Raw genomic sequence first — 130,960 nt, forward strand, 5'->3', positions numbered from 1 at the left:
TGCAGATTAGACATTAACTACCTCCCCTTAACCATATATTATTGTACTCCAGGGAACTTCCTCATTCAATCCTATTTTTATTTTCATTTTACCATTATATTGCGGGGCAACCCAAAGTTGAATGAACCTCTCCTCTGTCTGGGTGCCGGGGCCTAAATATATGACAATGGACTGTTCCAATGTTGGGTGACGTGAAGCATGATTCTCTGCTATGATATGAAGACTGATTCTCTGCTGACATGAAGCCAGATTCTCTGTTACGGGACCTCTCTCCTCTGCCTGGGTGCCGGGGCCTAAATTTATGACAATGGACTGTTACAGTGGTGGGTGACGTGAAGCCTGATTCTCTGCTATGACATGAAGACTGATTCTCTGCTGACATGAAGCCAGATTCTCTGTTACGGGACCTCTCTCCTCTGCCTGGGTGTCTGGGCCTAAATATCTGACAATGGACTGTTCCAGTGTTGGGTGACGTGAAGCATGATTCTCTGCTATGATATGAAGACTGATTCTCTGCTGACATGAAGCCAGATTCTCTGTTACGGGACCTCTCTCCTCTGCCTGGGTGTCGGGGCCTAAATTTATGACAATGGACTGTTACAGTGGTGGGTGACGTGAAGCCTGATTCTCTGCTATGACATGAAGACTGATTCTCTGCTGACATGAAGCCAGATTCTCTGTTACGGGACCTCTCTCCTCTGCCTGGGTGCCTGGGCCTAAATATCTGACAATGGACTATTCCAGTGTTGGGTGACGTGAAGCATGATTCTCTCCTATGATATGAAGACTGATTCTCTGCTGACATGAAGCCAGATTCTCTGTTACGGGACCTCTCTCCTCTGCCTGGGCCTAAATATCTGACAATGGACTGTTCCAGTGTTGGGTGACGTGAAGCATGATTCTCTGCTATGATATGAAGACTGATTCTCTGCTGACATGAAGCCAGATTCTCTGCTGACATGAAGCCAGATTCTCTGTTACGGGTCCTCTCTCCTCTGCCTGGGTGCCTGGGCCTAAATATCTGACAATGGACTGTTCCAGTGTTGGGTGACGTGAAGCATGATTCTCTCCTATGATATGAAGACTGATTCTCTGCTGACATGAAGCCAGATTCTCTGTTACGAGACCTCTCTCCTCTGCCTGGGTGCCACTGCCTGGGCCTAAATATCTGACAATGGACTGTTCCAGTGTTGGGTGACGTGAAGCATGATTCTCTGCTATGACATGAAGACTGATTCTCTGCTGACATGAAGCCAGATTCTCTGTTACGGGACCTCTCTCCTCTGCCTGGGTGCCTGGGCCTAAATATCTGACAATGGACTGTTCCAGTGTTGGGTGACGTGAAGCATGATTCTCTCCTATGATATGAAGACTGATTCTCTGCTGACATGAAGCCAGATTCTCTGTTACGGGACCTCTCTCCTCTGCCTGGGCCTAAATATCTGACAATGGACTGTTCCAGTGTTGGGTGGCGTGAAGCATGATTCTCTGCTATGACATGAAGACTGATTCTCTGCTGACATGAAGCCAGATTCTCTGTTATGGGACCTCTCTCCTCTGCCTGGGTGCCTGGGCCTAAATATATGACAATGGACTGTTACAGTGGTGGGTGACGTGAAGCATTATTCTCTGCTATAGGACCTCTCTCCAATTGATATTGGTTAATTTTTATTTATTTTATTTTTATTTTAATTCATTCCCTATCCACATTTGTTTGCAGGGGATTTACCTACATGTTGCTGCTTTTTGCAGCCCTCTAGCCCTTTCCTGGGCTGTTTTACAGCCTTTTTAGTGCCGAAAAGTTCGGGTCCCCATTGACTTCAATGGGGTTCGGGTTCGGGACGAAGTTCGGGTCGGGTTCGGATCCCGAACCCGAACATTTCCGGGAAGTTCGGCCGAACTTCTCGAACCCGAACATCCAGGTGTTCGCTCAACTCTACTGGCTTCCCCTCATTTTTGTATTCCTGTTTTTTGTTACCAGTGAAGTTTGCCTGGACTTTATTTTCTTTTGAATAAACCCCTTGCTTCATCTACACTGGTCTGTCTCGTTGATGCCTTGCATTACAAGTATTATTCCTGCAAAGTTCCGTAACGCTGTGCCAAAAGATAAATGAATTTCCCTGCAATAATGAACAATATCCTTTTCTTTTAGGCTAATACATTTTATCAGCAATTTTATTTGCTGATGCAGGAGAAAATATATTTGATCCCTAAACATAGCTGTCACTAACCAGTCAACAAACTTTGCATGAATCAATAGTACAGACAAATATAAGAAACTTTAAAACATATCTATCAGAGAAAAATGCATCTTTCTCCACTGATCAGACTCCTTTCATCCTCCCCTCCCTCATTAATTCTCTACTGAATCTGTCTTGAGAGACCAAGACTGAAAGCTCACCAAAGAATCAGATTGTAGCTACACATAGAAATACTGTATGTGGAAAGGGGGGAGAGGAGGATTGAGCTGCAGTCAAAGATATAGAGGCACAGACAGAGATCATACAGCAATTTATATTACGTGTTATATCTCACCTTAAGTTATTTTTTTCCGCATCAATACTGTGTAGTACATCTCTAGAATGTCCTAGAATCTCCTGTTCTATCAATGTGCACTCTATGGGAGACATCATAGCAGCTAGTCTCCACTCACTAGCACAGGGACAACTTGAGAATTAGAGGTGAAGCCTGCAGCATACAAGTCATATTATAGCCAGAAATTGTGATATACTTCATATTCCCAAACAAAAGCTTATCTTGAAAAGTCATCTCAAAGTGTAGGTATGCTCAATTCAATATTGAATGTGGCCAACAACCATTCCTCCTGATCCCACAAGAATGTTTGGTTATGGAGTGGGGCAGCTCATCTCAGTGTTTGTGTCCACTGTTAGAAAAACAATGAATATTAATGAGATGAGATGTGGTGAGAACAAAAGGATTGAGTGTTGATGCTCAACATGCCAAAGTTTTCTTCCCCCCCAACGAGATAGGGCTTGTTCACATCACCGTTATAGGATTCCGTCATTGTTTTCCTATTATAACATGGTTATAACGGAAAATAACGGAATACATAAGACAGAAGTCAAAACGGAAGCTTTTAAGAGGCATTCTGTTTTGATCCGTCATAATAGCAGTGTATGGAAATCATAACGGATCCGCCTGGTTCCCATTATGCAAGATGGAAAACGAAGTCCTGTCAACAACGGAGACCAGACGGATCCATTATGATTCCCATTGACTTCTATTATGACGGAAAGCAAAACGGGATGCCTTTTAAAGGCTTCCGATTTGCATTCCGTCATAATACAATTCTATAGGCAGCATAGCGGATCCGTCCTGGTTTGGACTGGACTCCTGCATAATGGAAACCAGGATGCATCTGTTATGCTGCCCATAGACTTGTATTATGAAAGATCAAAACTGAATGCCTCTTAAAAGCTTCCGTTTTGACTTTTATCTTATGGATTCCGTTATTTTCCATTAAAACAATGACGATAACAAAGATGTGAATCCGCCCTTAGGAGAGAGTTGGTATGCCCTCAAACACATATGTTAGGTGTCTGAAATTGCTCTTAAGGCTGGCCATACACATTAGATAGCTGTGGAAAAATGAAATTCAACTGCCCGATCCTTATCTCCTCCAACATCTGCAATTGGGGAGACTCAAGAGATCCTGCTGAAATCGGCAGGTATTTGTACCTTTAGCTATCAAAGAAGTATCTCAATGAAGGTACAGTATCACCCTGATGTGCAGTTTGAATGACCTTTCGTTATGCATAAATTTCCCTTTTTAGAATTGCACATTTTAAGCATTTTTTCTATTTTTCTATCCTAGTCGTAAAAACAATAAAAATTGTTTAAAATGTCTTATCTAAACAGCAAAAGCTGTCCCTTCCTTAAACACCACTGGAAGTGAGTTAATCTGCTCACATCTTTAACCTTATTGTGTAAAGGTCTGTGATGCATGCCTTTGGTGTTCTTTCCTCTAAGTCTTCAGGGTAATACTATATCCTTCCTGAGGCATTTTTACCTTATTGTGACGGAGAGTTCCTATATTTCATCCTCAAAACAGATCCTTAAAAGGAGGTAAACGAAACAATTATTCGGCTTCCTTATGAAACAACACTTGGAGCTAAAGCACACGCAAACTTCCTATGACATAATTCTTATAGAAGTGGCCCCTCAATATAATTTCATTCCAGAACGACCACTGTAAGTTGAAAATATTGTAACCTGGGAATAAAATTCTACAACTCTAGTAACTCTTTCCGAAGCTCTGAAAATGTCATCCCAAAAGAAGAAAAAAAGAAATAATATATAAACATAATCAGATACCTAATATTAAATAGAAAATTAATATAAAGCTGGTATAGTCTGTAAATCACTTTCTATACAGAGAATAGTAACTTCTGTACAGTACATACAGTGCACCAGAAAATGACATTGAGCTGCTCCCACATGGGAGATTTAGACAAATACAATGTGACTAAATCAACAATACACAATATGTTGTACATTTAATGTCTTTTATTGAGCATATTGGATCGGTATTCAAAGTGCAGTGAGACAAAATAAGTGAACCTCTTTGTTTCTCCTAGATCTAATTGGTGTTTCAATTACAAAGATGAGATTAGAAGTGTGAGTTTTGCAGGTGTTTTGCCCATTAAAACAAGGCACACAAAGCCTGGTTACTGACAAATCTGTTCTTACAATAACTGTTTAAAGGAGCTGTCCAGGATTTTACTACTGATGACCTATCTTCAGGATAGGTCATCAACATCAGATCGGCGGGGGTCCGATCTGATGTTTATGACCTATCCTGAGGATAGGTCATTAATAGTAAAAGCCCGGACAACCCCTTCAATGTGAACCATGCCTTGATGCAAGCAACTTTCAGAAGACACATTATAGAGCTATAGCTGGAAAAGACTACAAAAGCAAGTGCTAAAGACCTAGGTGTTCATGAATCTAGGGTTAAGCAAATTATCTACGGATGGAGAAATTTCAGCACTCTTGCTACCATACCTAGGAGTGGGCGTCCTGTTAAGGCTAGTTTCACACTTGCACTAAAATCTTTCGGCAGCCTGTTCCGGCAGAGGGACAGCTTGCAGGAGTTCATCGTATCTGACATAGCCCAAAGGGACTGGAGCACCACCGGGCCCATTGACTATGATGGCCCACAGTGGGCATCCAACTTGTTTCCAACATTAGTGCTGGGATTTGGCCAAACAAATACTACTGCAGGCAGCAATTTTTGCCCAGCCGAATCCCGGCACAAATGCCAGCAACAGACCAGAGTCAGTGGGCTCCAGTGGGCAAAGGTAGTAACCGGGTATTCCAGATATGATGAACTCTGGCAGGATGTTCTTTTGCTGGAACAGCTGCCAGAAGATTTTAGTGCTAGTGTGAAATTAGCCTAAGTTCTCTCCGAGTACACATTTGTCAACAGCAAAAAAAAATCTATAGAAGATTCTACAAAAATTTCTGTTCATGTGTCCACTATTAGAAAAATGCTGAACAATAATGATGTTTATGGAAGGACAACCTGAAGGAAGCCATTTGTGTATGTGAGCATTGGGAGGAATAGCTGTTGGCTGACAGCAGTTTTTGGTGTATGGCCACTTATGGTGAACTTATTCACATACGTCTGGGTCTGTATTTTGGAGTGCATTCTGGGGGCTGTATTTATTTTGGGGCCTTTACTTTTTTGGAGTTTGGTCTGGGGTCTTTGTTAGTTCTGAGGTGTGTTACAGAATATATGTGTAACTTGTGATTGGAATACAGCAGGTTAGCAATTTTTAGGGACATGACCTATGTAATTTGCGGGAAAATGTAAAAAAATATTCCGGAGATACTAATTCCTCTCAGAATCTCAGAATGTAATACTGCAGCTCAATACTGGCTCTACGTATATCAGGATGTAGTCTCAGAACCTGGCAGCCCAATTGTGGACCAGCCATTGAGGCACCAGGCAGTGCTAGAGCCTGAGAAGGTGAGTAAACCACTGGACACCAGATACTGTACTTGACTCAGAAATGTGTCCATTAACCAATTCAATGTTGTTCTCATTAGCCCCTTTTCTACCAATAATCCATAACCATTAATTTAGAATTATTATTTTTTTGGGCTGGGGAGGGCACAAGTTTCTGTGTGAACCTAAAACATTGTCTCTAGAGTTACAGAGTCCAACAAGGAGATACTCACTTTGAGATTTACTGCCATAGTTAAGAGCCTGGGAAAACATTGGTGAAAGAGGAGCACATACTGTAATTGCCTAGAAAAGGACATCTTCTTAGATGTCTTAGATTCTTAGATCCAAGGGAAAAAAATTTTTTGCTACTCTCAGCCATATGTCATTGTAATGGATATTCAAACTTATCTCGAATGAGTGAATGAACTTGGAACTATATTTTGGTAAACTATTGACATACATATAATGAAAAGCAATGACCAATACAAATAACTAGCACATTTAAAAATAAAGATACTGTTTAAATGCTGAGCAACACAAATATATGTATTGCACTTTGCAAGTGAACACACAATTTTTGCACAGAAGCGGACATTAGTCCTAGACTAGAGATGAGCTAACTTCTTGAAATTTGTTTCATGTCCAATTTGTTGAATCTTTAAAAAAAATTGATTTGTGTCCAAATCAATTGTACCCAAATTAAAAGTGGTCCAAATGGCCTGAAAATTGGTATATAATAAGCCAAAAAAGGATGCACGCCAAAGTAAGGTGCACACCAGGGAAAAAATTAAACTTTATTGGACATACAAATTTAAAAACTATTAAAAACAATATAGATAATGAGGGGGCATCCCAAAAAATACATGTATCAACAAACTATGGGATCGCCTTCCACAGCGCAAAGCATGGTCATTATAATAATATGATACAACAATAAAGAAAGGTCACAAATAATGCAATTCAAAATAGAAGAATATATTTTACCATAAGCCCCCAAAGAGACCAATCAAAGCAGGATGAAATGATCATACAAAAAAAAAAAGAAGAGAAATGTCTATAAGCTGGCATGGTTGAGGCTGAATAGTCATATAAATGTATAAATACAAAAATTGGAAATAAAAGTGCTAAATGTACTATACAAAGAAATATCTCTATAAATAAGCAAATAACTGAGAAGGCATGTATACGACCTACATGAATGAAAAGAGATTACAGTGCTGTGGGAATGAAAACCCCACGCATATCGCTGGACTCACATGCAGTATCCTCAAGGATAAAAGGAAGAATAAACATGTCTAATAAATAGCCTAAAAATTTAATTAAGAACAGATGATAGAAGAATTACTTACCTTCATGATTAAGCAGTAATGAAAATTGGTACATGACACTCTGAGGTCTCCTAGGACTCATATTTATTCTCCCTTGTCCTTTTCTTTTTTTTTTCTTTTACTTTTCACATTTTTGCTCTTTCCTGATTCCCTTTCCCCTCCTTTAAGCTCTTTAACACAGTGACAACAATGGAAAATAATGTCAGAGTGACAGTGACATACAGATGTAGCCGAGCCAAACTTGACTCTGATAACACATGGCACAGTGTTATCTTGTGACAAAAGCCATTAAAATCCATTGAAAAGTTAGTTATCTTTTTCTTGCCATTCTTTACTTAACGCATTAACCATCAAGTTTAGCTCAGCTGCATATTTACACAGTGTACAGTGGCTTGTTCTGCACAAGCATCCAAAAATATGTAACCAGAAAGCTCAGCGGCTCAACCTCTCACCGTATGAAAAAAGGTGCTCACCTACAAGTCCCACCCTAAGGACCAAAGTAAAAATGTGGATACCAAAAGCAAAGAAGGGGCACACTCAAAAGGGCACACTTGAAAGAACAATGATGCACAGGCTACATGCACACGACCGTATGTGTTTTGCGGACCTTATGCCATCAGTTTTTTTTGCAGATCCATTGTAATAATGCATAAAACGGATAAGAATAGGACATGTTTTATTTTTTTTGCGGGGCTACGGAATGGACATACTGATGTGGACAGCATTTTTTGTGGACCCATTGAAATGAATGGGTCCGCATCCTATCCACAAAAAAAACGGAACGGACACAGAAACAAACAACATTTGTGTGCATGTAGCCTTAATGGGGACAAAATACCTGCCCGTATTTATACACACAAGTGTTAGTTGGCAGATGGAACAGTGGCTTGTTGTGAACAAGTCTTGAAAAACTCTCCATTATTTTTGGGAGCAGTAGCAGTACAGTGTAGATGTGGAAAAGGTAAGGTATATAGCAATATTAGTGTATTGTGGCAGCAATAGTAGCAGCAGCAGTAGCAACACAGCATGGAACAGACAAGGCAGAAGCTTTGTGCGGCTGTTTAGGGGTAGTAGTAGTAAAAGTGGCTGCTGGGTAGGGGTAATGGTAGTGGCGATAGGGGGAGTAGCAGCTGCGACAGTGGCAGCAGCAGCCATAAGTACGGAGCATGATGGTAGGCAGGCAGGTAGGCAGCACAATTTGACAATTCACAATGGTAATACAGTGCATTTAAAAAATAAATGTTGTTATTGCAGCACAATTCATTCACTAATAATGCATGGTATCATCAAACAATACAATGCATTTGCAGCAGAAAGTATGATGGTGCTGTGGGTGCTGGCAATAAGCCTATAAAACACTTAACTGTAGGCTTTTTAAACAAAAAAGGGTTTTGATTGAAGAATGTGCAGTGCACCATGAACATCTCAATTGCCAGCAGCTGTATGAAACACAGAAATCTGAGTAAACATTCCCCCCTCTTTATGCTTTACCTGATAAAAACTTAATCTACCTAATTCAATATATATCTTTATACTGTCCCTATACTCTCCCTACTACTCTTAGATTACTGGTTTGTGTATGTAATTGTGCAGACACAGCCAATATACATGCTCTCAGATTGAAAGCTTTGCTTAGAATGGCGTCTTTAAAGCCCAGAGGCTGAAGGATCTTCCAGAATCCTGCCCCTGATTGGCTCACAGGCTGTCTGTTAGCCTCTGAGCCATTTAGGGCAACCCTCATCCCTCCCAGGGTTATGTGATCCTCATCTTCATCCTTCCGGTGGGTTTCCTTAATTTTTAGTATTAAAGTTTACAAATCACTCAGATCGCACATGGAGTATTGTGTACAGCTCTGGGCTCCTATGAACAAGACATAGCAGAGCTGGAGAGGGTTCAGAGAATGGCAACTAAAGTAATAACTGTAATGTGTGGACTACAGGTCCCAGAAAGATGATCAAAATTAGGGTTATTCGGTTTAGAAAAAAGACGACTGAGGGGAAAATCTAATAACTATGTATTAATATATCAGGGGTCAGTACAGAGATCTCTCCCATCATCTATTTATCCCCAGGACTGTGACTGTGACGAGGTGACATCCTCTGCGTCTGGAGGAAAGAAGGTTTGTACACAAACATAGAAGAGGATTCTTTACGGTAAGAGCAGTGAGACTATGGAGCTCTCTGCCTGAGGAGGTGGTGATAGTGAGTTCACTAAAATAGGGGCCTGGATGTATTTCTGGAGTGTAATAATATAACAGGTTATAGCTACTAGATTTCTGGAGAGATCATTGATCCAGGGAGTTATTCTGATTGCCTGATTGGAGTCGGGAAGGAATTTTTTTCACCTAAAGTGAGGAAAATTGTCTTCTACCTCACAGGGTTTTGTTTTTTTTGCCTTCTTCTGGATCAACTTGCAGGATAACAGGCTGAACTGGATGGACAGATGTCTTTTTTCAGCCTTAGAAACTATGTTAAATGTTGTATGCGCCATTTTGTATGATTAGTTCAGAGTGAATCACCGAAACTTTGAATTCCTTTGGCAGCAGAATTTTTGTGAAAAATGTAACAAGTCTGATACTTTTAGAATCAATTCTTTCATCTCTATCCCAGACTGAGCGAAACACAAGGAAGGTTGGTAGTAAGTTACCTTAGTGCTTCCTTTAAATAAGACTCTGTATACTGATAGCAGATCTCAGAGATATTACATACATTGTGAGAGGCACTTTCATTTCTACAAATTAGCTTAATCATCATTGTCTTTATAAACTAAGACAGGAAGAACAGTCCCAAAGGAAGGGGTTTCCTCCATACAGTAATCAACAATCATACAAATAAAGCAAATCCAATCCACAGAATCCAAATCCGGCTAAAAAAGGGCAAAAATAAATCCCACAATGTACTCAGATGTATGGATTCCTTCCTCGATATGTCACATCCCAGTGAAGAATAGACTCCACATTTCCCACGGAGAGAAATATTCCAGGATCCTCATTCCTTTTATAGGTATCAGCCACTTATACCAATCATAACGATCTGCCTGATATGTGTAGGCATCTCTCATGATAGTAAAACATCTGTGACCTGTCAAGGCATGGACTCCACAAGACTACTGGAGGTGTCCTGTGGTATCTGGCACCAAGACGTTAGCAGCAGATCCTTTAAGTCCTGTAAGTAGTGATGAGTGAGCATGCTCGGCCAAGTACTGGTTCGGCTGGAGCATCGCTATGCTTGGCGCGTGGCGGTATTTGGCCGAATACCACGTGTGCTCGTCGCATTGCTCGAGTCTCCTCCCTGCACGTTTGGCGCCTCCTGAAGCATCCAATCAGCGTTCAGGTAAGTAATTCCCTCCAGTGTAATACCATTGCCATGTTAGCTATAAGCCTTACACTGGTTGGCTGGCCGGAACACGTGGTACTAGTTTATATAGGAGCCGACGTCCCACGCTCAGATCATTCAGCGTCAGGGAGAGCTGACAGTAGGCAGGGACATATAGCGGTTTGCTGAAATTACAACGATTGAACTAAAAAAAGGTCTTGAAAGACAAAACAGTCTGCTTCAGGACTAAAGTGTGTGTTTGACAGAAGTACAGCATATATTTTTATATATAAACAAGGGTTAAATTCAGCAGTATTAGGGACTGGCGACTGCAGGAAGGGACAGATAGTGCAGGGCTGGAAAATCACTGTGTTCAGTACCAAAAAGCTTTCAAAAGAAAGAAATATTACATATCAGTGAGATCTACAGTACACCATTAGAAAGCAGTATGTTTAGCAAAAATTCTAAAAAGGGGCTTATTCACTAGAGTGTGCCTGCTAGTGAGATATACACCGCTCCATCATAGAAATTAATTTTTCTGGGGAAATTAACCTAATTTGTGCCACATCTGTGTGCGCTCTCAATCCACAAACGTTATATACAGTATTCCAGCCTACAATCATTTCTATTTGGGACAAATTTCACTAGTTTGGGTGACTTCTGTGCGTAAATTTAGTCTGCAACTATATATACAGTTAGTCAACAGAGAATTATTTTTTATTTGTGACAATTTTCACTACTTTTGGTCACATCTGTGCATGAATTTAGGCCGCAACCATATATACAGTTATTCACCAGAGAATTATTTCTATTTGTGACAAGTTTCACTGGTTTTCGTCACATCTGTGCGTGAATTTAGGCCGCTATCACAGGGTCAAGAAGATGAGGGTGGTGAAAGTCAATTATTTGTTCACGAGGTGGATGAGGATGAGACATAGTTGTCAATCACTAAGGTTGTGCTTAGGTCAAGTCAGGAGGATGGGGATGAGGAAGTTGAAGAGGAGGTGGTGGACGATGAGGTCACTGACCCAACTTGGGAAGGTGAAAAGCCGAGCGAGGAAAGCAGTACAGACGGGGAGGGATCTGCAGCACCGCAACAAGCTGTAAGACGCAGTGGGGTGGCAAAAGGAAGAAGTCGGCCCACACCAAACAGGCCCGCAACCGTTACACCGAGCACCCACATGCGCAAGTCTCCCTTGCCAAGGTGTAGGTGTTCCGCAGCATGGCGCTTTTTTTCGGAAAGTGCAGACGATAAAAGAGTGGTAGTTTGCAACCTGTGCCGTACCAAAATGAGCCGGGGCGCGAACACCAGCAACCTCACCACCAGCATGATCCGCCACATGGCATCCAAGCATCCTAATCAGTGGGCCGAACGCCTGGGTCCACAATCTAGGTCTGCCGGCCACCCCACTGCCTCCTCTTCCCCTGTGTTACGCACTGCTTGCCAATCACCTGTCAAAGGCGCAGGTCCGAATGCCCCTTGCCCTGCACCTGGGCCTTTGAATGCACCATCAGCAAAAACATCCACTTCCCTGTCCCAGCAAAGCGTCCAATTGTCCTTACCCCAGGCATTTGAACGCAAGCGGAAATACCCAGCCACCCACCCACTGTCCATAGCTCTAAATGCGCAACTTTTAAATTTACTGGCCCTTGAATTGTTGCCATATAGGCTTGTGCAGACTGAGGCCTTCCGCAGCCTGATGTCGGCAGCCGTCCTTTGGTATGCGGTCCCCAGCCGCCACTATTTTTCACGGTGTGCCATGCCCGCCTTACACCATTATGTGTCCCAGAACATCACCCATGCCCTGACCAATGCAGTTACTGGGAAGGTCCACTTCACCATGGACACATGGACAAGTGCTGGAGGCCAGGGATGCTACATTTCACTGAACGCACACTGGGTGAATGTTGTGGAGGCCGGGAGTGAGTCGTACCCTGGGATGGCACAGGTGTTACCCACGCCCAGGATTGCGGGCCCTACGTCCATCAGGGTCTCCGCCAACAGCTATGTTACTGGCTCCAACCCCCACTTCTCTTCCTCTTTCTCCGCTACCTCCACCACTTCTACCTCCAGCAGTCAGCCATCGTCAGTAGCTGGAAGCAGTGTAGCACTGCTGTGGGGAAACGACAACAGGCCGTGCTGAAGCTGATCTGCCTAGGGGACAAACAGTACACCGCTGCAGAGCTGTGGCAGGGTATAAGGGACCAGACCGAGCTGTGGCTGTCGCCACTAAACCTACAACCAGGCATGGTTGTGTCGGACAATGGCCGTAACTTGGTGGCGGCTTTGGAGCTTGGCAACCTGATGCACGTGCCATGCCTAGAGCACGTATTAAACTTAGTGGTTCAGCGCTTTATTAAAACATACCCAAATTTGACAGAGCTACTAGTAAAGGTGCGCCGCGTGGGTGGCCATTTCCGCAATACGTTCACAGCTTCAGCCGCTCTGTCAACTCTGCAGCAGCGCTTGGGGCTTCCAGCTCACCGACTGTTGTGCGACGTGAACACGCGCTGGAACTCTACGTTCTACATGTTGTCCAGGCTTTGTGAGCAGCAGAGGGCAGTTGTGGAATACCAGCTGCAGCATGGTCGTCGCCTTTCGAGTCAACTTGCACTATTCACAAGCGAGGAGTGGGCATAGATATCTGACCTCTGTGAGGTGTTAAGAAACTTTGAGGAATCCACCCAGATAGTTAGTGGCGATAACGCTATAATCAGCGTAAGCATCCCACTTCTGTGTCTACTCAAACGATCGCTGCTCACAATTAAGGACAACGCTCTAAATGTGGCAGACGTGGAAATGGGGGAGGACTTTAGTGTGGGTGATAGCCAGACCACCCACATTTCGAATTAGACCATGAGGAGGAGGAGGGGCTGGAGAATGTTGCCTCTGCTACAGGGGGTACTACCGACGGAACTTTAATTCCACTGGTTTGACGTGGATGGGCACAAGGGGATGAGGAGGAGGATGAGGAGATGGAGAGTCATGCCTGTTGGTACTCTGGCACACATGGCTGACTGCATGTTAGGCTGCCTTTCCCGCGACCCTCGCGTTATATGCATTTTAGACAACACGGATTACTGGGTGTTCACCCTTCTTGACCCCCGCTACAAAGAGAACTTCTCATCTCTCATTCCTGCGGTGGAGAGGGCAAGTAAAATGGTGCAATACCAGAAGGTCCTTGTTGAGAAATTGCTCCAAACATTTACATCTGACAATGCTGGCGCCAGAGTCTGTACTTCCTTTGGCAAATGAGGAAAGGGAGACAAGGGGAACACACACCAGTTCCAACAAACGCTGCCCTGCCCTGCCCTGCCGCCAGCGTATTGTCTGAGCGTGTATTTAGTGCTGCTGGTGGCATTATAACAGATAAGCGTATCCGCTTGTCCACTGGCAATGCTGACAGGTTGACTCAGATAAAAATGAACAAGGCCTGGATTGCCACTGACTTCTCCACTCCACCAGAGGAACGCTGAGCTAATGAGGAACAAACACGCAATTTAAATGTATGCTTTACAATGTACTCAATCCACAAGATTCAGATGCACCCTTTTACCTCCAAAAAAGGGTATATGTTTAAATCTTGTTTTCTCATCCTCCTCCTGTTCCATACAGTATATATCCCTCAGTACAATGTTTTATAGGGTTTGCTCACCTTCAGGCCCTCACCTCCAATGTTTCATACGGTCTGCTCACCTGTAGGCCCTCACTACAATGTTTTATGGGGTTCGCTCACCTTCAAGCCCTCATCTCCAATGTTTAATACGGTCTGCTTACCTCTTGGCCCTCACTACAATGTTTTATGGGGTTCGCTCACCTTCAGGCCCTCACCTCCAATGTTTCATACGGTCTGCTCACCTGTTGGCCCTCACTACAATGGTTTATGGTGTTCGCTCACCTTCATGCCCTCACCTCCGATGTTTTATACGGTCTGCTCAACTGTAGGCCCTCACTACAATGTTTTATGGGGTTCGCTCACCTTCAGGCCCTCACCTCCAATAGTTTTCTAGGGTCAGCTCACCAGCAGGCCCTCACCCGTAATGTTTTAGAGGGTAACCAGCAGGCCCTTGCTCCTAATGTTTTTGAGGGTCACCAGCGGGCCATTAATTATAATTTTTAAAGGGTGTGTATGATTCCCTCCTTTATGTGTAATAAAGGGTGTATTGTAGTGCCGGTTCCTTGTAGATTTTTGGCAGCCCTTTCACTTAGTGCATAGGCTGTATGAGTGTAGGAGTCTCACTACCTGAACAATTGTACCACAATGTGAATGAGGCCCTCCTTTAGGTGAGATACAGATTGTATTGGAGTACTTCTTCCTTGTAATTTTTGGCAGCACTTACACTGTATATGCAATTGAATCTACAGGAAAGAAAGTTTCCTAACAATTGAAAAGGATTTTTTTTTTTTGTGGGGGTGGGGTTTTGGGTGTTTTTTTGTCAGTCTGTAAAAGTGGCGTACAACTTGGACAACATGGTTCCCAGCAGCGATATTGGTGTCCAAGATGCATCCAGACATGGTCCCCCTGCTGTTCCTGATCGATTTCAGAGGTGTTTCCATCACTTTCAGACCTTTTCCTATGGTCCAGGCATCCTTCCCTCATCCGAGCAGGGGGTGCCTGGTTGTCTCCCATTGACTTACATTATACTCGGGTGCTCGGCGGAGCGCACGAATATCGCGATGTGTTCGGACCGAACACTTTGGTGCTCGCTCATCACTACCTGTAAATTTTGAGGTGCGCCCTTCATGGATAGGACTTGTTTTTCCAGCACATACCACATACAGTATGCTCAATCAAATTGAGATTTGGAGGCCAAGTCAATACCTTTTATCATGTTCTTCAAACCATTCCTGTACATTATGCTGCTGAAAGAAACCACTGTCATTAGGGAAAGATGAAGGACGGTACCTCGCCCGCACCATGTTTAGGTAGGTGCTACTTGTCAAAGTCCCACCCACAGCAGAACATCACATACTGGTGCCATCTCTTCCCCATGTAAGTGACACATGCATCTGGCCATCCACTTAATGTTAAAAAAAAATTAAATCATCAGACAAGGTCACCATCTTCCATTTTATCATGGTCCTCTTTTTCCTCAACTTGACTTAGACCTGTGTGCTTGTTACTGTATATCCTTTTGTACTCTACAATAAAGTATTGAAATTTATATCTGGCGGTGCCATGGACCCTGCTCTCATATTGGAATATGGTGAATCTAGGTGGTACCCACCCTCAAGTTAGTACAGCCTTACTCTACTTGGTGTACATGATGCCTATTTGGAGATACCATCTAACCAAGTTTGGCCACCACAATGTGGCTCAATTGCTCTGATCCTTACGCTCGCTCATTTTTCCTGCTTCCAAGAAGTGATTGTTCACTTGCTGCCTAATATCTCCCACTTCTTGCTTCTATTTAGTTTATGGCAATTTCCTTGTAAACCTCGATGAGCAAGAAGGTTCATCTGAGTAATTGCCGAGAGAAGCATCAGATAAATACCGGTTGTCTGCATTCTGCTGATATTGCTGAGAGAGCAGCTATGGGAAATGAGATTTGTATAAGGAAGGACTACATACTGTGTGTATGAAATAGGAATCCGACCATAATGCCGTTTCCTAATGTCATAATAAAGTCGACTACATATTTTGGGGTTTACCCTGCTTGCTTCCAGGTTAAAGTATGTGCCCCCCCCCCCACCACCGCAGCTAGCTTTACATGCTAATTTCATGAAATTTCCCAGACTACGTGACCGTATGCTTCATTTTGTTTAGGGCATGTATTGAAACAGTTGGTTTCTGAAAAGGTTAGCATGATTGACGGAAAACTGGCAGTGCTAATCTAAAATTTGTGTAAAAAGAAAAAAAAAAGTATGGTGTGGTCATCACGATTAATTTTTTATGGCTGAAAAATCGAATCGAACATCATTTCAACTTTATAAAATTGCAGCCTATATTATATCCGGTCAGTTCCTCTTCTGCTGCACCATCACCTGGAGCCCTGAGGAGCAGCAGCAGCAGCAGTCAAGGCTGCTTGTATCTGGTGGGGTCAGTGTGTTGTATGTCCGCCCCCTCCCTCGCTCCTCTCCCCTCACACCCTCTTCCCACCCTCCCTCTCCCACCTGACGTCAGCCTGTCTCTGCTCTCAGTCTTCTTCAGATTCTGCAGGCTGCTGTGTACAGTAGCATACAGGACCATGGATACACTGATCCTGCTCTCCCTGTGCCTGCTCAGCTGGAGAGGTAAATGAATTACATTTGCGCTATATATATATATATGTACTGTATATATGACTATATATAAATTCATGCAATGCATTTTTTTATACATGCATATATGGTTATTGCCTCTGTATCCGCTGTGCATCACTGTGTTTACCTATGGTCGTGGAGGGATCCTTGACTTTGATAAAGGTGGGAAACTTTGGGACGAATATTACGGGACTGATAGACGAACATGCGCAAAACGGCGAATTTATGAATCTGGCTCAAAAGTGAAAAACATTGCTGTGATAGTGATGCATGTTAGCAGGGTGAGGTCTCTAGGCTGGGTACTGTCGTTTCTGTTATTCGAAATGCACCGAATTGTCGCAATACTCGCAGCATGCCAAAGATTGATGCCGTCGAAACAAAATAAAATGAACTGCGAAAAATTAAAAACAATAATACTCAAAAAAACGGATACTAAATGTAATTGTAAGAGTCAATAAGCAGGTTGTTATTTTATAATTTGCTACAATGTAACTAAAATTTCTAACAAAGTTGCCATCCTATGAAAATATGTCTGTGTGAATGGACGGCTCGCACCCCATGGGGGGGGGGGGGGGGGGGGAATCATAATGTGTAATGCCAGGCAGTGAAGAGATCACTTTATCAGTGTCATCATGAGCTTCCCGGTATAACAAGAGCTGCAAAGGCTTCTCCCTTCAAGGGAAAGTGCTCTAGCTATAAGCGATGTTGCCTCTGGTTGCTTCATGTATATTCTATCTGTATTGTTTGTTTAGAATTTGCGCTGTGAGTTTAATAGAGAGGCTTCCGTGGAAAATGTGGTGCAAAAAAAACAGACGTGAGCATTTGCCTTATTTAGTAAAAGCTTCAAAGGTCTCATTCTAAACAATTAAAGCTCCAGGGGTGAGCGAGTGCATGAATGTTATTACTGAGCACGGCTTGTTGAATGTCATGCAGGTCTGGAGAATAGTCTATGGGGTATGCAGTCTGCATTGCCCTCTCTGGGTGTGTATTGGATTTAGGATGGCCCCTAGAACTATTTTAGTGATGTTGGTGATGATGTACAGCCTGCCCCTCCTGCATTCTACTCCGTGGCCTTTCACAGCATGCACACTATGTAGATTGTCTGACATTGGCGTTTATTCATGCTGACCAGGAAACCCCCCAAATGGATCTCCCCATTCTTACAAAGGATAGCGCTGACCTCATAACCTTGCTGTCGTCAGACCATCCAAATTATCCTTCCCACCCATACTCTTACAAGTTTGCTGGACAATAGATGCTTGTGGAGCCTCCATAATGCACTTATTAACATGGCATGGCGTGCTTGCGGAGCCTCCATAATGCACTTATTAACATGGTATGTTTTACTATTCATTTACTGGCAGAGGAAATTACACATGAGAATCTCATTCCTCCGCACACAATGGAAGATGGAATTTCAGTTGACTTCATTTAATTCCTTGAGCCATTTTGGTAGGGTTGGTCCAAGTCAACAATATATTTCACGGTGCCCTGTATATTTTCTCTGACTAAGGGTACGGTCACAGGACTACAATTACAATCAGGTATCGTACTCTGCTGAGAATTCCTCATGATTTCACCCCGTGCACTGCAAAGGGTGAAACCCACAGTTGAAATCTGCTGCATAAATTGACATTTAGAATCCACTCCGCAGGTCACCGCCGTGAATGAGATTTCTCAACGTGTCATCCCTATTGCTGGTAGCGTGAAATGCTGTGGATTTGCTGTTTGCAAATATATGACAGCAAGTCTGCAAAGTCTCTGTTTGGTTTGGATGTACCTGTAATGCCCAGGGTCCATGCCGATATACTCGCCAATATACTCGCCTCTCCTGCAGTGCCGTGACCAGTTGCATCTCTCTACTCCTTTCCAGCGGGCATGGCCGCTGGAGTGGGTGCATTTCTGCCTTCTTCACTCTGTAGGTCTTTTTTGACCTCCTGCCTACTATTCTCTGCACCCGTAAGAAACACACGCTCTCCACGGCTCTTAAAGGTCCTGTGTGCGGCTTTCCTTGGGTTATTTAAGGTGCCTTCCCCTATGGGAAGGTGCCTGAGCAAAAAGGTCTTAGCTTGTCTAGTGCTGCGAAGGTGTGCAGTTGTGTTGTGCTGACCTCCCATGCCCAACCTCTGCTAGTTTGCTAGATTAATCCTGTGCTGCCTGCCCTGACTCCTACCTGACTTCTGTTTTTACCCTGTGCCACCTGCCCTGACTTTCTCCTAGTTTACCTGATTGAACGAGCCCTGCCTGCCTCAACCTTGGCTTTTCCTTTGACCTCTGTTTTGTCTGTCTGTCCCCTTTGTGTTTCTTGACCTGCCTGGGTCAGAGATTACATCAAGAGGTAGCAGCCTGTTGCTTCCCCTGCAGCGGACTCCAGATCCTTGTATAGGGGTAAAACAGTGAAGACCGGGGGGCACTTAGACAATGCCTATGGGAGTTTCCCTAAGTTGTTCACCACCCACATGCAAAAATTGGTAGAAACATGCATTCTTCCTTTAACCCCTTAGTGACCACCCATACGTGTTTTTACGGCGGTCACTAAGGGGCCTTAGGCACATGAGAGCCGGGGCCCTGCTCTAACAGCCCTGACCGGCAGAAGTGCCGATCTGGGCTGTTTAACCCTTTACATGCCGGGCGAAATGGCGCCCGCTGCATGTAAATTGGTGACAGAGGGAGCGGACTCCCTCTGTCTCCCATCAGCACCCCGAAAATGCGATCGCGGGGTGCTGATGTGTTGGGAAGCTTACCTTGCTTCCGATCAGGGCCCCGAGCCTGTCCTCAGTTATCTCCAGCAGGTTGTGCCTCTCTGGCGCAGCCTGCTGGTCAATCTTTGAATAGCATTGCTATTGAAATGTAATGCATTATAGAGATAATGCATTACATTTTAAAAGCAATCAAAATACTGTATATTATAGTCCCCTTGTGGGAATTTTAAGTAGTAAGAAAAAATAGAAAAAAATACACATTTATTAAATAAAAAATATGCTTTTTTTTCCATTGAAAATACGCTTTTCAATGAAAAAAATTGCAAAAAGAAAATATCCCCCATATGTTTGGTATTGCCACGTCCGTAACGACCCGGACTACATAAATATTACATAAATTATCCCCTATGGTGAACGCCGTAAAAAAAAAAAAAAAATGACAGAATTTCTAATTTATTCTTAGTTTCCACCGAAAAAAACGTAATAACAAGTGATCAAAAAGCGTCATTTACTCCAAAATGATACCAATGAAAAATACAAGTTGTCCCTCAAATATCTAGCCCTCACACAACTCCATAGAAAAAGAAAAAAAAAAGTTATGGGTCTTGTGAAGTGGCAATGCAAAATTATTTTTTGGGTTCATAAAAGGGGTTTTATTGGAAAAAAAAGTTGTAAAACTTAAAAAAATATATAATTATTTAGTATCACTGTAATTGTACTGACCCAGAGAATAAAGATATTATGTTATTTGTACCGAAAAATTAACGCCGTAAAATTTATAATGTAAAAACGCAGTGGCAGTATTTTATTTTTCCCCATCTCCCTCCCAGAAAGAGTTAATAAAAGTTAATCAGAAAGTTATGTGTACCCCAAAATGGTGCCATTAAAAACTACAACTTGTCCCGTAAAAAACAAGCCCTCATAAAGCTATATAGACGAAAAAATAAAAAAGTTATAGCTTGGTCATAAAGGCCCAAACAGGCTTGTCACTAAGGGGTTAATGTAGCTGGTGCCTTTAGCATAATTAAACCAGGGATGTGACTTGGGAGGTGCAAGGGGGAGCCCAGTGCTTGAGAGGGTCCTGGTGCTTGAGAGGGTCCTGGTGCTTGAGGGGCCCCAAAGAAAACATCAGTATTATTAAAGAGAATTTCTGGGACTTTGATATTGATAGCCTATCCTTAGCACAGACCAAGAATATGAGATTGTGTAGGGTTGACTCCTAGCACCCCCACCCCATTGACTGAAGATACTCTGTTTCCCACGAGAACCACATCCATTTCATGCTTACCAGACACAGCTTTGTAGTGGCCGTGCCTAATTTTGCAGCTCAGTCACATTTATTTGAATGGAACTGAGCTGTAATACCAGTCCCAACAGCTACCAAATGCAGAGAGCTGTGCCTGGTAAACCGTGAAAAGGATACAAGACTCATTGAAGAATCACAGTCCCTTCAGTCAGCTGATCAGTGCCCGGAGTCTGACCCCTACCCATCTGATATTGGTAGTCTATCCTCTACAGCTAGAATCTTTTCTAATATATTCCAGGCTGTTCCCCTTTACAAAGCAATCCATCAGAGGAGTTGTCTGGCAGTTCATCCTGCTGCCCTTATCTCTGCACTCCTGATATCTATAACACTACTCTAGAGGCCAATCATAAGGGCATTTATAAGGTAGTAGCGCTCCCAGAAATGCTTATTTCCAGTAACTACCTGTCACAGCCATGGTCATGGTCGTGACTCTTAAACCACATGCTGTTGCCTGCGGTTTGTATGTAGGTGTTCAACCACAGGTGAGGGCCGCTAGTGTGCTGCCTCACTTGTGGTTGCCGCGGGCAACAAGTTATGTTGTACTGTTGCAGCATAGCAGCCTGAGCTGTATCCTTGCAGCTTGCTGTAAGTGCATGCGGTTGCACTTGGCTTGTGTGTTTATGTATGCACTTTGTATGTCTGATGTGCACGAGGTCTTATGTTAGGTGTGCACTGTGACATTTCCCTTCACTGTAGCTGCCCGTGGCAACGTTTGGTTTATGTACATGTGGTGGCAGTGTCTCGGCCTTCTGGCTGACTCCCAGGACATGGTTGCCACCCATGTCGTGGCCTGCGGTAACAGCTGCAGTGTGTTGTACTTTTGGACACTTCCCCTTTACGTGGTTTCACTTCCCTGGTTAGTCTTGGAAGGGTTAATTCCCTCTCCTTGTGTGTCTGTGTGGGTGTGGCCACTTTGGGCTATAAAGTCTCTTTGCATATCGGCTGCTGGGGGGTTCTTCAGCCATGCTTTGCTGGAGACACTCTCCTGGTATTTCCATCTGCCAGTGGTCATACTGTCACGGCTGAGGATGGGGAAAACCCTCAGCCGTGGGATGCCAGAAGATGTTATGTGCTGCTTGGCCAGGACGACAGTATTAGGGAGCAGCATTTAACATCTTCTGGCATCGCACGGCTGAGGGTTTTCCCCATCCTCAGCCGTGACACTACCCTGTATAAAAGAGCCACCATTCACCCAATATACAAGCTTGTTCATTAGGTGAAAGCATCAGTGGTGTGAAAGCCTTAAAGTGCATCTGTCAGCAGTTTTGTCCCTATGACACTGGCTGACCTGTTACATGTGCACTTGGCAGCTGAAGCCATCTGTGTTGGTGCCATGTTCAAATGTGCCCGCATCGCTGAGAAACACGATGTTTTAATATATGCAAATGAGCCTCTAGGAGCAACAGGGGTGTTGCCATTACACCTAGAGGCTCACCTCACTTTGCAACTTCCATGCCCTCTCTACTTTAAATGACAGTGGCAGTTGCAGATAGAGCAGAGCCTCTAGGTGTAAGGGCAACCTCCCCCCCCCCTCCTCATTTGCATATAATAAAGGGGTTGTCCAGGTTCAGAGCTGAACCCGGACATACCCATAATTTCACCCAGGCAGCCCCTGATGTTAGCATCGGAGCATCTCATGCTCCGATGCGCTCCCTTGCCCTGTGCCACATCGCGCAGGGCAAGGGCTCTTTTGTTTACAATAACACACTGCCGGTTAGAAGCTTCCGCCCAGCAATGTGTTCAGTGACGTCACCGGCTCTGATGGGTGGGCTTTAGCACTGCCCTAGCTGTTTTACAGGCTAGGGCAGCACTAAAGCCTGCCATCAGTGCTGGTGACATCACCGGGCTTCCTGGCAGCCCCATGGAGAGCTCGGGACATCACCAGAACTTCCGAAAATACCTTTTACCTGCGTGATTTAGCACAGGACAAAAGAGAGCATCGGAGCATGAACTGCTCCGATGCTCAAGTCAGGGGGGCTGCCTGGATGAAAATGGAGGTATATCCGGGTTCAGCTCTGAACCCAGACAACCCCTTTAAAACTTTATTTTTCTCAGCAATGCGGGCACATATGAACATGGGACCAGCACAGATCCCTTCAGCTGCCAAGCGTTTCAGCTTAAATGAGTATTTACGAGCTCTGAGGAGAGTTACGATAGGATCGGTCAAGCTTCTCCTCTGATAGATTTCACTGAGAATGGGACAGAACAGCCTAGAATATACGTGTGATTTCTGGCTGCAGAGAAATTGTTCAACATTGTTAATGAAGATTTATTGGAACTTTTTTAAAATAAATACAATAATAAAAAAATCCATTGAAAGTTTCGATAGCCTTTAACTGACCTCAAATCTTGTCCCGTCACCACCATAAAAATCTAGCATTGGCTATGATGTGGTGTTGATTTCCGGGTCATGTAGGGCCAGAGCCATTCATTACTACGACCTCTTATGTGTCCATGTGCTATTTTAAAACTCCATTTGCTCAGAGCCTTGAAATCTCTAACACAGAATTTCCTTTCTATCCATAATTTTCTTCTGCGCTTTGAGTCTTGTAACATGACTTGTTTACAGGCTGTTGAGAGGTTCATCATCTATTCATCTTCTATCGACAAGATGTTTATCATCTCTGCTGTCTTAGATTTTTTTCGGAGCTCCTCTTTTAAGGATTTGGATGTGATTGTACTGGACCTTCTAATCCGCACATCATTGCTGTGTGCCAGAATATCAGTCATGCTTGCTAAGTATAGAGAGTTTATTTTGGCCTCCACATTTTTGAAGACATTTCGGCTGTGAATATGTGAAACTAACCATTTTACCACTTTAAGATGCTTAGTGAGGTGGTTGAGATGTCTCATGGAGAATAGAAGTCTGCACCCAGATTTGCAGAATCCCCGGCAATGTAAATTCCCAAATGTTTTGCTTATGTCTGGTATTGTCTATTTTAGTCATGTAATAAAGGCTTGTGCCATTCTACACTGATTGAGTAATTAGATCATGGATGATGTGGATCTCTGGATTTCCTCATTCAAGAGTCATCATCCCTAGGACAATAGGTTGGCAAGATTATTATTTTTTTTAACCAAGACATTACAAGTGACTTTATTCACTTACAAGACAATGTTGCTTACCACCAAACATCGTAGTTATAGAGCAAAGAACATAAAGTAGGGCTCTGCATTGCAATAAGATATCAGATTTTGGCAGCATATATTGCTGATGACATCACTGTACGTGATCCAAAAACATCATTGGAACTCAACCTGTTTCTTCTGTGCATCCAACTCTACTGTATATTTAAGAAAGGGGTTTCCAAGAACTGAAAACTAAATATGTGGATAGTTCCAATAGTTCATCAATATGAGATCAGGAGATCAGTGGAGCCTGGATTAACAACCCCCCCTCAACCCACGCAAATTGCCAATTTGGGTGCACACTGCAGCCTCCTAACAGCATATCAAGCACAGCCCAGTACATTGCATAGTAGCTGTGCTTGATATTCCACCTCAAGCCCATTCACGTGAAAGGTCAAGTGACCGATGAACGTGATGTCACTGGCTGAGGAAGAGACCCTCAGCGCACACTGGAACCAGCTGATCGGTGGGGGTTCTGGGAATTAGGCGTTCAACAATCTCAAATATGAGGTCCTGAGAATAGGTCATCAATATTTAAATCCCAGAAAACCCCTTTAATGACGCTCGTCCAAGAAGAAATTTTTCCCTGTTTATACTAATTTCACAAATAATGTAGAAGTCACATTACATTTGGTTCGGAAAGGTGTGAGTTTTAAATTACGTAACTTGATTGAACTTAGTTTGATATAGTTATGATATGTATGGTTCTGTCAATTTAGATGTACTGATATTACATGTACATCACCAAAAAGAGAAAGGTACCAGACCCAAACTTTATTGCGGAAATTTGGGTCTTGTACCTTTATCTTTTTGGTTACGTGGTTTGGTTGGGCTTACTTATTGGTTTATATAGTATTAGATGTAGATTCTTCATTTTTTTTACATACACCTCCTCAGAGACATAAGGCTGTTCTGAGGCGCTCTGGCATTTTGCTGTGAATAACTCCATGGAACAATTTATATCTAATAAAAAAAACAACAAAAAAACACAGACAGTATCTACTATACACGTCTGTGGGCAAATTATGATGGTGGTGGTATGAAAATATGAAAACCTAATATGGTCATGTGCATGAGGCCTTATGCTGCACTGTCGATTCACATGCCTTGCACTTTCCTTACAGCTTACTTACATTAGGATGGGACCCCAGCAGAGGTCACTATCTCCTACAAGATCAGGACACCCATCTCCTGCTGCTATTCTATCACCACAGGCTTTTCTATTTTTGTCACTTTCAAAGCAAACTAAATATTCAGGGCACACGTGGCTTAAACTTTGCAGGATTTCTGCTGTGAAAATCATCCACAACACAAAGGTTGAACTCTTTTGCAAATCTGTAAAATTTATGCACCGAAATCCATAGAAAAATCATCATGATTTAGTACAGATTTTGCCGCTGTGGATTTTGGACAGATACAGTGCAAGTTTCCCACTTCAGAATATTCGCTGTTGACTGTTCCCTAAAATAAAGTACTATAAATGCTAACTGGGGCCCTGTAGCAGATATTGTACTTTGCAAATTGTTTCCCACAATTTATAAAGGCAGTTGAACTGGTTTTCCTTTAAAAATTTAAAGGGTTTTCCAAGGGTAGAATATGGATGACCTGTCCTCATCGGTGAGGGTTTGACTCCTGGCATCCTCACCAATCAGCTGTTTGTAGAGGCCTCTTCCTCGGCCAGTGATGTCACGTTCGTCAGAGTCATTGCCTAGGAGCAGCTCGGTCCCATTCAAGTGAATGGGCTTGGGCTGCAATACCAAGCAAAGCCACGCACCCTGCACTCCCGCCGATTAGCTGTTTGGGTGTAGCTCTGTCACTGCGCCTGAACTACACAGTACCATCAATCTTGAAGTGGAGGGAGATCGTTACTACAGTGCTGCAGTACTACAGTGCTCAGTCCACTACACGGCTGGTGGGGCTATGTTGTTCCGGTGCCTTCTTCCCTAACATCTGATCGGGGGGGGGGGGTTATTTGACACCTGGCAATCAGCTAGTTATGGCCTTTCTTGAGGATAGGATATCATTCATAATAAATGATGGACAACTCCCTTTCAGCATAAATTACTGTTCAGGAAATCTTTCAAAAAGTTCCTCACAGACCTCTGTTCAGTAAGAACGAAAGAGTCAGTGGAAGGTTAGTTTCTTGGCACTTAGGCCCGGTTCACACTTCAGTGATTTGGTCAGTGTTTGGTCAGTGATTTCCATCAGTGATCGTAAGCCAAAACCAGGTGCGGGTCAAAAACACAAGTGCAGATCTTTCCATGATACCTTATCCCTGTTACACCTGTTTTGGGCTCACAACCACTGATGGAAACTACTGACCAAATCATTGAAGTATGAACTAGGCCTTAGAACCTCTGTCAAAGGTTTGTGGATTTTTCTCATGACTATTGTACTGGCAGCAAGACCCTGGTATAGTTGTTTTGTTATTTTACACCTTGGTGGGTGATTTCTTTAGCGGCTGTTAAAATTGTGGTTGAGTAGACCACACATCATGCTCATGGGAGGTTCATTAGATGCTGGTTTGGGGCGGAAGACTATGTGTATGTACTCTATTAATACTTTGTACACACGTTCTTCAACTATCAAAGAGTTGAACACTTGAGTGGTTACTGAGAGTAGAGCTTCTGGTAAGCCTCTTATACAAACATTTTTCCACCTGCTCCAATTTTCCTGACCTTCTAACATCAGTTAGATGTTAAAGAGATGTTGCCATTTAACAAGCATTGTCATTTGCATCACATCACTGTAGAATCATATCCGCCTGTGTCCACTCATGGCCAATTTGTTTTATGTCTGTTTTAATATCTGCAAGCATCTTTAGTCCTGTTCTCCTGTTGTGTCTGAACACGCACTGACACTTTCCCCATCAGAATCATCCTCTCTGAATGCAAGTTCTTCTGCCATTGCCATCTTAGACTTGTTTGCAAGTGGTGTAGACAGTGTCTTCCTCAGGAACTTCTCAAAGTCTGCTTGGTTCTTTTTTAATCTTGGAGTATCTGAGTAATCCCGGTGCTTGTTTTTTGATGCAGTCAATAGCTAAATTAGGTTCAATAGGTTGGTGATCTTCAGCATTTGGCAGACTCCACCAATTAATTATAGATTTCCTGTGGGAAATCCAGAAAAATTCAAGCAAATGTGTGGAAGTCAATACTAGTGGTTTAGACTTTTTTTTATTTATTCTTCACTAAAGAAATGGCATAGACCACTTAATGGTGGTTCCAAAAATTTGGTGCAGTGTTCCTACTCACTGTTGTCCAGTTGGGAGAGGGAAGATGTTATCATAGGACAGAGATTTCTGAAGGCTTATGGATTTGTATTTGATGATGTAAAGTTATTTTGTACCTTTAGCAGGCCAAGGGAGCTGGAATCAAGGTTCCATCTCAGAGGCCTAAAGGAGTTATGCCATGAACCTGACATGGATCCAGAGATCTCCACATTCATTACTTCAATTGTTCTGATAGATTTCAGGCTGGCAGTTCAGGTAATGTGTGCTTTCCTCTGCAGTTCTCCCTCTATCACAGTTCAGTGAGCATGTCCTTTCTGCTACAGATCTCCCTATCACAGCTCAGAGGGGCATGTCCTTTCTCCGGCAGCTCTCTCCCCGTAACTGTCACAGCTTCTTACTGTAGCTATGGCTGTTGACAGTTGAAGGATGGAATTGAGCATGTGTGACCACCATAGCAAGGTGGACAGAGAAATGAAAAGAACAATACATACAATACATTTTATTGAATTACTCAGTGGCTATACTACCACCTATCATATACTGATGACCTATCATGAGGATAGGTCTTAAGTATTAAAGTCTCGGAAAACCCCTTTAAGTTATATTTGGACAACACTGTTAGATATGTGGAGACTCTTGTGTATGCCTGGGGTATATCTCTTTTAAATGATGTACTCGTGCAGAGTCTCAGTGTATTTCTATGTGATGTAGCTTCACTCTGCTCTTCCTTATCACCTGCTTCCCATAGGGAGAGCAGTGTGAAGCTGTAAATCATAGAAATACACTGGAAATTCTTCACACAGCACTTACAGATAGTGTAGATAGACAATGTATGGATCTTCCGTCTGGGTCTCATACATAATTAGGGACATTCAGAGGAACAGGAAAGGACAAATGTGATGGGTTGGTGTCTGAGATCTTCTAGGAGAGATTTAAAAGCTGATCACGGAAGACAAACCTCTGGACTGGATGTCGGACTGGGTACACATGATGCAGGTCCCCATCATGAAAGGGTTCAATGGATGCAACTGAGCAGGTGTGAAACAAATGTCACTGATAGAATTTAGCTGATAAATTAGCATTATATGTCCAAAAATAGGCTGGAGTGATTCTTTAATTGTGTATGAGACCCATAGCAATAGCTCTTCCACTGGTGGTAGTGGACTACATTACACTTTCAGTTTTCTCCAGGATGCCCTTCAAAGAGGTTGTCTTTTTAGGGCTATTTGAGGTAACAATGGGATAGATGGACAAACTGGATAAATACTTTAAAAGCTAGCATTATAATGAATGATGAATACAATTTAATTTTGGGAAATATTAATAATGGCATCTAATGCTCTATAATCATCTAGTCCTCCGTAGTAAAAAAATATTAATTACAGCTGTAAAAGACACAGTAGATTTTACGTTACTTTAATAACTTCATTACTGATTTATGAAGAAGCTGTGCGTGAAAGCTGTAATTATGTCCTTCTTCTGCCTCAAGGAGGAAATAATTGGAGCCAGGTGTTTCTTATCTAGAACACTGCATTACAAGACTTCTATATACACTATAAACATCATCTGAAGTCGTCTCAGGGAAGTGGTTTCTGCTGGTTGTGGGAAAGGTTATAAGGCCAGCTTTAAATGTCTCGTACCCTGTAAGGGCGATCGTGTGAGATAATGGAGAGACAACTGGGTGTTATGGGTGAGCGATGGTAAAGTCTAGCTAGGAGCTCCTGGAAGATATGACATCACAAGTAGAGATGAGCAAATTCCTTAAAAATTCGATTCGACCGGTTCGGCGAATTTTCCAAAAAGATTTGATTCGATCTGAATTAATTTGCGGCGAATCACGTTAAAAAACATCTATTTCCTGGCTGCAGAGAGCCTCTATAGAACACTGTGCCTTGCAGTAACACACATAGGGAGTCTGCTGTGGTAGTGAAATAATACTGTGGGTCACTATGACATGCAGATGACAGGCGTCGCTCTTAGGATCACTGCACACTTCAATTATTTGGGCAGTCACGGGGCCAAAACTGACCAAATAACTCAAGTGTGAACTCAGCCTTACAGGTCGAAATTAGCGCCAGAAATAAAGAACCCTGCAGAGGCTCAAAATCCTACTGTTTGGCTCCCGACCACCCTGCTGACCTCTGGCCATGCTACCGACTTGCTGGCTCTGCCGCTGACTCACGCGCAAGCTGCCACCCTTTTCTTCTGATGATGATGAAGCCCCGTCATCACCTGGGTCCCAATTGCATTTGGCTACATTATCATCGAGTACTGTCTGCACATCACTGATGTCCTCGCAACACCAGCTCCCATGCCACTTTCCTCATCACTACTTGCCCGCCTACCGGAGGAAGCGGTGGATGTCTCCTCCAGATCTTGGCTGGGCAGTAGCTGCTGACTGTCCTCTAGTAGCTCGTCCTCGCTGTATAGTGGAGCTGAGCCCACAGCATATAATACTTCTCTGGCTGAGGGAACAGAAAAGGACAGAGGCAGATTGAAGGCAGGTGAGAGCACAGGGCCTGCTCCCGGGTCATGCCAACTAAGGGTTGTGTCTGACGTAACCACCGGCTGGGGGTCTCTGATGTCACTGGAGACTAAGTGGATGACCGAGTCAACCATTCAAGAAACGCTGGGTTGCTGGTCAAGACACGACTGCTAGCTGACACTAACATAAGTAAATAAAAAGGAAATTAATACACCCCAAAAAAGGCTGTAATTTTGTCACTTCACCACACAACGGCAAATAATACTTTTTTTGCCACTAATACACACCAAAAAAGGCTTTAGAACATATATACCTGCACTGCTGAACGGCAAATAAGCCTTTTTTCCCGACTTATACACAACAAAAAAGGCTTTAGAACATATAACTGCACCGTACAAGGACTAATAAGACATAGAAATATTTCCTAGTAATACACTCTGTTAATGGCTGTATCACACAGCATTTGCCCCCCAATAAAGAGAGCAGTTTTCTGGAATTACAGAGCAGTATAATGGCAATTTGGATCCCCAGTCAGTACAGCAAGGTGTAATAGTATTGTTCCTATTACTCAGGCTGTAACCTCCCCTATTGGACCTTGTTCTGCTTCAATACTGTGGAATTATTCCTCCCTATCCTTTCCCTATACTTCTAATGCTCTTTCCCTGAACTTCTATTCAGCAAAATAAAAGTTTTCAAGTCTTTCCTCGCACTGTCCCTAGCGCCTGCTAACGTCTCTCCCTGCACTAAGTACACTAGAATATGGCTGAATCCAAGATGGCTGAGGCTATTTTTAGGGCTGTGACATCACAGAGCTGGGTGGCTGCTGATTGGCTGCATGCATGGCATTGTGGGTGACCCCTTGTTCCCAGAGTTCTTTGCGCCATGTCCTAACATGTGCAGCAGCCATTTTAGGAAAAAATTTGATTCGTTATCATGAAAGTGTCTGAAAATTTGGATTCGGTGCAAATCGAATTTTTCCTAAAATTTGGATTGAATTCCACTTCGTCAACTTTGATTCGCTCATCTCTAATCACAAGGTCAAGTGAGGAGGCCATGTGAAAGTAAGGACACATGGTCAGGTTTCCTGATGCAGTTTTAAAAGACAAAAATAGTAACATAGTAAAATAGTACATAAGGCCGAAAAAAGACATTTGTCCATCCAGTTCGGCCTGTCATCCTGCAAGTTGATCCATATAGAAACATAGAATGTGTCGGCAGATAAGAACCATTTGGCCCATCTAGTCTTCCTAATATACTGAATACTAATACGGTATAGTGGATCGTAAAAGTATAATGTGCAGATACGGCTTTTTAAAATTTACCACTAATTTTGAAATCCAAAACTGCATCAAGAAACCTGACTGCGAGATCGCATCCTCAGTCTGTGAAGGGTGAAAAGTAGTGATTAGGAAAGTGCTATATTGGGGGCTGTGGGTCCATTTTAAGGCGTTATGTGCAGTCCCATGTGTGATTTTACCATGGTTTTGTTGTATGGGCAGTGGACATGGATTCTCAGGATGCTGAAGACTCTCCTAGAAGCCCATACATTCAAGTCAAAACCACGAGCTGACCATCATTTCAAACAGGGTTGTAGAAACCCCATTCCTTTGCACAGGAATCTCGGATGGATTAAGTGTGAAGCAGAAGGTGATCGACTGTAGATTCACTGAAACTGAAAGCTGTAGAGGAAGTACTGTTGAAAATAATGTAATAAAGACCAATACAATCACAGTTAAAGCTCTTGTACACTATAATATCATCATGTACAAAGCATCTAGAGCAATAATCAATGAAACAATACTATAGATTACATGTAAGCATCCCCCCATCCCTAACATATTATAGTCTCCTTTAGTCCAGGGGCTTTATATTGCTCAGCAGGTTGTTATATTTCATCATTAGGCCCGTACCGTCCATATATTTCGCTTTTACTTTAGTACACTGAATCGTAAATTTCTGAATTTTGTGTGGGTAAAGGATAGTTATATATGAGAAAATGTATCTCTGCTCTGTTCTCCGTTTTTACCATAAAATGTCCATGTAAAATACATAAAGGAGTTAAAAAATCAATTGAATCATTAGTGTCAGAAGGGTCGGAACATAAAAGCTATCGGCTATCTAAATAATGTATTTTGCAATCACTCAAGCTTCTTTAGATGTTATTTACTAACCTTGCTGAAAAATGCATATCTCCACTAAAACCTCAGCAACTCATCAGCCCCTCCATTACTCGGACCAAACGCTTGTAGATACTGTACATTTGCTGAAATCTTATTCTTTACTCCTCTGGCATGTGGTTTCCAAATGTCCATGGTAGTATGGTAAGGTAGCTATTCCATTTTCTAAGTACAAATCTAGAAATTGTAATTTCTTCAATTTAAAAACATGTTGGCATCACACGCAGCTTATGCATAGTTAGGGTCTTAATATAAACATATTTTACACATTGTCAAATGATATTCAAGAATGGAAGCTGGGAAAAAACGGACATGTTCAAGTCATCCACGGCAGTGGTAAGTGCAGTACCCCAGAGCAGCGGGTATCTGCATATGGTTTGTTTTTTAATGTTATGTAATGTAATGTCATTTATTTTTCCCCAGTATAGCAATGTATAGTTAGCACAGCCAAGGGTTAATCATCCCGGCTTTGTCTTGGCAGGAGGTTGGGTGGGGATCTAGGATCCGCCCCCAGCTCAGTTAGTGAGTTTTAGGAAGAGGGAAGCTGTTACCTTATGCTCCCTGTTCTCAGGCCCAAAAAAATCTACAGAGACTAATAGATCTCTGCAATATCTACAAAGACAAAGGAGAGGATTGGAGAACTTGGAATCTGCATGGCTAAGCATAGGAATCAGCAAGGTAATATGCTACTGCAGCCATTAAAACTTTGCTGCAAGTGAGGCACACCATTGAGACAACCTCCATCAATGGAAACATGCTGGCCACACATGCCTTCAAAACCCTGTATCTCGCAGTTGACATTACAGCCATTATTGCCACGGTACTACCATTAATTCTACTGAGAGATACTTTAGAAAGATATAGAGGAAAGAGGGCCATAACTCCCATTCTTGCCTAAATCCATACAATTGGCACAGTGTGTTGCTATAGTTGGATGTACTACAATTCCTATTTTGTACTATAGTGAAGAGGGACATTTATTCTTCTACTGGCCTGGTTACTGACTCTGGTACCATATACCGATTATTACACTCCACATTGCACTCCACACTCCCTGCCTTGCACCCATCCAAACACCTAAACACTCCAACACACCCATCCAAACACTCCAGCTACCGCCAGACAGGAGCCTCAGAATCAGGGTGTGCCTCAAGGGAAGAAAGGGTGCATCCTTGGGAGCAACGGTTTGAGGATAGCCACCTTGATTGACTGACAGCCAGATCCACTACCATTCCCATTCTCCGCTCCGGATCCTCACGGGCCCACTGCATAAGTAGGGATGCTACGATGGGCTTGCTAAAGTGATATGATTTAATGTTCCCAATTTGTGGTTCAGGGTGCAGGCCTTGAAAGAGTCCATGCAGGATATCTAGAGCCTAGGTACACCTGACTTAGAGTGTGTGGAGATAGTCTCATTAAACTGGAGGAGACTGTACCATGTTCCAATGGAGGTCTGGACCCTACATATAGAAAGTTGCCACTGCAATAGGAAGGTGTTGATTAGACTCAAAGGGATAGTCATTACATCCACTGCAACCTTTTTACATAGACATACTGTGCCTTTCTGGCTGGAGGTCACCTACCGTTGTTCCTGCTGTACGCTGTGTGGCCATCCAGGCCTGTTTGTAATATTAAAGAACATGGTGTCCTTCTACAGAGCGATCCCTCATTTAGAGGGATACGCTACTTTCAAGTATAGAACACTTCTCCATATGGACCCATTGGTGGAAAATGAGCCTGCCATATCTGGCTGCTACATATCATTCATATGGGGAACAGAATATATAATGAATGTACAAAATATATCAGTCATGTCCTTCAGTGCCAGTAAAATAGTGCATGCTGTTATAGTGCACATACAGACGTGGACAAAATTGTTGGTACCCTTTGGTCAATGAAAGAAAAAGTCACAATGGTCACAGAAATAACTTTAATCTGACAAAAGTAATAATAAATTAAAATTCTATAAATGTTAACCAATGAAAGTCAGACATTGTTTTTCAACCATGCTTCAACAGAATTATGTAAAAAAATAAACTCATGAAACAGGCATGGACAAAAATGATGGTACCCCTAGAAAACACAGAACATAATGTGACCAAAGGGACATGTTAATTCAAGGTGTGTCCACTAATTAGCATCACAGGTGTCTACAACCTTGTAATCAGCCATTGGGCCTATATATATGGCTCCAGGTAATCACTGTGTTGTTTGGTGATATGGTGTGTACCACACTCGACATGGACCAGAGGAAGCAAAGGAAAGAGCTGTCTCAAGAGATCAGAAAGAAAATTATAGACAAGCATGTTAAAGGTAAAGGCTATAAGACCATCTCCAAGCAACTAGATGTTCCTGTGAGTACAGTTGCACATATTATTCATAAGTTTAAGATCCATGGGACTGTAGCCAACCTCCCTGGACGTGGCCGCAGGAGGAAAATTGATGACAAATCTAAGAGACGGATAATCCGAATGGTAACAAAAGAGCCTAGAAAGACTTCTAAAGAGATTCAAGGTGAACTTCATGCTCAAGGAACATCAGTGTCAGATCGCACCATCCGTCGTTGTTTGAGCCAAAGTGGACTACATGGGAGACGACCAAGGAGGACACCATTGTTGAAAACGAATCATAAAAAAGCAAGACTGGAATATGCCAAACTACATGTTGACAAGCCACAAAGCTTCTGGGAGAATGTCCTGTGGACAGATGAGACAAAAATCGAAGTTTTTGCCAAGGCACATCAGCTGTATGTTCACAGACGAAAAAATGAAGCATATCAAGAAAAGAACACTGTCCCTACTGTGAAACATGGAGGAGGCTCTGTTATGTTCTGGGGCTGCTTTGCTGCGTCTGGCACAGGGTGTCTTGAATCTGTGCAGGGTACAATGAAATCTCAAGACTATCAAGGAATTCTAGAGAGAAATGTACTAGCCAGTGTCAGAAAGCTTGGTCTCAGTCGCAGGTCATGGGTCTTGCAACAGGACAATGACCCAAAACACACCGCTAAAAACACCCAAGAATGGCTAAGAGGAAAAAATTGGACTATTCTAAAGTGGCCTTCTATGAGCCCTGACCTCAATCCTATTGAGCATCTTTGGAAGGAGCTGAAACATGCAGTCTGGAAAAGGCACCCTTCAAACCGGACACAACTGGAGCAGTTTGCTCATGAGGAGTGGGCCAAAATACCTGCTGAGAGGTGCAGATGTCTCATTGACAGTTACAGGAAGCGTTTGATTGCAGTGATTGCCTCAAAAGGTTGCGCAACAAAATATTAAGTTAGGGGTACCATCATTTTTGTCCATGCCTGTTTCATGAGTTTATTTTTTTACATAATTCTGTTGAAGCATGGTTGAAAAACAATGTCTGACTTTCATTGGTTAACATTTATAGAATTTTAATTTATTATTACTTTTGTCAGATTAAAGTTATTTCTGTGACCATTGTGACTTTTTCTTTCATTGACCAAAGGGTACCAACAATTTTGTCCACGTCTGTAACCCATGCAAGAGGTTATATCCGGAAAAACTTGTAAATAGCACCAAATGGTTAATTTCTTCAATAAAATTATAAGCGATTTACGCATTTCAAGCCAGTTTAAACCTTAATCATCGCTAAAGATGTGATAGCGCTAACATTGTCAAACGATAGGCAACAAACATGTGGCAACACGGGCTGACAATGCCTATAAATATCTTTGGCACCATCACAACTTTAGCTACGAGCAACAGCCAAACCGACTCAAAACGCGTAAGCTACCTGTGATAACAATATGCCTTCTTAACATGAAGGAATAAAGCGTTCTAGATTTTTTGTATTTGCTGTAGGACCGTTTACAGATTTTTGATTTGTGATGTATGGCCTTCCGCTCAGTAAGCGGCCAATGCAGCCCCTTTGTTGATTTATGAAGGCCCTGCAGTAATGGGTGATCTGTATCTTATTTCTACTTTGTTATCATTACAAGTAAACCAAGAGAGTTTAGCTTATGGTGCCTTCTCTATGGTTTTGGCATCTGTGATTTAGAGTGCATTGTGTTGGGAATCACATTATTTGAGATGTCATGACGATGGCACTTAAAGGGGTAGTCCAGGATTTTACTATTGATGGCTTATCCTTAAGGTTTGGCCATCAATATCTTATCGGCGGTGGAACTACACAGCTCCATCCATTGTATAGTAGACAGAGCTTGTATCTGCAGTGCTTCTCTCATTGAAATGAATGGAAACCAACTCCATCCAGTACACAACGTATGGAGCTGTATAGTTATGACACTGACTCCTCCAGTTGTCTCTAATATGGATATGGAGCAGTGGGCTTGGGAGGTGAAATGTGGGCCACAACACCAAGCCAGGCCTACCTTCAGCATACTGCCTGGACTTCCTCTAATAATGACCCGTATAGTACCCCCCAATAGTATGTGCCCAGCCAGCAGCAGTGATGAGGGCCTGGGTGGCCCTATGGGCATCAGCCTACTGGGAAAATTCCCTGCAGGGTGTCTGGCCAGTCCACCCCTGTGTGTGTCCACTCTCAGCGAGGTGGACAGAGAAATAAGAAAAATAACAAACAGCAGGTGGCGCTATACAGATACATTTTATTCAATAGCTGACTATCTATAGTACATTTTTATTACATACAATTACAAAAAGTATTCAGATCCAGGTGCTCGTTTAAAAACTGTAGAATATTTTTCCTGGGAAAACCCCTTTAAGTTGATCAAAATGGACAATTTAATCCTAAACAATCTTATCAGGTGAAATTTAACAACAAATCATCATTTTAGGCAATTGATTCCAGACTATCATCTTCTGAAAAGAAGTTGGTCGTGGTTGAAATTTTTGATCGATTGTGGGATGAAAGATCTTTCATTTAAAGAAAGATCGATCATGGGAAATGTTTCCAAAGAGATAGCTCATTCTTCACCCATTGTCTCTAGACCAGTTTGTACTACTGAATGGCCAATATGTCTAGGCTGCCAACCAATCGTTCTTCAGATGATCGGTGGTTCAATGGTTCTTCAACCTCCTTCGATCTAATGTGTGTGACCACCTATAGCTATTGAATGGTCCATGACATAGGTCTACTTTAGATATCGTAGACCTTTGTTGGAGTAGGATATTTGTCATTGAGACGCATATACATTTCCTCTGTGCTTGCAGCTGATCAGTTTGTCAAGGGATATATTTATAGTCCCTGTCACCCCAGATGACCGCAAATTAAAGTACACCATCCAATTCTCACCCTTCGAAATAGACAGCTGGAAGCGATCAATTATACAAACAAAAGGGAAAATAGTAAGCAACCAATTCTCTGCATGAGGGCAGGAAATGCCGGCCGCACGTATTACTAATGCAAGCTTCATACTAGCACAGCATGTCCTGTCATGATAATAAAAGGACATTCGTTTTTCAAATGGCTGCATAGCTATCCCTGGAAAAAGGCGTGTGTAAATCACAGCAAACTCAAGAACACATTAAACGGTGTGACCTCAGGTCAACATGTAAGACCAATGTCCACGCGGGGGCGGCTGAATGTGTGGAAGGAGGCAGTGTACCTTTCCCGTTTGCAGCATCACTTCGGCTCTAGAGGCAAATTAGCAGTAATCTATTTAGAGGTTTGCACAACATGTGCCTTATTGAATTATATTCTACACAGTTATGTTTGGCAGAACTCTTCATCATGAGCATCTTTACCTAGGACGGTAACATTGCCTCCCCCCCCCCCAAGTCATTTTCAATTAAAGAAGTCCTCTGGGATTACTATGGTATTTAACAGATATGCTCATGTAGTTGCTTACCTCATGTACATCTCCCCCTGACCCCTGGACTCTCCTGACCTGTTTCCACCATGTAAACCAGTCCCTCTGGCTTGTTTCCATCCTGTATGTAGCACTTCCTGTTCCTGTATCCAACCAAACCCATCATACACTTCTTCTTTCTTCCACAGCTCCAGCACCGCCACTAACAACGCCCAGCTAGTTTATAGCTCCTCCCACCCAGCTATTTACATAGACACTCCCCTATCACTGCCCCTAAAAATGCCCAGATCGTTTATAGCTCCTCCCACCCAGCTAGTTACATAGACACTCCCCTATCACTGCCCCTAAAATGCCCAGATCGTTTATAGCTCCTCCCACCCAGCTATTTACATAGACACTCCCCTATCACTGCCCCTAACATTACCCAGCTAGTTTATAGCTCCTCCCACCCAGCTAGTTACATAGACACTCCCCTATCACTGCCTCTAACAGCAACCAGCTAGTTTAAAGCTCCTCCCACCCAGATAGTTACTCAGACACTCTATCACCGCCCCAAACAACACCCAGCTTGTTTATAGCTCCTCCCACCAGTTACGTAGACACTCCCCTATCACTGCCCCTAACACCCAGCTAGTTTATAGCTCCTCCCACCTAGCTAGTTACATAGACACTCCCCTATCACTGCCCCGCCCATGGACATAACATCACAGGAAATAGGAAAGAGCTGCATGGACAGGGTCATGTGACCACAGCCCAGAACAGAGGCTAGGAGCAATAAAAGTAAAAGAATTACATTACAAAATTACAGCAACCTTCATAAATGATTATTGTAATGGATTTTGATGCAAACTGGAAAACACCCCTTCAAGGACCCTTGTTTAAAATAATTGTACATCAGGGATCCCAATAAAACATGAAATCAGTTAAAAAACAAATGTATATGATATAGGACAGTGTCGGACTGGGGTGCCTAGGGCCCACCTGTAAAATGTATCTTGGGGGCCCACCGTACGTACCTGCTCACACAGCAGCAAAATGTTGGCAGATGAATGAATATGGGGGTCCCTGCACCAACTTTGAGAAGGTAGGTCCTGGGGAGAAGATGATACTGGCTGTCCTGCCTCTAGAAGTCATCTCAGCTCTGATCGTGTCTATAATAATAAACTGGGGAGTTTCTTTAATAATTTATCAAGTTTTTTATATGAACATCGGCTGGTTGAGGTGCAGTAAGTCTACTATGTTATGTGAAAAACAAACAAAAAGAGAAAACCGCGCTGCTCAGAATAGGTGTAAGTTCACATTAGGAGTAAATAAGGAGCGTCTTTGCGATGTTATTCCTCAGTATCCTGCGTGGATTATCACAAAAGTCGATGCTCTGATCTCCTAGAGAACAGAAGAAATGGTGCCCCTGACGAAACCCGGGTCAGGGCGGTTGATGAGAGGACGTGCACATTTTATATGATTGTTGTTTTATGCATCTTGTGAGTAGAATAAGGGTCCATTCACACGTCCACAATTTCGGTACGCATTTTGCGGAACGGAATTGCGTACCCATTCATTTCTATGGGGCAGCAATTGCGGACAAGAGTAGGCATTTTCTATTAAGTGCCGGCGATGTGCGGTCCGCAAAATGCGGAACGCACATCGCCGATGTCCGTGTATTGCGGATCCGCAAAGCACACACGGACGTGTGAATGGACCCTAAATCCTTGTATTTAAACTCAGTTGGCGGTATTCACTATGTGGGGCCATTTCCTCTGTCCTCTAGGAGATCTAGCATCGACTTTTGTGATAATCCCCGCAGGATACTGAGGAATAACATCGCAAATACGCTCCTTATTTACTCCTAATGTGAACTTACACCTATTCTGAGCAGCGCGGTTTTCTCTTTTTGTTTGGTTTTCAGTTAATTGTGGAAGGTGCCCACCTGACAACAAAGACCGCAGCGCAATTAGTGAATATTGATTCGGGACTGGACTTTGTTGCAGATTGCATGTTAGTTTGTCCTTTTGGTTTGTTTTGTGTTTTTGTTTTTTTATTCAGTTTTTCTTTTAGTTTATTAAGTTAGGATTGGGTATATTTGTTTATTTGTCACTGTATTTTATCTACGGTGGGGTGGGAGACTAGGGGCCCACCGGGGATTCACCTGCACCCCCGTGGGCCAGTCCGAGCCTGGATGTGGACACAAGGGTATACATGAGCCATATGGAAACTGTGTGATCACTGTCAATAAAAAGAAATACTTGAAGTCGTGATGGGTGAAACCGTACTGAACATTTGATAAGAAATTACACTTATAAGGATTTTTCATCAGTGTTAATTCTTATATATGGTTCACAGTGGGTTGAAAAAAAGTAATAAAATTAAGAAATACTCACCCTAACCGATCCTTCTAACGTCATTCTAACGCTGATTAGTCCCCACTGTTCTCCACTTCCTGGTCCTGACTCATCAAGCAGGAAATGCTACAAAAGTCCCTGCTCAGTCAGTCACTGCTTCCTCTGTTCCAGCACCTGCCGCTCCAATCCTCCCCGCTGCTGCGCTCATGACATCATGTTTTTGGCTGCTAATGCGCCTCTGTACCGCACATGACCACTGCAGACAATCACTGTGCTCAGCGGTGTGCGGCATAAGACCACTGAGGCAAGCTTATAGCTGCGGTAATCATGTTCAGTTCATGGGCATGTCACTGATGCAGTCTGGAAGACAAGCCTCGGTGGGAAGGATGGAGCTCTGAAACAGAGGGGCTCAGGATGATGAGTACAAGTATTAAAATTAACCACGGCAACTCGTGGTTTGGGAATGAAATATTCAACAGCCTCCTATGGATGTTATGTGGTTTCTTAGGCTTAGATGATTACATATGGGCTTCTCGTAAACTCATATTTATGAACAAGGTATGACCCATGAGGTGGTCAACCTCAAATGTCACATTCCTGACTTCATGCCAGTCAAATGCATCATGAATATCATGTACTGTATTAAGTTCACACTCTCGGACCACAGCTACAGGGTCTGCTTATTTGCTTACATCATTGCAGGGTTGTTTTTTTTTGCTTATTGGTAAGAAAAGCCAAGTGATTTAGTTTTTTTGTTTACCCCTTCCCCTCAGAATTTTTAAAGGGATTATCCATGACTAATGTAAAAAATTAGAATCAGAGATCATATAGTACATGAAAGTATTTTTCTAACAAAGCTAGAACCAGCCCTGTACCTCACATGGATCCAGAGATCTCCCCATTCATTGCTCCAATTGTTCTGCTAGATTTAATTTCAAGCTGACAGCTCAAGGGGAGTGTCTTTTCTGCTGCAGCTCAGGGGGCGTGTCCATGCTCTCCCCATCACAGCTCAGGGGGCGTGTCCATGCTCTCCCTATCACAACTGAGCATGTGTGGCCATCTCAGTAAGCAGGACAGAGAAACAAGACAAAACAAACAGCAGGTGACGCTATACATATACATTTTATTGAATATCTCACTGGTTATACAAAATTTCTAATTACATGTAATTACAAAATAATTCAGATCCAGGTGCTGGTTTGAAAACTGTAAAATATTTTTTGTGGGACAACCCCTTTAATGACTTTTTTTTCTTGGAAACCTTAAAGCACACCTTTTCTTCCTGATGTTTTTTTTCCAAATCCTATAGAAAAACCTATGGTAAAAAAAACCTCCAGGGAAAATGCCATACCTACGGGTTTTGAAAAACACTAAAAATGCTTAGCCACAATGTAAAAATGGAAATGATCACCTTGTATGTAGTACATTCATAATGCATTTTTCAATGTTAATATAACATCTGGCCACAGAAAAATAAAGTTAAAAAAAGCTGGAAAAACAACCAAAAGTGCCAAAAGAAAACTTTTGTGCCTTCAACTGAATGGGAAATATTAGGCAGTAGGTGAACTTTCAGTTCTTGAAGTTGATGTGTTGGAAGCAGTATAAATGGGCAAGTGTAAGCATCTGAGCCGCTTTGACAAGAGCCAAAATGTATTATAGAAAGTGCCTGCTGGTCAAGTTACACCTCTGGCTGGAGGGAAGGGGTAAGGTCAAGAATTTGGCATGGGGGTGGGGGCTCAGGCAGCACATAGGCAATGTGCCTTCCGTAACCCTGGCCACAAAGCACAAAGGTAAAGGGGGTCCCAAGTTGAGCTCTTCCACAAGGGCCCAAGAGCCTTTAGCTACGCCCCTGGTCAGAGCATCTCCAAAACTGCAGGTCTGTGGAGTGTTGACAGTACTGTATACAGTAGTTAGTGGCTACCTTATATCGACTTATGGGGCCTTCGTTTATTTGCAGGGGAGCAAAGGCTTAACCTTGTGGTCCAATTCCACGAAAGACCTGCCGTAGCACAAATTGCTGAAAAAGCTAATGCTATGACTACTATTCACATTGTGGGACAAGTTGTACTTCCTAATGGCAACATTTAATATTTCATTCAATGTAGTCGGAAGCTGGAAAAATATTCCTAATGGAGTGGAATTGCAAAAAAACACAATCCCAGCACTGTTTAATGGGTTTTGTTTTTATTGTGTTCCCTGTGTGGTGAAATTGACCTATTACCTTCATTCTCCAGGTCGGTGCGATTACAAAGGTACCACATGTTTATCTAGTTTTTTATAGCTGCATCTATGGAGCTGTGTGAAGGCCCATTTTTGCAGGGTGATCTGTAGTTTTTATTGATAACATATATCAATTTTCAAAAAGTAATAAAAAAATCAAAAAGTTTTTTTATCACTTTTTATTCCATTTTTGGGGAAGTGATGCTACAATAAATGGAGAATCGATTGTCTTAATTTTTTTTTAAATGGATTTCAATTTTAATAGTACGGGTGTTTTGGGACACGGCAATGCTTATGATGTTTATTTTTTTATTGTTTATTTTTATTTTAATTATGGGGAAAGGGGGTGATTAGAATTTTTATATTTTAGCATTTTTTTCTTACATTTTAATTTTAAGGTGGCTACAACAACCAACCATTAGACTGCTTCTCCAGTATATTCCAATGGATTACCATTACAATGCACTGCAGATTCTCTTTGTCGAATGGAGGCCTGCCACCTGCAGGGCTCCATAGGAACTGCAGCTATAAAAGCCTTGGTTTCTTAAGTAAAGCTCCATTCACACGTCCGCAATTTCGTTCCGCAAAATGCGGACCCATTCATTTATATGGGGCAGCACAGGGAATTGCGGATCCACACTTCCGTTCCGCAAAAAAAATAGAACATGTCCTATTCTTGTCCGCAATATTCTTTTAGTGCCGGCAATGTGCGGTCCGCAAAATGGATCCACAAAACACGTTGCGGATGTGTGAATGGAGCCTAAGACCAGGGCTTTTATATATCTCCGCATGGGGAAGCTGTTGTAACCTCGAGAGCGCTTCACTCCCGGGAAAGCTGCTTCAGATGCCGTGGTCACAAGTGAGTTTAAATGTCTGTGATCGGCGATATCTCCAATTAAGGACATTAGCCCTGGGTGGTTACTGTTTAGGGCTACATGCACACGACCGCTGTTTTGGTCCGCATCCGAGCCGCAATTTTTGCAGCTTGGATGTGGACCCATTCACTTCAATGGGGCTGCAAAAGATGCGGACAGCACTCCGTGTGCTGTCCGCATCCGTTACTCCGTTCCGTGGTCCGCAAAAAGCCATTAATGGCTGTCCATATTAATGGCTGTCCGTGCCGTTCCGCAAATTGCGGAACGTACACAGACGCCATCCGTGTTTCCGCAAAACACACAACGGTTGTGTGCATGTAGCCTAAAACAGCAGAAACCCATCAGCTCGCAACGCAGCAGGCCCATCTTTAAAGACCCGACTTCCACTGTACATGTACAGCTGCAGTCAGCAAGGGGTTAAAAAAATTCTGGGAGTACTATAATGATTACCTATCCTCAGGAAAATTGATCCATTTCTGATCATTTGGGGTCCATCTCAGCGCAATCAGCTACAGAGGTAACTGAGCTAAAATTGACTCTGATAACTCTGATAACACACGTCAGACCCCCCACCAATCAGATATTAGTGGCTTATCCCGTGGATAGGTCATCAATATTCTAATCCCATTAAATGCTTTAATTTACAATAATAATAAATGCAATATTTTCTGGAGTTTCTTTCAGAATCTCCTCCCTTTGACTCCAAGGCTGAAGGCTTCATGAAAGCTCTGTTGTATGAATGAAAAATACATCTTGTTACCAAACATCTCACCAGCTGGATTCTAGAGAGGAGACTGAATACAGGACTTGTATTATACGAGGAGTACTAGGAGGGGCAGGGTTACCGGAATGAATGAGACACGAGATGTCATAAAAGTAAAGAAGACTGAAGGATACAAACAATAAGATGCTCAGACAGAGATAAAGGAAATGTGGTATAAAAAAATGACTGATAAGTTTAAATGTTAAACATTTAAAAAAAAAAAAAAGATTTTTGTTTTCATTTTCCATGTCACTATCCATAGTTAAAAAAAAAATCCTAAAATTATGTAGATTTCACACTGACCAGTAGACCAAAAATATGTCAAGATGTCCTGTTCTTTGAGAGCGGCTTACATGGACCATAAACACAATAGTCAGGAGATGACTCTTTGACTTTTATGGAAGAGTTTTCTAAGGCCTCTTTCACACGAACATGTGCGCTCTGTGGTCGTATTGCGGACCGCATTTGCGGATCCGCAATACACGGGCGCCGTTACGTGGGCATTCCGCGTCACGGATGCGGACCCATTCACTTGAATGGGTCAGCAAATTCAGAGATGCGGCATGGTGCAGAACGGAAGCACGGAACTGAACCCTAATGAAGCACTACGGAGTGCTTCCGTGGGGTTTCGTCCCGTACTTCCGTTCCGCAAAAAGATAGGACATGTTCTATCTTTTTGCGGAACGGGCGGATTGCGGACCCATTAAAGTGAATGGGTCCGCGATCCGCTGCGGCTGCCCCACGGTTGGTGTTCGCGCACGTTCGTGTGCAAGAGGCCTAAGTGTGATCTGTGCAGAGATCAGGAGGGAGTAGATAAGCTGTGATATCACATATTGTAAATGGTTCATCCTGTGTTATCTATATAGACATTATATCTGTCATTGTAATCCTGGCTGTGATGATAATGTGATAGCTAAGTGTCCGTGCTTAAGGGCTAGTTCACATGAACTTTTTTTGCGTTCCGTATACGGTCCGTTTTTTTAGTTCCGTATACGGAACCATTCATTTCAATGGTTACGCAAAAAAAAAAACAGTATGTACTTCGTATGCCTTCCGTTTCTGTATTTCCGTTTTTCCGTTCCGTTCAAAGATAGAACATGTCCTATTATTGCCTGCAAATCACGTTTCGTGGCTCCATTTAAGTCAATGGGTCCGCAAAAAAAAACGGAACACACATACGGAATGTACTCCGTATGTCTTCCATATCCGTTCCGTTTTTGCAAAACCAACTATTAAAAATGTTATGCCCAGCCCAAATTTTTCTATGTAATTACTGTGTACTGTATATGCCATACGGAAAAAGGGAATGGAACCGGAAACACTACTGAAACAAAAAACGGAAAAACAGATCCGTTAAAAAACTGACAGCAAAACACTGAAAAAGCCATAGGGACGTGTGAACAAGCCCTAAATTCGTGAAATGGTGGTCAGTGATGCCTCCGAGAAGCTGTCCTTGATGGATCCGTGTTGGGTCCGTGTGTCTGTTTTTTGCTGTCCGTGTGTCATCTGTGTTTAACTGACGCTGCACAGCTGAAAAATTATTTCCAAAGCATCTCTTCCTCATGATCCATGAAACACGGATGGCATCCGTGTTGCATCTGTGGTTTTCATGGACCCATAGACTATAATGGGCATGAAGGATCCGTGAACACGGATCAAGACAGGACATGCATCTGTGCTAAAAAAAAACAGACCCAAACACTGATATGTGAACACACACATTCACCTGAATGGATCCGTGGCCTGTCCGTGCGGAACACGTACAGCACACGTCCGTGGAACACTGAGGCGTGAATGAGGCTTAAGACCCTTTGGATTAGCCCTAAGTTGGTTAACACACTCACTGCCTTAACAGTTACTTGTGCAGAACAGGTGGTCTCTACCATGAGGCCTAGTGGCCAGTGTGAAATCTGCTAAATTTATGGTATTTTTTTTTTTAATATGATGACATAGAAAATTAAAACCAAAGTCCCCCCCACCCAAAAAAAAAAGTCTAACATAAAAACATGATTTAAACAAAAGGTCATTTTCTGATTGCACATTCCCCTTAAAAAATTAATGTAGATGTAGATACCAAGGAATGAAAGCACAAGTTAAGCAGCTCCTTCAGTTCGAGTGATTTCCAGGGATAGTTGTAAGTTACTCAATGGAGTCCATTATACATTCCACTGGGAAATCCTATAAAATCTGTGTGACAAGAGTTTTATTGAGTAAGTAACAAATGCACACACTGATCTTTTGTCTTAAAAATGAGATGGATAATAATCTGAGAATGAGGGCAGTGACCAGAATGCAAAGCAGAAATTGTTTTACTAAGTGGTATTTAAAAAAAAAAGTTAACTCCTTTCTGGGGACAGATTGGCGCTATACGGACCAGAAAAAAAAAACTTTCTTCGTTTCCCATAGCAACCAATCACTGTACAGCTTTCATTTCTTGAAAAATTAGAGCTGTGCTGTGCTTGGTTGCTATCGGCAACTAGAACAATTGTTTTTCCTTTTAAACAAGCTGTACAGTGATTGGTTGCTATGGGAAACGAAGAGAGGTTCTTTTTAGACAGTCTGATAAATCTTCCCTCGTGTATACTGCATATAGAATCATATTAGAGACTATGGTTGTTGTATATGTAACTACTACCCATGTGGTACGTTCCTCCTTGTAGTCACCTTTAATTTATATAATGCCCCATAGCAATCAGTATAAGGCTAGGGCTACACGGGGGACTTGTAACCGTGCAACATATGATCACTGTAAAAAATAGCAAATAATGATAGTGAATGTGGTCCCACTAGAATTCAGCAAGTTTGGATTTCTGCAGCCTGTCGTGAAGCGGTCGTGGTAACCAGGGGTGGACTGGGATTTAAAGCAACCCTGGTAAAAAAAAACTAAAAGTGGCCCCAAGTTGTAGGCAAGGACAACAGAAGTAGGGAGGACCAGCAATACCATAGTGCAACACAAAATATCACCCCAGTAGAACCAAATACTACAGTGCAGCATAAAATACTGCCTTATCACCATACTAAGGATACAGTCAATTTTAGGAGGGCCGCCGGCCAGGTGCATAAGTATCACAATCAGTGTGGGGGGAAGACTCCACACTGAACACCGGAGGGGGAACAGTAACTGGGCCTGGAAACTAGGGAAGGAACAGGTCACCTCCTAACAACCCTAATCAGGGCCCTGACTACCTATCGATATGAATAGACCTTGAAAGTAGGAATATTGGCTTGCTTTCCTAATAAGAAAGCTGTGCCTCTAGCACCACCAGATGTAAGGTAGTTATCCTATAAATCATTGCTCCACCTTGCATATACAGGCCTTGAGACATAAATTAGGATTATGGCCAAGTCAGTGCCTCATCTGCAGTCAGTTATTTTGGGATGATTGCCCCTTCATCAGTTGCAGAGGAGAGAACTGGCTTAGCTGGGTGAAACATCTTCATTGGGAATCTGCAGGGTACTATTTCTCCATGTGAATGGTGCCTAGTAGACGTAAAGAGTTGTATAGGTCCAGGCAATGCTCCTCTGAGAAAAAGGTATACAAATAACTCTCTTTCCAAAAAGAAAAGGAAGCTGAACCTCTGATGCCAACTTGTAAGTTAGACAGACAAAAGACGACCCGGGTGTCCCAAGGGGAGAGGAAGGACAGTGCCCACACAATGTGACCACAAGGGGCACCCGTAAAAGGTAACTCGGTACAAGCTCCCGAGTACAATAGCAGAAAAACAGAAGAATAGAGCTCGAAGTACCAAAGAATAAAAATATTTTTATTAAAGCATGATTAAAAATACACGTAAATGTGATGCCGTAAACAGGATAAATGAGAGCAGAAGAAAGGAAAAGGCGCCACCCTGGGAGGACACACAGGTCACTAGTACATAAATGTATAGCACAGGCAGAAGAGAAATTAGCTCAGTCAGGGAAAAAAGGCGATAAGGCATTCTTCAGATACATAAATGAAAAAAGGAAACTAAAACAAGGAATTACCAAATTAAAAACAAAAGAAGGAAGGTATATGGAAGAAGATAAAGAACTAGCTGACTGCCTCAATGAATACTTCTGTTCAGTTTTTACAAAGGAAAATTAAGGAAAAGGACCTCAGTTAGGAAAGAAGACTAATGAATCTTTTGATGCATGTGTCTTTACAGAGGAAGAGGTTCTAAGTCAACTGTCTAAAATGAATACAAATAAGTCACAGGGGCCTGATGGGATACACCCAAAGCTATTAAAAGAGCTTAGCGGTGAACTAGCAAAACCATTAACAGATTTATTTAACCAATCACTGGCAACAGGAGTCGTCCCAGAAGATTGGAAATTAGCAAATGTTGTGTAGGGAGGAATCGGGCAACTATAGGCCAGTAAGCCTGACATCAATAGTGGGGAAATTAATGGAAACCATACTTAAGGAGAGGATTGTGGAACATCTAAAATCCCATGGATTGAAAGATGAAAAACAGCATGGGTTTACTTCAGGGAGATCATGTCAAACTAATCTTATAGATTTTTTTGATTGGGTGACTAAAATAATAGATGGAGGAGGTGCAGTAGACATCGCTTATCTGGACTTTAGTAAGGCTTTGATACTGTCCCACATAGAAGACTTATCAATAAAGTGCAGTCTTTGGGCTTGGACTCCCATATTGTTGAATGGATTAGGCAGTGGCTGAGGGACAGGCAACAGAGCGTTGTAGTCAATGGAGTATATTCAGACCAAGGTCTTGTTACCAGTGGGGTACCTCAGGGATCTGTTCTGGGACCCATATTGTTTAATATCTTTATCAGTGAAATTGCAGAAGGCCTCGATGGTAAGGTGTGTCTTTTTGCTGATGACACAAAGATTTGTAACAGGGTTGATGTTCCTGGAGGGATACACCAAATGGAAAAGGACAATCTGGCAACTAAAATTTAATGTTGATAAGTGGAAGATAATGCACCTGGGGCGTAAAAACCCAAGAGCAGAATATAAAATCAGTGATACAGTCCTAACCTCAGTATCTGAGGAAAGGGATTTAGCAATCATTATTTCAGAAGACTTAAAGGTAGGCAGACAATATCATAGAGCAGCAGGAAATGCTAGCAGAATGCTTGGGTGTATAGGGAGAGGAATTACCAGTAGAAAGATGGAGGTGCTCATGCCGCTCTACAGAGCACTAGTGAGACCTCATTTGGAGTATTGTGCTCAGTACTGGAGACCATATCTCCAGAAGGATATTGATACTTTGGAGAGAGTTCAGAGAAGAGCTACTAAACTGGTACATGGATTGCAGGATAAAACTTACCAGGAAAGATTAAAGGACCTTAACATGTATAGCTTGGAAGAAAGACGAGACAGAGGGGATATGATAGAAACTTTTAAATACATAAAGGGAATCAACAAGGTAAAAGAGGAGAGAATATTTAAAAGAAGAAAAACTGCTACAAGAGGACATAGGTTTAAATTAGAGGGGCAAAGGTTTAAAAGTAATATCAGGAAGTATTACTTTACTGAGAGAGTAGTGGATGCATGGAATAGCCTTCCTGCAGAAGTGGTAACTTCATCATTTTCCGCTAACTTGTGACAAAAAATAAAAAGTTCTATGAACTCACTATGCCCATCAGCGAATACCTTAGGGTGTCTACTTTCCGAAATGGGGTCATTTGTGGGGTGTTTCTACTGTCTGGGCATTGTAGAACCTCAGAAAACATGACAGGTGCTCAGAAAGTCAGAGCTGCTTCAAAATGCGGAAATTCACATTTTTGTACCATAGTTTGTAAACGTTATAACTTTTGCGCAAACCAATAAATATATACTTATTGCATTTTTTATCAAAGACATGTAGAACAATCAATTTAGAGAAAAATGTATATAGAAATGTAGTTTTATTTGAAAAAGTTTACAACTTAAAAAAATTTTTGCAAGAATTTCGGTCAATTTAGATTAATAACAAAAAAAGTAAAAATGTCAGCAGCAATGAAATACCACCAAATAAAAGCTCTATTAGTGAGAAGAAAAGGAGGTAAAATTCATCTGGGTGGTAAGTTGTATGACCGAGCAATAAACCGTGAAAGTAGTGTAGTGCAGAAGTGTAAAAAGTGGCCTGGTCATTAAGGGGGTTTAAGCTAGGGGGGCTAAGGTGGTTAAGGCTGATGACACAAGAATAATTTATGAATAACAATTTACAAATTTACATAGATTTCTGGGTTCTGTAATTATACATCTTTTCAGGTTAAAAAGATGGTCTACCTACTGAACAGTTGTGAGTTCACCGCCATTCCCATCACCTGCCTGAGCTATGTAATGGATGGCGTGAGCCACAATATTCTACTATATTCTACTACTATTCTACTACCAAAAGTCCAAGATACCTTTAGTACTTACAGTTCATATATGTGAATTCACCAATCTTAGTTATAACTAAGAACCTAATATCTGGGTCCATTCCATCAAAAACGGCCACATTTATCAAGTCAAGTTATCAGAAAATATTAATCAATTGTAAGGTGAAGAGCTGAATATGGCCCTGACCTCACCTAAGAATGTGTCCCCTAACTACAATAAAGGCCTTGCTGAAATATATGATAGATTGGGAAAAAACAGCAATACCGCCAGAGTTTTTATGTTATAACTTTTGTGGCACTCATTTATTGGCATAAATAGCATGATAACTTTCCTTTTTTTTTTTAAAACAAAGAAAATGTTTTTGTATTGCTGCCTCCCAAGACCCATAACGTTTTTCATTTTCTTTCTACAAAGCTGTCTAATCGCTTTCAATGGAAAAATATATATTTTTTAACTTGGAGATTTTTTTATTTAATAAAACTTTACATTTTTTTAAATCATTATTAGTCCCACAATGGGAGTTTTTGATGGGAGACAGAGAGAACTCTCTCCCTCTAAACGTACTTAGATGCCGCTATTGCTATTGACCGCAGCATCTGAGTTGTTAAACGGGTCTGATCGGCACCTTTGCTGGTTCGGCTGCTAGAGTGGGATCCCAGCTCTTATGTGAGAGCCAAGCCCCCACTTTCTGGTGTATGGGAGACCCATGCAGCGCTATTCTAGGCCACCGTGTTTTAAAAGCCATTAATGACTGCCGTAGAAACACGTATTGGCGGTCATTAAGGGGAGTTTAAATTCTGGAATATCCCTCTAATATAAAACCAGTAGGGGATCAGCTGTGTGAAGGGGTCACGGAGCTCAGCGACTGCTGCAGCCTCCCCATTGCCAGGTACAGCGCCATACATTGACTTGAATGAGACAGAGCTGCAGTGCCACTACAGAATGTATGGCGCTGTGCTTGGTAACTACTGAAGAAGGCTAAAGCGCCCTAGAGCGTCTTCAGACAGCTGATTGTCTGGCGTCGGCCCCCACTCATCTAGATTGTCAGCACCTATACCATTGATTTGACTTCTCCATTGGCATTTTGAAGTGCAAATGCAATTCATGTAAAGAAATAAATAAGAACTCGCATTTCTCTTCTCGTGCCTGACTTCTTAATAATACAGTTAAAACGCATATCTTAAAGGGAGTCTTTCACCTAAAATCACCATTATAGAACACTAACATCAGGATCCCCATTACTTTCCCCATATTAGAATGCTACCTTCCATATTGCTGTCTGTGACAAATACCACACCTCGTGCCCGCTTGACGTCGCCTACGTCGAGCTCACGAGAGGCAGTATGGTCACAGGTTACCAAAAACGTGACGTTACGCCCAGGTAAGATTTGCTTGGTACAGTTTACACCTACACCTCCTGTCCACGCGGGCACAGAGAGACAACAAGCTGAGAGAGCCTTTTCACGGCCGCAGTGAAAACAGCGCTGTCTCAGCTCGGATAATCTGCCACCAGCTTCTCGGTTGATATAAACCCGGTCCGCTAACTGGATTATATAGGGTGAGAAACAAACCCGCGGTAGCTTAAAACTAGGCCAAAACACAGACGTGGGGATTCGTGATCGAGATACAAGACAGCACAAGATTAAATTATATATTTAATCGCCGTAAGGGCACACTAAATATAACACAATATACACAGAGAATATATACAGTGGTCTGAGGTTACATATACAGGAGATATAGGTACAACAGGGTAAAGCAGAGCAAAAGTCAGTTACCGGGTAAATGGAAGTTCCTTTGGGTCATAAGGGTGGAATAGTCCTTGGCCGCAGTCACGTGGGGGCAGTGAGGTCAGCTGGTTCCTGGTCTTTCCAAACACATTGGCACGATGTGACCCCCTTCAGAAAAGACACCGCCCTCTGGCTTGCATGGGCTTACGACCTGTAGCCGGAAGCTCCCCTCCCTGCCTATGGGTAGGGTCCACCCCTCCTTCTCTGGTGCTGGGAGCAAATGACCCATAAAACCCCTTAGGGCTCATAGCCCCAGACCAGAATGTCGCAGGAAGATGGTTACGGGCCCAATTGATCCGCCTGGGTTCCGGCTATAACTAGAGTCCAAACATGGTACCGTTATTTGGTTTCTGTGGGGAGATATCTTTAAAGATTCTCAGTGGTATGCTGGCTGGTTACTGGTTTGCTTGAATATCATCTACTATCTGTATTCCTTTCCAGCAAAAGACTGAGGATTAGTGTGTGGCAATGACCTCGGCTGACATGTACGCTCCGGCTGGTAGTCACAATTATACCCTCCTTGTACCATAGGCTCTCATCCGAGCTCCTGCTATTTTTAAATTCTGGAGGTTGGTAGCTTTCTTGACTATCAGCCGTTCGAGCGCTCCTGCCAATGGTCAGAGCCTACACTCCTCTCTACGCTGTATCATATGCTCTTTTCAGAGATCCCTGCCTGCTACCACCGATTCTAAAAATTATAAACACACATACCTACATACCCTGTTTTTCCCCTGAAGACGCTAGGTGTCCCCTAAAGACGCTGCGCACTTCATTCCCCATTATGGGCAGAGGCTCAAGGCCGGCTAGATCGGGATGTACGGGCCGGCACATGCGCATTAAACGCTCTTATGCCTCTGCCCATAATGGAGAATGAAGTGCGCAGGCGCGGCGAATCTGTTGAATGGCGCTGGATTCGTCACTAAGAGGAGGACGTAATCAGAAGATCCTAGGGCGGGCCAGAGGGGTGGAAGGGGAGGGGTTTCGCATGAAAAGCGACGAGGGGCCTGGGCAACGGCCGCATGAACGCCGCCCCTGGGCATCTTCAGAAGCTAATTAACATATTGGATAAAAGTGTTTTTCTGAGAAAATCGGCAATGGACAGCAATATGGAAGGGAGCGTTCTAATATGGGGAATGTAGTGGAGATCCTGATGTTCTATAATGGTGATTTTAGGTGAAAGACTCCCTTTAATGGCTCTTGAAAGCTCTAAGGGTCGTTTCAAGGAAAACATCATCTCAGGTTTGTTGTAGCAGCTCCTTCCTCTGCTTTCCTGAGCCTTGGATTACACGTTCTCCCCATAGACTTTAAGAATAGAGCCTTATATATCCTGAATACAAGGACCTGTCTGTATGAACTGATGCAGGCTAGGTTTTTACGTTTATGTAGCGAGCATGCATGTATCGCTTGTTGTGTGATGTGTGGCTGCAGGTCTAAAAATTCATCTTTTTTTACATGTAGAAAGTATAACGCATTATTTTGTAATACATTATTATGAAAAAGTATTTGCCTAGATCTTCTTTAAATTACTGAATTGAAGTCAATAGGGCGGTCCTATCAGTGATTGACAGCCTTCCCTCTATGACTGTGTACACAGAGAGCTGTCAATCACTGATAGGACAGCCTCCCTGACTTCAAAGCTCAGGATGAGCAGGAATTTAAATTTATAAATTATAAGTTTACTGAATTTTTTCCCACAAAATTATATATCAATCTGCTCAGATCCTTCTGCTCTATAACATTCTGCCCACAGATTGCACTGCATTTTGTATGGTGACAGGTTCCTTTTAAATGAGAATCCTCAAATAGAAAGATATATACAGTACTTGGTAACATACTTCAATTTGTTCCCTGCCACAGGTGTTCTTGTCGTGTTATCATGGGTATCTGTTGAATACTATCTAATATGATAATTAGTATGTATAATTTGTCATGCTGAGTACCTTTGGGCAGATTTACCACACTTCCAATGGTTGTTCTCATTTAGTAGAGCCCCAGAGTCTTTACAATGGCTTTATAAACTTTTCAAAATTTATTTATTTATTTTCTTCTCTTCACTTCTGAAATTTTCTTTATTCCTGCCATTGATACTCCGTCTGAAACTTAGTGTAACTCCTCACTGTTATGGTTGGGATTTAAAGGGAACCTGTCATCATGAATATTCTGTCCAATTTTCCAGAATCATGTTATAGAACAGGAGGAGCTGGGCATATTGATATATAGTTTTGTGGGATAAGATTCAGTATAACTTGTAACTTAGTGATTGAAATCTCATCTTATTGTGGGCTTAGAACTTCAGTGGGTGGAGTCAGAGATAGCTGTGAGTCACTGAGCAGGACCGCCCACTGCCCTCCTAAGCCTAGAATAAGATGTGATTTCAATTAATATATTGCAAGTTATATTGAACCTTTTCCCACAAAACTATATATCAATCTGCTCAGCAGTCTCCTGCTCTATAACATGCTGCTACAGATCAGACTGCACGTTCAATGTGACAGGTCCCCTTTAATATATAATGAGGATTTAATATGGCTGTCTACGCTAAACCTGAATCTAAATATAGTGATCATTTCTTAATAATTTCTTACTTGAAATGTTTTTGGCAATAACTGGCAGCTAAAAAAAAAACCTGTGTGATTAAAGGGGTTATCCCATTAAGACAACTTATCCCCTATCCACAGGATAGGGTATAAGTATCTGATCTGGTGGTGATGGTGGGGCAACTGCTGGAGCTACCACCAATCATGAGAACAATCTCAATGATCAGCCATAATATGTGGGGCAAGTGTTAAATGTTTCTGCAGTGCTTTACTAGGATAAATAATTCATTACACAGTGCTCATTGAAATTAGATACATTACATAACTACTTCATATTGACTTATAACGAGGACATCTGGAAGGGAGTAATGCGAAAAGTGTATAGGGACTGTGGGAGTAAGTACCTGGACTGCCTGTGGCAAACCCATCAAACAGGAAGAAACAAACTCCATGTAGATGTTGGAGGCCAGATTCAAAACCAGTGGCCCAGGAAGAATAGTGCTGACTACAAATTGATATCTTTATTTAGCTTGTATTTCAGTTAATTGTTAGAGAATAGTCTTAACCAGTAGAGCGTGGTCTGCTTACTCACCTCTCTCTTTACTCAAGCTGGCCAATTTCTAGCCCAGCCACTCCTGTCAACTACTGTCTACGCCCAATTGGTAAAGGACACAGAGACCATGAGTTGGATTACATTGGCCATTGCAGCAATTTTATTAAAACCTACACAAATAACATATAAAGAGCTATGCAACTATATATAAAAAAAATCAGGTGTATTACCACCAACCACAAAGACCCCAATATCAGTAAAATGAAAGAGGTCAATGGAGCTACCAAGTCTGGCACCCTTCTGCCCACATACTCCATTTATCCTCAGCCATCTTTAGCAGGTTAAGGGGCACCATGACCAAATGCGGTTGACTATTATAATTTACACACACTCCCCGTGGTCCCCAAGCAGAAGCCAGATTACTGTAACTATAAATGTCTATACTTTGGAGAAACCATATACATGATTAATACTCCACCACCACCAATTTTATGCAAAATCCAAGGACCCCCAACCTGCCAGTGTACCAAGCTGCCATCCAGCTACCTTGACACAAGACAACTGGCCCACAAAATGACACGCAACAAGAAACACAACATCCTCTCGACAAATTTGCTATACTGTAGGAATCAGATATGTACAAGGTACAATTACAGAGCCCGGGAAGGATTTTTCCCTCCCACACTCCACCCCTTTGCGCCACTCCGTTCCTACCAGTTGTTTCCTGATGTTATTGATATTCTCCATTTTTGTGAGTTATATGTTTTTATTGTTTTTGCTTGGTTTCTTTTCAGGGATACAGGGGCAGCATGATAATTCCACCAAAGAAATGAACAACATGCTGGGTCATAAAATATCTCTTCCATGTGACGTGTACAGCCATGATGATTCCAGCACCCCCACACTACAGTGGTTGTATGTAAGTACATACTTGTTTCACACCATTCTTAAGAAAAATTAAGGGTTCCCCATACAGTGTTGAGTATCTCAATGAATATTCTGTCAACTGGAGTAATGTGCCATATTGCAGCAATTTCTATGTGTCTGCAAGCTGTGTCTATGGAGGTTTTGCAAAGTCCGGTCTCCGAACCTCCATCCAGTCTCAATCCACATATGGTACACTGACAGTGCAGGAGGAAACATAATGTTGACCATGGTCAATTCACACTTGCAAAAGACAGAGCCAAGGATCCAGCAACTTGAAACACATTAACTTTTATTTCAGATTTCTAAAAACATGTAGAAAAACATCCTCAGGAGTGCTGATGCGTTCTAAACCTCTGCAGTGGGTTCCAAGTAGCATGTCTCTCTACAGAGATTTACTAATCTGAAGGAGATGTGGCTTCAAACAGGAGGTCTCTTTGTATAGAGATATGCTATGACTAGGGATGAAAGAACACCTGAAAGTTCGGGTTCTCCGGTTTCGGCTGAACTTCGGCTTAAAGTTCGGGTTCGGGACCCGAACTTGACCCGAACCCCAACCCCATAAAAGTCAATGGGGACCCGAACTTTGGGGCACTAAAATGCCTGTAAAATAGACATAGTAAGGGCTAAAGGGCTGCAAAAGGAAGCAAAATGGGGATAAGGGCAGGACAATTGCCCTGCAAACAAATGTGGATAGGGAAATGACTTAAAATAACAGAATAGAAAAAAATAAAAAATAATACTCTTGAACTAGGAGGCGGATGTCAAAGTGAAGTAGGAGGTTGAGGAGGTGGTGGACGTGGCGGTTTAGGTGAAAGCGGCGCTGGAGGAGGAGGAGGTAGCCTCATCTTGTTTTTTTTTATTTAACTTTTATTAAATTTTTATTTTTTTATAAAAATATGGCCTGATAACAGTGGAAATTACCCCTCTTCCTCCTCCTCTTACTCCTGTGCCACCTCCTCTTTCATCATCGCCCGAAGTGTTTTTTAAACATCGGCACTGGCCATGTTGGTGGAGTACTCGAAACAGCGCAACACGGCACACACGTCCCTCATTGAGGCCCACTCGTTGGTGGTGAAGTGGTGCTGTTCCGCAGAGCGACTCACTGGTGCGTGCTGCAGCTGAAACTCCACTATGGCCTGCTGCTGCTCGCACTGTCTGGCCAGCATGTGCAAGGTGGAGTTCCACCTTGTGGGCACGTCACATATGAGGCGGTGAGCGGGAAGGCCGAAGTTACGCTGTAGCGCAGACAGGCGAGCAGCGGCAGGGTGAGAACGCCAAAAGCGTGCAGAGACAGCCTGCGCTTTCTGCAGCAGCTCTGACATATCGGGGTAATTTTTCAGGAACCTCTGCACTACCAAATTCAGCACATGCGCCAGGCAAGGGATGTGCGTCAAACCGGCTAGGCCCAGAGCTGCTACGAGATTTTGTCCGTTATCGCACATTACTAGGCCGGGCTTGAGGCTCAGTGGCACCAACCACTCATCGGTCTGTTGTTCCATGCCCGTTCACAGCTCCTGAGCGGTGTGGGGTTTTTCTCCCAAACAGATGAGTTTCAAAACTGCCTGCTGTTGTTTACCCCTGGCTGTGCTGAAGTTGGTAGTGAAGGGGTTACACTGACTGGATGAGGAGGTGGTAGAGGATGAGGAAACGGAGTAGGAGGAGGAAGAGGCAACAGGAGGCAAAGAGAAACGTCCTGCAATCCTTAGTGGCAGAACGACATGCACCAAACTGCTATCTGCCTCAGGCCCAGCCGCCACTGCATTTACCCAGTGTGCAGTTAGGGAGATATAACGTCCCTGACCGTGCTTACTGGTCTACGTATCGGTGGTTATGTGGACCTTGCCACAGATGGCGTTGCGCAGTGCACACCTGATTATGTCCGCCACTTGGTTGTGCAGGGCAGGAATGGCTCGCCTGAAAAGTAGTGGCGGCTGGGAACACGTACAGCCACCGCTATAAGGTTTTTAAAAGTCTCCGTCTCCACCAGACGGAATGACAGCATTTCAAAGGCCAGACATTTATGCCTCGCTTCAGGCTCTGATTGCACAGCGTGCAAACCACTCGCGTCTTGTCGTCAGCACATTGTCTGAAGAACTGCCAGGGAACTCCTTGGAGCTGGCTTTGGTGTGCTCAGTCCCTGGGTGCGGTTGGCAGTAGCAGGCATATTGGCTAGGGAACGGCCACTTTGCTTTTGCACCCTGCTCCCTCTTTTTCTGTGCGACCACCGCCTCTTTCTCCGAACTGCACACGTCACTCACATGACCTTGATTCCATGTGGGGTATAGGACCTCATCATCCTTCACATCATCTTCCACCCAGTCTTCACCCCTGCTCTCCTTGCCTGTCTGCACACGGCAGAAAGCCCCAGCAGTTGGCACCTGTGTTTCGTCATCATCAGACACGTGCTGCGATGGTCCTCCCATGTACTCATCCTGAAACATAAGTGGTTGGGCATCAGTGCACTCAATCTCTTCCACTTCTGGGGCAGAGCTATGTGGACGGCCCACGGAAACCCTGCCAGCAGTCATAAAAAAGCATAAGAGACTGCTGCATGGCTCAGACTGCTTGGCTGATTTGCAAGGGGGTGAGGTGAAAGACAGATGCCCATGGGCTGCAGGTTCCAACTCTGCGCTTTCAGCAGGGGACCGGGTGGGAGACAATGTGAAGGAACTGGAGGCACTGTCAGCCATCCAATCTACTACTGCCTCTACTTGTTTTGGCCTCACCATTCGTACACCGGTATTCGGTCCTACAAAATAGCGCTGAACGTTCTGTTATCTACGTACACCTGGCACAGATCGACCACGTCCTGTCCCTGCAACAAGAGCTCCACCAACACCAGCAGCACCATGACCAGGGTCACGTCCCTTATTTGATGCTCTCCTCATTCTTTGAGGTCACCCACCGAACTAACAGACGGATTAACTATATTAATTTCCCAGTCACATATGCAATGCAGGTGTACCTGCTGCGTAATACAGCCCCCAAATCTCTGCTCTTACCATCCACTAGTTCAGTATGGGCATCCTACAGACATATCTGTTTGAAGGGGTTATCCAACTCTTTGTAACTGACCCCCTACTGACCAGAACATATGGAGGTCATACAGGATACCTTCTCTTACAGATGTTGTCCAGGGTTTTTATGTTGATGGACGTCCTCAGGATAGGACAGGGATCTGACATCCCACACCCCCACTAATCAGCTGTACCGTAGTGGCTTCAGTATCAGAAGGCACCAGAGCTACACAGCTCTGTCCATTGTGTAGTGAACGAAGGTGGTTACTGCAGCATTGCTCCTATTGAAGTGAATAACGTTACGAGATCCGTCCACTGCACAATGGACCAAGCTTTGTAGTTCTGGCGCCTACTTCTGGTACCAGAGAAACTTCTGAACTGCTAAAGAGTGGGGGTGCAGGATGTGGGACTTCTGTATATCAGATATTGATGGTCTATCCTGAGAATAGGCCATCAATATAAAAATCTTGGACAATCCCTTTAAGCAAAGACTACTAGACATGACTATAAATTGCATATACCTCCATTGAAAAATGTTTGAATATCATTAACCTGGTGGGCCTTAAAGGGGTATTCCCATCACAGACAATGGGGGAAAATCGCTAGTATATGCCCCCATTGTCTGGTAGGTGTGGGTCCCACCTCTGTGACCCGCACCTACAATGAGACCGGAGTGGGGAAATGAACGTAGGGCGCACTGCACATGCGCAGCCGCCCTCCATTCATTTCTATGGGGCCGCTGGATCGGCTATTTCTGTCTGCCCCATAGAAATTAATGGGAGCAGGGGCCGTGCGTGTGCGGTGCGCTCCCATTCACTTCTATGGGAGCAGGGGGGAGCAGCGCTTGGTGGTGGACGGACCCCGGGAAATCCGGGGTCCTCCAGCCACAGCTCTCCCCACTCCGTTCTCGTTGTAGGTGCGGGTCCCCCCTGTTCTCTGCATCACTACATGATGGTGGTGGTAGTGATGAGCGAGTAAGCATTTCCAACATTGGGTTTTAGGGGTGAATGCTTTTTCATATTTAAAAAAAAATAAAAAGATTTTCTGCCCAGTCATGATGATTATTGTACACTATTATTATTGTCTCTATAGGAGAAGAATGGAAAACACATTGTCATTTCTACAAGTGGGCCATCGGGAACAAACATAGAAGAATCGGACATGGAAAGTCGTGTCAATGTGAATAAGCATATGCACCTGGTCATTGAACACACAAAAGTAGAAGACGAAAAGCTATTTACTTGCCGCGTTGAGGACCAAACTGGCAAAGTCAAGGAAAGCAATGTGCACCTCAGAGTCTATAGTGAGTTCTAAAATTATTCTTATGGTGCAGACCACTTCAGGCTAGTTTCGCACTAGTCTTAAAGGTATCCATCAGGCTGTTCCTGCAGAGGGACTGCGGAAAATAGTAGGCTTGGCTATCTTCAGCAGGACCACAGAAGTGAATGTAGTGGTGGCCGCTCTTGTGAGCTGCGCTCCCCATTCATTTCCATAGGACTTCCAAAAAAAGCCTAGTGCACTCGCTCAGCTATTTTCGGCACTCTCATAGAAATTAATAGAGCGCTCGCCGAGCGTGTGCAGTGCACTCTCCTTCACTTTGGGTGCCCGTTCTGGAGAAAGATGGGGGTCTCAGTCTTCCCTAAATTTGTGCCACAGTATATCTTATACAGCAATTTTATACAGTAATATTAAGATATTCCTTTGAGGGAACTAAGTATCCCAAACCATGAGAAACAAGCCCAGATCATTTTTCTTTGGTGAGGTGGTGAAGGGTGAACACTCCAGAGACATTGAACCCAAGTTATTAAAGTGTCATAAAACTTGTGACATGCCGTAGTGATATTTTCGATTTAGATGTTTTGATTGGTGGGGGTCCGGGTGCTGAAACCCCCACCAATCACTAAAATCAAGGGGCAGAAGTATTCAGAAAGTCTATGAGTCTGTACACCTCCTGCTCCACTCTCTGCGGAGAGCCAATAAGAGCCCCTTCATTTTAGTGATTGGTGGGGGTCTCAGCACCTGCCCTTTAGCAGGCTTTACTATCTGGAGCATTGTCTTGCAGCACAGTAATGAATATCCTAATTAGCCAATAAGCCAATTTCTTACAATTGTGCCCTCATTTAGCGCTTTAGTTTTTCTCCGAGTTTCTTTGGTTTATAGGTTCGGATATCAGGTTGGTGGGTTTTGCATTTCACTTTGTACCAATAGAGGAATTATGGGAATCAGCAGGCCTCCTATAACAGTCATTTGGCAAAATCACCAGTGTATTATGGCAGGTAAATGTTGGAGGTATGCCCATTTAAACATTTGTGGCATATCTCTAGGATATGCCTTCAATGTTAACTAGGTGTGTGTCCTACCTCTGGAACTCGCTCTTATCTTCATAATGGGGCCCCCAAAGTGAAGGAGAGCACACTGCACATGCACAGCGTCCTCTCCATTCACTATGTGACTTTAGAAAAAAGCTGAACGGGTGTGCGGTCAATGGAGAGCTTGCAAGCGTGGCCACCACTCAGTGCACCACGATGGGACTGCTGGAAATAGCCAGGCCAGTGCTTGTCTATTTTCAGAACTTCCACAGAGGCGAATGTAGGCTCTCCCTTTACTTTGGGGGCCCCGTTCTGGAGATCGGAGGTGGGACCCACACATACCTGAAATTTGTGGCATATCAAAGCAATATGCCACAAATGTTGAGATGCCACAAACCTCTTTAAACCTAATAGGCGTACAAACATGGCAGACCTACCGGGCTTCTTTAGGATCTGGGTGTCAGACTAACCATTGATGCCACAGGCTTTGCTTCTGAGCCATTACTATGATGTACCTGTACATCAATCTGCGCTAAAGTCCACCTGCTCATGACATTAGTGGCAGTCATGGGAAGAGAAGGGGTTAAACAAGGACATCAGTATGACACCTCAGCTCTCAAAAACTGCAGATATTACATGACCTCTGTCAGCGCTGGTGATTAACCAAAAGGATCATGTCAGTGATTATGTAATTTGGAAGTGGTGCCGTTTCCTAGAGTTATAGGGAATATAAAGATACAAAAAAAGGTACAATTTGAAGTTCCTGGTCCTATAGACACAGACCAGGTAACATGAAAAAAGTACCTAAAGCAGAGGCTTGCAGAGGAGCCAAGGGGTGGAGGTAAAGTTTAATAGAAGAAGTGTAATGGAATTATACCCGTCCAAAGCTATGGATAGGGAGAGGCAGCACAAGTGTTTCAGTGGGTCAAAGATCAACTTGCCCACTGGGAAGAAATGGAGGCGGTGCGGAGAATAAAGGAAGGAAGGGGAAGGGTAAGATGAGGGAGGAACCCTTTGCACCCGTTGAAAAAAGAAACACGTAATAGGCGCCAAATCCCTTAATCGCTATTAGTGATAAAGATTATATTCAATTATTAATGACCCTCACCCGGGTCTTTTTGAGGATGAAAACTTAGTGCATAATAAACAAACAATAATGGTGTTAGAGATGGAGATTATAAGATCAAATACACTCACTTCACAGGGGGGTAGTCACCAGGATAAGCTCAAGACACCTGGGACTATTTACCCCCACGGTCAGGATCGCATGTAGGAATCTAAGTGACTGAACGCAGCCTACAACGAGTGGCTTCTGGTCAATCTCTTTATTAATAATACGTGGCTCAACGCGTTTTGAGGGTCTGAGGCCCTCTTCTTCAGGAGTGTGTGCTTAAAAGGATGATAAGACCAGTCTAGAGTCCTTTTAAGCACACACTCCTGAAGAAGAGGGCCTCAGACCCGGCCTTGAAACGCGTTGAGCCGCGTATTATTAATAAAGCGACCAGAAGCCACTCGTTGTAGGCTGCGTTTAGTCACTTAGATTCCTACATGCGTTCCCTGGCCGGGGGAGTAAATAGTCCCAGGTGTCTTGAGCTTATCCTGGTGACTACCCCCCTGTGAAGTGAGTGTATTTGATCTTATAATCTCCATCTCTAACACCATTATTGTTTGTTTATTATGCACTAAGTTTTCATCCTCAAAAAGACCCGGTGAGGGTCATTAATAATTGAATATAATCTTTATCACTAATAGCGATTAAGGGATTTGGCGCCTATTACATGTTTCTTTTTTCAACGGATGCAAAGGGTTCCTCCCTCATCTTACCCTTCCCCTTCCTTCCTTTATTCTCCGCACCGCTTCCATTCCTAGAGTTATAGCTAGACTTGCCTTCATCCAGGGCAGATATTCAGCTTGTTGCCCCCAGCTAAGTATCTGAGGCTGTGTTGACATCTGAATCAGTGGCCACTTTTGGAGCCACTGTTGGAGATTCCAACACATTACATACAAATCAAAATAATGGGCATCTTGACAGAACCTGACAGATCCCATTATAAGTAGTGATGAGCGGCAGGGGCTATATTCGAATTTGTGATATTTCACAAATATTTTGTAGAATATTCGTCATATATTCGCGAATTTCGAGAATTTGAGATTATTTTATTGAATGCGAAAAATCGGCAATGTAAAAATCGCGTAATGTGAATTCGTAACACGAAATACAGGCGTGGGTCACTTTGGCTACATTTTTAAAGCTGGTATAAGTTTTCTGAGACTGGAGAAAATGGTTGGTACGGCAGAATATTAGAATAGCTTTATAAGCAGATAGAGTCAAGTGCTCCAATATATTCGTGTTTGCGCTAATCGGCAACTTCACATTTTAGCAGGTCTGACTACAGATTACTGAATGGTGCACTAAGTATTGTTGTGAACTTGACAATGCTTCCTTCTCATTGGCCCACAAGCAAGAAGCCGAGAGGAATCATGTGTTCAGATGGAAAAAAATGCTGAATATTCGATATAACGAATATATAGCACTATATTCTAAATATTTGCAAATTCTCGAAGTAGCAATATTCGCAATAAAAATTTGCTATTTGAATATTCGTGCTCAACACTAATTATAAGGTCAAATTGACATGTCAGTGTTCGGTCAGGCAAAACCGTGTGCAAAACCAAAATACAGAACAAGTGCAAATCTCTCCATTTTACCTTATTCCTGAGTAGCCTCCAGTCCTGCCTTTGGCTGGAAATCACTGGTCAAAACATTGACAGGTGAACTAGGCCTAAGCCAGAGCGACTTGTTGGGTACAGTCAGTTTCTACTGTGCAATGAACCCGGAAGGCATTGTGGCTTCTGTAATAAACAGAAACCACACCACCGATGTGAAGTAAGTCAACGTCAAGGCAGGCTGGCTTGTTGCCACCCAGCACCAGTGTTAACGTGCCAGCCAAAGTCAAGGTTCACACATACCATTTTAATTCCTGTGGAGACCAGATCTTAAATTATTGTAATTAAAATAAAAATGTATAGTTCTTCCCAAGAAAATTCTGAACATTCTTCTTTCTCCTACAGAGGCTCCTGATGATCCAGAAATTACAATGGAAGAAAATGGAATTAAAATAACAGATGAGGCTGTTTGGGTAAATGGAAAACTCATAAAAGACTAATAAATGTCTGTATGTATGAACACTGGATGAAGATGTCACTAATTGTTAAAATGATATTCACTTAAATGGGTTCTCCAGTTTCATAATGACGTTTTTTGTCTGTTCACAGCACTCGAAAGACATATATGCATATTTTTGCCCCATATGTTTTTCATGTCAGCACTTTCCTTCCCCTTCTCTCTGCATGACTGAATCTTGGCAGGATGTTTACATGCAGAACTTCCTGTTTTCCTCAGTTTCCTAATTATACCCAGCATGCTTTGCTCTGTAATATTTCTCAGGGCTTGCTCCACCTGCCACACTGTTCCCTCTGTAGCACTCACACCCCTTACACTTCCCTTCTGCATTTTAGCGAAGCAAATCAAGCTCTGTGAAGCATTACAGAGAAAGCATGTTGGGTTTGGTTAGAAAACTTGGCAGGAAGCTGAGGAAAACAGGAAGTTCTTCATGTAAACATCATGCCACAATGTGTTCTGAAACCGAAGAACTCCTTGTATCACACATACACTTTTTCCTGCATTTTTTTCAGCCAAAGCCAGAAGTTGATTCAAAGGGAATGGGAAAAATAAAGGAACGACTTTAACATCCCCTTCTTTCTGGATCACTTCTGTCCTTGGCTCAAAAAACTGCCCTAGAAACTGCAGGTGTGATATCAGCATAAAGAAGGTTTCCAGGGGTCTTCTAAGGATCATTTCCATTTAATATAAAACTGGTCCTTACCTGGAAACTCTTTTTTATCTGGTGGACTTTTGGACATTTTCATTTTTAACCTCTGAGGTTGACAGTGTTTTTTTTTTCTGAATCATCAATCTAACCAATCAAATCTATGTCATACTAACATAGGTATTACCATAAAAAGCTTGTAAATAGTGTAGTATTGATGAGAAAATTATATATATATATATATATATATATATATACATATATATACACACAGTACAGACCAAAAGTTTGGACACACCTTCTCATTCAAAGAGTTTTCTTTATTTTCATGACTATGAAAATTGTAGATTCACACTGAAGGCATCAAAACTATGAATTAACACATGAATGGAATTATATACATAACAAAAAAGTGTGAAACAACTGAAAATATGTCATATTCTAGGTTCTTCAAAGTAGCCACCTTTTGCTTTGATTACTGCTTTGCACACTCTTGGCATTCTCTTGATGAGCTTCAAGAGGTAGTCACCTGAAATGGTCTTCCAACAGTCTTGAAGGAGTTCCCAGAGATGCTTACCACTTGTTGGCCCTTTTGCCTTCACTCTGCGGTCCAGCTCACCCCAACCATCTCGATTGGGTTCAGGTCTGGTGACTGTGGAGGCCAGGTCATCTGGCGCAGCACCCCATCACTCTCCTTCATGGTCAAATAGCCCTTACACAGCCTGGAGGTGTGTTTGGGGTCATTGTCCAGTTGAAAAATAAATGATGGTCCAACTAAACGCAAACCAGATGGAATAGCATGCTGCTGCAAGATGCTGTGGTAGCCATGCTGGTTCAGTATGCCTTCAATTATGAATAAATCCCCAACAGTGTTACCAGCAAAGCACCCACACACCATCACACCTCCTCCTCCATGCTTCACGGTGGGAACCAGGCATGTAGAGTCCATCCGTTCACCTTTTCTGCGTCGCACAAAGACACGGTGGTTGGAACCAAAGATCTCAAATTTGGACTCATCAGACCATAGCACAGATTTCCACTGGTCTAATGTCCATTCCTTGTGTTCTTTAGCCCAAACAAGTCTCTTCTGCTTGTTGCCTGTCCTTAGCAGTGGTTTCCTAGCAGATATTCTACCATGAAGGCCTGATTCACACAGTCTCCTCTTAACAGTTAGTTGTTCTAGAGATGTGTCTGCTGCTAGAACTCTGTGTGGCATTGACCTGGTCTCTAATCTGAGCTGCTGTTAACCTGCGATTTCTGAGGCTGGTGACTCGGATGAACTTATCCTCCGCAGCAGAGGTGACTCTTGGTCTTCCTTTCCTGGGGCGGTCCGCATGTGAGACAGTTTCTTTGTAGCGCTTGATGGTTTTTGTGACTGCACTTGGGGACACTTTCAACGTTTTCCCAATTTTTCGGACTGACTGACCTTCATTTCTTAAAGTAATGATGGCCACTCGTTTTTCTTTACTTAGCTGATTTTTCTTGCCATAATACAAATTGTAACAGTCTATTCAGTAGGACTATCAGCTGTGTATCCACCTGACTTCTCCACAACGCAACTGATGGTCCCAACCCCATTTATAAGGCAAGAAATCCCACTTTATTAAACCTGGACAGGGCACACCTGTGAAGTGAAAACCATTTCAGGTGACTACCTCTTGAAGCTCATCAAGAGAATGCCAAGAGTGTGCAAAACAGTAATCAAAGCAAAAGGTGGCTACTTTGAAGAACCTAGAATATGACATATTTTCAGTTGTTTCACACTTTTTTGTTATGTATATAATTCCACATGTGTTAATTCATAGTTTTGATGCCTTCAGTGTGAATCTACAATTTTCATAGTCATGAAAATAAAGAAAACTCTTTGAATCAGAAGGTGTGTCCAAACTTTTGGTCTGTACTGTGTATGTATATATATATATATATATATAAAATCACCATATTCGTAACAAAACATAATGGTGGAATATGTGTTTTTTACCATTTATCCCCCTTAAATGAATCAAAGCTATTCAGTGAGTTATGTGTTTCCCAAAGATATAACTCGTCCCACAAAAAAAAATCCCTCGTGAAACAACATCGATGGAAAATTATGTAATTTACGGCCGAATAGGGGAAAGATATTTTTCTATGAAAATGTTTTTATGGTACAAAAGTAGTCAAATATAAAGAAATGTCTATACATGTCTGATATTGGCATAAGTGTAAAAACCCATAAAATGGACTTAAAATGTCATTTGTATATAATGACAGGTGTAAAAAAATAATAAAATTAAAATTTTATGAATTCTCCTGTAAGTTTCTCAAAGTGTACTATTGAATAATGTTACAAGTAATAACTACAATTATAAATAGCAAATACAACAAATATAAAAAATATATCCAAGGAAAATTTAAAAGTTATGACAAAGTGTGGGAATGAAAAATGAAAAAGATCACTGGGTCCTAAAGACCAAAATAAGCCATCTCCTTAAGGGGGTAATAAGCACCCTCTGTTTTCTATCACTTCACCAGCTGTTAACTCAATTACAGACATTACCTTTCCCCCCAGTCAAGCTTTCTCATGTTTCCCCATGCGTTACACATCCCCATGGTCGTTTATACAGATTTTTGTGAATCTGCAATTCAGACAAAAAACATACAAAATCCAGAAGGAAGAACAGAGAAAAAGAACAGTTCTGTGTGATACATAAATAGGGGGCTGGATTTCATCATACCCAGGGGATAAGCAGCCGTCAGACTCTTCTTAAAGGGTAACTCCCTTCTGGACGACCTTTCTGCTGCCTGAGGCGAAAACTGAAATGGCGCCCTCCCCCATGACAATTTGTTAACCTAACCTCTTTGCCACAATGAAATCGCTCATTCCCCATGGCCCTTCCGCTGCCCCCCTCTTGCCCCTACCTGGTGCTGCCTGAGGTGATCATCTGGCCTCATTGGTGGTGCATCCTAAGAACCCATGCCTATCTTGAGAATGGGCAGCCCCCAACCCCATCTTAAGACTTCTGTGAATCAAGAGGTGGCTGTGGATGCGCAACTCTCTCCATTCACTGCTGTAGGAGTTTCAAAAACAGGTGTGCTCGCTTGTGCAGCTATGTCCAGAACTCCCATAGTAGTGAATGGAGAGAGCGACGTGCATGCACTGCCCCGTCTTCATTCACAGCAGTCAAGAGGGCCCCATACTTGAGATGTCCAGAGGTGGCTCCCGCACCTATCAGAAATTTGTGGCATAAATGCCAAAAAGGCAATAACCCTCTCACTCCCTGCTTCTCATTAAAATAAACAAGTAGCCGAGACAAGGGAGTATGATTATGGAGGAAAAAGCTTTTGGCCACCCGAGTATTTGGCTGACAGTTATCCCATATACTGTATATGGCCAACCTAAGAGCATCTTCACATATGACAGACCTAGACATTTTTGAGACGTTTGTATTACATTTCTTTTATATCCATTTGGATGAGGTTCTCTCTGCCGCATGTGCAGGGATTTCTATAAACTCTATTCTGATGGATGGAACAGTTGTGGAAATATCTTGACCAAGTCTGCCACATGTGAATTCACATGCAGCAGAGGCCCTCATACCTCATGCCTTCGACTAACCATCAGATGTCAGGGAAAAGAAGCATCAGGCAGTCGACATTGTGTGAGACATCTATTGATAGTGTAGGGGCACCTTAAAGGGATGTTCCTGTTTGTATAAACACCCTTTAAAATAATCATTTATTATGGTCGCTGTAATTTTGTAATGTATTTATTTACCTTTATTGCAGCTATCTTCTGTTCTGGGCTCTTTCCTGTGATGTAATATCCATGGGCGTGTCAGTAATAGGGGAGTGTCTATGTAACTAGCTGGTGGGAGGAGCTATATACTACTGAGTGTTAGGGGCAGTGATAGGGGAGTGTCTATGTAACTAGCTGGTGAGAGGAGCTATAAACTAGCTGGGGGTTGTTAGGGGCAGTGATAGGGGAGTGTCTATGTAACTAGCTGTGTGGGAGGAGCTATAAAGTAGCTGGGTGTTGTTAGGGGCAGTGAGAGGGGAGTGTCTATGTAACTAGCTGGCGGGAGGAGCTATAAACTAGCTGGGTGTTAGGGGCAGTGATAGGGGAGTGTCTATATAACTGGGTGGGAGGAGCTATAAACTAGCTGGGTGTTGTTAGGGGCAGTGATAGGGGAGTGTCTATGTAACTAGCTGGGTGGGAGGAGCTATAAACTAGCTGGGTGTTGTTAAGGGCAGTGATAGGGGAGTGTCTATGTAACTATCTGAGTGGGAGGAGCTATAGACTAGCTGGGCTCTAGGGGCAGTGATAGGGGAGTGTCTATGTAACTAGCTGTGTGGGAGGAGCTATAAACTAGCTGGGCTCTAGGGGCAGTGATAGGGGAGTGTCTATGTAACTAGCTGGGTGGGAGGAGCTATACACTAGCTGGGTGTTAGGGGCCAGGCTGGAGCTGTGGCAGAGAAAGGAGAAGTGCATCATGGGTTTGGTTGGATACAGGAACAGGAAGTGCTACATACAGGATGGAAACAAGCCAGAGTGATTTGTCTACATGGTGAAAATGGGTCAGGAGACTCAAAATTGAAAATAAGAATATAGAAAAGATGTAGAAGAGGAAGCAACTATGTGAACATATCTGTTAAAAACAATAGTAATCCCTGAGGACCCCTTTAAAATGTGGACACTATGAAGGAGGAGGTTTTTTTATTTCATTACGTGTTTATGGGAATTTACTTGGAAATATTTATTTTGTTGCAGATTGGACAATGTGAAACGAGGAACGGTTTTCCCGCACCCAATATCACGTGGTATAAGAACAATACACAACTGAAAACTGGAAAGGATGGTAAGCAAGAGTGAAAAGAGAAACATTAATGTAATATTTAGAACATAGTTCATCACTTTCAGCGATCAGCCTTTTATTGGGGGACCTACCAAACAGTACACCCACTGTAACATAATGTCCAAAATACAGATTTTAGGATAGACCATCAGTATCTTGTTGGTGGCCGTAGTTCCATTGCCAACTTACGGCACAGAGTGGGTGCGGGTTGTCGTACCCCCATAAACCAGATATTGATGGCCTATTCTAAGGTTCTTCATTAAAACAGCACCACCCCTGTCCACAGGTTGTGCATGGTATTGCAGCTCTGCCCTATTGTCTCCATTGGAGTCGATAAGAGACACAACCTGCAGACAGGGGTGTTGTTTTTGAAAGAAAGCAGTCATGTTTTTCTAATCCTGGACAACCCCTGGCAGAACATCTTCCTGTGTTAATGGGGATTGTGTTACAAAACATATTCTACATTTTTAAAACCAGCATCTGGATCTGAATACTTTTGTAATTGCATGTAATTAAAAATTTTGTATAGACAGTGAGCTATTCAATACAATGCATCTTGATGGCGCCACCTGCTGTTTGTTCTGTCTCACTGAGCTGGTCGAAACGTGCTCAGTTTAAATGTTCAACTGCCACCAGCCATATCTTCTGTTAGAAGCTGTGACAGTTATAGGAAGAGGTCTCCAGCACAAAGGACACATCCTGTGAGCTGCCAGGCTTAAGATAATCTAGTAGATCAATTGGAGCAATGAATGAGGAGATCTCTGGATCCATGTGCGGTACAGGGCCGGTTCTGTCATGTACTATATGATGTCTAATTTTAATTTTTTACATCAATCATGGCATAACCCCTTTAACAGACAACATTGCTGATGACATAATGTAAACTGCATGGGGTTGAATGATCGTAATAACGATCATTCATCCCTCATGTAATTTCCATCGACTGACATGAAGCCTGTCTAAAAGGACCCTTACACTTCTTTGCCTATTGAGGCTCAGTTAGTTGACCTTTAAGAGCATGGCCAGTTTCATCCTTGGGCAGAAGAACTTCTCAAGCCTGCCTTTGGTATTAATACACTTGTTTCCACTCATTCTTCTCCAGGTGTGGTGGTCACTACTCAGATCACAGTGAAGTCCAATGGTCTGATTACAGTCAAGAGTGTCCTCTCGTCTCCTGTGTATAAGAACGATGTTTACTCTACTTTTTACTGTGAGGTTTCTTATCACCTTTCAAACGGGGCTTTTATGAAGGAATCGGATAGAAAAAACTTTACTGTAGACTGTAAGTAACAATACTTTGCTTATGAATTTATTTGTATTCAGTCTCACTGCAGTTTTGACTTATTATTCGGCTTTTCTGGTGGTTGTCTTATTACGTTGATTCTTCACAGACCCAAACACTGAAGTAAAGCTATTTGTGAAGAGCCAACATGAGATAATAAAGGAAGGAGATCAAGTACAGCTGATATGTATGGGCGATGGGCACCCACAACCTCAGATTACACTGTTCAGGGTAAGCCACCACAGCCTTTCCACTCTTAATTACGGTAGTGGCTCTCAAATATATATTAATATTCTTTTTATCCATTGATGTTTGGAAATTTTCAGCTTAACGGATTGACTCCATTTTATTGGGACTCTTCCATGAATTTTTTATCATATATTTGACAAGCTATATGTCAGTACTCGATTTAATGTTTGTTTTTTAAAGTACATAAAAAAGTCACTCCATGTATACTAAGTTCTAGTCCAGAGTCTTTGCCTTCCTCTCTATCTGGACTAACACAGCTGAGAGTCTCAACGCTCTCTGTCAGACCAACTGTCAGACCAGGGAAAAGTGAGGGGTGGTGACTCAATTAAAGGTGCATTCCCATCTCAGACATTGATGGGATATTGCTAGTCTACAATGCCTGCCATTTATCTTCTGTGCTCTGTTTCTTTTTCTGAACATTGCAATCCTCACCATATTTATCTCCTTTTCTTTCTGAGGACAACATTTTCCATGTACACTTGGCACTTATGCAGGTTCACATGCTGCTTTAAAGGAGTATTTCTATTTCAGACATTGATGACATATCCCTAGTCAGATAGGTGCAGGTCCCACCTCTGGAACCCGCTCCTATCACCAGAATGGCAAATGCACGCCCACCTCTCCTTTCACCACAAGGGGACTGCCTGATATAGCCGAGCCAGCACTTGGCTATTTTCGGAACTCATATAGCATTGAATAAAGGGTGGACACGCTTGCACGGTGTGCTCTCCCTCAGATCTGGGGGCCCATTTTCGAGATTGGTGTGGGTTTCTGAGATAGCAGGCATTGTAGACCTAATATGGTAGATTCTGCTTTAGTTTGGTTTTTAAGCGGGCATCACAACAATAATAGGAGTATTTACTGTCTCCACAGTAAGAAAAGGGCGGATTCTGGAAATGTTTTTTGGGTTTAGGTGACATGAGCAAGCGACTGAATATAGGGAGAGAAAAATCTAAGTCGAATATAGTCCCAAGATAGTGGATGTGCTGCTTAGGAGATATGGTGGTACCAGGTACTATCATGAAAGCATCAGGTTTAGGCCTCTTTCACACAAGCGTGACGAATTGGCTCCGGATGCGTTCAGTGAAACTCGCACTATTTTGCAAGCAAGTTAAGTCAGTTTTGTCTGAGATTGCGTTCAGGTGTTCATTTTCTTCTGCGCGGGTGCAATGCGTTTTGATGTGTTTTTCATGCCCGTGATAAAAAAACGGAAGGTTTACAAACAACATCTCTTAGCAACCATCAGTGAAAAACGCATTGCATCCGCACTTGCTTGCGGATACAATGCGTTTTTCACTGAAGCCCCATTCACTTCTATGGGCCCAGGGCTGTGTGAAAAACACAGTATATAGAACATGCTGCGTTTTTCACGCAACGCAGAACTGATGCACATTGAAATGAATGGGTCAGGATTCAGTGCAGGTGCTATGAGTTCACATCTCGCATTGCACCCGCGCGGAAAACTCGCTCAGGTGAAAGGGGCCTTAGGTAGGCTAGTAGATGGTGGAAACACAAGATCGGTTTTAGGCCTCATGCACACAGCCGTATGTATTCTGCAGTCCGCACAAAAACGGATCCGCAAAAAATACGACTGACGTCCGTGTGCATTCCGTATTTTGCAAAATGGAACAGCTGTCCCCTAATAGAAAAGTCCTATCCTTGTCGTAATGTGGACAATAATAGGACATGTTCTATTTTTTGCGGAACGGAAATACAGAAACGGAATGCACACAGAGTACCTTCCATTTGAAATGAATGGTTCCGCATACAATCCGCAAAAAAAACGGAACGGATACGGAAAGAAAATACAAGGGAATGAGCCCTTAGAAAATCTAACATCAAATAGAGGAGGATGTTAGAGTCAGTGGACAGAAAACCACTGGTGTTTTGTAATATTGCAGGGGTGGTGACACGATAAAGAAGAGACAGCAAATGGTAGACTAAACAAACAATCAGAAAGGTGGGAAGAAACCAAGGAAGGACTCTGGTTGATGTATTTTTGCCCCAACGTGTTGGATAAGAAGGGTAACATTATATACAAAACCTTAGATTTCCCATTTTATGGGATTAACATATTGATGGCCTATCCCCCGCCGCTCAGCTGTATAAGGAAGCTGTGGCGCTCGATGTGTGCTTAGACCTCTTCCTAGGCCATATGACGTCACTTTCATCGGTCATGTGGCCTAAGCACAGCTCAGTCCAATTCAAGAGCTGCAATACTAAGCACAGCCACTATAAAATGGACAGCCCTGTGCTTGGTGAGATTCAACGAGGCTGTGGCACTCACTGGAGCACTGCTTTCTCCTCAAAGAGCTGATCGGCGGAGGTCTCAGGAATCAGACCCCTGATTAATATGACAATCCCAGAAAACCCCTTTAATAATGAACCTGTGTTTTGCTTCTTCCCAGAAAGATGAGGAAGAACCTCTTGTAGAAGATTATTCATATTCCTGGACAGTCTCAAGGAATGATTCTGGAGGATATATCTGTAAAGGGCTTAGTATGGATGATTTTAATGAAATGGAAGCGGAGAATGAACTACACGTCCACTGTAAGTTGGGTCTTTACTATAGATGTTACTGCGATGTAATGGGTGATGACCAGAACACAATCACAAGACACATCTTTAAAGAGGACCTGTCCCCTCTCCTGACATGCCTATTTTAATAGCTCCATTCATTCCCCACGTACTAACAATTCGGGAGCATCTATTCTTATGGCTCTATGTTGTGCCGTTCCTTTATTATTTGTACTAGAAGTTATGAATGAATCGCTATTAGCCTTCAGTAAGGGTACAGAGGGGAGGTAACCAGTTGGGGGGGTGTACCTGCACAGTCTGAAAATGGCAGCACTGATTGGACAGAGTGAGTCTGTGCAGGTACACCCCTCTCCCCCCCCCTCCCCCCCCAACTGGTTACCTCCCCCTCTGTACCCTTACTGAAGGCTAATAGCAATTCATTCATAACTTCTAGTACAAATAATAGAGGAATGGCACAACATACAGACATAAGAATAGATGCTGCAGAATTGTTATTACATGGAGAATGCATAAAGCTATTAAAACAGGCATGTCGGGAGCGGGGACGGGTGCTCTTTAAAGTAGAACTCTTACTTTACCATTTCACTGGAGGAGAGAAAAGTATGATTCACACAGTACAATCACATCTCAATAATCATCTCTTAACTTGGGGAAAATTTTACAGTTTCTGAACTCTTACAAGAGACATAAACAAGTTTGGTGGTTTTCAAGGAACAGTTCAACAAGTCCATTTTACCACTTTCTTCATTAGCACAAAATGTCTGTGAGTACTGTTAAATCTTACTCTTGGGGAACAGATTCCATGCCAAGTTCCTCTGGCTACAGACAGTTCATTGTGCCCTGAAAGAACCGTTCCACAGCTCCTAGGCCAAATTTCAGCCACCAACAGTCTTAGTCCTTGAGGAGCCACTCTCTGCTGTCAAAAATTAGCAAGATCCACTAGTGTGACTCCCACAGCTAAACTTATTTGGTAACACAGTTGCAGCTGTATCACTCATCCATTCTCTCCTTATCAGGGAGAGTCTTCTTTCTTCTTAACCCACGCTATATCTCTTGGCTTCATGCAGTTGTACTCCATTGGTGCCCTAATCAGATACAGACTCTCTACCTTTTTACTTGGCCCACTCCCATAGCGGTAGCACAGCACAGTTGACACTTCCTTGACTCTCTGATAATGGATGAAGCGCCACGCTCAAACCAGTCTCCACATTTTTTCACCAACACGCCGTCTCCATGCAGACCTCTCTCTTTTGCATCACACACTTGCTAGGTTTTGAATTGCCTTGCTTGAGCTGTTTCCATGGGCCTACAATGTGCTGTCTAGCTATACAGACTTCCAGGCACTCCACCTGGTCTCAGCCACACACTCCCATACTTCCTGCTTGCAGCCTGTATATCTAGTCTGTGGTGTTGCAGTGACATCTAGTGGTAGCAGGTAACATTGCAGATTTGCATTCAATACATAGGCTTACATTTAGTCAGTGTAAAACACAATAGCATGATATAACCCAGTATCAAAAATACATTATGTAAGACAAATCTGTGTATCTTGCACTATCTATATGTACCATGGATGGATAGACAGAAAAACAAGCAATCTTCTAATTGCTATAATGTGATTTGACTTCCTACAATTTTGTTCCTTGGATAGTGGATAATGTTGTCACCCGTGCCCAGACTGTCCAGCTTGCCAATCACACTAGGATCATTTCGTACTATGTTATAGGCTCCATCACTGTTATTGTAATATCAAATCCATTGTGATGTTCTTTTCCTCATTGGTTTATAATGGTTCCACCAGATCTCTGCTTCCGTTACTGGCTAGAATATCACAGTACAGCAATAAAAATGTCAACGACAAGTGTGAACAAAGCGTTATATCTCAATTTCTTCTCTATTTTCCTAGACCTGGATCCTCCTGTGCTATCTGAAAAGTCTCCTTTTATTGTGGACCTTGGAAGTGTTCATAGTATTTCCTGCCAGGCAAATGGTTCAGCTCACACAGACATCCACTGGACGCAGGTGAGTGGTGACCTGGTACCTTTCATGAAGAAGTCACCATTTTTAACATCTGTGTTTTCGTTATCACTATGCCTTATATAGCAGAGAACTATATAGTTCCCTAACATATCTATCCTAAAAAAAAATAGATTAGGCCGGGTTCACATTACCATTCAGTTTTCCGTTCTTCTGATCCATCATATGAAAAGAAAAATAAAATAAAAAAATGGATTCTTTATTTTGAACATCCATTGTGCTCATTTTGGATAAGGCTCATCGTAAATAGCAGCTTTCTCATACTTCGCTTTGGGACCCTGCTCTTGAGATAAGACCCGCACCTATTGGACATTTATGGCATAACCTATCAATATGCCATAAATATCCTAGAGAAAATATCCCTCTAATTGAGGATACCACCAAAAATCCGATAGGTGCAGGTCCCACCTCTTGGATTTGCATCTAGCTCAAGAACGGGGCCCGTCATGGACAGCAGCTGTCTCTCGCTTTGCTTTGGGACCCCATTCTTGAGATAGGACCCACACCTATTGCACATTTATAGCACATCTTATCTATATGCCATAAATGTTCTAGAAGGGAATACCCCTCTAATTGAGGGTCCCACCAAAAATCCAACAGGTGTGGGTCCCACCTCTAGGACTTGCATCTAGCTCAAGAACGGGGCCCATCGTGAACAGCAGCTTTCTCTCACTTCGCTTTGGGACCTTGTTCTTGAGATAAGACCCGCACCTATTGGGCATTTATGGCATAACCTGTCAATATGCCATAAATATCCTAGAGGAAATACACCTCTAATTGAGGGTCCCACCAAAAATCCAATAGGTGTGGGTCCCACCTCTAGGACTTGCATCTAGCTCAAGAACGGGGCCCATCGTGAACAGCAGCTTTCTCTCACTTCGCTTTGGGTCCCTGTTCTTGAGATAAGACCACCTAATGGGCATTTATGGCATAACCTATCAATATGCCATAAATATCCTAGAGGAAATACCCCTCTAATTGCGGATCCCACCAAAAATCTGATAGGTGTAGGTCCCACCTCTGGGACTTGCATCTAGCTCAAGAACGGGGCCCATCGTGAACAGCAGCTTTCTCTCACTTCGATTTGGGACCCCGTTCTTGAGATAAGACCCGCACCTATTGGGCATTTATGGCATAACCTGGCACCATGCCATAAATATCCTAGAGGAAATACACCTCTAATTGAGGGTCCCACCAAAAATCCAATAGGTGTAGGTCCCACCTCTAGGACTTGCATCTAGCTCAAGAACGGGGCCCATCGTGAACAGCAGCTTTCTCTCACTTCGCTTTGGGTCCCTGTTCTTGAGATAAGACCACCTAATGGGCATTTATGGCATAACCTATCAATATGCCATAAATATCCTAGAGGAAATACCCCTCTAATTGCGGATTCCACCAAAAATATGATAGGTGTAGGTCCCACCTCTGGGACTTGCATCTAGCTCAAGAATGGGGCCCATCGTGAACAGCAGCTTTCTCTCACTTCGCTTTGGGTCCCTGTTCTTGAGATAAGACCACCTAATGGGCATTTATGGCATAACCTATCAATATGCCATAAATATCCTAGAGGAAATACCCCTCTAATTGCGGATTCCACCAAAAATATGATAGGTGTAGGTCCCACCTCTGGGACTTGCATCTAGCTCAAGAATGGGGCCCATCGTGAACAGTAGCTTTCTCTCACTTCGCTTTGGGACCCCATTCTGGAGATAGTACCCGCACCTATTGCACATTTATAGCCCATCTTATCTATATGCCATAAAAGTCCTAGAGGGAAATACCCTTTTAATTGTGGACCCACAGAAAAAATCTGCAGGAACGAACATTCATATCTTAGTAGCGGAGGAAGAATCGCATCCAAACATTGATTTATTTTCTGTCTTCCTCTCATTCACTATTGTATTTGATGGTTCAGGCAGTAAATAATCCAGCATCACTAATTTACAAAGTCTCGTGTGTAATTTGGACATTTCTAGGACGGCAGCACCATAGCCACTGGTTCTGACTTGAGCCTCAGTTTCCTGGATTACGCTGACGCAGGACGGTACGCCTGTGTTGCAAGCATAACTGGTGTACCAGGACTTACAAAGACCCAGGAGCTACTAGTGATCCTAAAAGGTAATGGAGGTTTGAATTTGAGAAATGGACAATCTGAGTTCACAACTGATGACATCTACTCATGTCTATTCATTGCAGGGAAACCACAAGTGACTGTCAGTCCAGAGCATGTAGAAGTACAAGACGGCGAAATGCTGACTGTGAAGTGTACAGCAGTCGGTAATCCCACACCTAAAATAACCTGGAATATCAATGGCACAGAGGTAAGCAATGTTCATTATTTAGAATTTCATAGCACAGATTCTTCTTCAGACATTAAAGAAGATTTCTAGGAGTTTGATATTGATGGCCTATCCTCAGGATAGATCATCAATATCTGAATGGTGGGTTTCAACACACGGCATCCACATTGATCAGCGGTTTGAAGAGGCTGCAGAGCTTGGGCAAGCGCTGCAGCCTCCTCACTGCATAGCATAGCACCATATATTGTATAGTGGTTGTGCTTGGTATCACAGCCCAGGCCTATTCACTTGAATTGGACTGAGCTACGTTACTGGCCTAGGAAGAGACCACAGCACCCACCAGAGCACCACAGCCTTTTGAAACAGGTGATTAGCACGGGTGCTAGATGTTGGACCACCACCAATCAGATATTGATGACCTTTCCTGAGGATTGATCATCCGTATCTTACTCCTGGAAAATACCTTTAACAGGACACATTCTTATGTTCTGAAATTACAGTTTCCCCATAGCAGGTTAAAGTTTTCATTGGTGGTGGTCATCCCAACATAAGTTTGTGAGTTTAATGTGACAAAATGTGGAAAAGTTCAAGGGTTATGAAATATGAATACTTTTCCGAGGCACTATATATACACTGAACAAAAATATAAACGCAACACTTTCGGTTTTGCTCCCATTTGGCATGAGCTGAACTCAAAGATCTGAAACATTTTCTACAGACACAAAAGACCCATTGCTCTCAAATACTGTTCACAAATCTGTGTAACTCTGTGTTAGTGAGCACTTCTCCTTTGCCGAGATAATCCATCCCACCTCACAGGTGTGGTATATCAAGGTGCTGATTAGACAGCATGAATATTGCACAGGTTAGCCTTAGACAGCCCACAATAAAAGACCACTCTGAAATGTGCAGTTTGATCACACAGCACAATGCCAAAGATGTCACAACGTTTGAGGGAGCGTGCAATTGTCATGCTGACTGCAGGAATGTCTACCAGAGCTCTTGCCCGTGCAATGAATGTTCATTTATCAACCATAAACTGTCTCCAAAGCCGTTTCAGGGAATTTGTCAGTACATCCAACCGGCCTCACAACCGCAGACCACGTGTAACCACACTAGCCCAGGACCTCAACATCCAGCATGTTCACCTCTATGATTGTTTGAGACCAGCCACCCGGACAGCTGCAGCAACAATCGGGTTGCATAACCAAAGAATTTCTGCACAAACTGTCAGAAACCGCCTCAGGGAAGCTCATCTGCATGCTCGTCGTCCTTATCGGCGTCTGGACCTGACTGCAGTTCGTCGTCATAACCGACTTGAGTGGGCAAATGCTCACATTCGATGGTGTCTGGCACGTTGGAGAAGCGTTCTGTTCACGGATGAGTCCCGGTTTTCAGTGTTCAGGGCAGATAGCAGACAGCGTGTGTGGCGTCGTGTGGGTGAGCGGTTTGCTGACGTCAACGTTGTGGATCAAGTGGCCTATGGTGGCGGTGGGTTATGGTATGGGCAGGCATATGTTATGGACAACGAACACAGGTGCATTTTATTGATGGCATTTTGAATGCACAGAGATACCGTGATGAGATCCTGAGGCCCATTGTTGTGCCATTCATCCACGATCATCACCTCATGTTGCAGCATGATAATGCACGGCCCCATATTGCAAAGATCTGTACACAATTCCTGGAAGCTGAAAACATCCCAGTTCTTGCATGGCCAGCATACTCACCGGACAGGTCACCCATTGAGCATGTTTGGGATGCTCTGGATTGGCGTATACGACAGCGTGTTCCAGTTCCTGCCAATATTCTGCAACTTCGCACAGCTATTGAAGAGGAGTGGACCAACATCCCACAGGCCACAATCAACAACCTGATCAACTCTATGCGACGGAGATGTGTTGCACTGCGTGAGGCAAATGTTGGCCACACCAGATACTGACTGGTTTTCTGACATCCCCCCAGTAAGGCAAAACTGTGCACATTTCAGAGTGGCCTTTTATTGTGGGCAGTCTAAGGCACACCTGTGCAATATTCATGCTGTCTAATCAGCACCTTGATATGCCACACCTGTGAGGTGGGATGGATTATCTCGGCAAAGGAGAAGTGCTCACTAACACAGAGTTAGACAGATTTGTGAATAATATTTGAGAGTAATGGATCTTTTGTGTATGTAGAAAATGTTTCAGATCTTTGAGTTCAGCTCATGCAAAATGGGAGCAAAACCGAAAGTGTTGCGTTTATATTTTTGTTCAGTGTATATATAGATATATATATATATCTATATATACAGTATATATTGTGACACAGTGAGAGGTTTGGTCTGGGAAAACAGGTATTTCCCTCCCAGCATGTGCTGCTGGGCTGATTTACAGCTAGGTGAGGTCAAATACCGGACCGGATTTTAAATACCGGTCCGGGTTTTGGCAGCACCTGGCTGTCCTTGAATAGGTAGCTGGGCCTAAGCCATGTCTCTGTGTTGGGATCTGCGAGCATTGTGTCTGGATAAAGGCTTGCTACCTGTTTGGCGTGAAAACTGGTTGGTGCTGCTATGAGCAAGGACTCTTTGTGTTGCCACATGGTGTGAATTACCACCAACACCGCAAGGTGATTTTTTGTTTGAATATGACTGTTTGTTTTGTCACTTGCCTAAAGTGTGAATAAAACACTGAACTGTTTGATCCAAAGAACTTGTTGTTGCCTCTACACTGCGTCCGCTAATCCTGTCTACCAGAGCGAGTCCCCACAATATATATAACATAGGTCATTGAGGTTCTGCGGTACAGAGTTATAAGCCTCTACACGGCAACTCAGCTGATCCCATAGGTTTTCAATGAGACTAGGTCTGGAGAAAGTGCAGGTCACTCCATTTGAGGTCCCCCAGTCTCCAGCAGCTGTTCCCTAATGATGCAACCTCGATATGCTGGCACATCGTTGTCCATGAAGATGAAATTAGGTCTGTGTTGTCCATGCGGAGGCACAATGACTGGATTAATGATGTTACTCGAGTAGTATGGGCTTGTCACTGTACCATTCACAAGGTGTAGGGCAGTTCTTTATTGGCTAGACACACCTGCCCACACTGAAACACCACCAACACCAAAGGCTCGTCTGGTGACAACAGTGGATGATTCATAGCGTACTCCAACATCTTTGGCGGCCATCATTTCTGCTCAGCATGAATCGACTTTCATCAGTGAACAGCACTGAGGCCCACTGGTCCCTCATCCAGAGTAGATGCTTCCTGGCCCATGCAAGACGGTGACTCCTGTGCCCAGTGGTGTGGTCAGATACCCTTGCAGGTCATCTAGCACGCAGACCACGTTGATGTAACTGCAGGGGTGCACCTAACACTTTTTTACTCTAGCGCAATGCTCGAGTCTCATCCCCGCACGTTTGTTGACTGCTACGCAGCCAATAAACGTGAGCGTGGGTACTGGCACTCACTGTAATGCAGTAGTCATGTTGGCTACTGGCATTACAGTGATTAGCTGGCCGGAACCCGTCATCGGGTGCTTTATAGCACCCGATGACACGTGGTTCGGTTCAGTCTTAGTCAGGGAGAGCTGGAGAGCAGAAGGGACAGATAGTGTAGGGACAGGAATTGGTTTGTTTGTTAGTCCTTTTAAGGACTATTGTTTTATCTGGCTGCCATATATATTATTAGCGCAGCCTGCGCTAAATTTCGTGCAGTTGTTTGGCCGCTGCTGACAGTGACACAACCTTTGCTACATCTGTTGTGTTACATTTGGCTGTTAAATTCAGCGCAATTTTTTCGCTGCTGGTGACAGCGACATTACCTGTGCTACATCTCCTATGTGACGTTTGCCCATCTGAAATATCAGTGACATTCAGTCTAATTAGATAATGCTTCCAGTCGGTTAAGCAACACCCTGTCTTCCACAAAGTCCAGTCTCAGTAGCCAAGAGTCTGGTCAACTGAATCCTCACCCTGATCCTCCTTCCACCCACCATGGAGAGTCTTGGAAAACAAATGATCCCACACTTGGATATTCCGAGGAGCTCTTTTCATCGCCATTCCTTGATTTGGCCCTCTCGCCAAGCCCGCTTGAAGAGGGACATGAGGAGATCTTGTGCACTGATTCCTAAACTCTTGAGCATCCACAGTCTGAAAAAGATGACGGTGGGGAATGTCAATTAGTGTTTCACGAGGTGGATGATGATGAGACACAGTTGCCAATAAGTCAAAGGCAATTAATGTCTCAGGAGGTTGATGTGAGTGAGGGGGTGGATGATGAAATCACTGATCCTACCTCGAAAGGTGGCAAGCCGAGAGAGGACAGCAGTACAGAGGGGGAGGGATCCGCAGCACCGCAACAGGCTGGAAGAGGCAGTGGGGTGGAAAAAGGGAGAAGGCAGGCCACACCAAACAGGCCCGCAACTGTTCCCCGGAGTACCCCCTTGTGGCAATCTTCCTTGCCAAGGGGTAGGTGTTCTGCAGTCTGGCGCTTTTTTGAGGAAAGTGCGAACGATAAAAGAATTGTCATTTGCAACCTATGCCGTATCAAAATGAGCAGGGGCGTGAACACTAGCAACCTCACCACCACCAGCATGATCCGCCACATGGCATCAAAGCACCCTAATAGGTGGGTCGAACGCCTGGGTCCACAATCAGTGTCTTCGGGTCACAACGCTGCCTCCTCTTCCCCTGTTATGTGCTGGCCAATCCCCTGTCCAAGACGCAGGCCCAGATGCCTCCCACCCTGCACCTGGACCTTCGCAAGCACCATCATCTACCACATCAACTTCTGTGTCCCAGCTCAGTGTACAGATGTCCATACCCCAGGCCTTTGAACGAAAGCGCAAATACCCAGACACCCACCCACAGGCCCTAGAACTAAATGCGCACCTTTCCAAATTGTTGCCCCTGGAAATTTTGCCATTTAGGTTTGTGGACACTTTCCGCAGCCTGATGGCGGTGGCCGTCCCTCGTTACTCAGTCCCCAGCTGCCACTATTTTATCCGTTGTGCTGTCCCCGCCTTACTCTAGCATGTATCCCGTATAGTGTGGCCACTGGCTTCACCCTAGAAAGCCGGACCGGCCCAAACCACACCCACAACGCCCAAACCACTCCCACAATGACCCACGCCACGCCCCCCAACCCACATAAATCCACGCCCCATGCCAGTGAAGCCACGCCCCCACCATCGGCTGGAAAAAACACGGGGGAGGAGAGGGAAGAACTTTGTGAATGGAAGGTAAACGGGGGCAGCTGGGGCGCTTCTCTTCCCCTCAGTCATCCACAGGGAGCCATATCTGCGGCTCTAGTGACTGACTAGGGGTGAGAGAAGCCTCAATGCTGCTGTCTGAGACGTGAGCTACTGAAAAGGAGGACATCCCTGTGTCCGTCCAGGCACTGCGCCGGACGGAGGACAGGGAGCCTGAAAACCGGACTGTCCGTCCCAAAACCCGGACGTCTGGCCACCCTAGTCCCGTAACATCACCCGTGCCCTTACCAACGCAGTTATTGGGAAGGTCCACTTAACGACTGACACATGGACAAGTGCTTGTGGCCAGGGACGCTACATTTCCCTGACGGCACACTGGGTGAACGTTGTGGAGGCCGGGAGCCAGTTGTACCCTGGGATGGTACAGGTGCTACCAATGCCAAGGATTGCGGGCCCTACTTCCATCAGGATTTCCGCCACAACCTACATTAGTGCCTTCAACCCCCCCTTCTCCTCCTCCCTCTCCCTTGAGGGTCACCAGCAGGCCATCAATCATAATTTTTTAAGGGTGTGTATGATGCCCTCCTTTATGTGTAATAAAGGGTGCATTGGAGTGTCGGATCCTTGTAATTTTTGGCAGCCCTTTCCCTTAGTGCATAGGCTTAATGAGTGTAGGAGTCCCACTACCTGAACAATCGTACCACAATGTGAATGAGGCCCTCCTTTATGTGATATACAGGTTGTATCGGAGTGCCTCTTCCTTGTAATATTTGGCAGCACTTGCACTTTATATAGAAGTAAATATACAGGAAAGAATGTTTCCTAACAATTTTTCCTCTAAAATTGATTTTATCTTCGGTTTCGTGCATATTATTGTCAGTCTGTAAAAGTGGCGTACTACTCGGACAACATCGTTCCCAGCAGCGACCTGAGAGTCCAAGATACATCCAGACATCCTCCCCATGCTGTTCCCGAGCTATTTCAGTGGTGTTTCCATCAATTTCTGACCTTTTCTTATGAACCAGACTCCCTCCCCTCTTCAGATCAGGGGGTGCCTGGTTTAAAGGAGAACTGTCACATTTAGACCCTTAATTTCAATTTTCATATATGTAGTTACTAATAACATGATATTCCAGAATCAGTTACTATTAGACTGACTTACCCCATATTTAATAAGATTCAGCCCTTAGCAACCAGTCTGCATAAAACGGCAATTTCACTATTTAGTTAAGATGGCCGCCACTGCCCTCACCCTGAGGCTAATCCCGCATGCCCTTACTACCCACAATGCATTGAGCTCCTCACATGCACTAGCCAGTAACAAAAGCCCCCCAAAAGTGTCAGTAACCAGAGCCCTCCCCCCTAAAGGGTTAATCTCCTGCAGCACAAAGGGGTCCTCTTACCACATGTTGCTTTCATTTATACACTGAGCAGATGGCAGATCTCCCTTCCCTGGTCTGCGCTGCTTCAACTCTGCATTGTCCAGCTCTGCTGAGTGAGGGAGCGTCTGCCAAGCGCAGGGACAGGGAGAAGTGCACACAGCCCAGGCACTGTTATCAGCTGCTGGGGAGGACCGGGCTCTAATCATTTACTTACAGTCCCTGGCTGTCAGTAATGTGACCTTGCAGGCTGCCTGCTTTTTGCCTCCTCCGTCCTTCCACACAGAGGACGGACCCTGCCTAGCAACCTGATTTTTAAGCACAGATAAAAATAGGCAGTACAGGGAACAAAACTGTGGAATTAAGGGGTAATTGAATACACAGTGAAAAGTTGAAATAGGGCCACCAAGGAGATATTAATCACCACAATCCAATACAAAAAAATATATATACGACAGTTATCCTTTAATGCTCAGGTTCTCCCATTAACTTCCATTGTGCCCGGGTGCTCAGTAGAGCACCCGAGCATCCCGAGATGTTCTACTTGAGAACCCGAGCACTTTGGTGTTTGATCAACTCTAGTTAGAGTGTATTTTAGGTTCATCCTGAAATTTCACCCACAAGCCAAATATCCCTAACTTTTTGGAAGTAGTGTGTATGTATATATATATATATATATATATATATATATATAGTGCTACCCATCATTGTAATCCTACCTGTGATTATAATAAGATGATGGAGAGTGATCTATCCACAACAGGCAGTGTCACTAATATAATATGAATATAATTGTGCCTTTTTTAATCTATAATGACATCATAATGATGTTGCTGCTGGAGACTCCCTTTAACTATACATAGTGACATGGAAAAGTAAAGAAGCAAAAAAACTATTTAAACGGTTGGTCATTTTCTAACGACACATTCCCTTTGATTCCGCAGGTAGATGCTGATGTTGTTAATGTATCTGATAGTGAAGTTATCAGTGAATTGAACTTCCGAGTGACTCAAAATCATCTGAATGGCCGAATATCGTGTAAGGCAGAGAATGAAATCAACAGCAGCATGGAATATATCCAACTACAGGAAAGTAAGTCAGATAATATATTACATCACTCTAATAACGGCACTATGGTGCCACTAAGGTGGTGCCACATCCACATCAGTATCCGTCTAGGAGAAATCCACAGCACTCTCTTCAATTGAAATGCAAATCAAAAAGGTAACACGATACACGCCGCCTGTATTGCGAGTGCACCTTTTTGTAAGGAGAATGACTACGGCAGGAAAGGTTTGCGAAAATTCCTGATGCATGCAGTAAAAGTACATGGCAAACAGAGTAAACATGAATAAAAAACCTAAACTGATTTGTTTTTTATGTTTACAAAGGAGTCGGACTCGTAACCACAGCTGTATCTGGTCATCACAGAGGTAGGTGCAACATTAAATCTGTTAGATACATAGATGGTACAAATGTAGTTTTTTGCACAGTGGTACCCTGCACTCATGCCATGTAATGATATACAAAAAAAATTGTTGTAAAATTTTAGTCAAAAAAATTTACGCCAACTTGGCTTACCCACAAATGTTAGGTTGCAGGGGACCCCATCATGTCATAAGTGCACGGATGTGCTGGTGAATAGGAGCAGTATCATAGTGGTGGTTAGCCATGCTGTCCCTAGGCTGTTATCAATACTGTCCCTTCACATGGCAGATTTTGACAATCCAACTCCAAAATCATTCTAAACTAGCTGTCGGGAGGCGTTAGGAGCAGTGGTTATGTGAGGGCACACATGGCCAATAGGCTTTGAAGGGTCCAAACAGACCACCAGTAGACAGCCATCATTTGATTCTCTGACAAGCACAAGCAGCTCTCGCAGTTTAGTTGTCCAACATGCAGACACAGGTAGCTCCTTCATTACACACCCCTTTGTCTAGGTACTTAGCAGAAGGAAATTTGGTATCACAGCGCCCGTTAGGTGTCCTGCTATTAACAGCCAGTCATCAACACCTTCATTTGCAGTGGTTTCGTGATCAAGAAACCTGGACTGCTACAGACTGGAAGCATATCATCTTTAGGCTACTTTGACATTTGCGTCGGAAGCTCAGTTCCTGCAGTCCTGCATGTAGGACTTTTTTCCCCGCTACAAAAACATTCTCCTGAACGGAAACCTAAGGCCCCTTTCACACGGGCGAGTATTCCGCGCGGATGCGATGCGTGAGTTGAACCCATTGCACCCGCACTGAATCCCGACCCATTCATTTCTTAGGGGCTGTTCACATGAGCAGTGATTTTCACGCATCACTTGTGCGTTGCGTAATAATCGCAGCATGCTCCTCTTTGTGCGTTTTTCACGTAACGCAGGCCCCATAGAAATGAATGGGTTTGCGTGAAAATAGCAAGCATCTGCAAGCAAGTGCAGATGCGGTGCGATTTTCACGCACGGTTGCTAGGAGACGATCGGGATGGAGACCCGACCATTATTATTTTCCCTTATAGAGGCTGCATCTCATCTTGTATCCAGGCTAGAGGCTGTATCTCATCTTGTATCCAGGCTAAAGGCTGTATCTCATCTTGTATCCAGGCTAGAGGCCATATCTCATCTTGTATCCAGGCTAGAGGCTGTATCTCATCTTGTATCCAGGCTAGAGGCTGTATCTCATCTTGTATCCAGGCTAGAGGCCATATCTCATCTTGTATCCAGGCTAGAGGCTGTATCTCATCTTGTATCCAGGCTAGAGACTGTATCTCATCTTGTATCTAGGCTAGAGGCTGTATCTCATCTTGTAGCCAGAATAGAGGCCGTATCTCATCTTGTATCCAGGCTAGAGGCTGTGTCTCATCTTGTATCCAGGCTAGAGGCTGAATCTCATCTTGTAGCCAGGCTAGAGGCTATATCTTGTATCCAGACTAGAGGCCGTATCTCATCTTGTATCCAGGCTAGAGGCTGTATCTCATCTTGTATCCAGGCTAGAGGCTATATCTCATCTTGTATCCAGGCTAGAGGCTATATCTCATCTTGTATCCAGGCTAGAGGCCATATCTCATCTTGTATCCAGGCTAGAGGCTGTATCTCATCTTGTATCCAGGCTAGAGGCTATATCTCATCTTGTATCCAGGCTAGAGGCTATATCTCATCTTGTATCCAGGCTAGAGGCTGTATCTCATCTTGTATCCAGGCTAGAGGCTGTATCTCATCTTGTATCCAGGCTAGAGGCTGTATCTCATCTTGTAGCCAGGCTAGAGGCTATATCTTGTATCCAGACTAGAGGCCGTATCTCATCTTGTATCCAGGCTAGAGGCTGTATCTCATCTTGTATCCAAGCTAGAGGCTGTATCTCATCTTGTATCCAGGCTAAAAGCTGTATCTTATCTTGTATCCAGGCTAGAGGCTGTATCTCACCTAGTATCCAGGCTGGAAGCCGTATCTCATCTTGTATCCAGACTAGAAGCTGTATCTCATCTTGTATCCAGGCTAGAGGCGGTATCTCATCTTGTATCCAGGCTACGGGCCGTATCTCATCTTGTATACAGGCTAGAGGCCGTATCTCATCTTGTATCAAGGCTAGAGGCTGTATCTCATCTTGTATCCAGGCTACGGGCCGTATCTCATCTTGTATACAGGCTAGAGGCCGTATCTCATCTTGTATCAAGGCTAGAGGCTATATCTCATCTTGTATCCAGGCTAGAGGCTGTATCTCATCTTGTATCCAGACTAGAAGCTGTATCTCATCTTGTATCCAGGCTAGAGGCGGTATTTCATCTTGTATCCAGGCTAGAGGTCGTACCTCATCTCGTATTCAGGCTAGAGGCCATATCTCATCTTGTATCCAGGCTAGAGGCTATATCTCATCTTGTATCCAGGCTAGAGGCTGTATCTCATCTTGTATCCAGGCTAGAGGTCGTACCTCATCTTATATCCAGGCTAGAGGTCGTACCTCATCTTGTATCCAGGCTAGAGGCTGTATCTCATCTTGTATCCAGGCTAGAGGCGGTATTTCATCTTGTATCCAGGCTAGAGGTCGTACCTCATCTTGTATTCGGGCTAGAGGCCATATCTCATCTTGTATTCAGGCTAGAGGCCATATCTCATCTTGTATCCAGGCTATAGGCCGTATCTCATCTTGTATCCAGGCTATAGGCCGTATCTCCTCTTGTATCCAGGCTATAGGCCGTATCTCCTCTTGTATCCAGGCTAGAGGCCGTATATCATCTTGTATCCAGGCTCGAGGTCGTATCTCCTCTTGTATCCAGGCTAGAGGCCGTATCTCCTCTTGTATCCAGGCTAGAGGTGCACACAGGGTCCTAGAGCCTCCTTTCAATTGTACAGTTTTCCCAATAAATTTCTCCTTTCCTCTAATATTGTAATCACTTCCATATGTTATTATTACAGTCACACAAAGTAAGATTTATTCCAACAACTTCTTTTTATCTAGTGTATTTTCTATCTGTGTCATGGATTCTTTTTATACATATCTGATTGCTCTGTTACCATAGTTCTAATCATTGATATATTACCACTGCAGTTATTCAGGATGGGAACATAAGACAATCTTAGATAAGAGATGACTATCCATTATCTGCAAACACAAGAACTAGATTTCCAGATCTTGTTACATAAGGTTGAACAAAATAAATCATTTATTCTGATTACGATCGATGGTACATTTTGTACAATTATTGAAATGTATTTATTTTTTAAACTTTTTTGACTTGATACTAAAACTATATAATACAAACCTAGTAATATGAATATGACATTCATTTAAAGGGGTTGTCCAAGTTCAGAGCTGAACCTGGACATCCCTCCATTTTCACCCCGGCAGCCCCCCTGACATAAGCATCGGAGCAGTTCATGCTCCGATGCTCTCCTTTGCCCTGCGCTAAATTGCACAGGGCAAAGGCATTTTTCTGAGTTCCGGTGACGTACTGAGGGTAAACCCTCAGAATATGGTACCATATGGAGTCACCATAAAAGGGCGCCTATAGCTCCCACAAAATGTGTAACAAAAAACATATTCTGGTTCTATATGCAAGGTTTGAAGACTGAGGATCCTTAAAGGGACTTTTCAGGTCTAAATGATGATGAGCTATCATCTCTTTTCAGATTAGTGGGGTTCCAACTTCCCCCACCCCTGTCGATTAGCTCAGTAAAGCACTACAGCTTCTTCCTTGGCTTGTGTGGTTGTGTCCATTGGTCACATTGCTTCCTGAAGTCCCATTCAAGTGAATAGGATTGAGCTGCAATACCAAGCACAGCCGCTCTATAATGTATAACGCTTTGCTTGGTATAGTATGAAGCAGATGACGTGTGGGGTGTCATACGTTGGACCCCTACCAATGTGATATTGATCATCTATCCTGAGATCATAAGCGTTGGAGTTCAGGAAAATCCCTTTAAATGGTGCAATATACACTCCTCAGCACTGAAGTTGCAATTCCAAGAAGAAAAAGTCAATTAATTATAGAAAGTACAGCATCAATTAATATGTTAATGATCCGCAAATTATAAAAATATAAATAAAGTACATCTTGGTTTTTTTTTATATAAAAGTGCCACATGCAGAAGTACACGCACTTACACGCCTTGGCATACTATCATTGAGGTTATTACTGGTTGTCTGAGGAATGTTCTGCCGCACTGAATGCATTTGGGCACACAAATCATCAAGATCCATTGCTGGCAATTGCCGACCAACGATGTCCCAATGATGCTCAAGACAAGTCTAGAGATCTTGCAGGCTATGGTAGCACATTTAGGCCATGCAGGCTGCTCACAGTGGCATGGGCAACATGCGACCTGGCGTTGTCCTGTTAAAAAATGGCTCCTGGAACACGTTGGTAAAATGGCTGCACCACTGGTTCCATGATCAATGTACACTGAGCTGTTAGTGTACCAGAAATGAAGAGTAGAGGGGTCCGGCTACCTACATTATTCCACCCCACAATATAATACCAAGAGTAGAAGCAGTGTGACGTGCCTTTGTGAAATCCTCTTCATGGCATTGCCCACGTGGTCTCCAGACCAGTTTCCAGCTATCACTGAGTCTAAGACAGAAGCCGGACTCATTGCGAAAGAGGATAGACCTCTGTTTCAGCCTCCATTGCTGTTATGCTGTGCACCATGATAGCTTTTAAGACCGGCTCGTAGCCAATGCTGTGCAATTGCCATCTGATGGTTTATGTAGACACTGTTTGTCGCCCTAGGCTTGGGATGTCCAAATTGACTTGCAGTACAGAATGGATTACTATCCACCAATCTTCTAATCAGATGATACGGCCATGCAAAGGTTCACCTCTGTGCGCCCCTTGTTGTCATTCCAGTACATTACTGTTCTCCCAACCTCATAGACATTGAACAGTGCTGACATCTCGGCCTAGGTGCACATGGATCTGCTGGAGTAATGATCCAAGGTCTCTCAGTTCAAGGATTCTGGCTCTCTCAGTTTGCAACAAGTGGCTATAACTAGGAGTTGAGGAACAGGAGGCATCACACAATCATCCCACATGACCTGATCCAATTTCTGAGGTTTCATATGACTAAAAAACGTTGCTTCCAATCTGGTTTTTATGCCCCTCCCACAAGCCACAGATTGGAGCTAGGTGCTTGAAAATTTAATAATTTAATCATTTGCAGATCTTAACACCTACAGCGTCCTCGATTTGGATAACTTTACTGCGTGTCCTTCTTGGTGCTGCAATGTCAATGTTGAGGAGTGTATTTACAGTATAAGGACCTAGTTAAATCATTGCTTTCACTGTAGCTCATAATGACATTTTGAAAATGACTTAATTGTACAACTTTATCTTACAGGATCAGAAACCACAGTAGACCCAGGCTCCAAGGAAGGTGAGAATTGCTAGGGTCAGTGACTAGTTCGATCTTCCAGATTGGACAAGGTGGGGCCACTTGCAGCTAGAACACACAACACCCACTCTGTACCTTTCTTTTAGTTCCAACGTTCATGTACACAGCATATTATGGCTTTGTTTTCTGCTGGGCTGCCACAGTTGTATGTGAGGCTTGTCCTGTATCTCTTCATGCTCCTAATTTCATATGAATTGGAAAAAATTCCTTATGGATCACAATAAATTTGTGGCATACCTCCGTAGACACACAGCACCTAACAGACTTAGAGGCTGTTTGGCACCATGCCAAGAAGCTGTATGTTCTCCACGCCCATGCTTTCTTAGTGGGAGCTTCTCTTTGCCTAAAAAGTAGGGAATGGATTACCAGAAATTGTCCATCATACCTCTATAACCTGAAATGCTACTATACAAACGTTTTGTCTTACACTTGGTCAAATATTAATTTGATGTTGTCATAAAGAACCTCCTAATTGTAGTTAATTTCTAAATTTTCCTTACAGAATCTGAAACCACAAAAGACCCCAGCGTAGGTAAGAGAACCTAGTATGACCACAAGTCTACTTCAAGAACAGTTTTTCAGGATTTAGATGGAAAAACTGGACTCATTATACTCACGTGACAGTTTTCACAACTATCATACATCAAAACTGCACATTGTATGACAGTTTTTGGCCTTACAGTTTTTAAATGTGCAGCACATATTGCATGGTAGTTTGCTGTGAAATGTGTGGTTTTGTTGAGTAGTAATTGGCACTAGCACTAGCAACCCAGCCTGATAACTCCACTGAACATTGGCCAACATTTACTTAGCTAAGTGCACCACATACATGGTGTTTACACCAAAATTTTGGCATATGTCAAATTTAGACACATTTCATGTTTTTGAGATCCTCAACACTTCTAGTTTTTAAAGGGCATCTGTCAGCAGATTTGTGCCTATGAAACCTGGGACCAACACAGATGTCTTCAGCTGCCAAGCACACATGCAACAGGTCAGCCGGTTTCATAGGCACAAATCTGCTGACAGATGTCCTTTAAACTAGACTGTGTGGTGGCTAGCTTTTGTCTATCATTTAGCTACTTATGTGAAACTGAATTCCATGATTCTGGCTAAAAGAAATATGCAAATCAGACCAACTTAGAATTGGTCTAAGGTTTCTTTTGGACAGATATTTGGTACATGTGGGGAACTTTTTGGCTTAAACTAAGCCAGCAAATAGGTAGTATAAACTAGACCAGGAATGCCCCACCTGCGGCCCTCCAGCCGTGCTGTAGGCTGATAGCAGTAGGCTGTCTGGGCATGCTGGGAATTGTATTTATTTTTTTTAACTCATTTTATTGCAGAGTAATATGACAAGTATGGCACATAGAAAATCACAGTGACCCTCGCAGGGGCCATTCATAAATGCAGATACATTGCACAGTAGAGGCTACGGTCACAATTGATCAACCATGGTCGTCAAGGCACGATATGCAGAATAGCAACACAGACTGTACTATCATGGAACAGAGACATGCATGTACATAACACATACAGGCTAACACTATAAGCTTAATTAGGACATTCAGAGCTGTCATTCAAGCCCAGCTACTTTCTACAAAAGGGCTAGCGAGAACCGTCGGCCGCCGGATACTGTCTCGAGTCGTGCATGGTGAGTGAGGACGAGCACCAGTCCCCCCAGACCCTGTCAAATTTTTGCGGGCATCCCCTATGCTTATAGACTATATTCTCCATAGAGACTGCGCTATTCACTAAGGAAAGCCACTGACCCCTCGAGGGGGGAGTGTCCCCCATCCAACGCAGGGCAATAGCCTTTCTAGCCATAAACAACGTTCTTTCCAGGAAAATCCTATGATAGTGTGACCAAGACGCTTCGTCTACTATACCTAGGATGCACATCTTGGGACACAGCTGCAGTGTTGGAGGCACCAGGGCCTTGAGGATCTCCAGTACCGATACCCAATACTGACGGATAGGTGGGCAATCCCACATCATGTGCCAAAAATCCGCACCCTCCACACTGCATCTGTGACACCTGGAGCTGTCCATCCTGCCCATCTTGTGGAGCCTGGTGGGGGTTAAATAACTGTAATGCAAAATAAAGAGCTGGGTCATCCTGTTATTAATAGAGGGGGACACTCTAGTTGGTGCTATTAAAGCTTCCTCCCATTCCTCAGAGGTCAAGGAGGGTATGAGCCCCTTCCACTTATCCTCAACAGCCAGCGGGGTCACCAGCATGCGGCAGTCGAGCAGGTGAGTATAAAGGGCCGACACTATTCCCCTAGGGCCTTGAGACCTCAGTATTCCAATGATGGGATACTTGGATATACATCTACCTCCGCCTCTAAACTGGGCTTGAAGTGCATGGCGCAGCTGGAGGTACCTATAAAACAGGGTGCTCGGTACTAAGAATTTGTCCTGGATCCGCGAGAATGCGAGTAGCTGGTTATCCTCGTATATGTCCCCCAGCGCTTGAATCCCATATCTTCTCCACTCCCCTGCCCCTTCTAGTCCCAACAAATGAGGGAACATGCAATTGTCCCAGATGGGGATGTCACTAGGAAGATCTTTATACGCACTCAGCTTGGAGGCCTGCCATGTCTGATGGGCTAGCTTATGTATCAGGGAGAGTAGATTTTTGTAGGCGTCCCACCCCTTCCAGCACCGGCCATAATGTAGAAACCTGTAGATACTCATGCAGGTAATATTCCGCATTGGGCCTTGAAGCCTCGGTAACCCAGCTCCTCAGAAATCTCAGCTGACTAGCGATAAAATAGAGAAAGAAATCAGGCAGGGCGGCACCACCTTGCAGCTTCGACCTCTGAAGGACAGGGAGCGAGAGCTTCCGTCTAGCCTTTCCCCAGACAAAGGCAGTGACCAAGGTATGAATGCGCTTAAAAAAAAACCTGGGGGATCGGGGTACAGGCGTGAGACAGTACATATAAACCCTTGAGTAACAGAACCATTTTCACCAAGTTCAGTCTGCCCATGACCGACAATGGGAGGGACTCCCATGTTTTCATTTTGTCCTGAAGTAGAGATTCCAGGGGCTCGACATTCAGAACATAGGAGAGCTGCGGTGCTCTAGTGATCACCACCCCAAGGTATTTGAATCTATCGGGAATTGTAGTTTTGCAACAGCTGGAAGGCCGCAGGTTGGGCACCCCTGAACTAGACAGTCTAAAGATGCACCAGATTTATCCTCCAGCACCAGACACTGTGATAAACTTGAGATATTTTTAAAGGCTGTCTGTCTAAATTTACCATGTCTACAGATTACACAGGATTAGTAAATGTGGGCCATTGTTCTTAATGTGTTGGAAAAGTCTCAAATTATGACCTGACGAAGAAATACGTGTAGACTGTCTATAGTAAAATTGATCAGACAAACTTAAGGGGGAACTCCAGCCAGAAGCAATTACCATTCCATTGATAATAACATCAGTATTGGTGACGGTCCGACCACCAGAATCGGCCACACTGATCCTCTATTTTCACAAGCTACAAGATGGTGGCTAAGAGCAGATTGAATAAAGAAGAGGGGGGGGGGGGGGGGTCGAACAAGCCTATGGTACTCATGAACATGGAATGGAATAACCGTTAAGGGAACCTATGAGTAGAATGGAGCCACTAAACCACCAATGTGCCCTCATGCAGCTGGGCTTAGTGCTCCAGACCTGTCTATAACAAAATCAGCTGTTGCTGTGTAAACTTAAGGAAACGTATACATTGCCGGAGAGTCCAAGACTCATCTTTGGAGGCTCCCGGCGCATATACATTGCTGTACTGAAGCCAAGGACAATACACAATGCCTCACTGTGCATGGTCTTGATCAGCAGCACATGCACAGTGAAATAACGTGTACTGTCCCCCTCTTCATCATCACAATGTGTGTGTGCCCAAAGATGGTAAAGATGAGTTTTTGCTATTGGCAGGTTTGGAACACTAAACCTAAGCTGTCAAAGAACAATCCAGAAACTTAGTGGCCCCCAAACCTACTGATAGGTTCTCTTTAAATATTTTGATTATATCTGATTATCATAAATTGAGTTGTCAGGCCCTTTTTTTTTTTTTTCTGAGACAAGAAAGTCTGTTTTCCAAGAACTGTTCTCCAGGGATGGCTGATCACAGTTCAGCCCCATCCATTTAATTAGAATGCTGTAATGGGTTATTATGGGCCTAACATCCTGATATAGCAGACAATTTAACAATCATCAAAACCAAGAATATACCCGGATACAGATGTGATTAAAAACAAGTTTAACCTAATAATATTCTATTGTGTGTTTGTTAACTATGTTTGCAGAGTCCAGAAGTCAGAAAAGCTATGGCGTGGTGATTGTGGCGGTTATTGTGTGCATTCTTCTGCTGGCCGTTCTGGGAGCGGTGTTGTATTTCCTGTATAAGAAAGGACGCATCCCTTGTGGACGCTCTGGAAAAAAAGATATGTGAGTATGGTTTCTACTGCCTTACTGCAGTCTTAAAGCGTACCTGAGTTTTTTGGGGCTTCCGTAAAGTCTTTTTCAGCCACATTATTCCCAGTTTCAGCTGCACAACTAGATGCATGTCACTCAGAAGCAATGGACACATTACTTCTGTGGTTTCTGCCAGCACTGTAGTGCTGTGACGTCCTTTGTCTTACTTCCCTCTAAGTTTGTTTTAAGCTCTGGAGCTCACAGAACAGATAAGGAGGGGGAAATCACACTTACAGAGAGTCAGGACACTCCTGTTATCTTCAGAAGCAGTATAGAAGCAGCTCTTTTATCAGGCTCAGTATCTCAGCTAGCTCTGACACGCCCCCACCTCCTGTGAGCCTTCTTCTGAGTCTCTGTTACCAGGGATGGATCTTGCTTGAGAACAGGAAGTGGACTGCAAATTAGGTGGAAGTGAGGCCCCTTTTTTCAGGTGGATGCGGGCGTATTTCTTAGAAATGATTTAGAAACTTGCTATTTATACCATGCTTTATAAAATGATATGAAATTGTGTGAAAGTACAGTACCAGCGGCGTCTGCGCCGGCACTGCTCCAAAGCTGAAACAGAGCCTGTGCCCTTGCTCAACTAATCGGAGCAGCAGTGCAGGTAGGAAATTGTCAGGGCCAGGCTAAATGTCTGGCCCTGTCAACCTAGTGGCAGGTGGGCGCATCTTCACCTGCAGGGACAACTCCTCACAAGTGAAGCCTTGCTGATGTGACAAATTGATTTGCTCATTTTTAGTTGGAATGTGTTGGTTGGTACATATACAGTGCCTTGAAAAAGTATTCATACCACCTGAACTTTTCCACATTTTTCACATTACATCCACAAACTTAAATGTATTTTATTGGGAATATATGTAATTGACCAACACAAAGTAGCAAGTATGTGTGAAGTGAGAAGAAAATTATACATGGTTTTCAAAATTTTTAATAAATAAAAATCTGAAAAGTGTGGCATGCATTTGTATTCAGCCCCCTGTACTCTGATACCCCTAAATACAATCCAGTGTGACCAACTGCCTTTAGAAGTCACCTCATTAGTAAATAGAGTCCATCTGTGTGTAATTTATTCTCAGTGTAACTACAGCTGTTCTGTGAAGGCCTCTGAGTATTGTTAGTGAACATTAGGGATCAAACAGCAACATGCAAACCAAGGAACACCCCAGACAGGTCAGGAATAAAGTTGTGGAGAAGTGTAAAGCAGGGTTAAGTTATAAAAAAAAATTCCCAAGCTCTGAACATCTCACAGAGCTCTATTCAATCCATCATCCAAAATGGAAGGAGTATTACATAACTGCAAACCTACGAAGACATGGTGGTCCACCTAAACTGACAGTCCATAGAAGGAGAGCACTAATTAGAGAAGCAGCCAAGAGGCCCATGGTCACTCTGGAGGAGCTGCAGAGATCCACAGCTCAGTTGTGAGATTCTGTCCGCAGGACAACTATTTGTTGTGTACTTCACAAATCTGCCCTTTATGGAACAGTAGCAAGAAGAAAGCCATTTTTGAAAGCAAGCCATAAGAAGTCCTGTTTGCAGTTTCTCACAAGCCATGTAGGGGACACAGCAAACATGTGAAAAAAGGTGCTCTGGTCAGAAGAGACCAAAGTTGAACTTTTTGGCCTAAATGCAAAACGCTATGTGTGGCAGAAAACTGACACTGCACATCACCCTGAACACACCATCTCCACCGTGAAACATGGTGGTGGTGGCAGCATCATGCTGTGGTGATGCTTTTCTTCAGCAGGGACAGTGAAGCTGGTCAGAGGGGATGGGAAGATGGATGAAGCTAAATACAGGGCAATTCTGGAGGAAAACCTGCAAAAGACTTGAGACTGGGGCGGAGGTTCACCTTACTGCAGGACAACAACCCTAAACATCCAGCCAGAGCTACAATGGAATGGTTTAAATCAACGCATATTCATTAGAAAGTCCAGACCTAAATCCCATTAAGATTTGAAAATTGCTGTTCACAGACGCTCTTCATCTAATCTGACTGAGCTACGTATTTTGCATAGAAGAATAGGAAAAATTTCAGCCTCTAGATGTGCAAAGCTGTTAGAGACATACCCCAAAAGACATGCAGCTGTAATTGCAGCAATAGGTGGTCCTACAAAGTATTGACTCAGGGGGGCTTAATACAAATGCACGCCACACTTTCCAGATTTTTACTTATTAAAAATTTTGAAAATCATGTATCGTTTTCTTTTCACGTCACACATACCTGCTACTTTGTGTTGTTCTGTCAGAAAATTCCAATACAATATATTTAAGTTTGTGGATGTAATCTGAAAAAAAAAAGCATAGCAAAGTTCAAGGGGTATGAATAATTTTTAAGGTACATGTAAATAGTTGGCACAGTTAGATGGATGTAAGTAAGTTCCGGTCGACTTCCTATAACAGCAATTGACACTCGTTACCAGCAGATTATTTGCCCTTATATCCGATACACTTTGCATATCTGCCAGATGTACTTCTTTGACAGCAGAAAGGAAATATCTCATATCATTTTCTAATTTGCACAAAAAAACAACATCTTGTGGGTAAGATCACTGTCTTTGTTTTCAGGCGTTGTCCCCAAGACAATCAGCGTAAGACAATCTGTGCGATTCCTCTTCCTGCCTTATATGAGTCACCCTCATCATGTTTTTTTTTTTCTTCAGAATTAAACTTCTGATATGACTCAGGATCATCCCGCTGCTCTTAAAGGGGGTTTCCTCAAGATAGGTCATCAATGTCAGACCGTCTGACATCTGTCAGCTCAGCTCTTATTCACTTTGAGCTGCAATAGACCGTCATGGCCACTACACCGTGGACAAAGCCTTCTGCTTCTAGCTCCATCCACTGAGTTGTCACACCCTGCTGAAAACACCTCATCAGTGGGGTTGCTGGGTGTTGGACCCAACCCCCTATTCATCTGATATAGAAGACCTATCCTGAGGAGAGAGCATCAATATCTAGAAACCACACTGCTTTACTGGAGGCCAATATGGCTGTACTTGCTATTGTTGCCACAGCAAGAAGACTTTGTCTGTTTCTCTAATATTCAATGCAGCCTAGGGCTACAGGGCGACTTTTGCCACATCACGTTGCACAACGCAAAGATTAGGGGCGTAGCTATAGGGGGTGCCAAGGTAGCAGCCGCTACTGGGCCCAGGAGCCTGAGGGGGCCCAAAGACCCTCGTACCGCATAAGACCCCGGTATTATAGAAAGTCCATTCTGGTCAAGTTACACCTCTGGCTGGAGGGAAGGGGTTAGGTCAAGAATTTGGCGTTTCCGTTTTTGCCTCTGGCAGGACAAAGGCTATGTGCTCTCCTGTCCCTGGCCACAAAGCACTAAGTGAAGCTGAACTCTTGCACCGGGGCCCAAGAGTCTTTAGCTACGCCCTTGGCAAAGATCACAGTATTTGCATGCTGCATCGCAACGTGATGAAACTGAATGTAGTCACATTGTAATCCACAAGTCACTATGAAACATAAGCCACCAGCAATCAAAAACAGGCTGGATTTCTGGCAACTTGTATCTTGAAGGACCACATTCACTTTCGCTGTGTTGCGATGTAACATTGCAATGCTGCGACCTTTGGTTGTGCAGCCCGGCCAAAGTGGACATGTCGCCCTAGCCTTACTACTATAAGGTCATTTTTACCCCCTACTAACCATACTGTGGCTCCTCAATGGAAGTTTGAGGTTTTGTACTTACATTTTGTTCCCAATCTTTTCTCCAATTTTTAGCACAAAGCCAGGAGAAAAAGATCAAATTGTCGTAGAAATGAAGCCGGACTCCCCAGCTGAAGAATCTGTCCTTCTTCCAGGAGCACAAGACAAGAAGCAGCAAGCAGAGCAGGTAATCTGAAGGCAAACTAAACCCAAAAACTAGGGATTCAGTAAGTACAGGTCATGTCCCACACAACGACAAGTCCTGCTTCCTCCGCCAGCTTCTCCCTTTCCTTCTTGATGGACAGATCCAAGTTCCTTAATATGTAGTCCTCTCTCCTGGCCCCGTCGTTCAAGAAGGAGAGGGGAGTACTGGCAGAGGAAGCAGGAGGAGCAAGGGTGCACTGAGTGGCTTGGTTGGTGCACTTAAGTGCTCATTTGCATATGGATTAAAAGCACTTTTAGTCCGGAATTAAGCAGCAGATCGCTAAGTAAAAGATATTATTACATTAAGCCCTACAAAGGGGGGGGGGGGGGGGTTATTTTTGCACTCAGTAATTTTGGGAGACTGTATTAGTTTGCACTGATATTGATGATGATTGGTGGGAGAGCCCGCTGATCTGATATTGATGACCTATCCTGGGTCCACCACCCCTTTAATAGGTACAGCATTGAAATACATTAGGCCTCATTTATCAAAACCACCTGGTCTTGGTTGCCCACAGCGACCAATCAGAGCTCAGCTTTCATTTCTTGAACAGCTCTAAAAAAAATGAAAGCTGCTCTGTAATTGGTTGCTATGGACAACAAGAACAGATTTTCTGTCAATGAGGCCTTTTCTTCTACAGACTCAAGGGGAGATTTATCAAAACTGGTGTACAGTTAAACTGGTCAAGTTGCCTATAGCAACCAATCAGATTTCAAATTTAATTTTTAGAAGCTCCTTTGGAAAATTAAAGGTGGAATATGATTGGTTGCTATTGGCAACTAAGCCAGTTTTACTTTACACCAGTTTTGATAAATCTCTCTCTAAGGGTCCATTCACACGTCCGCAACTGTTTTGCGGTCCGCAAATTGCGGATCCGCAAAAAACGGACACTGGCCATGCCGAACGCACATGGCCGGCACTATAATAGAAATGCCTTTTCTTGTCTGTGGAGGCGGACAAGAATAGGACATATTCTATTTTTTTGCGGGGCCGCAGAACGGAAGTGCGGATGCAGACAGCACACGGTGTGCTGTCCTCATCTTTTGCGGCCCTATTGAAAATGAATGGACCCGCACCCACAATTTTGCGGAACGAATGCGGACCCATTTTGCGGATGTGTGAATGGACCCTTAATCTGTAATGTGCGCTACAAGGTATTTTATCTCTTAAAGAAGATATTCCCATTTGGACATTTATGGCATATTGGTAAGTTTGGAGCGTACCTCTCTGTCTCAGGAACGGTGCCCTGAAATGAATGGAGACCAAGTGACCACAATGGGACCGAGGCCCCGTTCTTGAGATAGCAGTGGGTCCCAGAGGTGAGACCTGCACCTATTGGACATTTATAGCATCCTATCAATATGCCACTGCTTTACCCCTTTAAAGTTATGGTTCTGTTTATACGGCAGTCTTAATAAGAGACCTCTTTGCCCGTTCTGCTAAACCCTGCCCGTTTTCCTTTGTTAAAATCTTAAAAATGTTGCTCAAAATTTAGTTTTGAACACCACACAACTGATGTCAACTTTAGAAAATGTGACCCATGGTGTTTCAATGGAGGAGGCTGAATGACGTGTTCATAACATGCCTTCCATCTGCAGCAATCTTATGGATGGGTCTAAAAACCACAGGCGAATCTAAATTCCACTCGGTCACGAGGGGAATAGAGAAACAAGAAAGAGGGGGTGGAGGCGAACAATAGCGTAGTATGTTCAAAACAACATAAATTGATTGAAAGGATAAAAGGTGCTCACCTTTTGGGGTTGTGCTAGTAATAGACACAACTCTATTGTAGACTCATAGATATATATATATATAGACCTTTAGTCCAGGAATGCAGCCGCAGAAGGAGTATCTTTGGGATCGGATGCCCAATCCCCCAAAGGATGCTTGTGGAAAAGGAAATTCTGATCAGGCGCAAATCCTATGGATGGGAGCATGGTCCAGACAGTTGTGTTTCACTGAGCATCTTATAAGTTGCCACTCTAGAGTCTTCAATGATGTTTTTTTCTCTTTCAAGGAAAGATACATGGACCTAAGAAACTGAGTTGCCTAAACCTATGAGATTTTACCCTGCTGTCTCCATGTTTATCTGAAAATGTGGATGTTATGAAGACAGTCGATCCACCAAAGACTCCCTGACTAATCCAGCCATGTTGTAACAGCTGGCGGAACAGTATGAAATCTTTGCCTGTACCTTGCTTCAACTGGACCTTCTCCTTGGACACGACAATGACCCTTGTGGTCCCCACTCTGCCTTTTAAAATTTAAGTTTTTTTGAAGATCCAGTTAAGCAGTATCAACATGATGTAGACCTCCACTGAAGCTATGACTCCTGAAGAGGATGTGAAGGTCCCCGTTCAATGATTCACTTTGGTGGAAATTGTTTTAGACAATATGAATTGACAACTTAGTGGAGTTTCTCAATTTTATGGAATTTTAAATCTGCAAAGCAATTTTTGGGCCAATTTTTGTGTGCATAATACAAGATCAATGCTTCGCTGAAATCACACATGCAGTTTTTGATGCAGCTTCTTGAGCAAAAGTCAGACATGGATCCAGCAGGAAGGAGAAGTTATATTTTACATTTTCTTTAAATCAAAAACTGCATATCTGATTCAGAGTATGTTCACACGGTTGTATTAGCTTGCTGAAAATTTTGGAGTGGAATCCACATGAAAGTCCCAAGCGTTTTCCATACTGGTTTGTTATGTGGTTTTCCATGCAAACTTTTTTAGGCCTCCTACTGACTACAGGGGAAATCCAAACCAAGGCCTCTTTCACACTAGCGTGTACGGTTTGGGAAACTTTGTGAGATGGCCGCAGTTCCTGAACTTATGATGCTGTGAGTTCCTGCCTGACCATGGGTCGAACTGTACTGTACTTACGGCATTATGCGAGTACAGTACATTACACCTGCGCTCAGGCAGGAACTAAAAGCTGCATCAATCATTATGATGCTTCGAGTTCAGGTCAGAGGAGCAGTATTCAGTCAAGAAAATGCAGCCATGACATAGAGCTTGTTTCCTGGACCAGATACGCTCATGTGAAAGAGGCCCACAAATGGAACATGTGTTTTTTTTTCCCCATGACATGGATTACCAAAATACATCCAAAAAAAAAAAGGCTCCAGCGCGGAATTTCCGTTGACAACAATGGCCGGTTCCTCACATGACTGAAGTCTACCTAATTTTACGATTTATGTTTTTTGAAAGTTATTTGATCAATTCGATTTTAAAAAAAATGAAAGAAAGAAAACAATTGTGGATTGAGAAAGTGGATTCCACATGGAAAATCTACGTGAAAAAATCCATCTAATGAAATATGCTGTTTGGAAGTTATTAAAATTTGGAAAGAAAGAAAACAATGTTGGACTGAGAGAGTGGATTCCACATGGAAAAATTGTGAATAATCTGCCAAGTGAACATGGCCTTGGGGAAGTTTTTTTCCGGATGTAATGCAGATTTTTCTTTGGATTGAAATGACAAAGGGAAAACTTGTTCATGGTGTCTACGATGTAAATAAATGAGGGTGGCCTCGGCCTTGGACACCATACTGACAATGTTCTAGAAGTATAACGATGGTTTATTTTTTTTCCGGTCAGAATGTAGCAGAGAATATTCTATAACGAAAAGGAACATATATATTTTCAGCAGAATTAGACATAGACTTTCCCCTCTTATACAGAACTATTATAACTGGTAAAATGAAGACACAGTTCAGCACAAAGTAGACAGCACAACCAAACATTGCTCCTTCAGGGTTACGGCTACACAGGCAACTTAATATGGCAATATTGCGTTTCTAAAGTCGGAACTAATGACAGTGACTGTGGTCCAGCTGCAAACCAGCAGGTTTGGATTCCTGCCGACCGTCATGGTAGCATGCAGTTTGACCACATTTACCACCATTAATTGTGATGTACATTGAGACACTGTGATCTTACGTCACGCGGCCATAAGTTACCATGTAGCCCCAGCTTTAGTAATGTCGCTTATGCACTGACAATCCGACAACCTGTCACTTCATCGTCTCATTCAGCATTTTCAGCATTTTTCTAGATTACCATTTCTGTATTATCTGGAACTGATAGGTCATATACACACATCCCCAGAAATTATATACTCTATATGCGTAACCTCAGGGCAAGAAGGGGCACTTTTCAATCTGCCTTAGAAGAGCACACAACTATACATTACATGGTCTCTTCTACAGACGTTACTACTTCTTATCATGCAGAAAAAAGTCTACATATATATATAAATATATTATATATAAACTTATATATTTGCATTGGTTTGTGTGTACATTTGAGGAATCTAATATTGCTTTGCCAATGTTTTTTATGTATGTGAAAATAAAGAAATAAATCCTGGAATGTCCCTATTTCTGTTGAAGTCCCATCTTCTCATATAACATAGTAGGACCATGTTCACATCACGGTAATGGCTTCCATGTAAGGTACATGTATACGTTGGAAAAAAACAACCTCAGGGGCGGACTGGCCATAGACCCTACAAGGAAATTTTCCGGTGGGCCAATGCCCAGTGGGCTGCCCGAGTTCTCCTCATGACCACTGACCAGGTACATAAAGATTTGATGCTCTAAGCATCAATTAATGCTAGGCCTCAGGTGTCCTCCTGAGCTCAACTGTATCACAGACCTCAGGACAGTGATGCAGTTGAATACTGTGGTGAAGACGGCAGTATTTTGTGCTGCACTGTGCTAATTGCTTTTGCTGAGGCAGTAAATTGTGCTGTGATGTGCTATTTGGTTCTGCTGGGGCGTTTTTTTGTGCTGCTCTAAAGTTTTACTGTCCCTGCCTACTTGTGTTGTCCCTGCCTACTTGTGTTGTCCCTGTCTACTTGTGTTGTCCCTGCCTACTTGTGTTGCCACGCCTACTGTCAGTTTGATTCTACATAGGACCACTTTAAGTTCCCAGTCCACCCATGGAGATCCTTCTCACAGAGGGCCATGCTGTATACCACTGTATAGATCTACCATGCTATTTCATTTTTTTTAGTATATCAGCCCAACAGAGGCAAAAAGGACACTCTTTTGACCTCCGTTTGGCCAGTGGAGCCCTACTGGTAATTTTAACGTGAGGTTTTTTTTAAGTGTATATCACAAACATAATGTGAACATAGCCTAATTCTACAAGGAAAAAAGAAAACAAATATAAGGAAAATTACCCTAATCTACCGCTATATCTATTGACACTGGACTTCTAAAAATCCCTCTACTGTATGATGAAGTTTGTTCCTGCCTTTAAACAACAATCTACACCAATCAGCCGTAACATTAAATATTGTCTAGGTCCTCTACGTGCCACCAAAACATCTCTAACACACCAAGGCATGAACTCCATGAGACTTCTGAAGGTGCCCTGTGGTATCTGCCATCAAGACGTTAACAGCAGATCCTTTAAGTGTTAAGGTGCGCCCTCCATGGATCGGACTTGTTTTTCGAGCACACCTCGTGTAAGCTCTAAATGTGCCTAGGGCAACATAAACTCTAAATACAGCCCTGCCCACAGATGCTCGATTGGATTGACATCTACAGAATTTGGAGCCAAATCAACACCTTGACCTCTTGCAGTATGGCAGGACTCATTACCCTGCTGAAAGAGGGCACTGGTATAGGGAATACCATTGGCATGAATGCAAGTACTTGGTCTGTATGATATTTAGGTACATGGTACATGTCAAATATGAATTCGAGGAACCAAGATGTCCCAGCAGGACATAGCCCAGAGCCAGGGGCGTAGCTAAAGGCTCATGGGCCCTGGTGCAAGAGTTAGACTTGGGCCCCCCTTCCCTCAGTGCTTTGTGTGTCTTCTTATGCAGCACAAGGGTATTTGGGCCCCCTCAGGCTCCTGGGCCCGGTAGCGACTGCTACCTCTGCACCCCCTATAGCTACGCCCCTGCCCAGAGCATCACACTGCCTTTGTCCACTTCTCTTCTTCCTATTGTGCACCCTAATGCCATTTCACCCCAGAACAATTGAGGCAAACACACCCATATGATGTACAAGATAATGAGATTAGATTTAACAGACCAGGTCATCTTCCATTACACCACGATATGGTTCTGATGCTCACATGCCAATTGTACGTGCTTTCAGACATGGTCAAGTATTGATACTCTATACGCCCTACAAATGACATAGAGTTTCAAATAACACAAACAATACCAGCAAAGTATATGAAAGACAATTTTATTGATACACATAAGGATTAATATATAAAAATGGACATCACAATAATTAAAACCATGAAAACCAGCAGAAAGTGGTTGGTAGCATTACAATCCCAATAGGAATCAAGAATAGGGATGAGTGGACCCATGGATGTTCAGGTTCTACAAGTTTGGCCGAACTTTAGTTCAAAGTTTGGTTTGGGTACCTGAACTTAACCCTGAACCCCATAGAAGTCAATGGGGACCTGAACTTTGGTGCTGTAAAATGGCTGTAAAACAGTCGTAGTAAGGGCTAGAGGGCTGCATAAGGAAGCAAAATGGGGGTAAGAGCAGGACAATTGTTCTGCAAAGAAATGTGAATAGGGAAATGACTTAAAATAAATAGAATAGAAAAAAAAAAAATAATAATAATAATCTTGAATCAGTAGGCGTAGGTCCAAGTGGAGTAGGAGGTTGAGGAGGCGGTGGACGTGGTGGTGTAGGTGGAAGAGGTGGAGGATAAAGCCAACACAGTTTTTTTTTTGTTTTTTTAATTAAATTTTTATTTGGAGAGGCCCCAAAGCATTGGGAAATGGCAAACTGAATGAACAAACTGTGCTGGAGTATAACAATGGCTGGGTGCGGCCCTTATACTTGTCTAGTCAGCCAAAGGTACGGACAAGTCCTGTGGGATCCATGCCTGGTTCATTTTAATAAATGTGAGCTTGTCCATGTTGGCTGTGATCACCCCCTGCCGTGCTAAACACACGTTCGGACAATATGCTTGCTGCAGGGCAGGTCAGCACCTCCAAGGCATAAACGGGAAAGCTCAGGCCATGTGCCTAATTTGGAGACCCAGAAATTAAATGGGGCAGACCCATCAGTCAGTATGTGCAGACGTGTGGACACGTACTGTTCCACCATGTTGCTGAAACGCTGCCTCCTGCTAAGACTGTTCGTATCAGATGGTGGTGCTGGTTGTTGTGGCGTGCTGACAAAGCTTTTCCACATTTCAGCTATGCTAACCCTCCCTTCTTAGGTGCTGACGGTGCCCCTGCTGTGTTGGTGACTTCCTCCATCTCCGCCTCGTGCTTCCACTGAGACCCCGCTATCAGGTGGGAATGCCATCAGTAGCGCTCCTAACAGCGTTCGCTTGTACTCGCGCATCTTCCGTTCGGGCTCCAGTGACAGAAGTAAAGATGGCACGTTGTCCTTGTAGCGGGGATCCAGCAGGGTGGCCACCCAGTAATCAGCACTGGTAACAATCAGGGCAACGACAGTGGAAACAGTGCAAGTGAAGAAAAAGTCTGTGTTCTCCAGAGGTCTTTAAAGTACCTCTTGGGGGACATATTATGTGCCCAAAAAAGATTAAAATACAAGTAAAAAAAAAAAATAACGAAAAATACAAATAAAACAAATCAATTTTTTTTTTTTAAATGTCGTCGCTAACGGAAACCGTTGCCATAGTCGCCCAGGTTCACTCAAACCTATACATGTTATATATCAAAACTATCACAAAATAGGGAACCCACGGCACTACTTAATTTTTGTGTTAGTTTTTATATTTAAGAAATAAAAAGCTATAATAAAAAAAAATTACTTTAATAAGAATTAACGGCTTTTCCGAAATCAAACCTTAAAAAAGAAAAAAAACATTCTTTGAAGAAAAAAAACATGCTAGTAAAAAGTCCTAAGTGTCAAGTAAATAACATTGCTAAAAATTATTTTGTCAGTCAAACAAATAAAACAGTTAGGGTCACTAAACCACCACATACACAGAATCGCAAAAAATTGCCTGGACATTCTGTCCTTTTTTAGGCACAGTCATGAAAGGGTTAAATTCAGGGAGAGCAGGCTACAGCTTTAGGCCCCTTGCAGACGAGCGTTCCTCCCGCAGCGAGTCCGCATCGCAGCACCCGTCCTGACCTCCCAGCACTGACGGGAATCACATAGCTTTATATTGATTTTTGATGCTATGTAACCCTTACAGTTCTGGAATGTATTGGATGACACTGGCAGCATTATGCCAGTGTTATCCAATACATTCTAGAACTGTAAGGCCTCTTTCACACGGGCATTGCGGGTGACGTGCGGGAAAAGATACGGGTGCGTTGCGGGAAAATGCGCGATTTTCCCCCGCGAGAGCAAAGCATTTTAATGCGTTTTGCACGCGCGTGAGAAAAATCGGCATGTTTGGTACCCAGACCCGAACCTCTTCACAGAAGTTCGGGTTTAGGTTAGGTGTTGTGTAAATTTTATTATTTTCCCTTATAACATGGTTATAAGGGAAAATAATAGCATTCTTAATACAGAATGCTAAGTAAATTAGGGATGGAGGGGTTAAAAAATAAAAAAAAAGTAAACTCACCTTATCCACTTGTTCGCGAAGCCCGGCTCGTCTTCATCCTTCTTCTTTGAGGACCTGGGAGGAAAAGGACCTTTGGTGATGTCACTGCGCTCATCACATGGTCCATCACCATGTGATGAGCGCAGTGACGTCACCAAAAGTCCTTTTCGTCTAGGTCAGTGGTGGGCAAACTTTTTTGTCAACTGAGCCAAATATCGCCAAAACCACTATTGAAATTTCTTTCAAGAGCCACATTTTTAAAACCTAAAATATTGCGTCAACAGTACCAGTGAGGACTATTAGGGCTCATGCACACGACCGCAATACACGGGCACTGGCCGTGTGCAGCCCGCATCAAGGACCCTTTCACTTCAATGGGTCCAGGATCCATGTACTACTTTTTTGCGGTGCGGAGGCACAGCCAGAAGCACCACGGAAGCACTCATATCCCGGATCCTGGACCCATTGAAGTGAATGGGTCCATGATGCGGGCTGCACACGGCTGTGTGCAGCCCGCATCATGGACCCATTCACTTCAGCATGCGCTACTTTTTTGCTGTGCGGGCAGTCGGATGCGGATCGCGAACCCCATTCAAGTGAATAGGTCCGCGATCCTCATGCAGCTGCCCCATGGTCTGTGTCCGTGCATTGCGGACCGCTATTTGCAGTCCGCAGCACAGGCACGGCGCCCTTACATTTGTGGGCATGAGCCCAGAGTGTGTTTTTACATACTTTTATATGTACTTTCTTTTATTTGGATCTTGATTATTATTCTATCTTTATCATTTTTTACTTTTATTAAACTTGTCTGCAGATGTGGATGTTCTGTGGATGACGCACTTATGGGGGATATCTGTGGATGACGCACTTATGGGGGATATCTGTGGATGACACATATATAGCATAAGATGCTATATATGTGCCCTCCACAGATATCCCCTATAAGTGCCTTCTAGTAAGTAAAGTAATGTATTAGTGGGGGGAAGAGAGGAGGCAGGGACACTTGCGGCGGGGCCTCTTCACCACTCCTCACATGGCGAACTATGGCGCCGCTGCCCGCCCTTTTGCTGCTGTGCGCAGCGTGACATCTCACCCTCCGTCATGCGCCTCCTGCCCCGCCTGCCTGCTTCATTCATAAAGTTGAAGGAGCAGACAGGCGGGGCAGGAGGCGCATGACGGACATTTTGCAAGCAGCCCGCACCAAAGAGCCGCATTGAAGGTTCTAAAGAGCCGCTTGTGGCTTGCGAGCCACACTTTGCCGACCACTAGTCTAGGTCTTCAAAGAAGAAGAAAGAAGACGAGCCGGGCAGCACGAACAAGTGAATGAGGTGAGTTTAATTAATTAAAAATTTTAACCCCTCCATCCCTATTTTACTAAGCATTCTGTATTAGGAATGCTATTATTTTCCATTAACCATGTTATAAGGGAAAATAATAAAGATCGGGTCCCCATCCCGATCATCTCCTAGCAACCATGCGTAAAAATCGCACCGCATTCGCACTTGCTTTTTTCATGCAGCCCCATTCACTTCTATGGGCCCTGCGCTGCGTGAAAAACGCACAATATAGAGCATGCTGCGATTTTCACGCAACGCACAAGTGATGCGTGAAACTTACCGCTCATGTGCACAGCCCCATAGAAATGAATGGGTCAGGATTCAGTGCGGATGCAATGTGTTCACCTCACGCATTGCACCCGCTCGAAAAACTAGCCCGTGTGAAAGGGGCCTAAGGGTTACATAGAATCATAAATCAATATAATGCTACTTGACCCCCGGCAGCGCTGGAGTTCAGGCCAGGTGCTGCGAACGCTCGTCTGCAAGGGGCCTTATACGTCCACTAATTAAAATCAGGTTTTGGGACAGACAGGTTAGTCAGGAGTAGTGATGAGCGGCAGGGGCAATATTCGAATTTGTGATATTTTGCAAATATTAATCATAAATTTGCAAAATTTGAGAATTCGCCATTATTTTCTTGATTGCAATAATGGGCAATGTAATATGCGCGCATTGCGTGCGCAATACAGGCGTGGGTCACTTTTGCTGCATTTTTCAAGCTGCTAGAAGTTTCCTGAGACTGGAGAAAATGGTCGGCACGGCAGAACATTACAATAGCTTTATATGCAGCTAGAGTGCTCCAATATATTTGCGATTGCGCAAATCGGCAATTAATGACGCGCATATTTTGGCGCAATACGTGCAACTTCACATTTTAGCAGGTCTGACTACATATTACTAATTGGTGCACAATCTAACCTACACTGACTATCTGTATTATATATATAAGCTCATTAGCACTATCTATCTAATGGAGTGTGCAAAGCACAGAGCAGAGCAATGACACTGCTGTTTCTATCAGAACTGCAAAAAACTACAGAAAATGGCTGCTGGGGAGGTTCCTATACAGTAAGGGATCGGCAACTTTCCTATTGGTTGCTAGGGATGTTGCTAAACTCAGACAAAGACATTGCAGCCTTCTCATTGGCCCGCAAGCAAGAAGCAGGAAGGGATCATGGGTTCAGATGAAAAAAAATCTTGAATATTCGGGAATACGAACATATAGCACTATATTCTAAATCTTCGCAAATTCTCAAAGTGGCGATATTCTCGATTAAAATTCGCGATTCGAATATTCGCTCCCAACACTAGTCCAATGGGGTCAGCCACACCTCCTGCCTTCCCTGAGTTTAATGGAGGCCAGCATGGCACCAGAGGAGGTAGTATTTAGTGCAGCTTCCTGTCCTAAAGAGATAGTCTTGTCATTGATGGACAGGTACAAATCATTTGTACAAAGTGTATTTGCCAAGAATCTCACATAAAAACGTAGCATTAGCATTAGAAAATTTTCTATACTGAGTATGGCAGGATTGTATTTACTTTATTATTTGTGTTTGGAGAGTGCTGTTGCAGTGGCGTAGCGTGGGTTGCCAGCACCCAGGGCGAGCCATGTATTGAGCCCCCCCCCTCCCAACCTGTGGACACGCCCCTTTTACAGCTAATGTAGCAGTCCTATGTAACACCACAGATGACTGCCGGTATTCAGGGAAACATGGGAAGGGGTAACACCTTTAATCACCTCTGGCCCCTTTACACAACCTTGACCCATAACAAACAACACAGACAACTGTATCACTTTATTGCTGGATGGTGATCGGCCACAGCTTCTTTATTAAAGCGGCAAACCTTAATAAACCATATTATCAGAGCAGTATGCCAAACGCTGGCCTCCCAGCGGGCAAGTTAAACCGTAATCATCAGGGCGGTATGCCCACCGCTGGACTCCCAGCAGGCAAGTTAAACCGTAATCATCAGAGCAGTATGCCCCACAGCTGGACTCCCAGCGGGCAAGCACGCCATCTGCTCCCACCATATCTCCGCTGTACTCAAATGCCGCCAGCTGTGACTTCATAAACTCAACCAAGATTCGCAGCTCTTCCAAAGCCAAAATCATCTAAGCGAAATCCATACTGCTGGACTCCCAGCGGGGGACCTAAAGAAATAGAAAAAACAACACAGAATAACCAAGTATCCATAACTGATCATAACCGCGCACCTCGACCCGCCTCACAATGATAACCGCCAAAGGGAGGGAGGGAGGGCCAATTTTTGCTTCCACTTTCAAGAGGAAGTGCTGGAACGAGGGGGAGGGGTATATGTACCTTCAGGATTCCTGAACCGTCCCCATCCTGTCTGATGTTACACCAGAGAATTAACCCCTTAACAGCCGACCTAATCTACCACCTGCTTAAACCTTACATGACGGGGCCAGATCCCAGAATGACCCAAAGGGGAATGGGGAGGGAGGACCATCAGTCCCTAAGCACCCTCCCTATATAGTCGGGCGCTTGCCAAACATGGTGACAATGCTCTAAGTACAGATGATGTAGTAGATGGGTATAAGGCCCCAGAATTCAGAACACGCACACAGTGTGACCTGAAGTCTGGGGCCAGGATGCAGCAGGGTGCGCCAAATTCTCAATCCACCCCCCCAACCCTACCGTATAACAAATATGTGTTTGGACATTGCATACATTACTACAAAATATACAGTATAATACAGCAGCACATACCTCATCCATCCAGTGACGTCTCCTGTGATGTAGACTTTCCTCAGCGTCTTCATTCAGAGATTAGACCGCCATGACACCTTCTTTCAGCCGCGTCACATCTCTGCAGAGTTTTATTAATATTAGTTATTATTATTATTATTATTATATATAATTCCCCACTCTGTATAATGACCCCTCTGTAATATTAGGATATATAATGGGCCATTATATATCCTAATAATACAGAGGGGGCCATTATATATAGTAATTATCCAGAGGGTCCATTATATATCCTAATATTACAGAGGGGTCATTATATATAATAATTATACAGAGGGGGCCATTATATATCCTAATATTACAGAGGGGCCACTATATATAATATACAGAGGGGCCATTATATATTATAGTTATACAGAGAGGCTATTAATAATGGGCCCTCTGTATAATTATTATATATTATGGCCCCCTTGTATAATTCTAATATATAATGGCCCCTCTATATAACTATAATATATAATGGCCCCTTGTATAATTATAATATATAATGGCCTTCTGTATAATGTATCATGGCCCCTCTGTATAATATAAAACGGTACCCATTCTTTAAATATACTGGCCACCTCCATAGTGCCCCCAGTATGGCCCCCTGTACTTACATAAAAAAAATAAAAAGTATACTCACCTCTCTTCATCACCTCTTGCAGTCTTTGCTTGGGCATCCCGGCGCAGGCGGTCAGGAACACATCACCGTGCCCTCCTGCGCCGCGTCATCGCGTCATCTCGTGAGACCCGGCGCAGGAGGTCACGGTCATATAATCGCGATCTCCTGGACTCCTGGACTCCTGCGCCGCTCTACTGCGTATTAAAGCTTCATGCCAGGCAGAACGGAGGGGATGGGAGCCATAGGCTTCCATCACCCTTATTTTACTGCCTTCTGCCTGGCGCCCCCTACAATTTGGCGCCCGGGGCAACGGCCCCCCTGGCCCCCCCCCCCCCCACGCTACGCCCCTGTGCTGTTGTGTTGTGTTTTTGCTCCTGTGGTGTATGCATCTACAGTTTGATAATCCATTTACATTCAACTTGCTTCAATTTTTGAACGAGGTCCCCTTCACGGGACCCCAGTGTCACTTTATCAATGCATGGAATTTTAAAATCTTGCCATATGTTAAGGTGCTTCTCTCGAAAATTTGGAATAGGTTTTAATTTGGCAATTTTCTCAGTGTCCCTTGTATCCAACCTTGACGCTGGTCTGATGTCCCTTTGATCTTCCTGTATCCAGATTCGCAGTTCCTGGGTGGTCATCCTGATATACAGTTGCAAGAAAAAGTATGTGAACCCTTTGGAATGATATGGATTTCTGCACAAATTGGTCATAAAATGTGATCTGATCTTCATCTAAGTCACAACAATAGACAATCACAGTCTGCTTAAACTAATAACACACAAAGAATTAAGTGTTACCATGTTTTTATTGAACACACCATGTAAACAGTCACAGTGCAGGTGGAAAAAGTATGTGAACCCCTAGACTAATGACATCTCCAAGAGCTAATTGGAGTGAGGTGTCAGCCAACTGGATTCCAATCAATGAGATGAGATTGGAGGTGTTGGTTACAGCTGCCCTGCCCTATAAAAAAAAAAAAAAAAAAAAAAAAAAACACACCGTTCTGGGTTTGCTTTTCACAAGAAGTATTGCCTGATGTGAATGATGCCTCGCACAAAAGAGCTCTCAGAAGACCTACGATTAAGAATTGTTGACTTGCATAAAGCTTGAAAGGGTTATAAAAGTATCTCCAAAACCCTTGTTGTTGATCAGTCTACGTTAACCACTTCAGCTCCCCTAGCTTAAACCCCCTTAATGACCAGACCACTTTTTACAATTCTGCACTACACTACTTTCACGGTTTATTGCTCGGTCATAAAACTTACCACCCAAATAAATTTTACCTCCTAATAGAGCTTTCATTTGGTGGTATTTCATTGCTGCTGCCATTTTTCCTTTTTTTGTTATTAATCGAAATTGACAGAAATTTTTGCAAAAAAATGACATTTTTCACTTTCAGTTGTAAAAAACTACAAAAAACTACATTTCTATATAAATTTTTCACTAAATTTATTGTTCTACATGTCTTTGATAAAAAAAATGCAGTAAGTGTATATTTACTGGTTTGCGCAAAAGTTATAGCGTTTACAAACTATGGTACAAAACTGTAAATTTCCGCATTTTGAAGCAGCTCTGACTTTCTCAGCACTTGTCATGTTTCCTGAGGTTCTACAATGCCCAGACAGTAGAAACACCCCACAAATGACCCCATTTCGGAAAGTAGACACCCTAAGGTATTCACTGATGGGCATAGTGACTTCATGGAAGTTTTTATTTTTTTGTCACAAGTTAGAGGAAAATGATTTTTTCAAATTTGTTTTTTCTTACAAAGTCTCATATTCCACTAACTTGTGACAAAAAATAAAATTTTACATGAACTCACCATACCCCTCACGGAATACCTTGGGGTGTCTTCTTTCCAAAATGGGGTCACTTGTGGGGTATTTTAGACTGCCCTGGCATTTTAGGGGCCCTAAAGCGTGAGAAGAAGTCTGGAATCCAAATGCGTAAAAAATGCCCTGTGAAATCGTAAAGATACTCTTTGGAATTTGGGCCCCTTTGCGCACCTAGGCTGAAAAAAAGTGTCACATGTGGTATCGCCGTACTCAGGAGAAGTAGGGCAATGTGTTTTGAGGTGTATTTTTACATATACCCATGCTGGGTGAGATAAATATCTCTGTAAAAGTCAACATTTCCCATTTCTTTTATACAAAGTTGTCATTTTAGAGAGATATTTCTCTCACCCAGCATGGGTATATGTAAAAAAACACCCCAAAACACATTGCCCTACTTCTCCTGAGTACGGCGATACCACATATGTGACAATTTTTTGCAGCCTAGGTGCGCAAAGGGGCCCAAATTCCTTTTAGGAGGGCATTTTTAGACAATTATATTCCAGACTTCTTCTCACGCTTTAGGGCCCCTAAAATGCCTGGGCAGTATAAATACCCCACATGTGACCCCATTTTGGAAAGAAGACACCCCAAGGTATTCCGTGAGGGGCATGGCGAGTTCAGTTTTTTGGCACAAGTTAGCGGAAATTGATTTTTTTTTGTTTTTTCTCACAAAGTCTCCCTTCCGCTAACTTGTGACAAAAATTTCAATCTTTCTTGGACTCAATATGCCCCTCAGCGAATACCTTGGGGTGTCTACTTTCCGAAATGGGGTCATTTGTGGGGTATTTATACTGCCCTGGCATTTTAGGGGCCCTAAAGCGTGAGAAGAAGTCTGGAATATAAATGTCTAAAAATTTTTACGCATTTGGATTCCGTGAGGGGTATGGTGAGTTCATGTGAGATTTTATTTTTTGTCACAAGTTAGTGGAATATGAGACTTTGTAAGAAAAAACAAGAAAAATAAAAAAATCTATTTCAGCTAACTTGTGCCAAAAAAATAAATAATCTTCTATGAACTCGCCATGCCCCTCAAAAGTGATCTTTTTATAGCGCCGCAGCGATTTTACAGTGTTTTTGCAGTGATCAGAAAAAAAACAATTTTTGTCACTGCGGTGGGGCTGACTGAACGCAAGTGTGTGCACAAGATCAGGCCTGATCGGGCGAACACTGCGTTTTTTGTAGAGCAATTGCGGACAAGAAAAGGCATTTTCTATATAGTTCTGGCAATGTGCGGATCCGCAAAATGCGGAAAGCACATTGCCGATGTCCGTGTTTTGCGGATCCGCAAAACACATACGGACGTCTGAATGGAGCCTTACAGGGGGGTGATCATCCCATATAGACTCCCTGATCACCCCCCTGTCATTGATCACCCCCCTGTAAGGCTCCAGACGTCCGTATATGTTTTACGGATCCACAAAACACATACAGACGTCTGAATGGAGCCTTACAGGGGGGTGATCAATGACAGGGGGGTGATCAGGGAGTCTATATGGGGTGATCAGGGGTTAATAAGGGGTTAATAAGTGACAAGGGGGGGGGGTGTAGTGGTGTTTGGTGCTAGTTACAGAGCTGCCTGTGTCCTCTGGTGGTCGATCCAAGCAAAAGGGACCACCAGAGGACCAGGTAGCAGGTATATTAGACGCTGTTATCAAAACAGCATCTAATATACCTTTTTGGGGTAAAAAAATGGCATCTACAGCCTGCCAGTGAATGATCGCCACTGGCAGGCTGTAGATCCACTCGTTTACCTCCGGTTCCTGTGAACGCGCGCTCCTGTGCGCGCGCGTTCACAGGAAATCACGCGTCTCGCGATAGGACGCTCCGGCGCGTTCAGGGGGAATAACAGGGCCGACACCAGAACGCAATCCTGCATTCGGCGGTCCTGGGGTGGTTAAGACAAATTGTCTATAAATGGAGAAAGTTCAGCACTGCTGCTACTCTCCCTAGGAGTGGCCGTCCTGTAAAGATGACTGCAAGAGCACAGACTGTTTAATTAGGTGAAGAAGAATCCTAGAGTGTCAGCTAAAGACTTACAAAAGTCTCTGGCATATGCTAACATCCCTGTTAGCGAATCTACGATACGTAAAACACTAAACAAGAATGGATTTCATGGGAGGATACCACAGAGGAAGCCACTGCTGTAAAAAAACAAACACATTGCTGCACGTTTACAGTTTGCACAAGAGCACCTGGATGTTCCACAGCAGTACTGGCAAAATATTCTGTGGACAGATGAAACCAAAGTTGAGTTGTTTGGAAGAAACACGCAACACTATGTGTGGAGAAAAAGAGGCACAGCACACCAACATCAAAACCTCATCCCAACTGTGAAGTATGGTGGTGGGGGCATCATGGTTTGGGGCTGCTTTTCTGCGTCAGGCCCTGGACGGATTGCTATCATCGAAGGAAAAATGAATTCCCAAGTTTAAGACATTTTGCAGGAGAACTTAAGGCCATCTGTCCACCAGCTGAAGCTCAACAGAAGCTGGGTGTTGCAACAGGACAACCCTAAGCATACAAGTAAATCAACAACAGAATGGCTTTAAACAGAAGAAAATACGCCTTCTGGAGTGGCCCAGTCAGAGTCCTGACCTCAACCTGATTGAGATGCTCTGGCATGACCTCAAGAAAGTGATTCACACCAGACATCCCAAGAATATTGCTGAACTGAAACAGTTCTGTAAAGAGGAATGGCCAAGAATTACTCCTGACCGTTGTGCACATCTGATCTGCAACTACAGGAAACGTTTGGTTGAAGTTATTGCTGCCAAAGGAGGTTCAACCAGTTATTAAATCCAAGGGTTCACATACTTTTTCCACCTGCACTGTGAATGTTTACATGGTGTGTTCAATAAAAACATGGTAACATTTAATTCTGTGTGTTATTAGGTTAAGCAGACTGTGATTGTCTATTGTTGTGACTTAGATTGAAGATCAGATCACATTTTATGACCAATTTGTGCAGAAATCCATATCATTCCAAAGGGTTCACATACTTTTTCTTGCAACTGTATATTAGTCCACAAGGACATGTGGCATAATACACCACACCAGTGGTACTGCAATTAATAAAATGAACAAGTTTAGAATGGTTGTACCTACAGAATCACAAAAAGTATTGGTCCAGACAATAAACGTACAGACAATAAACGTACAGATCTAATAATGGCCTCAGGGCAATAAACCCCATTCAGGGCCCTTAGACCCCCCAAAAAATTCAGATTTGGGGGAGACATAATGACTGTGAACCAAAATATCACGCAATGTTTTGCTTCTCTTGGGCACAAACATAAGCATAGATGGTAAAAGGTCCACGTCCATCCGCAACACCGGTGTCACGGCGGACAGGATACAAGATACACAGAAAATACACAAACAAGTGTCTAGGCAAGAAGCTGGGGATACAGGTCACCTCCTGATAAATCCCCATCAGCTTTCCCTAGACTTCTATGCCCACGTTTAGACCCTTAAGGTGGGAATAACGTGTCCTTGTGCCTGGGCTGAAGATACCCTAAAATGGTGAAAGGGGGAAAGAGGCAGCCTGTTCCCTCAGAACCTGGAGGGGCAGACATCTCTCTAACAGCCTAGACCGACAACCACAAGAAAACAAAACCAACTTATCTTTACTGAGCAGGAACAGCAACTCCTTCCTTCTTTCCTTCCTCTGAGCCAGACAGAAGCTATAACCCGCGCAGGACACTGGGAGTGGGCGTAATTTAAACTCAAACCAACGACCACACCCAGTGCACCTGAAGGGAGGCGGATACAGCTCACTCCAAAACAAAAAGGCTACACACATGCTGCTAATCTGGCAGACCTCCGCACATAGCCTGAGCAGGGCATGACAACTGGCCAGAATTTTGAAAAGACAGAAGTATGTGATAGTAATAATCCGCATGCTGCAGTCCACAACTTTTCTTACCTTCGCGGTCAAGGAACCAGATGTCATTTGTAGGGAGTATGGATTTCTTTGAATATATGGTTCAAAGTGATTGGTGATATGGAGGTATATTTTTGGTCGGTTCTCAGGTATTGACACTCTGACCGGTTTTCACCTACACAGCCCCATAAAATGTATGCTACTGTAATTCTTCTGTAAGAACAGATTGAACAGGTTTTCCTTCACTCCTCACAAGCATAAGTAAGTCTTTTAAGCAAGGTCATATGGATGCGGACTGCGTGATTGCTTTGGGGCCCTTGGAGAGAAAGGGCCCAGACCTAGTTAATCTCATCCTCTCTGGGCTATACTGAAGATCTCATTACTGTAATTCTAAACATGGAGAAAAGCACAACATATCAGCACTCTCAAGGCCTTAAATGCAAACTCTCTATATAAACTAATGCCACATTTTATATGATAATTATGAGGTTTTTAGCAAATATACCTGGCATGACCAGGGAAAAGTTGCAGATTGTGGCGCAAAGGACCTCTGCACCGCAATCTGCACCAGAAATATGCCTAATTTGGGCGCATATCTGTTTAATAAATGACCCCCGAAATCTGTAATGTACTGTGTGTTAGTTTTAGCCCGATCCACTTCTGTATGCTTAGACCTGTAATCAGGGGACTAAAAAAAAAAAGTACCCTTTCCTTGTGATTCTATTACAAGGTAGCACCCAGTTCAGGTGGGCGCTGTACATTCCGGTTTCAATGGCTTGCTTCATTTGAAGGCTTCTCCGAAGTAATCTAACCACTTCTCACCTCTGGCCGAACTTTTTTTCTCCCCTTGTGGAGCCATATACAGTGTAATTTAGTTTTTAATACTGTTCAAACTTTTACAAGGCCTCCTGCACACGACCGTATATGTTTTATGGTCCGCAAAATACGGATGCAGTCCGTGTCCATCCCGAAATGTTCATGGGACCCACTGGAAAAAAGGCAATTCTTGTCCACAAAATGGACAAGAATAGGACTTGCTCTATAATGTGCGGGCCCAGATGCTCACTTTTTTTGCTGTCCGTTTTTTTTGTGGGGGGGACCCATGGAAATGAACGAGTCCATGTGTGATCCGCAAAAAATGCTAATTGGATGGGGACCAAAAATATGGTCATGTGAATGAGGCCTAAACACAACGTCAGTGTTTTCTTGTAGATAAAGTTGCAAAGGACTAAGGACTGCACACTGATTTGCAACTACTAATCATCCGTCCAGGATGCAGACCTGCTGTTTACTACTCTGCCTGCACCAAACTTCGCTCCGACTGTCCTGCACTGTGACAGGTATGGGAGAAAAAATGTAGAGGGTTAATCACAAGACTTACTTGGAACCCAATCCAAGAAGTCTATATAATTAGTTGCAGGGCGCCAGAGGAGGAAAGAATAGAGGTAAATAGGGCAGAGAGTTAGGTAAGGTAATCGATAGGCAGCCAGGTGTGGTCGGTAGTGTGAACTAGTTCAACACATACATGGAATGAAGAAAAATAAAAATAAAGTGAGAGACCACAGTGTGAGGCGCCAGTCGAGGCAGGGGAAAATATCAGTGACAGTATCTGGACAGTACGTATATTCGACCCGTACGGATCAATAGTATTGACACCAGAGGTATCGAAATTTCAGACCAATTCTTGGTCACTGAATAACGGTAATAGCAGTCAGGAGAGTGCAAAACGGGATAAACCCTGAGCATTAAAATCCTGAATAAATCTAGTACACTAAAATCAAGTAGCAATAAAAATCACACTGGTGATACCAGGTTTTGGACCCATACAGGATCAGTACAAATAGATATAGGTGGATGTAAATACATAAAATCAATATAAAATCAATAAATAATAGTGATCTCCACTCACTTCACTGGGAGGAAATTTTGAGGGATAAAGCTCAAGACACCCAAAAAATTTCCTCCCAATCCTGGTTCGCCTCAAAGATCTTAGAAAGAGGCGGCAGTCCCAGAATCGGTACTTCTTGCAAAATCCTTTTATTTTCAAAACAGCAGGAAAATAGAGCTCTACGCGTTTCGGGGCACAAAGTAAGTCCCCTTCATCAGGAGCAGGATGTTATCACATAAGACAAACAGACATTTTATACCTAAGGTGTGAGGTCAAACAATATGGTGTCCTGGGGTTTGAGTGATGTCACTTCCGGGTCAAACATTGATACATTCGTTGTTATCTTACGTTTTCCATGGGAAGGATGATGTGGCCAGAGCACACACCATCTGTGCTATATCTAGATCTATAATGTAGGTTCTACAATATGAGTCCTTAACTTTAGACACTGCGAATGAAAGGCCTGGGTAGCGGAGTGTGCCGTGGGACCACTTCCGGTCCGTGAACCGCACCAGCTGGAGCACACGCTGGATGAGTGCGCATGCGTTGGGCGGAGTGCTGGGAGTACGGCGCATCAGACATGGAGTGCTTGACGTCATGACGTCCTATGTCAGGCCCGATGCCTCTGCTGGAAGGGAGGTTTGAAACGCATAGTGCGTTCCACTCTCAGCATCGCGTTATGGTAGAATTCAGGGACTGTAATCTAATGTCCTTACGGGCGTATATATATCTAGTACGGTGGTGAATGGGAAAAAATAGATGAAAAAGGGATAATAATATATACCTAAAAAATGGATAGATATTTATAAAAGAAAAGAATGGAAGTGGAGATTGGACTACTGTGTATATATATCTCAAGAGATGATAATAAATACCTAGAAAATGAATGGATATACTGTATATAAAACAAAAGAATGGATATGGAAATTGGACTACTGTATATATACATCTCGAGACCCCTGGGGGATCAGGTCCCGAGATTCCAATGGTAAAAGGAAAGAATAATATACTTACACACGTAAATAAAAGCATAAATTACTGCAATACATATATATAGACTGCATCTGCACAAAATATATATATATATATAACGTATAAAATATATAAAGAATACATACATATAAAAATACATGATAAAAAATGACAATTAATAAGTAATAAATAATAAGTAAATATATAGATATATATATATAGAGCTCTATTCGAGAGGTGGTTATAAATAATAAATAAATACATATATTAAAAAAACTCCATTTGGAGGCGCATGCGCGAGGCTCACGAGGAGGACATGCTTCTGTGAGCTCCGCTCCGCTTATCGAACCGACCTGCTCTGAGCGCCTTTTATTAGGCTCCAATCAGCCTCAAATTCGATGCAGGGATCCCCGAAGATGACCCGCACCAAAGGGAGGTCGAGAATTCCGGGCACCCCGGTCCCGTCGCAGACTTTACCAGAGCTCTTCAGACAGACCAGGCAGACTGTCATGGCGGACGCACCTTCGGAGCCCACCAGTCCTGCTTCATCGGACGGTAGCGGTCCCACAACAGACACGGCGGCTCCGGCTACGGGTCAGAACGACTTATACAAGAATATAGCGGCCCTGTTCAAAACGGAGTTATCCCAAGCCGTTACCGAATTTTCCCGCCAAATTCAGGACCTGGGAAATAGAGTCTCCGACATGGAGACTAGAATGGATGACATGTCGGACGCCTTGGAGCGCGACAAGGAGGACTTAGTCTCCCATGATGCCCACCTGATTGAATTGGAACTTAAACTCGAAGACCTCGAGAACAGATCCAGGAGGGGCAATCTGAGGGTCAGAGGCCTCCCGGAGTCCTTCAATGATCTGCAAGCCACCCTCACCACACTGTTCGTCGCCCTGCTACCACAGACTGAACTCAGTCTCCTTAAGATGGATAGAGTTCACAGGGCCCTGGGGAAGCCTCGTACTCCGGACCTACCCAGAGATGTAATTCTTAAGTTCCATCATCCGGAAATGAGAGACAGAATCCTGCATGCGGCGAGAGACTTACCTGAACTCCCTGGACTTCCAGCCTCAGTACATCTGTATGCGGATTTGGCGCCGTCCACACTTCGTAGACGCCGGGAGATGAGACCAGTCACACAGTCCCTGCAGAAAGCTCACATTCGTTACAAGTGGGGATTCCCCTTTAACCTGTCGTTTCAGCTGAACTCTCGCCTCCATACAGTCCATTCATCGACGGAGGGGTTGGAGGTCCTGCAGAAAGCAGGGATACCCTGCGAACCTCAAGTCCAGTTACCCACATCGCCGAAGCCTCAAAGGCCAGCTAGAGTTTGGACCAAGGTTCCTGCAACCCCGAGTGGATCGAGCAGATCGAGAAACACATGAGCTACTCCCTACAGGATTTTGGCAAGGTTTTATTTTGCTGTTTGCGGTCTCTTAGGGGTCCCATGTTGTTTTTCCCCTTTTAGATGGCACGAGGCCAACCCTCTTGAATCAGGGGTTCGATAATGTGGTTTATCATGTTGTCCCTGTTTATGGGTTTTTGTGAGAGAGTAAGGCGAGTCAAGTACGAGCTGGTTCTCTGCTCACTCTTCCCACTTACGATAGCTTTTTGTTTAGGGCCAATCAGCCCTACTTTTTGTTTTACGTTATTCTATGTTATTTTGGTATGTAACTGTACGGTTCTATGCTTCTTGGAGACGCGGCATGGAGTTTCATGCTATGAGGTCCTGGAGGGAGGTACTGCTGGGGTGCGATTGTCCCTGGGGGCGGATGAGGTCAGGCTTCACTATTACATTGCTCCAACCCCGATACCATGTGTAAGATACTAACACACAATGTGAAGGGTATTAATTCCCCACGGAAGAGGAAAACAGCATTCTCCATTTATGTTAAACACAAGCCGGATGTCATCTGCCTCCAGGAGACTCATTTCACTCCCACATCCCACCCTAAGTATTTTAATCCACAGTATACTACTTTCTATTCCTCCTCATTCACTTCAAAAAGTAGGGGTGTGGTGACACTGTTGAAAAACTCCTTCCCTTTCACTGTATCCCAAACTTGCATAGACCCGGAAGGGAGATACGTTATTTTACTGGGAGCATATAGGGATGAGTCTCTTTGCCTGGTCAACTCGTATGCCCCTAATGAAGATCCCATTACCTTTTTTGAGAGGGTTGGAAAAGTGATTGCATCCCTAACTTTCCATAAACTAGTGTGGTGTGGGGACTTTAATTTTGCTTTCAATCCGGTGCTAGATCGCTCCTCCCCACCTTCTACCTTGAGACCTATAGCGCAGACGAATAAGATCCAGCGAGTCTTACAGTCCTTGGCCCTAGCTGACACCTGGCGAGAACACAATGGCGCACAGAGAGGTTATACTTTTTATTCAGCAGCTCATAGGGTGTATTCACGCATAGATATGATTTTATCTTCCACCTCCCTTCTCCCCTACATGTCCTATTCCAGACATGTAGTGTCCTCATGGTCGGATCATGATATGGTTATATCGGATTTTACGGTTCCACAGGTCAGTCCGGTTCCGTTTCACTGGAGGCTAAACGAGTCACTTCTGACTCATACGACACAATTTGCTCAATTAAAAGATGACCTCTCAAACTTCTTGTCTGAGAACGTCTCTCCTGAAATTAATCCCATGACTTTGTGGCTGACACACAAGGCATTCATGAGGGGAAGGCTGATAGGTTTAGCCTCCAGGAGAAAGAAAGAGCGAACCCAGGCTCAGGTTGGGCTGGAAGCAAAGCTGAGCAGACTGGTATGGGCTCATCAGAGATCCCCGTCCCTCTACCTACTAAAGGCCATTAGAGATGTCAAAGTACAACTTAATATGATACTTACAAATTCCACTGAAAAGGCCCTTAGATGGACAAACTCCTTCTATTACAGGTACGCCAATAAGCCAGATAAACTTTTAGCCAGCCAACTTAAAAATAAGCAGAAGATCAACCAGGTATTTAAAATTAGTACGAGGTCAGGTCAGACCACCTCCAATCCTGACACAATCTATGCTATGTTCCAGGAATTCTATACGCGCCTTTATTCAGCTCCCCTAGGAGACTCTGGATCAAAGATAAATGAGTTTTTATCGTCGGTCCGTCTCCCTGTTCTGCCCTTGGAGTCCCAATCGGAACTTAATAAACCAGTCTCAGCGGAAGAAGTACAATATGTTATCAATTCCTTAAAGTTAGGAAAAGCCCCAGGTCCTGACGGCTATTCAGCCTTATACTACAAAAAGTTTGCCCCACTACTTATACCACATATAGTTAATTATTGCAACTATTTGATGCAAGGATCTACCCCTCCAGGAGAATTCTTAAAGGCTTCTATTACTGTCATACCCAAGCCCAACAAAGATCCTCTTCTCACTGCCAACTATAGGCCGATCTCCTTATTGAACATTGACAACAAACTCTTCACTGCTATCCTGGCCGGTAGACTCAACAGATATCTCCCAAGTCTTATTAATAAGGATCAAGTGGGTTTCATACCTGGCAGGGAAGCCCCTGATAACATCAGAAAAATACTTAACATTATCCAGTACTCCAATAGGTGCAAAATCCCACTAGCCTTATTGGCCCTAGATATAGAGAAGGCCTTTGATTCTGTTACATGGTCGTATCTATATGGGGTTCTTTCGACAATGGGAATCAAAGGTCCCTTCCTGGCCGCTATTCAAGCTCTATACTCCAATCCTGAAGCTCAACTTAAATTACCCTCCACCAGGACCTCTCCCCTCCCCATTAGAAGGGGAACTAGGCAGGGGTGCCCCCTATCCCCGGCCCTATTTGCCCTAGCCATTGAACCACTAGCAGCCCATATAAGATCCCATCCAGATATTACAGGTCTGAATATCGGGGGAACAGAATATAAACTTAATTTATTTGCGGATGACCTTATGTTAACCGTCACTAACCCCATTATATCTTTTCCCTCGCTACTGAAGCTATTGGACTCATTTTCCAAAGCTTCGGGCCTCTCCATAAATCATGCTAAGTCTGACTTACTTCTTTGTAACACCCCTTCTTCTACTAGAACACTGCTCACTCAAAATTTCCCTTTCCAATATAGACCCCGATATCTCCCATATTTGGGAGTGATGCTGCCGAACACTCTAGACTCAGCATATAGGATTAATTACCTGCCCATGTATAAAAAAATACGTCAGGACCTGAGGAACTGGCAATCCCTCCAAGTATCTTGGGTGGGAAAGATAAATATCTTTAAGATGGTTGTCCTCCCGAGACTCCTTTATTTATTCAGGGCCTTACCGATTCCAGCTCGGGTTGGGGACCTGAGGGCAGTCCAGGGAGATGTTCTGAGATTTATATGGGCTAATAAACGTCCGCGTATATCCAAGGCTGTGATGTGCAGGCATAGGTCTCAGGGGGGGCTATCAGTACCGGACTTAGTAAAATATTACCAGGCGGCTAGGCTGGCTCAAATGTTCCTGACCCACTTGAAACCGCAGGATCATCCCCTATGGGTCCCACTTGAAAGTGCAGTCCTTCTCCCTTACACATGGAAAGCTCTGGTCTGGAATACTGCTCCCATCCCTCCGGCAGTTCGTAATAATTCCCTTCTGACCTATTACTCACTGATCCTCTGGAGGTCGGTTAGGTTTAGATTTTCCCTGCAATCTAGGCCTTCGCCCTTATTGACCATAGTGGGTAACCCGGCTTTCCTTCCAGGCCTAGAGAGCAATAACCTTAGTTGGTGGACATCTAATCAACTATGTACCCTTCACAAACTCCTGGTGAGAGGCAAATTGTTATCCATCTCAGACTTTAAAGAGAAATACACACCTCCTGTAGGTGGCTACCTTTTCATGAACCAGGTTTTCTCTTATTTTAGGTCCAACCTGATACCAGACCGTAGTGTAGAGTTTTCTCCCTTTGAGCGCTCTATTACCTATTCGCTATACCGGCAGGGTCTCCTTTCAAGAATGTATGCAGCCCTGAATTCCATTCCCGAAGGTCATAAATTAGAATATATGAAGGCGTGGGAGAGGGACCTGCAACAGGAATTCTCTGCCTCTAGATGGTCTCAGCGCTCACTCACTCTTACGAAGGGTTCTTGGCAGGTTACCCTGGCGGAAACTTCCATCAAAGTGCTGCATAGAACCTATATGGTACCAGCAAGGCTCCATACGATTTACCCTGAGGTTTCCCCCTTATGCTTTAGAGGTTGTACAGAGGAGGGAACCTTACTTCATACGTGGTGGTCATGCCCTGTGGCCGAAAGGTTTTGGACCCAAATAGTAGACTTGATATCTGCTGTTTTGGATTGTAGTTATCCACGTACGCTGCCTATGTGCATTCTGGGAGATAAACCTCATTGGCTGCCCTTTGCCAGATTCAAGCTTTCCCAATATATTCTGCTGGCTGCGAGAATACACTTAGCTTTTAAATGGCGAACTGACTCGCTATCTTACCAGTGTGTTATAGACAGGGTAAATAAAATAATGGTCTTTGAAAAGTTATCAGCTATACGCACAGACACATTCCCGATGTTTGAGAAGGTTTGGGAACCTTGGTTAGCCTCCTCCCATGCTCCGGACTTGCGATATACTGTCACCCTGTGATTTAGCTATCTATACACTCCAGTGCCGCGTCTCTGCCTCTCGTTGCTCCTTTCTCCCTTAAGAAGCACTACTACTTTCTATAGTATGATGTACCAATAAGTTATAGAGAGCATAGTTCTCCGAGAACTGTTAATGTTTGTGTATAACATTTTATTACTTGTTCATGTCCATGCAGGAATACGGCTGTATTCGATAATATGATGTAACAATGTGCATTATGACTTATATTTTTCCAAGAATTGCTTTTGTTTTTGTATACCTTATCCTTTTATTTGTGCATGTTCACGCATGTCATTCTATGCTAATGCCCAATAAATATTTTTTTGAAACATAAAAAAACTCCATTTGAGGGGTAGTAGGTTTCACAAATGAATTCAAGATTCGGTGATCAGTAATTAGTATACTCAAGGGTTTCATTAAGACGGAAGGGGGACAGCGTGTTCAAACGATAGATCCAGTACATTTCTTTACATGTCAGACACTGATATGATTGGGGTACCCACTCGAGGGGTGTGACCTTTAGAAGTGTTGTGTCGCTATTGTGGGACTCATGGAAGTGTTTGGGGACACTGTGTGTGAAGATTTGTCTTTTTATATTCCAGCGGTGCTCGTTCATACGTTCCCTTAAGGTCTGTGTTGTTCTTCCTACATAGAAGAGCTTACATGGGCATTCTAGTAAGTAGATTACAAATCTTGTCCCACAGTTCATATTGTGTCTTAAAGTGTAAGTATCATCGGTACCTGGGATTTTAATTTCTTTTGTCCCATGGGCTATCATCTGACAGCATTTGCATCTTTTGGTACCACATTTAAAGACCCCTTTGGTTGTGTCCCCATGGTTAGTTTTTTTATTTTTTACAAAGTTCGGGCAAGAAGGGGCCAGAATATTTTTTAGGGTGGGGGCCCTTCTGAACGTAAGGGTCGGAGTGGCAGATAAAATGTCTTTCAGAATGGGGTCTTTTAAGAGGATGTTCCAATGTTTGGTTATAATTCTTCTGATTTGTGTGCGTTTATTATTGTACTGGGTAATAAGATTAAACTTCGGTGCTTTATTGGAAACTAGTATGTTTTTTTTTAGGCAACAGAGCTTCAGTTTGGCTTAACTTTAAGGATCTTTTCATGGAATCCTGGACTAAGGATCTGGGGTAACCTTTCTCTTTGAAACGGGTTTGAAGAATAGAAAGTTGTTCACGTAGAACTAGGTTATCGGAGCAATTCTTTCTGATCCGTTTCATTTGGCTAATTGGTATATTTATTTTCCATTTAGCAAAATCACAGCTCTTAAATTCCAGGTAGCTGTTAGCACCTACCTTTTTGAAGTGAGTCTTCGTTGTAATGGTATCAGTATCTGATTCCAAATGGATATCCAAAAAGATGGCTTTAGTGGAATGTTGTTCCATGGTGAAGGATAGACCCCAATCGTTCATATTGAGCTTGTTAAAAAAGTTTAAAAAGTGTGTGAGTTCTTCGCTGTTTCCTTCCCAGATGAACAACATATCATCTATGAAGCGTTTATAAAATCTTATGTTGGGATGGGAAAGTAGGCCGAACTGTTTCTCAAACATCCCCATAAATAGATTTGCATACGATGGGGCAAACTTAGTCCCCATCGCGGTACCTTTTGTTTGGATGTAAAATTGATCATTGAAATTGAAATAGTTATGTGGTAGAATGAATTGTATTAAATTCAAAACAAATTCTTTCTGTGGATCAGGAATGGAAGAATCTTGGCTGAGGTAATGTCTGACTGCTGCTATCCCAAATTCATGTCTGATGTTGCTATACAAGGAAGCTACATCTAACGTTACCCAGATATACTCATTCTGCCACTGGAAATCTTGTAGAAGCTTAATAAGATGAGGGGTATCTTTGAGGTAAGAGGGTAAAGATTGCACATGCTTTTGTAGGAAAAAATCTATGTATGCTGAAAGATTTGAGGTAAGTGAATTTATACCTGAGATTATAGGTCGGCCGGGGGGAGGGGGTTATCAAGCGATTTGTGAATCTTTGGAAGAAAATAAAATTTGGCTAAAGATGGGTGGGACGGAGACAAAAAGAGTTTCTCTTTTTTGTTGATGATATTCAAATGGAAGCCCTGCTCTACCAATACTTAGAGCCTTTTTGAAAATATTGGTTGGGTCTTCTTTGAGTTTTGTAATATTCCAGGTCGGATAAAATCCTATTGGCTTCAGTTAGATAATAATTGGTGTTAAGGGGCTTCTGTCACCCCACAAAAGTCATTTATTTTTTTTGGGATAGTTACATTACTTATAGCGCGATATAGGAGAATATAATCTTGTCACTTACTTTCATGCGGCCGTTTCTTTAGAAAACGAAGTTTTATAATATGTAAATCCGGTCTCTACCAGCAAGTAGGGCGTCTACTTGCTGGTAGCCGCAGCAGAAAACCGCCCCCTCGCCGTGTTGATTGACAGGGCCAGCCGCGATCTCCTCCTCCGGCCGGCCCTGTCAGTATTTCAAAATCCGCGCGCCTCTGTTCATTCGGCGCAGGCGCTCTGAGATGAGGAGGCTCGTCTCCTCAGAACTCCCTCAGTGCGCCTGCGCCGATGACGTCTTCTCTTTCGGTGATGTCATCGGCGCAGGCACACTGAGGGAGTTCTGAGGAGACGAGCCTCCTCATCTCAGAGCGCCTGCGCCGAATGAACAGAGGCGCGCGATTTTTGAAATACTGACAGGGCCGGCCGCAGGAGGAGATCACGGCTGGCCCTGTCAATCAACACGGCGAGGGGGCGGTTTTCTGCTGCGGCTACCAGCAAGTAGACGCCCTACTTGCTGGTAGAGACCGGATTTACATATTATAAAACTTCGTTTTCTAAAGAAACGGCCGCATCAAAGTAAGTGACAAGATTATATTCTCCTATATCGCGCTATAAGTAATGTAACTATCCCAAAAAAAAAAAGAAGACTTTTGTGGGGTGACAGAAGCCCTTTAAGGATAACCACTCCCCCTCCTTTATCCGCATTTTTTATGGTAATATCCTTATTTTCTTTGAGTGTTTTTAGGGCCCTCTTTTCTGCTGGTTTTAAATTCTGCCCTCCAGGTTTGGTCTTGTTATCTTTACATAGGTTTTTAAAATCGTCCAAAACCATTGTGTAGTAGCTCTCTAATTGGGGGCCTCTGTGTTCTATAGGATAAAATGTAGAACTCCTTTGTAGATTGGATGGTATAGGGGGAGGTGATCTAGATAATGTTTTATCAGTATTGGAATCCGAGGAAGAGTCCTCGGGTATAGCGGTATTCCCTACCTGTGGTGTGATAAGTTCCTTTATTCTAAAATGGCGTTTTAGAGTGAGTTTCCTAATGAATTTATTCAAATCAATAAAAAGTTCAAACGGGTCCGGTGAGTTGGTGGGACAGAAGGATAGCCCTTTAC

At 43.4% G+C, this 130,960-nt stretch overlaps 1 protein-coding gene across 1 annotated transcript; it reads left to right on the forward strand.

The window, feature by feature from the left end:
• The first annotated feature begins 16,707 nt into the window (after window positions 1–16,707).
• Window positions 16,708–104,508, forward strand: MCAM (melanoma cell adhesion molecule). Its single transcript, XM_044282350.1, has 18 exons — window positions 16,708–16,848; window positions 55,825–55,949; window positions 60,067–60,277; window positions 64,356–64,423; window positions 69,864–69,951; window positions 71,051–71,230; window positions 71,340–71,461; window positions 73,888–74,029; window positions 75,924–76,039; window positions 78,031–78,172; window positions 78,251–78,375; window positions 85,867–86,014; window positions 86,314–86,355; window positions 91,740–91,775; window positions 92,296–92,325; window positions 96,103–96,244; window positions 100,007–100,118; window positions 102,154–104,508. Exons 1-18 carry the CDS (start codon window positions 16,803–16,805, stop codon window positions 102,178–102,180), a joined length of 1,902 nt encoding a protein of 633 aa, XP_044138285.1. The 5' UTR covers window positions 16,708–16,802; the 3' UTR covers window positions 102,181–104,508.
• Window positions 104,509–130,960: the final 26,452 nt, after the last annotated feature.

The sequence above is a fragment of the Bufo gargarizans genome, chromosome 2 (genome assembly GCF_014858855.1).
Source record: "Bufo gargarizans isolate SCDJY-AF-19 chromosome 2, ASM1485885v1, whole genome shotgun sequence".
Lineage (NCBI taxonomy): Eukaryota > Metazoa > Chordata > Amphibia > Anura > Bufonidae > Bufo > Bufo gargarizans.

Coding starts and splice junctions, on each gene's coding strand:
- MCAM (XM_044282350.1), top strand. CDS start 16,803: ATGGATACACTGATCCTGCTCTCCCTGTGCCTGCTCAGCTGGAGAG. Junction 69,952..71,050: donor ACTGAAAACTGGAAAGGATG/GTAAGCAAGAGT, acceptor ATTCTTCTCCAG/GTGTGGTGGTCACTACTCAG. Junction 71,462..73,887: donor CTCAGATTACACTGTTCAGG/GTAAGCCACCAC, acceptor GCTTCTTCCCAG/AAAGATGAGGAAGAACCTCT.